Source organism: Balaenoptera acutorostrata, chromosome 1, assembly GCF_949987535.1.
Source record: "Balaenoptera acutorostrata chromosome 1, mBalAcu1.1, whole genome shotgun sequence".
Lineage (NCBI taxonomy): Eukaryota > Metazoa > Chordata > Mammalia > Artiodactyla > Balaenopteridae > Balaenoptera > Balaenoptera acutorostrata.
In genome coordinates, this window is record NC_080064.1 from 42,954,652 (window position 1) to 43,081,879 (window position 127,228).

Genomic DNA, 127,228 nt, shown 5'->3' on the forward strand with positions numbered 1-127,228 from the left:
AGGGTTTAACAAAACCCAAGGGAGTGCAGTTAGACTTGTGGACTACGGGGTCTTATATTGGACAGGGAAAGAAGTAGGACTGGAAGTAAAGCCAAGGAGTGGTAATACATTTGGGGAAAATGATAAGATCAGGGTTTGGAAATATCAATGAAGTAAAATTAAAATTACAGTGGTATTAAGCAAGTAAAGGCTGAGATAATGATCAGAGAAAAGCGTATTATGGCCAAAGAGTAGAATATAGGAGTTAAAATTTCAGAGGTGAAGCAGTTTGGGACTGAGCTGGGATGGAGGTGGAGGAGGGCATGGAGAATGATTATAGCTAGCATTTATTAAGCTTTTAGAATGCTAGATACTGTAGTAAGCACTTTATATGCATTATCTTATTCTCACAATCCTTAATGAGGTAAATACTATCATTATTTCCATTTGATAGATGAGGTGATGTTGATTGTTACTTTCCTAAATTAAGCTCATGGAATCAGATTTTATAAGGCAGCTTCATTTAAAAAATTTTTTATTTTATATTGGAGTATAGTTGATATACAATGTTGTGTTAGTTTCAGGTGTACAGCAAAGTGATTCAGTTATACATATGTATATATCTATTCTTTTTAAGATTCTTTTCCCATATAGATTATTATAGAATACTGAGTAGAGTTCCCTGTGCTATACAGTAGGTCCTTGTTGATTATCTATTTTGTATATAGTAGTGTGTATATATTAATCCTAAATCTCTGATTTACCCTCCCCCCACACCTTTCCCCTTTGGTAACCACAAGTTTGTTTTCTATGTCTGTAAGTCTGTTCATGTTTTATAAATAAGTTCATTTGTATCATTTTTTAAGATTCCACATATAAGTGATATCATGTGATATTTGTCTTTCTCTATCTGACTTACTTCACTTAGTATGATAATCTCTAGATCTATCCATGGTGCTGCAAATGGCATACCTTTTGTGTTTCCATTCTTTTTTTATGGCTGAGTAATATTCCATTGTATATATGTACCACATCTTCTTCTTCTTCTTTTTTTTAATTGGAGTATAGTTGCTTTGCAATGTTGTGTTAGTTTCTGTTAGTTTCTGCTGTACAGCAAAGTGAATCAGCTATATGTATACATATATCCCCTCTTTTTTGGATTTCCTTCCCATTTAGGTCAGAGCATTGAGTTCCCTGTGCTCTACAGTAGGTTCTCATTAGTTATCTATTTGATACATAGTAGTGTATATATGTCAATCCCAATCTCCCAATTCATCCTCCCCTCCCCTCCCCCCTTGGGATCCATATGTTTGTTCTCTACATCTGTGTCTCTATTTCTGCTTTGCAAATAAGTTCATCTGTGTCATTTTTCTAGATTCTGCATATAAGCGACTTGTACGATATTTGTTTTTCTCTTTCTGACTGACTTCACTCTGTATGGCAGTCTCTAGTCCATCCGTGTTTCTGCAAATGACACAGTTTTGTTCCTTTCTATGGCTGAGTAATATTCCATTGTATATATGTACCACATCTTCTTTATCCATGTTGATGGGCATTTAGGTTGTGTCCATGTCCTGGCTATTGTAGACAGTGCTGCAATGAACATTGGGGTGCATGTATCTTTTTGAATTATGGTTTTCTCTGGGTATATACCCAGTAGTGGTATTGGTGTGTCATATGGTAGTTCTATTTTAGTCTTTCAAGGAAACTCCATACTGTTCTCCATAGTGGCTGTATCAATTTACATTCCCACCAACAGCGTAAGAGGGTTCCCTTTTCTCCACACCCTCTCCGGCATTTACTGTTTGTAGATTTTTTGATGACGACCATTCTGATCAGTGTGAGATGATACCTCATTGTAGTTTTGATTTGCATATCTCTAATAATTAGCAATGTTGAGCATCTTTTCATGTGTTTGTTGGCCATCTGTATGTCTTCTTTGGAGAAATTTCTATTTAGGTCTTCCACCCATTTTTTGATTGGGTTGTTTGTTTGGTTGGTTTTTTTGATATTGAGCTGTATGGGCTGTTTGTATATTTTGGAGATTAATTCTTGTTGGTTGCATCATTTGCAAATATTTTCTCCCATTCTGTGAGTTGACTTTTCATTTTGTTTATGGTTTCCTTTGCTGTGCAAAAGCTTTTAAGTTTAACTAGGTCCCATTTGTTTATTTTTATTTTTATTTTTGTTACTCTAAGAGGTGGATCCAAAAAGATATGACTGCGATTTATGTCAGAGAGTGTTCTGCCTATGTTTTCCTCTAAGAGTTTTATAGTATCCAGTCTTACATTTAGGTCTTTAATCCATTTTGAGTTTATTTTTGTGTATAGTTTTAGAGAATGTTCTAATTTCATTCTTTTACATGTAACTGTCCAGTTTTCCAAGCACCACTTATTGAAGAGACCATCTTTTCCCCATTGTATGTTCTTGCTTCCTTTGTCATAGATTAATTGACCATAGGTGCGTGTGTTTACTTCTGGGCTTTCTATCCTGTTCCATTGATGTATATGTCTGTCTTTGTGCCAGTACCGTACTGTTTTGGTTACTGTAGCTTTATAGTATAGTTTGAAGTCAGGAAGCCTCATTCCTCCAGCTCTGTTTTTCTTTCTCAAGATTGCTTTGGCTATTCAGGGTCTTTTGTGTTTCCATACAAAATTTAAGATTTTTTGTTCTAGATCTGCAAAAAATGCCATTGGTAATTTGATAGGGATTTCATTGAATCTGTAGATTGCCTTGGGTAGTATAGTCATTTCACATTACTGAGGCAGCTTCATTTTATGATTAGTTTTCTTACTACATTCTTCAGCAGATTCTTTCTAATGGAATTTTTTACTAATTCTTAGAATTTTTCAAAGTAATTTTAATCATCATAATAAATGATTTAATATTGAATAACAAAGTGATTTAAAATATCTGCTTAATTATGGTTGTATTTTACTATGATTTTCAGGTCAAATAAAAGGGAATCAATATCAGTGCTGAACTAAACTACTTATATTGGACAGCTACCATCTTCAAATTCAGAGCAGGCCACACTTCAAATTCAGAGCAGGTCACAGTTAAATAAATAAAGAATTTAATTTATTAAAGGGCTGGGAAGAAAAATTATTTTATGGATGTTAGAAAAGCAGAGTTTCAACAGAAAATACGAAACAAAGGCAAGAATTGGCAACAAAAACTTTTATTTGAAAATATTTTAAGGATCATTTAATATGGTAAACAAAAAGAATATCAGTGAAATTAAAATATCTATTTAAAAAAGCTAAAAAGAAAAAAAGAAACAGTTCTGCTTTAACAGCAAAAAAAAATATTGTTTAGAATTATAAGAAGTTTGAAGAAATACATATAAGATGTATCAGATTACATACTATGAAGGAATTTTAAATTACTTTACCTAAGTAGGCAGTTGAAAAGAATACCAATTCAACTAACTTTAATAAATATTAACTATGTGCTCTGACATATGGTTGGTAAATGCATTAAGAAAATCTTGTGGGAATAAAGCATCTCAGTATTAAATTTAACCAACTCTTTTCAGGACAATGAAAACAATCATTTCAAACTAAAAATGAAAAAGATATTATGTTTTTACTGCATTGCTAACATTTCTTAACTCAAAGATAATTCATCAGAAGTTTCAGATCATAGAAACCATATGACCCGTTTAAATCACTACACTTAAAAAATGTTTTATGTGTTAAACAGGAAAATAAAGGAAAAACCCCACAGTGTTTTATTTAAAGCATGTCATGGAGGATTATGGTTTTAAAGTAGTTTAATAAATGGTTGAAACTCTTGGCAAGTATTCTCAGAATTTACCAAATTTACCCTAAAGGGAAAGTAAAGATTCTTCATCCTTACTAACCTCTGTTAAACAAAAATCAACCTAAGTGCAAAAGAGTCACCAAGTTATAGAAAATGTAGGTTTGATTGTAATCAAACAAGCATACACAAGGTAATTCAAGAACCTTTGTAATAAAGTGAGTAACAGATTTTCAAACAGTTACTCAGTCTATTTTAAAATGCAAAAGTAGAGCAGCAGCTTGAGAATTTGTTCAAGAAAAAATTCCTATGTTCATTTAAATTGGCAAAGATTATGAGATTTAAATATAGTCATGCGATAGAATCTTCAGAACATTTTGAAAGAATTTCACCCAGATCTACAAAATAGTGTTTTAAAGGCCAAATGGAAAATGTCACAAAAGAATCAGAAGTTTTATATGATATATTTAAATTGATAAGTGACAGGAATGAATCACAAAAGAGACAGGTATCTAAGGTAAAAAATATTCTTGTAAAGAAGCAACATGTAAATCTAGAAATGTGATCTAAAGTCAACATCGCATTTCTTACTAGATCACATTCAAATAATGCAAATATATCAGAGTAATCAGTACATTTATGGGAGAATTAATGACAGTCTTCTAAAAGTTGAATATATTACTTAAGGCTAGAAAATTGTAGTCTTCTCATAAATATATTCTTTTTTTTTAAGCTACAAAATTGCAGCTTCAGTGGGAAACACAAATTTGTTATTACACAGTTATGGTAAGTCAGAACTCTGGGCCTGGATCAGCTAGATTCTCTGCTTAGGGTCCCACAAGTCTGAAATCAGTCTTGGGTGGGGCTGTTATCTCATTCAAGTCTTGGGGTCCTCTTCCACATTTATTGGTTCTTGGCAGAATTCAGTCCCTTACAGTTGTAGGATTTAAATCCCTATTTTCATGCTGTCTGTCAACAAGGGGCATTCTCAGCTCCTAGTGGTTGACTACCATTCCATGCTACATGGCCCTCTCTACAATATGGCAAATTGCTCCTTCAAGGCTAACAGGAGACTCTCTCTAACTTATTCCAACTGTGACCTCTAAATCCTCTTTAGAGTTCACCTGATTAGGTTGGGATCACTCAAGATAATCTCCCTTTTGATTAACTTAAAGTCAACTAATAATAAGTCTTAATTATATCTGCAAAATCTCTTGACCTGTGCCATATAATATAACCTAACCACAGAATTAGTATCCCATCATATTTACAGGTCCCATCTGCATCCGAGGAGAGAGGATTATACAGGGCATGTACACCAGAGGAAAGGAATCTTAGGGACCATCTCAGAATTCTAACAGAATTAGGATGAAGATATATGAATGTTAACTTGCAGCAGATTAATGGAATATTGAAAGGAGTGTTCTGGGTTGGTTTTTTTTTCTGTTGACCACCAACAGAAAAAACATTGGATTATAAATTCCTGAGTTCAAAGGGCACTATACTATGCACGAGATAAAAACAAATGGGAGGGACTTCCCTAATGTTCCAGTGGGTGGGACTCCACACTCCCAGTGTGGGGGGCCCAGGTTCCATCCCTGGTCAGGGAACTAGATCCTGCACGCATGCCACAGCTAAGAGTTCGCATGCTGCAATTAAGAAGTCTGCGTGTGCCACAACTAAGACCCAGGGCAGCCAAAATAAATAAGTAAATAAATATTTTAAAAAAACAAAAACAGATGGGAGCAAAAAGAGTATAAGAACTGGGTTGTCTTAAAGCTGCTGGAGAATTTTAAAGTGGAGTGAAGAGAAAAGAAAGAGTTTGGAAGAAGATAAATAGTGATACAGAGTTCCCCTTTCACCCTGCTTCAAGGAATAGTGTCAATTGTGTGTGTGTGCGTGCATGTGTGTGTGTGTGTGAATTGAGGAATCAAAAAGGAGTGCAGATACATACTCTTGTTTTGGCTAGATTTCTAATAGGTAGTGGACTGAGAGCAGCATCCAGCATTATTTAGAAAATGAGAGAATGAGGAACCAGAAAAATGGTGGAGTGGCACCTCTCAGTGGGAAAGAGTAGGGTACAGCCTGAGTCCCTGGCTTGATGAGGAGGAAATGTAATATTCCCATATGCTAAAGAGAGGAAGGGAAATGAGAATTGAAGGAGAAAGATGGTAATGACCAAGGGATCTTAATCATGAGAGAGAAGCAAAGTGACCCTGTAGTATAGGACTTTAGGGTGGACTACTAGATGGAGAGTAAGACTGAACCTTCAACATCAGACACTGCCTATACAGAAAGAAGATACTATAAGGACATCAGTTATTGTACCAACAGCCTAGGTGAAACCAAGATGGACCACATCCATAGTAGTGAGGGCTTGGATGGCATGTGTGAATTAGACTATAACTGAGTAAATAATACTGAATTTATTTTTAAAACATCATAGAATTGAAATAAAATTACTAGAAAGCATCTAGGTTAAGGTTTTTGCCACCAGTAGTCAAACTATTAAAATAACTAAGACTTCGATTTTTGCCCCCCTGAATTTTGTGGATTATTGCATGCCTATTAAATATTATACTGTTTACATAGAAACTCACATAACAGAGTTCTACTATAAAGAACTCTTACTGTGTAAGATAACTCATCTTTGGACAAGTTTATTATTAGTCATCACTTTCCTGAATTCTGAAGGGAAAGTAAAGCACTAGATTTCAGTAGTAAAGTTACATCCATGTTGCTTAATTCTGACCATCAAAGATTCACTTGTGCTTTGGAAATAAAGATTTAAGTGATCTGTTTATTATTAGCTTTTTAATCCTACTGGTATTAGATCCATCTTCATAGTCATTAGGCCAATTATAGCAAAGAAATCCATCATATATCAATATCTTCTTTCTTCACACTCTGTAAGAGAAAATTCTTGAGAGATTTCAATCTATAGATGGTGCTTAATAAGTCTTTTAGGACCTTCAAGATGGCAGAGGACTAAGACATGGAGATAACCTTCCTCCCCACAAATACATCAAAAATACATTTACATGCGGAACACCTCCTACAGAAGGCTGGCAGAAGACCTCAGACTTCCCAAAAGGCCAGAAAATCCCCAAGTACCTGGGTAGGGCAAAAGAAAAACAGAGATAAAAGAATAGGGATGGGACCTGCACCTCTGGGAGGGAGCTGTGAAGGAGGAAAAGTTTCTACACACTAGGAAGCCCCTTCACTAGCAGAGAAGCGGGGGGTGGGCGGGGGGGGACTTCAGAGCCACAGAGGAGAGCTCAGCAACAGGGGTGCAGAGGGCAAAGTGGACAAAATGAGAAGACAGAGAAATACGCAACAGATGAAAAGCAAGGTAAAAACCCAGCAGACCAAACAAATGAAGAGGAAACAGGCAGTCTACCTAAAAAAGAAGTCAGAGTAATGATAGTAAAGATGATCCAAACTCTTGGAAATAGAATGAAGGAAATACAAGAAATGTTTGACAAGGAACTAGAAGAACTAAAGAGCAAACAATAATGAACAGCACAATAAATGAAGTTATAAATTCTCTAGAAGGAATCAGTAGCAGATTAACTAAGGCAGAAGAACGGATAAGTGACCTGGAAGATAAAAGAGTGGAAATAACTTCCACAGAGCAGAATAAAAAAAAAAGGAATGAAAAGAATTGAGGACAGTCTCAGAGACCTCTGGGACAACATTAAATGCACCAACATTTGAATTATAGGGGTCCCAGAAGAAGAAGAGAAAAAGAAAGGGACTGAGAAAATATTGGACGACATTATAGTTGAAAACTTCCCTAATATGGGAAAGGCAATAGTCAAGCCCAGGAAACACAGAGAGTCCCATACAGGATAAATCCAAGGAGAAACATACAAAGACACATATTAATCAAACTATCAAAACATAAATACAAAGAAAAAATATTAAAAGCAGCAAGGGAAAAGCAAAAAAATAACATACACGGGAATCCCCATAAAGTTAACAGGTGATCTTTCAGCAGAAACTCTGCAACGCAGACGGGAGTGGCAGCACATATTTAAAGTCATGAAAGGGAAAAACCTACAACCAAGATTACTCTACCCAGCAAGGATCTCATTCAGATTTGATGGAGAAATTAAAACCTTTACAGACAAGCAAAAGTTAAGAGAATTCAGTACTACCAAGCCAGCTTTACAACAAATGCTAAAGGAACTTCTCTAGGCAGGAAACACAAGAGAAGGGAAAGACCTACAAAAACAACCCAAAACAATTGAGAAAATGGTAATTGGAACATACATATCGATAATTACCTTAAATGTAAATTAATTAAATGCTCCAACCAAAAGACATAGACTGACTGAATGAATACAAAAACAAGACCCGTATATATGCTGTCTACAAGAGACACACTTCAGACCCAGGGACACATACAGACTGAAAATGAGGGGATGGAAAAAGATATTCCATGCAAAAGAAAATCAAAAGAAAGCTGGAGTAGCAATACTCATCATAAAATAGACTTTAAAATAAAGACTATTACAAGAGACAAAGAAGGACACTACATAATGATCAAGGGATCAATCCAAGAAGATGATATAACAATTGTAAATACTTAGGCAGCCAACATAGCACCTCAATACATAAGGCAAATGCTAACAGACATAAAAGGGGAAATCAACAGTAATACAATCATAGTAGGGAACTTTAACACCCCACTTTCATCAATGGACAGATCATCCAAAATGAAAATAAATAAGGAAACACAAGCTTTAAATGATACATTAATCAAGATGGACTTAAATGATATTTATAGGACATTCCATCCAAAAACAACAGAATACACTTCCTACTTAAGTGCTCATATATGACAACCCAAAACTTATGGGATGCAGCAAAAGCAGTTCTAAGAGGGAAGTTTATAGCGATACGAGCCTGCATCAAGAAACAAGAAAAATCTCAAACAACCTAACCTTACACCTAAAGCAATTAGAGAAATAAGAGCAAACAAACAAAACCAAAGTTAGCAGAAGGAAAGAAATCATAAAGATCAGATCAGAAATAAACGAAAAAGAAATGAAGGAAACAATAGCAAAGATCAATAAACTAAAAGCTGGTTCTTTCAGAAGATAAACAAAGTTAATAAGCCATTAGCCAGACTCATCAAGAAAGAAAGGGAGAAGACTCAAATCAACAGAATTAGAAACGAAAAAGAAGTAACAACTGACACTGCAGAAATACAAAGTATCATGAGAGATTACTGCAAGCCATTGTATGCCCATTGGAAGAAATGGACAAATTCTTAGAAAAGTACAACCTTCCAAGACTGAACCAGCAAGAAATAGAATATATAAACAGACCAATCACAAACACTGAAATTGAAACTGTGATTAAAAATCTTCCAACAAACAAAAGCTCAGGACGAGATGGCTTCACAGGTGAATTCTATCAAACATTTAGAGATGAGTTAGCACCTATCCTTCTCAAACTCTTCCAGAATACAGCAGCAGGAGGAATACTCCCAAAGTCATTCTACAAGGCCACCATCACCCTGATACCAAAACCAGACAATGATGTCACAAAAAAAGAAAACTAGAGGCCAGTATCACTGATGAACATAGATGCAAAAATCCTCAACAAAATACTAGCAAACAGAATCCAACAGCAAATTAAAAGGATCATACACCATGATCAAGTGGGGTTTATCCCAGGAATGAAAGGATTCTTCAATACACGCAAATCAATCAATGTGATACACCATATTAACAAATTGAAGGATAAAATCCATATGATAATCGCAATAGATGCAGAAAAAGCTTTTGACAAAATTCAACACCCATTTATGATAAAAACTCTCCAGAAAGTGGGCATAGAGGGAACGTACCTCAACATAATAAAGCCCATATATGACAAAGCCACAGCCAACATTGTTCTCAATGGTAAAAAAACTGAGACAATTTCCACTAAGATCAGGAAGAAGACAAGGTTGCCCACTCTCACCACTATTATTCAACATAGTTTTGGAAGTTTTAGCCACAGCAATCAGAGAAGAAAAAGAAATAAAAGGAATCCAAATCGGAAAAGAAGAAGTAAAGCTGTCACTGTTTGCAGATGACATGATACTATACATAGAGAATCCTAAAGATGTCACTAGAAAACTACTATAGCCAATCAATGAATTTGGTAAAGTAGCAGGATACAAAATTAATGCACAGAAATCTCTTGCATTCCTATACACTAATGATGAAAAATCTGAAAGAGAAATTAAGGAAACACTCCCATTTACCATTGCAAGAAAAAGAATAAAATACCTAGGAATAAACCTGCCTAAGGAGACAAAAGACTTGTATGCAGAAAACTATAAAGCACTGATGAAAGAAATTAAAGATGATACAAACAGAGGGAGAGATATACCATGTTCTCGGATTGGAAAAATCAACATTGTGAAAATGACTATACCATACAAAGCAATCTACAGAATCAATGCAATCCCTATCAAACTACCAATGGCATTTTTCACAGAGCTAGAACAAAAAAATTCACAATATGTATGGAAACACAAAAGACCCCGCATAGCCTAAGCAATCTTGAGAACGAAAAATTGAGCTGGAGGAATCAGCCTCCCTGACTTCAGACTATACTATAAAGCTACAGTAATCAAGGCAGTATGGTACTGGCACAAAAACAGAAATAGATCAATGGAAAAGGATAGAAAGCCCAGAGATAAACCCACGCACATATGGTCACTTTATCTTTGATAAAGGAGGCAAGAAAATACAATGGAGAAAAAACAGCCTCTTCAATAAGTGGTGCTGGGAAAACTGGAGAGCTACACGTAAAAGAATGAAATCAGAACACTCCCTAACACCATACACAAAAATAAACTCAAAATGGATTAAAGACCTAAATGTAAAGCCAGACCCTATAAAACTCTTAGAGCAAAACACAGGAAGAACACTGTTTGACACATATCACAGAAAGATCCTTTTTGATCCACCTCCTAGAGAAATGGAAATAAAGACAAAAATAAACAAATGGGGCCTAATGAAACTTAAAAGCTTTTGCACAGCAAAGGAAACCATAAACAAGACGAAAAGACAACCCTCAGAATGGGAGAAAATATTTGCAAATGCAGCAACTGACAAAGGATTAATCTCCAAAATATACAAGCAACTCATGCAGCTCAATATCAAAAAAACCAACAACCCAATCATAAAATGGGTAGAAGACCTAAATAGACATTTCTCCAAAGAAGACATACAGATGGCCAAGAGGCACATGAAAGGATGCTCAACATCACTAATTATTAGAGAAATGCAAATCAAAACTACAATGAGGTACCACGTCACACTGGTCAGAATGGCTATCATCAAAACATCTACAAACAATAAATGCTGGAGAAGGTGTGGAGAAAAGGGAACCCTCTTGCACTGTTGGTGGGAATGTAAATTGATACAGCCACTATGGAGAACAGTATGGAGGTTCCTTAAAAAACTAAAACTAGAACTACCATACGACCCAGCAATCCCACTACTGGGCATATACCCTGAGAAAACCATAATTCAAAAATAGTCATGTACCAAAATGTTCATTGCAGCTCTATTTACAACAGCCAGGACATGGAAGCAACCTAAGTGTCCATCGACAGATGAATGGATAAAGAAGATGTGACACATATATACAATGGAATATTACTCAGCCATAAAAGGAAACGAAATTGAGTTATTTGTAGTGAGGTGGATGGACCTAGAGTCTGTCATACAGAGTGAAGTAAGTCAGAAAGAGAAAAACAAATACCATATGCTAACACATATATAGGAACCTAGATGAACAGGACAGGAATAAGGAAGCAGACATAGAGAATGGATTTGAGGATACGTGGAGGGGAAGGGTAAGCTGGGACAAAGTGAAAGAAGTAGAATTGACATATATACACTACCAAATGTAAAATAGATAGCTAGTGGGAAGCAGCTGCATAGCACAGGGAGATCAGCTCAGTGCTTTGTGATCACCTAGAGGGGTGGGATAGGGAGGGTTGGAGGGAGATGCAAGATGGAGGGGATATGGGGATATATGTATACATATAACTGATTTACTTTGTTATACAGCAGAAACTAACACAACATTGTAAAACAATTATACCCCAATAAAGATGTTAAATTTAAAAAAATGTCTTTTGTATTTGGTTTATTGACATACAATTGACATACAATATTATGTAAACTTAAGGTATACAAACATGATGACCTGATACATGTATGTATTGTGAAATGACTACCACAGTACAGTTAGTCAACACTTCTGTCACTTCACATAATAACCTTTTTGGTGTGTGGTCAGAATATTTACAATCAATTCTGTTAGCAACCTTCAAATATTTAACACTATTGTTAACTCTAATCACCGTGTTGTACATTAGATCCCCGGACTTATTCATCTTATAACTGAAAATTTATACCCTTGACCAGCATATCCCCATCTCCCTCAGCCACCAGCCCCTGTCAACCACCATTCTAGTCTGTTTCTATGAGACTGGCATTTCTAGATTCCACATATAAGTGAAATCATACAGTATTTTCTTTCTCTGACTGACTGACTTCACATAGCATAATGCCCTCAAGGTCTATCTATGTTGTCGCAAATGTCAAGATTTCCTTTTTTTATAGCTGAATAATACTCCATTGTGTATATATACAACATTTCCTTTATCCATTATTCTATTGATGAGTGCTTCAGTTGTTTCCACCTCGTGGATATTGTAAATAATGCTGCAATGAACATGGGGGATGCAGATATTTCTTCAAGATAGTGATTTCATTTCCTTCAGTTAAATACCAAGAAGTGGGATTGCTGGATCATATGATAGATCTCTTTTTAATTTTTTAAGGAACTTCTATACTGTTTTCCAGTGGATGTACCAATTTACATTCCCACTAAGAATGCAGAAGGGTCAGCTTTTCTCTACATCCTCACCAACACTTGTTATTCCTTTTCTTTTTGGTAATACCCATTCTGCAGGTGTATTGTGGTTTTAATTTTCCTTTCCCTTATCATTAGTGATTTTGAGCATCTTTTCATGTACTTGTTGGCCATTTGTATACCTTCTCTGGCAAAATGTCTATTCAGATCCTCTGCCCACTTTAAAAATCAGATTATTTGTTTTATGCTATTGAGTTCTATGGGTTCCGTATATATTTTGGATATTAATCTCTTATCATGTAAGTGGTAAGAAAATATTTTCTCTCATTGTAGGTTGCCTTTTCATTTTGTTCATTGTTTCTTTTGCTATGCATAAGGTTTTTTAGTATGATGTGGTCCCACTTGTTTATTTTTGCTTTTGATAATCATCAAGGTCAATTTCAGGGAGGTTTTCCCCTGTTTTCTTCTAGTAATTTTATGGCTTCAAGTCTTACATTTAAGTTTTTAATCCATTTCAAGTTAATTTTTGTGAGAGGTATAAGATAGGGATCCAATTTCATTCCTTTCCATGTGAATATCCAGCTTTCCAACACTACTTATTGAAGAGACTGTCCTTTCCTCTTCGAGTATTTTTGGCTCACTTGTCAAATATTTGTTCACCATATATGCATGGGTTTATTTCTGGGCTCTCAATTCCATTCCATTGGTCTATGTGTCTGTTTTTATGCCAGTACTATACTGTTTTTTTTAATTTGAAGTATAGTTGACTTACAATATTATATTAGTTTCAGATGTACAACAGTAATTCAATGTTTTTGTAGATTATACTCCCTTTAAAGTTATTACAAAATAAGGGCTATATTTCCCTGTGCTGTACAATATATCCTTGTTGCTTATCTATTTTATACATAATAGTTTGTACCCCTTAATCTCATACCCCTATCTTTCCCCTCCCCTCTTCCCTCTCCCTACTGGTAACTAGTAGTTTGTCTCTGTATCTGTGAGTCTGTTTCTGTTTTGTTATATACTTTTATTTGTTTTATTATTTGGATTCCATATATAACTGATAACATAGAGTATTTGTCTCATCTGACTTATTTCACTAAGCATAATACCCTCTAGGTCCATCCCCATTGTTTCAAATGGACGGATTTCATTCTTTTTTATGGCTGAATATTATTCCATTGTATGACTATATCACATCTTCTTTTTCCATTCCCCTGTTGATGGACACTTAGGTGGCATCCATACCTCGGTTATTGTAAATAATGCTGAATATAAGGGTGCATACATTTTTTTGAATTATTGTTTTTGTTTTCTTTGGATATATTCTCAGGGTTGGAATTGCTGGATCATATGGTAGTCCTAGTTTTAGTTTTTTTGAGGAACCTCCATAATGTTTTCCATAGTAGCTGCACCAATTTACATTCTACCAACAGTGTATAAGGGTTGCCTTTTCTCATAATCCTCACCAGCATTTGTTATTTGTTGTCTTTGATGATAGCCATTCGGATAGGTGTGAGATGATATCTCATTGTGGTTTTGGTTTGCATTTCACTATCAGTTAGCAATGTTGAGCATCTTTTCATGTGCTTATTGACCATTTGTATTTCTTCATTGGAAAAATCTCTATTCAGGTCTTCTGCCCATTTTTTAATTGGGTTGTTTTTTTTTGATATTGAGTTGTATGAGCTGTTTATATATTTTGGATATTAACCCCTTATCAGTCATATCATTTGCAAATATTTTCTCCCATTCTGTAGGTTGTTGTTTCATTCGTTGATGGTTTCCTTTGCTGTGCAAAAACGTTGGAGTTTAATTAGGTCCCATTTGTTTATTTTTGCTTTTATTTCTTTTGCCTTAGGAGACAGGTCCTAAAAAATACTGCTACAGTTTATATTAAAGAGTGTTCTGTGCTCTCTTCTAGGAGTTTTATGGTTTCAGGTCTTATGTTTAGGTCTTAATCCATTTTGAGTTTATTTTTGTATATGGTATGAGAAAATGTTCTAATCTCATTCTTTAACATGTAGCTGTCCAGTTTTCCCAGCACCACTTATTGAAGAAACTGTCTTTTGTCCATTGTATATCCTTGCCTCCTTTGTCATAGATTAATTGACCATAGGTGTGTGTGTTTATTTCTGGGCTCTATTCTGTTCCATTCATCTATATGTCTGTTATTGTGCCAGTATCATGCTGGCACAATAGCATGATATTTTGATGACTGTAGCTTTGCAGTGTAGTCTGAAGTCAGGGAGCATGATACCTCCATCTTGTTCTTTTCTCTCAAGATTGTTTTGGTAATTTGAGTCTTTTGTGGTTCCATATAAATCTTAGGATTATTTGTTCTAGTTCTGTGAAAAATGTCATGGGTATTTTGATAGGGATTGCATTAAACCTGCAGATTGCTTTAGACAGTATGGCCATTTTAACAATATTAATTCTTCCAGTCCATGAACATGAGATATCTTTACATTTCTTTGTATCAGCTTCAGTTTCCCTCATCAGTGTTTTATAGTTTTTAAAGTATAAGTTTTTCACATTTTTGGCTAAGTTTATTCCTAGATATTTTATTCTTTTGTTGAGATTTTAAACAAGATTGTTTTCTTGCTTTCTCTTTCTGATAGTTCATTATTAGTGCATAGAAAAGCAAAAGATTTATGATATTAATCTTGTATCCTGCCAGTTTACTGAATTCGTTTATTAGTTCTAACAGATTCTGTGTGGAGACTTTAGGGTTTTGTATATATAGTATCTTGTCATCTGCAAATAGTGACAGTTTTACTTCTTCCCGTATAACTTGAATGCCTTTTATTTCTTTTTCTTGTCTTGTTGCTGTGGCTAGGACTTCTAATACTATGTTAAATAGAAGTGGTGAGAGTGGGCATCCTTGTCTTCTTCCTGATTTTAAAGGAAAGACTTTCAGCTTTTCACCATTGAATATGATGTTAGCTGTGGCTTTGTCAAAAATGGCCTTTATTATGTTGACATATATTTCCTCTGTACCAACTTCAATGAGAATTTTTATCATGAATGGATGTTGAATTTTGTCAGATGTTTGTGTGTCTATTGAGATGATCATGTGATTTTTTTTTTCGTTGGTGTGGCGTATCTCATTGATTGATTTGCAAATACAGAACCATCCTTGCATCCCTGGAATAAATCCCACTTGATCATGGTGTATGATCCTTTTTATATATTGTTGAATTCAGTTTGTTAATATTTTGTTCAGGACTTTTACATCTATATTCATCAGAGATATTGGCTTATAATTTTCTTTTTTCTTTTTTTTTCTAATGTCTTTGTCTGACTTTGGTATCAGGGTGATAGTGGCCTCATAGAATGAATTTGGGAGCGTTCCCTCTTCTTCAATTTTTTGGAATGGTTTGAGAAGGATAAGTATTAGCTTTTCTTTATATGTTTGGTAGAACTCCACTGTGAAGCTGTCTGGTTCTGGACTTTTATTTGCTGGGAGGTTTTTTTTTTTTAAATTACATATTCAATTTCACTACTAGTGATTTGTCTCTTCAGATCGTCTATTTCTTCTTGATTCAATCTTGGCAGGTTGTATGTTTCTAGAAATGTGTCCATTTCTTCCAGGTTGTCCATTTTATTGGCATATAGCTGTTCATAGTAATCTCCTATGATCTTTTGTCCAAATAGTTAACATATAACTGTTTGTAGTAGTCTCACGATTTTTTGTATCTCTGTGGTATTGGTTGTTATTTCTCCTGTTTCATTTCTTATTCTTTATTTGGGCTTACTCTCTTCTCTTCTTGAGCTTGGCTACAGGTTTATGCATTTTGTTTATCTTTTCGAAAAACCACCTCTTGGTTTCAATCATCTTTTTTTTTTTTGTATCTTATTTATTCCCTCTCTGATTTTTATTATTCCCTTTCTTCTGCAGACTTTCACCTTTGTTTGTTCCCCTTTTTCTAATTCCATTAGATTGTAAGTTAGGTTGTTTACTAGAGATTTTTCTTGTTTCTTGATGCAGGCTTGTATCACTATAAACTTCCCTCTTAGAACTGCTTTTGCTGCATCCTATAGATTTTGGAAAGTTGTGTTTCCATTTTCATTTGTCTTGAGGTATTTTCTGATTTCCTCTTTGATTTCTTCATTGACTCATTGGTATTTTACTAACATGTTGTTTAGTCTCCAAGTGCCATATTGTTTTGTTTTGTTTTGTTTTTAACATCTTTATTGGAGTATAATTGCTTTACAATGGTGTGTTAGTTTCTGCTTTATAACAAAGTGAATCAGTTATACATATACATATGTTCCCATATCTCTTCCCTCTTGCATCTCCCTCCCTCCCATCCTCCCTATCCCACCCCTCTAGGTGGTAACAAAGCACCGAGCTGATCTCCCTGTGCTATGCGGCTGCTTCCCACTAGCTATCTATTTTACATTTGGTAGTGTATATATGTCCATGCCACTCTCTCACTTTCTCACAGCTTACCCTTCCCCCTCCCCATATCCTCAAGTCCATTCTCTAGTAGGTCTGTGTCTTTATTCCCATCTTGCCCCTAGGTGCTTCATGACCCTTTTTTTTTTCTTAGATTCCATATATATGTGTTAGCATACGGTATTTGTTTTTCTCTTTCTGACTTACTTCACAATGTATGACAGACTCTAGGTCCATCCACCTCACTACAAATAACTCAATTTCGTTTCCTTTTATGGCTGAGTAATATTCCATTGTATATATGTGTCACATCTTCTTTATCCATTCATCTGTTGATGGACACTTAGGTTGCTTCCATGTCCTGGCTGTTGTAAATAGAGCTGCAATGAACATTTTGGTACATGACTATTTTTGAATTATGGTTTTCTCAGGGTATATGCCCAGTAGTGGGATTGCTGGGTCATATGGTAGTTCTAGTTTTAGTTTTTTAAGGAACCTCCATACTGTTCTCCATAGTGGCTGTATCAATTTACATTCCCACCAACAGTGCAAGAGGGTTCCCTTTTCTCCACACCTTCTCCAGCATTTATTGTTTGTAGATGTTTTGATGATAGCCATTCTGACCAGTGTGACGTGGTACCTCATTGTAGTTTTGATTTGCATTTCTCTCATGATTAATGATGTTGAACATTCATTCATGTGTTTGTTGGTAATCTGTATATCTTCTTGGAGAAATATCTATTTAGGTCTTCTGCCCATTTTGGATTGGGTTGTTTGTTTTTTTGACACTGAGCTGCATGAGCTGCTTGTAAATTTTGGAGATTAATCCTTTGTCAGTTGCTTCATTTGCAAATATTTTCTCCCATTCTGAGGGTTGTCTTTTGGTCTTGTTTATGGTTTCCTTTGCTGTGCAAAAGCTTTTAAGTTTCATTAGGTCCCATTTGTTTATTTTTGTTTTTATTTCCATTACTCTAGGAGGTGGGTCAAAAAGGATCTTGCTGTGATTTATGTCATAGAGTGTTCTGCCTATGTTTTCCTCTAAGAGTTTGGTGGTGTCTGGCCTTACATTTAGGTCTTTAATCCATTTTGAGTTTATTTTTGTGTATGGTGTGAGGGAGTGTTCTAATTTCATTCTTTTACATGTGGCTGTCCAGTTTTCCCAGCACCACTTATTGAAGAGGCTGCCTTTTCTCCACTGTATATTCTTGCCTCCTTTATCAAAGATAAGATGACCATATGTGCGTGGGTTTACCTCTGGGCTTTCTATCCTGTTCCATTGATCTATATTTCTGTTTTTGTGCCAGTACCATACTGCCTTGATAACTGTAGCTTTGTAGTATAGTCTAAAGTCAGGGCGCCTGATTCCTCCAGCTCTGTTTTTCTTTCTCAAGATTGCTTTGGCAATTCGGGGTCTTTTGCATTTCCATACAAATTGTGAAAATTTTTGTTCTAGTTCTGTGAAAAATGCCAGTGGTAGTTTCATAGGGATTGCATTGAATCTGTAAATTGCTTTGGGTGGTAGAGTCATTTTCACAATGTTGATTCTTCCAATCCAAGAACATGGTATATCTCTCCATCTATTTGTATCACCTTTAATTTCTTTCATCAGTGTCTTATAATTTTCTGCATACAGGTCTTTTGTCTCCTTAGGTAGGTTTATTCCTAGATATTTTATTCTTTTTGTTGCAATGGTAAATGGGAGTGTTTTCTTAATTTCACTTTCAGATTTTTCATCATTAGTGTATAGGAATGCTAGAGATTTCTGTGCATTAATTTTGTATCCTGCAACTTTACCAAATTCATTGATTAACTCTAGTAGTTTTCTGGTAACATCTTTAGGATTCTCTATATATAGTATCATGTCATCTGCAAACAGTGACAGCTTTACTTCTTCTTTTCCAATTTGAATTCCTTTTATTTCTTTTTCTTCTCTGATTACTGTGGCTAAAACTTCCAAAACTATGTTGAATAATAGTGGTGAGAGTGGGCAACCTTGTCTTCTTCCTGATCTTAGTGGAAATGGTTTCAATTTTTCACCATTGAGAACCATGTTGGCTGTGGGTTTGTCATATATGGCCTTTATTATGTTGAGGAAAGTTCCCTCTATGCCTACTTTCTGGAGGGCTTTTATGATAAGTGGTTGTTGAATTTTGTCAAAAGCATTCTCTGCATCGATTGAGATGATCATATGGTTTTTCTCCTTCACTTTGTTAATATAGTGTATCACATTGATTGATCTGTGTATATTGAAGAATCCTTGCATTCCTGGGATAAAACCCACTTGATCATGGTGTATGATCCTTTTAATGTGCTCTTGGATTCTGTTTGCTAGTATTTTGTTGTGGATTTTTGCATCTATGTTCATCAGTGATATTGGCCTCTAGTTTTCTTTCTTTGTGACATCTTTGGTTTTGGTATCAGGGTGATGGTGGCCTCGTAGAATGAGTTTGGGAGTGTTCCTCCCTCTGCTATATTTTGGAAGAGTTTGAGAAGGATAGGTGTTAGCTCGTCTCTAAATGTTTGATAGAATTCGCCTGTGAAGCCATCTGGTCCTGGGCTTTTTCTTGTTGGAAGATTTTTAATCACAGTTTCAATTTCAGTGCTTGTGATTGGTCTGTTCATATTTTCTATTTCTTCCTGGTTCAGTCTCGGAAGGTTGTGCATTTCTAAGAATCTGTCCATTTCTTCCAGGTTGTCCATTTTATTGGCATAGAGTTGCTTGTAGTAATCTCTCTTGATCCTTTGTATTTCTGCAGTGTCACTTCTTATTTCTCCTTTTTCATTTCTAATTCTATTGATTTGAGTCTTCTCCCTTTTTTTCTTGATGAGTCTGGTAATGGTTTATCAATTTTGTTTATCTTCTCAAAGAAGCAGCTTTTAGTTTTATTGAACTTTGCTATCGTTTTCTTCTTTTCTTTTTCATTTATTTCTGATCTGATCTTTATGATTTCTTTCCTTATGCTAACTTTGGGGTTTTTTTGTTCTTCTTTCTCTAATTGCTTTAGGTGTAATGTTAGGTTGTTTATTTGAGATGTTTCTTATTTCTTAAGGTAGGATTGAATTGCTATAAACTTCCCTCTTAGAACTGCTTTTGCTGCATCCCATAGGTTTTGGGTCATCGTGTTTTCATTGTCATTTGTTTCTAGGTATTTTTTGATTTCCTCTTTGATTTCTTCAGTGATCTCATGGTTATTAAGTAGTGTATTGTTTAGCCTCCATGTGCTTGTATTTTTTACAAATTTTTTCCTGTAATTGATATCTAGTCTCATAGCATTGTGGTCAGAAAAGATATTTGATACGATTTCAATTTTCTTAAATTTATCAAGGCTTGATTTGTGACCCAAGATATGGTCTATCCTGCAAAATGTTCCACGAGCACTTGAGAAGAATGTGTATTCTGTTGTTTTGGGATGGAATGTCCTATAAATATCAATTAAGTCCATCTTGTTTAAGGTATCATTTAAAGCTTGTGTTTCTTTATTTATTTTCATTTTGGATGATCTGTCCATTGGTGAAAGTGGGGTGTTAAAGTCCCCTACTATGATTGTGTTACTGTCAATTTCCCCTTTTATGGCTGTTAGTGTTTGCCTTATGTATTGAGGTGCTCCTATGTTGGGTGCATAAATATTTATAATTGTTATATCTTCTTCTTGGATCGATCCCTTGATCATTATGTAGTGTCCTTCTTTGTCTCTTGTAATAGTCTTTGTTTTAAAGTCTATTTTGTCTGATACGAGAATTGCTACTGCAGCTTTCTCTTGATTTCCTTTTGCATGGAATATCTTTTTCCATCCCCTCACTTTCAGTCTGTGTGTGTCCCTAGGTCTGAAGTGGGTCTCTTGTAGACAGCATATATACGGGTCTTGTTTTTGTATCCATTCAGCTAGTCTATGTCTTTTGGTTGGACCATTTAATCCATTTACATTTAAGGTAATTATCGATATGTATGTTCCTATTCCCATTTTCTTAATTGTTTTGGGTTTGTTATTGTAGGTCTTTTCCTTCTCTTGTGTTTCCTGCCTAGAGAAGTTCCTTTAGCATTTGTTGTAAAGCTGGTTTGGTGGTGCTGAATTCTCTTAACTTTTGCTTGTCTGTAAAGTTTTTAATTTCTCCATCAAATCTGAATGAGATCCTTGCTGGGTAGAGTAATCTTGGTTGTAGGTTTTTCTCCTTCATCACTTTAAATATGTCCTACCACTCCCTTCTGGCTTGCAGAGTTTCTGCTGAAAGATCAGCTCTTAACCTTATGGGGATTCCCTGTGTGTTATTTGTTGTTTTTCCCTTGCTGCTTTTAATATGTTTTCTTTGTATTTAATTTTTGATAGTTGGATTAATATGTGTCTTGGCGTGTTTCTCCTTGGATTTATCCTGTATGGGACTCTCTGTGCTTCCTGGACTTGATTAACTATTTTCTTTCCCATATTAGCGATGTTTTCAACTATAATGTTTTCCAATATTTTCTCAGTCCCTTTCTTTTTCTTTTCTTCTTCTGGGACCCCTATAATTCGAATGTTGGTGCATTTAATGTTGTCCCAGAGGTCTCTACGACTGTCCTCAGTTCTTTTCATTCTATTTTCCTTATTCTGCTCTGCAGTAGTTATTTCCACTATTTTATCTTCCAGGTCACTTATCCGTTCTTCTGCCTCTGTTATTCTGCTATTGATCCCTTCTTGAGAATTTTTAATTTCGTTTATTGTGTTGTTCATCATTGTTTGTTTGCTCTTTAGTTCTTCTAGGTCTTTGTTAAACCTTTCTTGTATTTTCTCTATTCTATTTCCAAGATTTTGGATCATCTTTACTCTCATTATTCTGAATTGTTTTTCAGGTAGACTGCCTATTTGTCTTCATTTGTTAGGTCTGGTGGGTTTTTACCTTGCTTCTTCATCTACTGTGTATTTTTCTGTCTTCTCATGTTGCTTATCTTACTGTGTTTGGGGTCTCCTTTTCACAGGCTGCAGGTTCGTAGTTCCATTGTTTTTGGTGTCTGTCCCCAGTGGCTAATGTTGGTTCAGTGGGTTGTGTAGCCTTCCTGGTGGAGGGGACTAGTGCCTGTGTTCTGGTGGATGAGGCTGAATCTTGTCTTTCTGGTGGGCAGGTCCACGGCTGGTGGTGAGTTTTGAGGTTCTGTGGCCTTATTATGATTTTAGGCAGCCTCTCTGCTAATGCATGAGGTTGTGTTCCTGTCTTGCTAGTTGTTTGGCATAGGGTGTCTAGCACTGTAGCTTGCTGGTCGTTCAGTGAAGCTGGGTCTTGGCATTGAGATGGAGATCTCTGGGAGTTTTTTGCCATTTGATATTACTTGGAGCTGGGAGGTCTCTTGTGGACCAGTGTCCTGAAGTTGGCTCTCCCACCTCAGAGGCACAGCCCTGACGCCTGGCTGGAGCACCAAGAGCCTTTCGTCCACACGGCCAGACCAAGTTCAACCACAGTTGTGATACTTATTTCCCTTGTAGGAGTCCACATGATATTAACATGATATTAACAGGCACCATGGGTAGAGTATATTAGTAGCTACCATGTCTTGGATCCTGTGGATTACATTGCTAAGTGAAAGAATCCAGTCTGAGGTCACTGTATGACCTCATTTATATGACATTCTTTTCCGTCAGCCACACCACCTCTCAGCAGGTCCTGAGGGGACGGGGCTCCCATCAGCGTGAACTGGACTCCACAACGTCCCAAAACTGAAGCCTCAGCAACTCCTGAGGAGACTTGGCTCCCATTAGCATGGACTTGACCCTGTGTTGTCCCGAAGCCCCCACGCTGTCAGCATGGACTCAGCCCCATGTGTTCCAGAAGCCAAAGCCCCAGTGGGTCCTGAGGAGACCAGGTTCGCGTCAGCTGCCCGGGGGAGCCAGGTCCGTGGGCAGATCCTGCCATATTGTTTTTATTACTATAGCTTTGTAGTATAGTTTGACATCAGGATGTGTGATGCTTCCAGGTTTGTCCTTCTTTTTCAAGATAACTTAGATTATTCAGGGTCCTTGTGGTTCTACACAAATTTTAGGATTTTTTTTTCTATTTCTGTAAAAAATTCCTCTGGAATCTTGATAGGGATTACATTAATTTTGTGGAGTATGAACAGTTTAACATTAATTTTTCTGATTTACACAGAATATCTTTCCATTTATTTGTGTCTTATCCAGTTTCTTTTGTCAGTGTTTTGCACTTTTCAGTGTACAGATCTTTCACCTCCTTGGTTAAATTTATTCATAAGTATTTTATTTTTTTTGATGCTATTGTAAATGGGGTTATTATCTTTATTTCTTTCTTCAGGAAGTTTGTTGTTAGTGTATCAAATGCAAATGATTTTGTATCCTGAAACTTTACTGAATTTTTGTATTATTTCTAACGGTTTTTTTTTTTTTGGCATGGAATCTTCAGCACTTTCTAACAAATAAGATAATATTTTCACACAGAGACTACTTTACTTTTTCCTTTCAGATTTGGATGTGTTTTATTTCTTTTTCTTCCCTAATTGCTCTTGCTACAACTTCCAGTACTGTGTTGAATAGGAGTGATGAGAGTGGGCACCCTTGTCTTGTTTCTGGTCTTAGAGGAAGAGCTTTCAACCTTACACCACTGAGTAAGATGTTAGCTGTGGGCTAGTCATATATAGTCTTTATTATGTTGAGGTTCATTTCTTCTATAACCAATTTGTTGAGAGTTATTATCATGAAAAGACACTGAGTTTGTCAAATGCTTTTTCTGCGTCTATGGAGATGATCATATGGTTTTTTTTAGGTGAAATTAATTCTATTACTTAAATAAACAGCTAATATGTTTTATTTAAACCAATGTATCCAAAGTATGTAATCAATCTAAAATTTAATGAGAAATTCTACTTTTTGGACAGTATTCTTTTCTTTATTGAAGTATAGTTGATTTATAATATTATATTAGTTTCAGGTGTATAGCTTAGTGCTTTAATATTTTTATACATTATACTCCATTTAATGTTACTACAAAATAATGGCTGTATTTCCCTGTTCTGTATAATATATCCTTGTTGTTTATCTACTTTACACATAGTAGTCTGTTTCTCTTAATCCCCTACTCCTATCTTGCCCCTTCCCTCTTTTTTCTCTCCACTGGTAACCACTAGTTTGTTCTCTATATCTGTAAGTCTGTTTCTGTTTTGTTATGTTCATTCATTTATTTTTTAGATTCTATATATAAGTGAGAGAATAGAGTATTTGTCATTCTCTGTTTCATTAAGCATAATACCCTCTAGGTCCATCCATGCTCTTGTAAATGTCAGGAGAGAAATTCTGCTTTTTTTAACCTTTTGACCTCCTTCACCCAGCATATGACTTTTATCTTTCATTCTATTAATGTGGTGTATCACATTTATTGACTTGTGTATTTTGAGCCATCCTTGCATCCCAGGGATAAATCTCACTTGATTATGGTTTATGATCCTTTTAACATGCTGAATTCAGTTTGCTGGTATTTCATTGAGAATTTTAAAATCTACATTCATCTGATATATTGGCCCATAATTTTCTTTTCTTGTTGTGTCCTTATCTGGCTTTGGTATCAGGGTAATAGTGCTGGTCTCATAAAGAGAGTTTGGGAGTGTTTCCTTCTCTTTTGGGTGTTTTTTTGAGTTTGAGAAGGATTGGCATTAATTCTTCAGTAAATCTTTGTTGGAACTCACTAGGGAAACTATCTGGTCCTGGGGCTTTTCTTTGTTGGGAGAGTTTTGATTACTGGTTCAACTCCTTACTCATTCTTGGTCTGTTCAGATTTTCTGTTTCTTCATGTTTCAGTCTTGGTAGGTTGTACGTGTCTAGGAACTTATCCATTTCTTCTTGTCTATCTAATTTGTTGGTGTATAATTGTTCATAGTAGTCTCTTATGATCCTTAGTATTTCTGTCTCTTGTTTTTCATTTCTGATTTTATTTGAGTACTCCCTCTCTTTTTTTCCTTAGTCTACCTAAAAGTTTGTTAATTTTATTTATCCTAAAATAATCCAGTTCTTAGTTTTTTGGGTCTTTTCTATTGTGTTTCTCATCTTTATTTCATTTATTTCGGCTCTGATCTTTGTTATCTCCTCCCTTCTGCTAACTTTGGCTCTAGTTTTTCCTTCTTTTTCTAGTTCCATTATAAACTTAGGCTGTTTATTTGAGGTCTTTCTTTTTATTCTTAATGTAGGCATTTATCACTGTAAACTTCCCTCTTAGAATTGCTTTTGCTGCATTCCATAAGTTTTGATATGTTATGTGTCCATTTCAATTGTTTCAAGATATTTTTTATTTCCCCTTTTTATTTCTTCTTTGACCAATTTGTTGTTCAGGTTTGTGTTGTTTAATTTCCATGTATTTGTGAATTTTCCCGTTTTCTTCCTCTTACTTATTTCTAGTTTCATGCTCTTATAGTTGGATAAGATACTTGGTATGATTTTAATATTAAATTCATTAAGATCTGTTTGTGGCCTAATATATTTTTTATCCTGGAGAATGTTCCATGTGCTATTCGGAAAAATATGTATTTTGCTGTAGTTGGATAAAATGTTATTTCTATGTCTGTCAGGTTTATTTGTTCTAATGTACAGTTCACATTCCATGTTTTTGAAATTGTTTTTTAGTTTGGATGATCTATCCATTGTTGGAAATGGGGTTTTGATGTCCCTTAACTATTATTATATTGCTGTCTATTTCTCCCTTAGTATTTGCTTAATATATTTAGGTGCTGCCATGTTGAGTACATGCATGTATACAATTGTTATATCCTCTTGATGAATTGATCATTTTATCATTATATAATGACTTATTTTGTCTCTTGTTACAGTTTTTGACTTAAAGTCTATTTTGTCTGATGTAAGTGTAGCTTGCAAAAGAGAGCAAGGGTTATCTCTTTTGGTTTCCATTTGCTTGGAATATATTTTTCTATCCCTTCACTTTGATGAACGTCCTTGAAGCTGAAGTGTTTCTTTTTCCTTATTTTATTTTATTTTTTTTGGCTGCACCATGTGGCATGAGGGATCCTAGTTCCCTGACCAGGGATCGAACCTCTGCCCCCTGCACTGGAAGTGCGGAGTCCCAACCACCGGACCACCAGGGAAGTCCCTGAAGTGTTTCTTTTGGGTACCATACAATTGGGTCTTTTTTTTTTTTTTATCCATTGAGTCATGCTTTACCTTTTGAATGGGGAAGTTAATCCATTTACTTTAAAGTAATTACTGATTGGTATGGATTTACAAATGCCATCTTATCGTTTTCTGGCTATTTTTTAGTTCCCTTGTTCCTTTCTTCTTCTCTTGCTACTACTGTAGGTTTTTCCTTTGTGGTTACCATGTGACTTACATAAAACATGTTAAAGATATAACAATTTATTTTAACTTGATATGAACTTAACTTCAGTTTTGTACAACAACTCTACACTTTTACTCCCCCTCCCACATTTTATGTTTTTGTTGTCACAACTTACGTCTTTTTATATTGTGTATTCATTAAGCATTATTAATTATTTTTAGTACTTTTGTTTTAACCTTTATGCTAGAGTTGAATGATTAACACACCACTATATTACAGTATTGGAATATTCTGGTTGTGACTATATACTTACCTTTACCATTGTGTTTTATATATTCATATGTTTTCATGTTACTCTATAGTGTCCTTTCATTTCAACTTGAACTCCTTTCAGCATTACTTGTAAGTCAGGTCTAGTGGTGATGAATTCCCTCAGCTTTTGTTTGTCTGAGAAAGTTTTTATTTGTTCTTCATTTCTGAAAGACAACTTTGTCAAGTAAATTATTCTTGGTAGGTAGTTTTTTCTTTCAGTACTTTGAATATATCATCCCACTCTCTCCTAGCTTGCAAAGTTTCTGCTGGGAAATTCACTGATAGCTTTATGGACCCTTGTAGGTGAGAAGTTTTTTCTCTTGCTGCTTTTAAAATTCTCTCACCTATTTTTGATTGCAGACAGTTTAATTATAATGTGACTTGGAGAAGATATTTTTGAGTTGAGTTGATTTCAGTTTGAGACCTATAAGCTTCATGAACTTGGATATCTGAGTCTCTCCCCAGATATGGGAAGTTCTCATCCATTATTTCTTTAAATAAGCTTCCTACCCCTTTCTCCCTATCTTCTCTTTCTGAGAATCCAGTAATTCATAGATTGTTTCGCTTAATGGTATCTCAAGTTCATGTAGGCTATCTTCACTCCTTTTCATTTTTTTTCTTTGTTCTTTTCTGACTGGATAATTTCAAATGACCTGTCTTCTACTTCATATATTCTTTCTTCTGCTTGATCGAGTATGTCCTTAATGTTCTCTAGTGCATTTTGCATTTCGCTCATTGTGTTCTTCAACTCCAGAGTCCTTGGTTTTGTTTTATGATTTCTATCTCTCTGTTAAACATCCCATTTTGTTTATGTATTGTTTTCCTGATTTCATTGAATTGTCTTTCTGTGTTTTTTGTAACTCATTGAACTTCCTTAAAACAACATTTTGAATTCTTTATAATGCAAATCGCATAGCTCCATTTCTTTGGGGTGGTTACTAGAAATTATTGTGTTCTTTTGATGGTGTCATGTTTTCTTTATTCTTTCATGTTCCTTGAAGTTTTGTGTTGCTGTTTTTGCATTTTAAGAAACAATTGCCTCTTCTAGTTTTATTATTATTATTATTGAAGTATAATTGTTTTACAATATTATGTTAGTTTCTGCTGTACAATGAAGTAAATCAGCTATATGTATACCAATATACCCCCCCTCTTGGATCTTCCTCCCACGACCCCCATGCCACCTATCTAGGTTGTCACAGAGCACGGAGCTGAGCTTCCTGTGCTTTATAGCATGTTCCCACTAGCTATCTATTTTACACATGGTGGTGTATATATTTCCACCCTAATCTTCCAATTCATCCCATCCTCCCCTTCCCCCCTGGTGTCAACATGTCGGTTCTCTACGTCTGCATCTGTATTTCTGCCCTGCAAATAGGTTCATCTGTACCATTTCTCTAGATTCCACATACATGTGTTATAATGCAATATTTGTTTTTCTCCTTCTGGCTTACTCCACTCTGTATGACAGACTCTAGGTCCATCAACATCTCTACAAATGACCCAATTTTGTTCCGTTTTATGGCTGAGTAATATTCCATTGTATATATGTACCACATCTTTTTTATTACATCTTTTTTAGAGTATAATTGCTTTACAATGTTGTGTTAGTTTATGCTGTACAACAAACTGAATCAGCTATATGTATACATATATCCCCATATCCCCTCCCTTTGAGCCTCCCTCCCATCCTTCCTATCCCACCCCTCTAGGTCATCACAAAACATCGAGCTGATCCCCCTGTGCTATGCAGCATCTTCCTACTAGCTATCTATTTTACATTTGTTAGTGTATATATGTCAATGCTAATCTCTCACTTGGTTCCAGCTTCCCCCTCCCCCCACTGCGTGTCCTCAAGTCCGTTCTTTACATCTGCATCTTTATTCCTGCCCTGCCACTAGGTTCATCAGTACCGTTTCTTTTTTAGATTCCATATATATGTGTTAGCATACGGTATTTGTTTTTCTCTTTCTGACTTACTTCACGCTGTATGACAGTCTATAGGTCCATCCACCTCACTACAAATAACTCAATTTCGTTCCTTTTAATGGCTGAATAATATTCCATTGTATATATGTGCCACATCTTCTTTATCCATTCATCTGTCAATGGACATTTAGGCTGCTTCCATGTCCTGGCTATTGTAAATAGTGCTGCAATGAACATTGGGGTACATGTAACTTTTTGAATTATGGTTTTCTCAGGATATATGCCCAGTAGTTGGATTGCTGGGTCATGTGGTAGTTCTATTTTTAGTTTTTTAAGGAACCTCCGTACTGTTCTCCATAGTGGCTATATCAGTTTACATTCCCACCAACAGTGCAAGAGTGTTCCCTTTTCTCCACACCCTCTCCAGCATTTATTGTTTGTAGATTTTTTTGATGATGGCCATTCTGACTGGTGTGAGGTGATACCTCATTGTAGTTTTGATTTGCATTTCTCTAATGATTAGTGATGTTGAACATCTTTCTATGTGCCTCTTGGCCATCTGTATGTCTTCTTTGGAGAAATGTCTGTTTAGGTCTTCTGCCCATTTTGTGATTGGGTTGTTTGTTTTTTTGATATTGAGCTACATGAGCTGTTTGTATATTTTGGAGATTAATCCTTTGTCCATTGCTTTGTTTGCAAATATTTTCTCCCATTCTGTGTGTTGTCTTTTCATTTGTTTACAGTTTTCTTTGCTGTGCAAAAGCTTTTAAGTTTAATGAGGTCCCATTTGTATTTTTGTTTTTATTTCCATTACTCTAGGAGACAGATCCAAAAAAATATTGTTGCGAGTTATGTCAAAGAGTGTTCTCCCTGTGTTTTCCTCTAAGAGTTTTCTAGTGTCTGGTTGGTCTTACATTTAGGTCTTTAATCCATTTTGAGTTTATTTTTTGTGTATGGTGTTAGGTAGTGTTCTAATTTCATTCTTTTACATGTAGCTGTCCTGTTTTCCCAGCACCACTTATTGAAGATGCTGTCATTTCACCATTGTATATTCTTGTCTCCTTTGTCATAGATTAGGTGACCATAGGTGTGTGGGTTTATCTCTGGGGTTTGTATCCTGTACTATTGATCTATATTTCTGTTTTTGTGCCAGTACTATACTGTCTTGATTACTAAAGCTTTGTAGTACAGTCTGAAGTCAGAGAGTCTGATTCCTCCAGCTCCGTTTTTCTTTCTCAAAATTGTTTTGGCTATTCAGGGTCTTTTGTGTTTCCATACAAATTGTAATATTTTTTGTCCTAATTCTGTGAAGAACACCATTGGTAATTTGATAGGGATTGCACTGAATCTGTAGATTGCTTTGGGTAGTCATTTTCATAATATTGATTCTTCCAATCCAAGAACATGGTATATTTCTCCATCTGATTGTGTCATCTTTGATTTCTCTTATCAGTGTTTTATAGTTTTCTGCATACAGGTCTTTTGACTCCTTAAGTAGGTTTATTCCTAGGTATTTTATTCTTTTTGTTGCAGTGGTAAATGGGATTGCTTCCTTAAATTCTCCTTGTGATCTTTCATTGTTAGTGTATAGGAATGCAAGAAATTTCTGTGCATTAATTTTGTATCTTGCAACCTTACCAAATTCATTGATTAGTTCTAGCACTTTTCTGGTAGCATCTTTAGGATTTTCTATGTATGGTATCATTGTCATCTGCAAACAGTGACAGTTTTACTTCTTCTTCTCCAATTTGTAGTCCTTTTATTTCTTTTCTTCTCTGATTGCCGTGGCTAAGACTTCCAAAACTATGTTGCATAAGAGTGGTGAGAGTGGACATCCTTGTCTTGTTCCTGATCTTAGAGGAAATGCTTTCAGTTTTTCACCATTGAGAATGATGTTTGTTGTGAGTTTGTCATATACAGCCTCTATTACGTTGATGTAGGTTCCCTCTATGCCCACCTTCTGGAGAGTTTTTATCATAAATGGGTGTTGAATTTTGTCAAAAGCTTTTTCTGCATCTATTGAGATGATGATATGGTTTTTATTTTTTAATTTGTTAAGTGGTGTATCACATTGATTGATTTGCATATACTGAAGAATCCTTACATCCCATGGATAAATCCCACTTGAGCATGGTGTATGATCCTTTGAATGTGTTGTTGGATTCTGTTTGCTAGTAATTTGTTGAGGATTTTTGCATCTATGTTCATCAGTGATATTGATCTATAATATTCTTTTTTTGTTATATCTTTGGTTTTGGTATCAGGGTGATGGTGGCCTCGTAGAATGAATTTGGGAGTGTTCCTCCCTCTGCAGTTTTTTGGAAGAGTTTGAGAAGGATGGGTGATAGCTGTTCTGTCAATGTTTGATAGAATTCACCTGTGAAGCCATCTGGTCCTGGACATTTGTTTGTTGGAAGATTTTTAATTACAGTTTCAATTTCATTACTTGTGATTGCTCTGTTTATGTTTTCTAATTCTTCATGGTTCAGTTTTGGAAAATTGTACCATTCCAAGAACTTGTCCATTTTTTCCAGGTTGTCCATTTTATTGGCATACAGTTGTTTGTAGTAGTCTCTTGTAATCCTTTGTATTTCTGTGGTGTCAGTTGTGATTTCTCCTTTTTCTTTTCTAATTTTATTGATTTGTGTCCTCTCCCTTTTTTTCTTGATGAGTCTGGCTAAATGTTTATCAATTTTGTTTATTTTCTCGAAGAAATAACTTTTAATTTTATTGATCTTCGCTATTGTTTTCGTCATTTCTATTTCATTTATTTCTTATCTGATCTTTATGATTTCTTTCCTTCTACTGACTTTGGGTTTTCTTAGTTCTTCTTTCTCTTGTTGCTTTAGGTGTAAGTTTAGATTGTTTATTTGAGATTTTTCTTGTTTCTTGAGGTGAGATTGAATTGCTATAAACTTCCCTCTTGCAACTGCTTTTGTTGCATCCCATAGGTTTTGGGTCATCATGTTTTCATTGTCATTTGTTTCTGTGTATTTTTTTATTTCCTCTTTGATTTCTTCAGTGATCTCTTGGTTATTTAGTAGTGCACTGTTTAGCCTCCATGTGTTTGTGTTTTTACAGTTTGTTTCCTGTATTTGATTTTTAATCTCATAGTGTTATGGTCAGAAAAGATGCTTGATACAATTTTAATTTTCTTAAATTTTCCGAGGCTTGATTTGTGACCCAAGATGTGATGTATGCTAGAGAATGTGCCATGTGCACTTGAGAAGAAAGTGTATTCCGCCACTTTCAGATGGAACGTCCTATAAATATCAATGAAAATATCTGATCTGTTGTGTCATTTAAAGCTTGTATTTCCTTATTTATTTTCTGTCTGTACGATCTGTCCATTGGTGTAAGTGTGTGTTAGAATTCTGGATCCTTTCTCATGCAAATTGCATAGCTCCATTTCTTTGGGTTGGTTACTAGAAATTATTGCATTCTTTGATGGTGTCACGTTTTCTTCATTTTTTCTTGTTCCTGGAAGTTTTGTGTTGCTGTCTTAACATTTGAAGAAACAATTGCCTCTTCTAGTCTTAACTGACTGGCCTCAAGAGATAAATACCTTCTGTCTGACCTATTAGGGATTCTGAGGCTTTCTCAGTCCTTCTCTGTGTTCCACACTTCTTTTTCCCTTCTAGTGGGGAATTCTTAAGTCTGTGTGTCTTTTCTTAATCCTGTAAAGTCAGGTCGGGTACTGACAACTTTCCATTTTCCTTCCTTAGGGCAATGTTGAATGCTTGTTTGTGTGCTTTCTTTCAATCCTACAGAGTCAGGCCAGCATTCTGCATGTGCTCACTAGCCATCTGCAAAGACCTGCTCTCACTTCTGAAGGCATGCACAGGGAACCGACTTTGGGGTGTCAGGGTGTGGATGTGGCCTGCAGAGTGTTTGGGCTGTCCATGGGCCAGCTGTTGTATCCTCAGAAATGGCATCACCAGTGGCTTGTGCGTGGGCTTCCTGATGGAGTTCATGAAGTGGTTAGTAGGATCTGTGTCCCTTTGTTTTGTTGTATTCTGAGTCCTGGGTGCCATTCTTTCAGCCCCTCTCTGACCCTCTGTTGTACAGTTCATGACAGTATTCAAGGGAGAAATGGGCCTTTTGGCAGCATCCTGAACAATTAGGGAAATCTGGGTGCTTACTCACATACACTCACTTTTTCCCATGGGAGAAATCATGGACCAAGAAGATCTCTTGGCACTGAACTGTGCTGCCTTGGGGGTAAAGTAAAACTGTTCCTTTTACCTTCTTCAATGCATCCAATCTCAGATTTTTTTTTTCCCTCCAACGACGTGCTGGAACTTCTCAACTGGACTTCCAGACTTCCATAAAGGCATTCTCATCCATGGGTGGTTGTCAAAATTGGTGTTCTTTGAGGGGAAGATGGTAGAAAACTCTTATTTCACCATTTTGTTGGCATCACCCCCCAGTCAATAAAGTCTTTTATTTTAACTTCAACGTAGGAAGGTAATCAGAATGTAATCTAATCTTATAATCAGTTAAAAGAAGATGAGTAAAACTATATTTAATAAGATGAAAGCGGGCTTCCCTGGTGGCGCAGTGGTTGAGAATCTGCCTGCCAATGCAGGGGACACAGGTTCGAGCCCTGGTCTGGGAAGATCCCACATGCCACGGAGCAACTGGGCCCGTGAGCCACAATTACTGAGCCTGTGCGTCTGGAGCCTGTGCTCCGCAACAAGAGAGGCCACGATGGTGAGAGGCCCGCACACCGTGATGAAGAGTGGTCCCCACTTGCCGCAACTAGAGAAAGCCCTCGCACAGAAACAAAGACTCAACACAGTCATAAATAAATAAATAAATAAATAAATAAATAAAAGAGCGTGAATTTCTTAAAAAAAAAAAGATGAAAGTCATTCACAATTATACGTAGTGTAAGCTGTGAGAGTCATGATTAAATTTATGAAATAGCAGTTTTGTGATGTAGTACAAGAAGTAGGAAACTTCTTAAACCATTTAATTATCTTTAGCAGTTTTTAGCTGATGATCTGTGGACATTATTGGTCATTATTTTTAACCCACCCAGATCTGGGCAGGACAACTAAGAATTTTAGTGGAATTTATAACTAAAGTACAAAAAACCAGAAAACTGGGAGATTTAACATTTTGACTGAATTTTAAGTCCTTCAAATTAACACAATTTTAAAAATTTAGTGTTACTAAGAATTTTTGCTATCTATAATTTCTATCTTTTTTCAGACAAGGTAGATATCTATTTTTTTCTAATATTGGCTTCAGTTTATAATGTTTAAGAAACAGCATTTAATTTTTATATCTGGAAAACTTCAAAAATGAAAGAGGTTAATAAGGTGACAAAAACTAACAGTCAGAATGTAATGAGTGAGGCTGGGGGCTTTGGAGTATAGATCAAAGTCAATGAAAAAAATTATCTATGCCTAAAAAACTGGTGAAAGGAGGGGAAAAAAAGAAGTATGTGCGGCAAGCAGAAGCTTTTTCTTGTTTTCTCTAAAACTATTTATTTTTAAAATTAATTTTTATTGGAGTATAGTTGCTTTACAATTTTGTTTAGTTTCTGCTGTACAGCAAAGTGAATCAGTTATACATATACATATATCCCCCTTTTTTTAGATGTCCTTCCCATTTAGGTCACCACAGAGCACTGAACAGAGTTCCCTGTGCTATATAGTAGGTTCTCATTAGTTATCTATTTTATACATAATAGTGTATATATGTAAATCCCAGTATCCCAATTCATTCCACCACCCTGCCCCCCTTGGTGTCCATAAGTTTGTTCTCTACACCTGTGTCTCTATTTCTGCTTTGCAAATAAGTTCATCTGTACCATTTTTCTAGATTCCACATATAAGCAACATTATATGATATTTGTTTTTCTCTTTCTGACTTACTTCACTCTGTATGACAGTCTCTAGGTCTATCCACGTCTCTGCAAATGGCACTATTGGCTCCTTTTTTATGGCTAATATTCCATTGTATATATGTACCACATCTTCTTTATCCATTCCTCTGTTGATGGACATAAAACTATTTTATGATGAAAACTTAGTCTGGTTGTAGACACTTACAACTCTGAGTAGGAAGTAAACCACAACTTGCTGTCAATCTTTGATTTACTTTACATCTAGATAAGGTAGAATGGCACTGGAATATTATTAATAGGAACGCTAAAAAGATAATGGCTAAAGTCTCTTCCCTTTCAAGTTGTAATTATTTTAGAGATCTTTTTTTGGGGATGAGATGAAGAACATCAACAAAGCAAAGTGAAATACATTAGGTGAGTGTGTGACCAACCCTGTTTAGTATTTCCCAGACTGTTTTTGTTATTCTACACCTAGATTTACTTCTAGTACAAGTAATAGTATACTTGTGAAAATAGCATATTTAAAAAGTAACTTCAGCTCTAGCAGCCCAGCTCATTAGCTATTACATCTCCTGATGGGGATCACAGGATAACCGGGGAAAAAAATAAGATCAAGTATTATAACTATGCTGGTGGTTCAATTTATTAAATTGTTTAATTTAACATTTCCTGGCTTGACATATGCAATGTTTCAAGTTTTCTTGCATATAGGTCAATTTCTGCATAATGTCCATACAGTCATCTCTCAATACCAAAAGATTTTGTTCCAGTGCAAAGGATGGTAGGAAGTTTTTCTTCATTTGTGCTTACTTTTATGTTAGATTTCAGTTAGTCCTTCTACCTTGTTGCCTTGCTTATCCAACATGGTTATTTCTTTGTAACAATTTCTTCAAAAGATAGTTTAAATTGTTTGAAAGATTTTTCTTTGTTTATTAATATTGCCATTTAAAAAATCAACCTTAAGAATATAATTTTTTGATAATAAAAGATCAAATGGTAAAGTTCCAGGTTCAGCATTATTAGGTTAATACATGCATCACTGGAACTGTGCTAAAATAAAACGGTAGTTGCTGGGGTAACATACAGTCACTTTTGCTGATTTGTGGCAGCTCCCAAGTAACAGGACATAGTTGTCTATGATAGAGCTATAGACCCTATTGACAACTATTACTGACACTTGTTTGTTTGTTTGGCCACGCCATGCAGCCGGCTTGTGGGATCTTAGTTCCCTGACCAGGGGTTGAACCCGGGCCCAGCAGTGAAAGCGCTAAGTCCTAACCACTGGATCGCCAGGGAATTCCCTATTGACACTTGTTTTATCCATATTACCTTGAATGAGGTATGTGAGGCCAGATTCAGATCAAAAGAGAGAAACCAGAAAGACTTTTACAGTTTATTATACTCACAGCTCCCTAGAAAGAAGCAGTATGCCACACAGGCCCACTCAGGGGAAGTACCAGGGTAGATCACAAGGCAGAGGGAGAGTCGGGGACAGTAGGCAAATGCCTCTGTTTTGATTTCTGTGAGAAGGAATAGGGTGAGGCAGGGTAAGGAGGCTTAAGGTGGACTGGTTTGAATAATTTCATAGGCTTTGGAACATAGGGGCTGTTCTTGGTTGTCTGTTACCTGGCCCTGGAGCAGTTAGGGTGAGTGTACAGTGATTTGAAGTGTGAGAGCTCTGTAAGGGAGGTTGTTGGGGGTATGAATTTAATTGGCTCCTCAAGAAAGGGAACTGACCAACCTCTAGCCAGGGCCTCAGAACTGAGTTAAAATAGTCTTTATAAAAACTATATTACAACAGTGACTATAAGGAAATCTTTCACATATGTACTTTCATGAATGGAATTATATAAAACATATTTAATATAAACAGTTATATCTATAAGGTTGCTTGCAATAAGGTTTGCTGATTGTATTGACCTGATTCTCTAAGGCTTGGAAGTTTCTGTTGTAGAAAAGATTAGTCTACTTTATTTTTTCCTTCTTATTCTTTTGCAGTTTTGAGGAGGTTAAATTAATTTATAGTCATATATTTGATCATTTCATAATGTATAATGAGCTTAACATATATGCTTATTTTATTTCAGAGTTTCTTATCAGGATTAGAAAGGAATGGGGAAAAAAAGTAGTAGTACTTTCAATGATAAAATTTCATGGAATTGTGAAAGTGGAGTTTAGTCAGTTCAGTAACAGTTTAGAATAGAAACTTCAGGAAAGTAAACAGTCACATTTTAGATGGCAATCAGAGCACCAATGTTAAAGTGTCAGCTTAGGATAGCAGAGATTTATAAACTTGAAAATGCCAAACACTAGCAGCCATTCGAGAGATCTTAAAAGTAAGAATGCCCTGGTTAAGAAAATGAAAACTCAATTCAAAAAATATATGTACCCCTATATTCATTGCAGCATTATTTATAATAGCCAAGATATGGAAGCAACCTAAGAGCCCATTAATAAATGAATGGATAAGATGTGGTGTGTGTGTGTGTGTATATATATCTATATGTGTATATATCTATATATATCTATATATCTATATATATATATATAAAGTGGACTATATATATATAAAGTGGAATATTGGTCAACCATAAAAAAAGAGTGAAATCTTGTCATTTGCAACAACATGGATGGATCTAGAGGGTATTATGCTAAGTGATATATATAAGTCAGATAGAAAGACAAATACCATATGATTTCACTTATATGTGGAATCTAAAAAAGAAATGAACACACAAAACAAGATAGAAACAGACTTATAAATACAGAGAACAAATTGGTAGTCCCCAGAGGGGAGTGGGGAGAGGTGGTTGGGTGAAATAGGTGAAGGGGATTAAGAGGTACAAACTTCTAGTTATAAAATAAGTCACAGAGATGTAATGTACAGCATAGGGAATATAGTCAATAATATTGCAATAACTTTGTATGGTGACAGATGGGTACTAGAGTTATTGTGGTGATAAATTCATACCGTATAAATGTTGAATCACTCTGTTGTATACCTGAGACTAACATGATATTCTATGTCAACTATACTTCAATTAAAGAAAAAGAATGCCCTAGTGACTCTTCTAGGCTGGCTAAGCACTTATCTTATACTCGTGGTTTTGTTCTCTGTGCCCAGACAGCAGCTGTAATTGCGCCCCTGGTTAGAATTTGGCAACTTTAGAGTACCCCTCTTGATTCATAAGCATTTGAGTCCCTCTTTCTTTTATACTTACTCTTATCTTATGCATCCATTAAGTTCTGACTTAAGTCCCACCTTCTCTTCAGTTATTTGTTATAATAAGCATTTATGATGTGTTAGCCACGCATAATTTACTCTCCTGGCATTCTATCCCTATCTCTGATATTGGAATCTCAGGGCTCTGGGATGGGTTTCCAATTAATCCCACTATCATGACTTTGTCTTTGTTCTCTTGAGACCATTTTCCTTATTACAGGTTCTCCTTGGAAAGCAGCAACATCTATAACTAGAAGGAAATAGATTACAGAAATGAAAAAGCACTAACCTCCAACTTTTCTTATATGTTCTATTATAGATTATCAGTACCTATTTATGAGATTGAGTTGTAAAGCATCCTATAAAAACTAAGAATCTTTGCTATTTTTTTAATAAATTATGCTGTTTTATTTCATTGATTTTGTATTACTCATTAGAAACAAATAAATTTTTGTCCCAAATAAATATAAAAAATATATTAAATAACTTATTTTACCTTTTTCAGTTGTGATTTTTAGTTTTTCTGAATAGCTAATAAATGTATCATGGGATAGAAGTCAAAATATATAAAAGGATAGGGCACAATTAGAGAATTTAAATCTCATGATAAATTTTTGTTTTCCCCTCAAAATTCAACTGAAGATTTTCCAGAATAATGTATTACCATTTATTTGTAGTAGTGTCATTATTATTTGTACTTATGTAATTGCATATCTCTCAGATGCTTGTTTAAATTTGACACTGAGCACTAACATAATACTTTGTGAAGTTGGTAACTTAGTGAAAATAATGAAGCATTATAATATTTTATTTCTGTGCTAAATGTCGTAAAACCTGTTTCTCAAAAACTGTAAAAGCTTTTCTCAAAAGCTATTAAATAAAATAATGCCCACCAGAGGATGCTGCAATTGCATGAAGAAGAGAAAACAATGGCCTCAATGATATTACACCTATCTAATTCACATCAGGGAAATGAAAACTTAAGTACTTATCCTAGCTGGTGATACATGTTTATCTTTTGGCTTATGATCCACTCATCTTTTGGAAGAAAGGTTACAGTGAAGAGAACCTAGGAAAATGCAGAGGAAACTTAAGAGATAAAAATAGAAGACTACCTTAGTGAAAGTCAACAGACTGTTCTGTTGTTCGTATAAAGAGCTTAAATAACATAATTGCTTGTGTTATTTTGATGCTCTAATGATACAATGTTCAACATCTTCTACTTCTAAATCCTTAAACGAGACTCCTTAGCATTGTTTAAAAAAAATTGCCCCTAAAGATTGAACTGGTGATATAGGCAGTATCCCTTTCAAATTGACAATTCAGATCTTTTCATGGATGGTAGTATGAAAATACACATTATCTTGAGGTATCCTTTCCAACTTCCACCAGGTTCTCAGGTGATTTCTTCAAGACCTTAATTACTCTCTGAAAGTATAGTATTTGCTTATGTGTTTATTATTTGTCCTCTTCTACTAAAATATGAGTCCCAGGACCCTCATCTTGTTCATCATAGTATCATTGGCTTCAAAATGGTGTCTGGCACATGGTAGGTGCTCAGTAAATAATTATGGAATTAATGAATTCCATTCCCATTGTGTAGCAATTCTTCAAATGATAATATGAACCATTCATAGTTCAATCTCTATTGTGTACTATGCTGCAAGCAAAATTTAAGGATAAATTTTAAAGTGCCCAGGGACAAAAAAGTGAATAGTATGGGGCCCTTTTCTTTGAAGTACTAACAAAGTTCCAACAAATTTAAGAAATGTATAACTTTCTTACTTTCAGAAAGGATTTAAAGTAGCTTTCAGTGAAAGTTATATAGTAGAACTGATTAAGATATAAAAGTTAAAAATGGAAGGAGAAATAGAAGAGTCATAATTTTAAAATTTTAGTTAACATAATTCCCATAATCAAGCATAAATTTTAGTTTGAACTTTCTTGTATTCAAGGCAAGGAAACACTGGGTATATAGTTCTTATATCTGACAAATGAACACATTGTCAGTTGGTCTAAAAAGGCTGTTTCTTGATATTGAATTCTAAAAGAAGTAAAGAGAAGAAGAAAAGAAGAAAAGAGAGAGGACCCAAATAAACAAAATAAGAAATGAAAGAGGAGAAATAACAACTAATACCACAGCAATACAAGAAATCATAAGAGAGTACTATGAACAGTTATATGCCAACAAATTGGGCAACCTAGAAAAAATGGACAAATTTCTAGAAACATACAGCCTGCCAAAATTGAGTCAAGAAGAAACACTAGAAGTGAAATAGAATCTGTAAAAAACCCCAAAAACTCCCTGAAAGCAAAGTCCAGGACTGGATGGCTTCACTGGGGAATTCTACCAAACATAAAAAGAATTTATACCTGACCTTCTCAAACTATTCCAAAAGATTGAAGAGGAGGGAACACTCCCAAATTCATTCTATGAAGCCACAACCACCCTGATAACAAAACCAGACAAAGACACTACAAAATAGGAAATTATAAGCCAATATCTCTGATGAATATGATGCAAAAGTTTTCAAAAAAATGTTAGCAAACTGAATCCAATGATACACAAAAAGGATCATACACCATGATCAAGTTGGATTCATTCCAGGGTCTCAAGGATGGTTCAACATAACACAAATCAATCAGTATGATACACCACATTAACAAAAGGAAAGACAAAAACCACTAGATCATCTCAATAGACAAAAAACATGTGACAAAATTCAACATCCATTCATGATAAAAACTCTTACCAAGGGACTTCCCTGGTGGCACAGTTGTTAAGAATTCACCTGCCAATGCAGGGGACACCAGGTTCGATCCCTGGTCCAGGAAGATCCCACGTGCCACAGAGCAACTAAGCCCATGTGCCACAACTACTGAGCCCACGTGCCACAACTACTGAAGCCTGTGTGCCTAGAGCCTGTGCTCCGCAACAAGAGAAGCCACTGCAATGAGAAGCCCATGCACCACAACAAATATTAGCCCCCACTCGCGGCAATTAGAGAAAGCCTGCACGCAACAATGAAGACTCAACGCAGCCAAATAAATAAATAAATAAAAAATAAAAACCCTCCCTCCAAAAGCCATCAGGTAGTTTGGGTCTTTACAAAAAACAAACAAAAACTCTTACCAAAGTGGGTATAAGGGAACATATCTCAACACATTAAAAGCCATTTATGACAAACCCACAGGCAACATAATACTCAACAACAAAAAGCTGAAAGCCTTTCCTTTAAAATCAGGAACAAGACAAGGATGCCCACTCTTATGAATCCTATTCAACATAGTATTGGAAGTCCTAGCCACAGCAATCAGACAAGAAAAAGAAATAAGAGGTATCCAAACTGGAAGGGAAGAGGTAAAACTGTCACTCTTTGCAGATGACATGATACTCTATAGAGAGAACCTTAAATTCTCCCCACAAAAACTATTACAACTAATAAATTAATTGAGCAAGGTAGCAGGCTACAATAATAATATACAGAAATCTGTGGCATTTCTTTACGCTAACAATGAAATATCAGAAGGAGAAAGCAAAAAAACCAATCCCACTTAAAATTGCATCAAAGGGCTTCCCTGGTAGTGCAGTGGTTAAGAGTCCACCTGCCAATGCAGGGGACACGGGTTCGAGCCCTGGTCTGGGAAGATCCCACATGCCACGGAGCAACAAAGCCCATGAGCCATAACTACTGAGCCTGCGATCTAGAGCCAGCAAGCCATAACTACTGAAGCCCATGTACCACAACTAATGAAGCCTGCACACCTAGAGCCTGTGCTCCACAACAAGAGAAGCCGCCACAATAAGAAGCCCTCGCACCGCAACGAAGAGTAGTCCCTGCTCACTGCAACTAGAGAAATCCCGCACACAGCAACAGAAGACCCAATGCAGCCAAAAAAAAAAAAATGCATCAAAAAAATAAAATAAAATACCTAGGAAGAAAGTTAATCAAGGAGGTGAAAGATCTATATGCTGTAAAGTATAAAAACATGATAAGGAAATTGAAGGTGCTTCAAAGAAATAGAAAGATATCCCATGCTTATGGATTGGAAAATCAACGTTGTTAAAATGGCCAGACTTCCCAAAGCAATCTACAGATTTAACATGATCTCTATCAAAATACCTATGACATTTTTTCACAGAACTAGAACAAATAATCCTAAAATTTATATGGAACCACAAAAGACCCAGAATTGCCAAAGCAATCCTGGGGGAAAAAGAACAAAGCTGGAGGCATAACCCTTCCACACTTAATACTACAAAGCTGCATATTCAAAACAGCTTGTTATTGACACAAAAACAGACATACAGCTCAATGGAACAGAATAGAAAGCCCCAAAATAAACCCACACACCTAAGGTCAATCAATCTATGACAAAGGAGGCAAAAATATACAATGGAGAAAAGACAGTCTCTTCAGCAAGTGGTGTTGGGAAAGCTGGACAGCCACATGTAAATCAATGAAGTTAGAACACTCCCTCACACCATACACAAAAATAAACTCAAAGTGGTTTAAAGACTTAAATATAAGACATGACACCATTAAACTTCTAGAAGAGAACATGGGCAAAACATTCTCTGACACAAACCATAGCAATATTTTCTTACATCAGTGTCCCAAGGCAAAAGAAATAAAAACAAAAATAAACAAATGGGACCCAATGAAACTTAAAAGCCTTTGCACAGCAAAGGAAACTATCAACAAAACAAAGACAACCTATGGAATGGGAAAAAATCATTTGCAAATGATGTGACAGACAGGGGGTTAATATCCAAATTATGCAAACAGCTCATTCAACTCAATAAACAAACTATCCAAGTAAAAAACGAGTGGAAGACCTAAATAGACATCTCTCCAAAGAAGACATACAGATGGCCAACGGCACATGAAAAAAATGCTTGGGATGGGGAGGGTGGGAGGGAGGGAGATGCAAGAGGAAAGAGAAATGGGAACATATTGTATATGTATAACTGATTCACTTTGTTATAAAGCAGAAGCTAACACACTATTGTAAGGCAATTATAGTTCAATAAAGATGTTTAAAAAAAATGCTCAACATCACTAATTATTAGAGAGATGAAAATCAAAGCCACAATGAGGTATCACTTCCCATCTGTCAGAATGGCTATCATCAAAAATCTACAAATGATAGAAGCTGGAGAGGGTATGGATAAAAGGGAACCCTCCTATACTGTTGATGGGAATGTAGATTGGTGCAACCACTGTGGAAAACAGTATAGAGTTTCCTTAAAAAACTAAAGTAGATCCAGCAATCTCACTCCTGGGCAGAGTGAAAAGATGAAAACTCTAGTTCGAAAAGATACATGCATCCGAATGCTCATAGCAGCACTATACACGATAGCCAAGACATGGAAACAACCCAAGTGCCCATCAGCAGATGATTGGTTTAAGTAGAAATGGTATATATATACACAATGGAATATTACTCAGCCATAAAAAAGAATATTGCCACTTGCAATAACATGGATGGACCTAGAGAATATCATACTGAAGTGAAGTAAGTCCGAAAATATGTTTTTAATTTTATTAGCTAATTTAATCTTTCCAACCTTCCCCCCAACCCCACCCAAGGTAGACATCAAGAGGCGGAATCAGAATTTAGCTCAGAATTTCTGCTTTGAAATCTGGTACTTTTCCCCCTAGGGCTAGCCCATCTTCAAAAACAGATGAGTCCCAAGAGTATCTACAATGATGACTACACTTTCTTTATTTAAGTATCAAGGGGTTTTTATTTGTATTTTTTGTTTGCTTGTTGCTATTGTTTTGTTATTGAACATGGAATAGATTGTTTTGGGCAGAACTCTTTTCTGAATTGTTGTTATAATTGGCATCAGTCATTAAAGACTTGCTTATAATTTCTGCCCATCTGATTTTTAATATTATGTCCAGATAAACCTTCAGGATGAGCTAACTGTAAAACTTACCCACCCAATGCAAAAGTTACAGATCTAATGAATAAAATTAGTTAGTATTATCCATTGGAAAGTGGAAAGCATTTTCCCTAAGTAGAAATATTGATTTTGGCATATTTGATATTAAACTGTTCTTCCTGGTTTGTGATGGTAAGGCTAGGGCATTAGCTTTAAGTCATGTACTGGCCTTTTTTTTCTTTTAATTTTTAAATTTTATTTATTTATTTTTGGCTGCATTGGGTCTTTGTTGATGTTCGTGGGCCTTCTCCAGTTGTGGTGAGCGGGGGCTACTCTTCGTTGCGGTGTCAGGCTTCTCATTGCGGTGGCTTCTCTTGTTGCAGAGCACAGGCTCTAGGCGCTCAGGCTTCAGTTGTTGTGGCTCACGGGCTCTAGAACACAGGCTCTGTAGTTGTGGCACACGGGTTTAGTTGTTCCACAGCATGTGAGATCTTCCTGGACCAGGGCTCGAACCAGTGTCCCCTGCAGTGGCAGGTGGATTCTTAACCACTGCACCACCAGGGAAGCCCAAAGTCGTGTACTGGTCTTTTATGTCAAGAATGCAACACAACTTACCACAACGTCTTATAGCAAGAACACATTCAATAACATAATAGAAATAAGGAGTAAAGATTCAGAATTGGCAAAATATTTTTTTGAAATAGAAAGTCTTCATATTAACTATATTTAACCTAAAATTTAACTCTGAGCTTCCTAGAAGGCAAAATGTAAAAGGAGACATGGTCAACTACATTATTCTCCTTGACAAAAAGAGAAATAGTTTTTTTTAGGCACAGATTTTTTTTTCTTATGATGAGAACTTTTTAAGATTTACTCTCTTAATAACTTTCAAATATATGACAGTATAATTAATTATAGTTACCATGCTATATATTACATCCCCAGGACTTATTTGTTTTATAACTGGAAGTTTGTACCTTATGACCACCTTCATCCATTTCACCCACCCTCCACCCCACCCCCCACCTCTGGCAACCACCAATCTGTTCTCTGTATCTATGAGTTCTGGTTTTTGCTTTTGTTTTTTTTTTGTTTTGTTTAGATTTTACATGTAAGTGATATTATATGGTATTTGTCTTTGTCTGACATCTCACTTCACATAATACCCTCAACCCTCAAGTCCTGTCCATGTTGTCACAAGTGGAAAGATTTCCTTCTTTTTATGGCTGAATAATATTCCATCGTGTGTGTGTGTGTGTGTGTGTGTGTGCGGGTATATATGCAGTATTTTCTTTATCCATTTATTCATTAATGGATACTTAGGTTACTTCCATGTCTTAGCTATTGTAAATAATGCTGCAATGAGCAGAGAGGTGCATATATGTTTTTGAGTTATTGTTTTTGTTTCCTTTGGATAATACCCAGAAGTGGAATAGCTGGATCATATGACAGTTCTATTTTTAATTTTTTGAGGAAACTCCATACTGTTTTTCATACTGGCTGCACCAATTTACACTCCCCAAAACAGTGCACAAGTGTTCCCTTTTCTCCACATCCTCACCAACACTTGTTATTTCTTGTCTTTTTGATAATAGCCATTCTGACAGGTGTGAGGTGGTATCCCCATTGTGGGTTTGATTTGCATTTCCTTGATGATTAGTGATGTTGAACACTTTTTCACGTACCTGTTGGCCATCATTCAGATCATCTGCCCATTTTTTGATCAAATTGTGGTTTTTTGCTGTTGAGTTGTATGAGTTCTTTATATATTTTGGATATTAACCCCTTATCGTATTTGCAAATATTTTCTCCCAATTTTTACAAGCCTTTTCATTTTGTTGATGGTTTCCTTTGCTGTGCAGAAGCTTTTTGGTTTGATGTAGTCCCACTTGTTTATTTTTGCTTTTGTTGCCTTTGAAAATCCTATTTCTCACATAGGATTTTTATTAAGAGTCTATTTGGTGATATGGCAAAATGCATCCCCAATAAAAATTTTATAGCAAATACAATAACGTTTCTTGTCAATTCATGTAAAAACTGAACCAAGTTATTTAAAAGTAAATTTAAGAAGGAAAGTTGGAATATCATCTTGTTTTATATAAGAAAGGAATTTCTTTATCCATTTACATCATATAGTTACAGGAATTATGCAATTCCTGTAACTATAAGGTTTATAACATTTTAAAATGCTTTTTAGTAAGAGGAAATTCATGCTTTAAAGCATGAAATGGACAGAGGTCATCTGAAATTAAGGATAGTAGATAGGATTGAAAACTTGAGTGTAAAGGAGGAAAATTAGAGTATCTACAGTGGAGAATAAGTGGAAAAATCTATATAATTTATTGGATTTAATTTACTGAAATAAAAAATAGTCAAAGCAGAAGTTATCAGAGAAATAATTATTTCTAAAGCCTCTGACTACCCATATAAGCCTAGATTATAGGATCTAGATCTATAGTTCACTGAAAACAAAATTCTCCTTATTCATGGTAGTTAGGTTCTATAAAGTTGCTGTGAAAACTGAATTAACAAATACTTAAACATTACTCCTAGGGGAAAATACAGGGTTAGGTTCCTGCAAGCCTCTGATTACAACATTTTCATCAAACAATGAGTGTATTATATTATTCTGTGTGTGCTTTTGTTTAAAGACACTTCATAAGGTATAGTGCTGATTCATTAACATTGAACTCACAGCCAACAGCAGCAATATAACTCATAGCTGAGCAAAATTTATCTAGCACACACATTTTCTCTTTAAGGCATATCACAGCCATCTTGCACTTAGGAACACTAGACAGTGTTCTACATTATGCTTGGGGACCATTTTAAACAGCGAACTTACCAACAAAAATTGCAAAAATGCAAAAATCATGGCACTAAATAAATCACAAAAAGGACTATTGTTTATAGTATGAGAGCTGCAGCAAAAAGGCAGAATGTTGCCTCGTTTGACCTCAGTTAAAAACGTGCACTTCAACTCAAAATTTTCACCACTGCCCATATGCACATCTGTAAACAACCACAAAAGCACTGTGAGTGTTCATTTTTGTATTACAAATAAATGTTAGTGTGTAATGAATTCACAAATACAGAATCCACAAATAATGAAAATCCACTATAATTACTTTAGCAAGGTTTCAGATCCGTCTTTCATTGTAGAATTTAAATGGTTCTAAAAACAAGCAAAAAGAAACTTCCCAGAGACTCTTCTATTTATTTATTTTTTAACATGTAGCATTTAATTTCATTTTCATTGTGTTCAAATTTTCTTTCATCTCTTCTTTTAAAATATTATAATTTAATTTTTACTTTAAAAAACTGCTTCTTGAGGAATAATTGAAACACATATTTGACACTTTTGACAAAGTTTTGACATATGTATAAATATACATCATCACAATCAAGATAATGAGCCTATTCATTACCCCAAAAGTATCTGTGTACCCTTTTGTAATCTCCCCTTCCCACCCTTCTCTGTCCCCCATCTCCAAGCAATCACTCGTCTGCTTTCTGTCACTGTAGATTAGTTTGTATTTTTTAAAGTTTTATGAAAATGAGATCATATAATATGAAGACTTTTTTTTGGCTTTTTTCTCTCAGCAGAATTTTGAAATTTATTCATGTTGCATGTATCAATAGTTTATTTCTCTTTATTGATGAGAGTTTTACATTGTATGAATATATTAACAACTTGTTTATCCATTTATCTGTTGATTGTCACTTGAGTTGTTTCTAGTTTGTAGTAGTTTTCTATTGCTGCATAACAAGTTACTACAATCTTAGCTGCTTAAAACAACACCCATTTATTAGTTTTTAGTTATGTAGGGCAAAAGTCCAGACACACTGTAGCCAAATTTCTCTGCTTACGGTATTATAAGTCTGAAATCAAGGTGTCTGCCAGGCTGCATTTCTTTTTTGTGGCTCTGGGGAAAAAGCCACTTCCGAGCTCATTTAGGTTGTTGACTAAATTTAGTTTCTTCTAGCTGTAGAACTGCGGTCCCCATTTTCTTTCTGGCTGTCAGTTAGGGGTCTCTCTCAGCTGCTAGAGGCTGTCTTCATTGTTTGCCTCATGGCTCCCTCCATCTTCAAACCAGTAGCAGAGAACTTTTCATACATGAATCCCCCTCATGCTTCAAATCCCTGACTTTACCAGTCTGACCACTAGACCCAGATTTAAAGGGCTCAGGTGATTAGGTCAGGGCCCTCAGATCATCTCCCTACCTTAAACTCAACTGATTTGGGACCTTAATAACATCTGCACAATCTTTTTTTTTTTTTTTTTAATTTTTATTTATTTATTTATTTATTTATGGCTGTGTTGGGTCTTCGTTTCTGTGCAAGGGCTTTCTCTAGTTTCGGCAAGTGAGGGCCACTCTTCATCGCGGTGCGCGGGCCTCTCACTATCGCGGCCTCTTCTAGTTGCGGAGCACAGGCTCCAGACGCGCAGGCTCAGTAATTGTGGCTCACGGGCCTAGTTGCTCCGTGGCATGTGGGATCTTCCCAGACCAGGGCTCAAACCCGTGTCCCCTGCATTGGCAGGCAGATTCTCAACCACTGCGCCACCAGGGAAGCCCCCATCTGCACAATCTTTTCGAAGTAGTATGTAGATTAGTACTTTTTTAATAACTGGGAGAAGGTAGGTGCATGTATACCAGGGGAATACATGCAGGAATCTTGGAACCAACTTAGAATTTTGCCTAACACACAGTTTTTGGCTGTTACAAATAAAGCTGCTATGAAAATTGTATGGATGTATATTTCTTTTTCTCTTGGATAGATATATAGGAATAGAATGGCTGAGTCACATGGTAGGCATATGTTTAACTTTTCATGAAACTGTCAAACTATTTTCCAAAGTGATTGTACCATTGTACATTCCCGCCAGCAAGGTATGAGAGTTCCAATTCCTTGCCAATCTTTGGTATGGTCAATCCTTAATTTTAGCTGTCCTAATTATGTGGGGAATCTTCTCATACACTTATTTGTCGTATATATATCTTGTTTGGTAAGGGGTATGTTCATAGAATTTGCTTATTTTTATTGGGTTGTTCATTTTGTCACTGTTGAGTTTTTCTTTTTTTTTACTGTTGAGTTTTGAGATTTCTTTATATATTCTGGATGCAAGTTCTTTTTTAAATTTAATTTTTATTGGATTATACTTGATATACAATGTTGTGTTAGTTTCTGCCATACAGCAAAGTGAATCAGTTATACATATACATGTATCCACTCTTTTTTAGATTCTTTTCCCATATAGGTCATCACTGAGTATTGAGTAGAGATCCCTGTGCTATACAGTAGGTTCTTATTAGTTATCTATTTGATATACAGTAGTGTGTATATGTTAATCCCAATCACCCAATTATGGATGCAACTTCTTAATCAGATATATGCTTTACTAAGATTATCTCCCAGTCTGTGGATTGTCTTTTCATTCTCTTAGTAGTGTCTTTTGAAGAGCAGATGTTTTAAAATTTGATTTGTCCATCTGTTCTTTTTGAATTGTGCTTTTGGTGTCATATCTAAGAAATCTTTGCCTAGCTCAATGTCACAAAGATATTTCCCCTATGTTTTCTACTAGAAATTTATAGTTTTAGGTATGTTTTGGTTTTGATTAATTTTGAGTTAAAATTTATGAGATATTTTGTGAGATATAGTTCTAAGTTTATTTTTTGCATATGGTTATCCAGTTGTTCCAGCACTACAGTATTGTCTTTGACACTTGGCCAAAACTCAGTTGTCTTCTTATATGTGGGTTTATTTCTGCAATCTCTATTTTGTACCATTGATCTATTCGTCTATCTTCATGCCAACGCCATGCTGTTATGTTGTCATTGTTTTGTTTTGTTGCGTTGTGTTTTTTAAATTGGAGTATAATTGTTTTACAATGTTGTGTTAGTTTCTGCTGTTCAACAAAGTCAATCAGCTGTATGTATACAGATATCCCCTCTCTCATGGACCATCCCACCCATCTAGGTCATCACAGAGCACCGAGCTGAGCTCCCTGTGCTATACAGCAGGTGCCACTAGCTACCTATTTTACACATGGTAGTGTATATATGTCAATCCCAATCTCTCATTTCATCCACGTTCCCCTTACCCCTGTGTCCACCCGTCTGTTCTCTGTGTCTGCGTCTCTATTCCTGCCCTAAAAATAGGTTCATCTATACCACTTTTCTAGATTCAACACACATGCATTAATATATGATATTTCTTTTTTCTCTTTCTGACCCACTTCACACTGTATGTCGGACTCTAGGTCCTTCCACACCTCTTCAAATGACTCAATTTCATTCCTTTTTATGGCTGAGTAATATTACATTGTATATATGTACCACATCTTCTTTATCCATTCATCTGTCAATGGACATTTAGGTTGTTTCCATGTCCTGGCTATTGTAAATAGTGCTCCAATGAACACGTGGGTACATGTGTCCTTTTGAATTATGGTTTACTCAGGGTATGTCCCAGTAGTGGGATTGCTGGGTCATATGGTAGTTCTATTTTTAGTTTTTAAAGGAACCATCATACTGTTCTCCACAGTGGCTGTATCAATTTACATTCCCACCAAGAGGGCAAGAGGGTTCCCTTTTCTCCATGCCCTCTCCAGCATTTATTGTTTGTAGATTTTTTGATGATGGCCATTCTGACCACTGTGAGGTGATACCTCATTGTAGTTTTGATTTGCATTTCTCTAATAATTAGTGATGTTGAGTATCTTTTCATGTGCCTCTTGGCCATCTGTATGTCTTCTTTGGAGAGATGTCTATTTAGGTCTTCTGCCCATTTTTTGATTGAGTTGTCTGGTTTTTTGATTGAGTTGTCTGGTTTTTTGATATTGAGCTACATGAGCTGTTTGTATGTTTTGGAGATTAATCCTTTGTCTGTTGATTCGTTTGCAAAAGTTTTCTCCCATTCTGAGTGTTGTCTTTTCATCTTGTTTATGGTTTCCCTTGCTATTAAGTTTAATTAGGTCCCATTTATTTATTGTTTTTATTTTTATTACTCTAAGAGGTGGTTCAAAAAGATCTTGCTGTGATTTATGTCAAAGTGTGTTTCTCCTATGTTTTCCTCTAAGAGTTTTATAGTGTCTAATCTTACATTTAGGTGTTTAATCCATTTCGAGTTTATTTTTGTATATGGTGTTAGGGAGTGTTCTAATTTCATTCTTTTACATGTAGCTGTCCAGTTTTTCCAGCACTACTTATTGAAGAGACTGTCTTTTCTCCATTGTATATTCCTGTCTCCTTTGTCACAGATCAGGTGACCATAGGTGCGTGGGTTTATCTCTGGACTTTCTATCCTGTACTACTGATCTATATTTCTGTTTTTGTGCCAGTACTATACTGTCTTGATTACTGTAGCTTTGTAGTATAGTCTGAAGTCAGGGAGCCTGATTCCTCCAGCTCTGTTTTTCTTTCTCAAAATTGCTTTGGCTATTCAGGATCTTTTGTGTTTCCATACAAATTGTAATATTTTTTGTTCTAATTCTCTGAAGAATGCCCTTGGTAATTTGATAGGGAATGCATTGAATCTGTAGATTGCTTTGGGTAGTATAGTCATTTTCAAAATATTGATTCTTCCAATCCAAGAACATGGTATATTTCTCTACCCATTTGTGTCATCTTTGATTTCTTTCATCAGTGTTTTATAGTTTTCTGCATACAGGTCTTTTGCCTCCTTAGGTAGGTTTATTCCTAGGTATTTTATTCTTTTTATTGCGATGGTAAGTGGGATTGCTTCCTTAAATTCTCTTTGTGATCTTTTGTTGTTAGTGTATAGGAATGCAAGAGATTTCTGTGCATTAATTTTGTATCCTGCAACCTTACCAAATTCATTGATTAGTTCTAGTAGTTTTCTGGTGACATCTTTAGGATTTTCTATGTGTAGTATCATTGTCATCTGCAAACAGTGACAGTTTTACTTCTTCTTTTCCAATTTGTAGTCCTTTTATTTCTTTTCTTCTCTGATTGCTGTGGCTGACTTCCAAAACTATGTTCAATAAGAGTGGTGAGAGTGGACATTCTTGTCTTGTTCCTGATCTTCGAGGAAATGCTTTCAGTCCTTCACCATTGAGAATGATGTTTGCTGTGGGTTTGTCGTATACAGCCTTTATCACATTGACGTAGGTTCCCTCTATGCCCACTTTCTGGAGAGTTTTTATTATAAATGGGTGTTGAATTTTGCCAAAGCTTTTTCTGCATCTATTGAGATGATCATATGGCTTTTATTCTTTAATTTGTTAATATGGTGTATCACATTGGTTGATTTGCATATATTGAAGAATCCTTGCATCCCATGGATAAATCCCACTTGAGCATGGTGTATGATCCTTTGAATGTGTTGTTGGATTCTGTTTGCTAATATTTTGTTGAGGATTTTTGGGTCTATGTTCATCAGTGATATCAATCTGTAATTTTCTTTCTTTGTGATATCTTTGTCTGGTTTTGGTATCAGGGTGATGGTGGCCTTGTAGAATGAACTTGGGAGTGCTCCTTCCTCTGCAATTTTTTGGAAGAGTTTGAGAAGGATAGGTGTTAGCTCTTCTCTAAATGTTTGATAGAATTCACCTGTGAAACCATCTGGTCCTGCACTTTTGTTTGTTGGAAGATCTTTAATTACAGTTTCAATTTCATTACTTGTGATTGGTCTGTTTATATTTTCTAATTCTTCCTGGTTCAGTCTTGGAAAGTTGTACCTTTCCAAGAATTTGTCCATTTCTTCCAGGTTGTCCATTTTATTGGCATAGAGTTGCTTGTAGTAGTCTCTTATGATCCTTCGTATTTCAGCGGTGTCAGGTATAATTTCTCCTTTTTCATTTCTAATTTCATTGATTTGAGTCCTCTCCCTTTTTTTCTTGATGAGTCTAGCTAAAGGTTTATCAGTTTTGTTTATCTTCTCAAAGAACCAGCTGTTAGTTTTAGTGTTCTTTGCTGTTGTTTTCTTCATTTCTATTTCATTTATTTCTGCTCTGATCTTTATGATTTCTTTCCTTCTACTGACTTTGGGTTTTAAGTTTATTCTTTTTTCTCTAGTTTCTTTAGGTGTAAGGTTAGATGTTTTATTTGAGATTTTTTCTTGTTTCTTGAGGAGAGATTGAATTACTATAAAATTAGAACTGCTTTTGCTGAGTCCCATAGGTTTTGGGTCATCATGTTTTTGTTATCATTTGTTTCTGTGTATTTTTAAAATTTCCTCTTTGATTTCTTCAGTGATCTTTTTGTTATTTAGCACTGTTTAGCCTCCATTTGTTTGTGTTTTTACAGTTTTTTTCCTGTAATTTATTTCTAATCTCATAGCATTGTGGCTGGAAAAGATGCTTGATATGATTTCAATTTTCTTAAATTTTCCAAGGCTTGATTTGTGACCCAAGATGTGATCTATTCTGGAGAATGTTCCGTGTGCACTTGAGAAGAAAGTGTATTCTGCCACTTTCAGGTGGAATGTCCTATAAATATCAATTAAATCTATCTGGTCTATTGTGTCATTTAAAGCTTGTGTTTCCTTGTTTATTTTCTGTCTGGATGTTCTGTCCACTGGTGTAAGTGGGGTGTTAATGTTCCCCACTGTTATTGTGTTACTGTTGATTTCCCCTTTTATGGCTGTTAACGTTTGCCTTATGTATTGAGGTGCTCCTATGTTGGGTGCATAAATATTTATAATTGTTACATCTTCTTGGATTGATCCCTTGATCATTATGTAGTGTCCTTCCTTGTCTCTTGTAGCAGTCTTTATTTTAAAGTCTATTTTATCTGATATGAGTATTGCTACTCTAGCTTTCTTGTGATTTCAATTTGCATAGAATATCTTTTCCATCCCCTCACTTTCAGTCTGTATATGTCCCTAGGGCTGAAGTGGATCTCTTATATGCTGTGAGTGGATCTCTCTTATATGGGTCTTGCTTTTGTATCCATTCAGCCAGTCTGTGCCTTTTGGTTGGAGCATTTAATCCATTTACATTTAAGGTAATTAGCAACATGTATTTTCCCATTACCATTTTCTTAATTGTTTTGGGTTTGTTTTTGTGGGTCTTTTTCTTCTCTTGTGTTTCCTGCCTAGAGAAATTCCTTTAGTGTTTATTGTAAAGCTGGTTTGGTGGTGCTGTATTCTCTTAGCTTTTGCTTGTCTGTAAAGCTTTTGATTTTTCTGTCAAATTTGAATGAGATCCTTGTTGGGTAGAGTAATCTTGGTTGTAGCTTTTTCCCTTTCATCACTTTAAATATATCCTGCCACTCCCTTCTGGACTTCAGAGTTTCTGCTGAAAAATCAGCTGATAACCTTATGGGGATTCCCTTGTATGTTATTTGTTGCTTTTCCCTTGCTGCTTTTAATATTTTTTCTTTTAATTTAATTTTTGTTAGTTTGATTAATATGCATCTTGGTTTGTCTCCTATGGTTTATCCTGTATGGGACTCTCTGTGCTTCCTGGACTTGGGCAGCTATTTCCTTTCCCATGTTAGGGAAGTTTTCAACTATAATCTCTTCATATGTTTTCTCAGACCCTTTCTCTTTCTCTTCTTCTTCTGGGACCACTATAATTCGAATGTTGGTGCATTTTGTGTTGTCCCAGTGGTCTCTGAGATTGTCTTCAATTCTTTTCATTCTTTTTTCTTTATTCTGCTCTTTGGCAGTTATTTCCACCATTCTATCTTCCAGCTCACTTTTCATTCTTCTGCTTCAGTTATTCTGCTATTGATTCCTTCTAGTGTATTTTTCATTTCAGTTATTGTGTTGTTCATCACTGTTTGCTTGTTCTTTAGTTCTTCTAAGTCCTTGTTAAACATCTCTTGTATTTTCTCGATCTGTGCCTCAATTCTATTTCTGAGATTTTGGATCATCTTTACTATCATTACTCTGAATTCTTTTTCAGGTAGGTTGCCTATTTCCTTTTCATTTATTTGATCTTGTAGGTTTTTGCCTTGCTCCTTTGTCTGTAACATATTTTTTTCTTGTCTCATTTTTTTTGATGGGTAGAACTGTGTTCTTGTCTTGTTGGTTGTTTGGCCTGAGGCATCCAGCACTGGAGTTTGCAGGCAGTGGGATAGAGCTGCGTCTTGGTACTGAGATGAGGACCCCCAGGAGACCTCATTCCAATTAATATTCCCTGAGGTCTGAGTTTTTCTGTCAGTCCACCAGTTTGGACTTCTTTCTCCCACCACAGGAGCTCTGGCCTGTCCCCCAGCCTGGGAACCAAGACCCACAAGTCATGCAGCGCTGCAAAAAAAAAAAAGTAACAAGGAAAAAGGAGCAGAACAATAACAAAGAATAAAAAATAAATTAAATTAGAGAAATAAAAAATATATTAGAAAAAATAAAAATGAATGAACAACAAAGCAAACAAGAACAAAGGAAAACAGAACCACAACAGTAAAAAAAAAAAAAAAAAAGCCAGAAAAGCCTTGGTGGCGGGGATGGGGGAATTGTTGGGGAGGGCGGGCTTAGGCTCAGGAGCTGCATGGCTGTAAAAGGCCTTGGGGGGCCATGCTTAGTCTCATGACCTGCGTGGGTTGATGGGTCCCCAGAGGGCAGAGGTTCAGGCCCGGGACCTCAGCAGGCTCACCAGGGCCTGAGCTGGCATGGGAAATGCTGGCCACATTCCCCTCCAATCCCCCAATCTCCCGAAGGTCTCTCCCTGTCCCAGCTGATTCCCTCACTGTGAGTTGGAACCCCTCCTCTTCCCCAGCTGCCCCTCAGTGACACCAGTCCCATCCTACCTCCACTTTTCCTTCCCCCCTCCTTCCCCACAACATCCCACCCAGTTGCACGGGGATTCCTCCCATCCCTTTAGGTCTCCGAGGTCCCCCACCAGCGCCTGGTAGGTGCCCTGGTTGTCAATACCATGCTGTTTTGATTACTATTTTAATTATAATAAGTCTTTAAATCAGGTAGTTATCCCTCCAACTTTTTCTTCTTTTTTTAGAGGTGTTTTAACTATTCTCGGTCTTTTGCATTTCCGTCTGAATTTTAGAACCACCTTATCAATTTTTATAAAAAAGCCTACTGGAATTTTGATTGGCATTGCATTGAAACTATAGATCAATTTAGGGAGAATTAATATCAGAACAGCAGTATCTCTTTCAACTCAGGAGCAAGGTATGTGTCTCTTTTTATTTAGATCATCCTTAATTCCTCTTAGCAGTATTTTGTAGTTGCCTATGTACAGGCTTTTCACATCTTTTATCAGATTTATCCCTAAGTATTTCATATTTTTATGCTGTTGCAAATGGTAATTTTTGAACATTTCAGTTTCCAATTGTTTTTTGTTTTTTTCTTATCCTAAACAGAAGGAAGGCAAACATTATGGCACTTCTTTTCTTTTTTTTGAATTTTTGAATTTTATTTTATTTTTTTTTTATACAGCAGGTTCTTATTAGTCATCAATTTTATACACATCAGTGTATACATGTCAATCCCAAGCACCCAATTCATCACACCACCATCCCAACCCACCCGCGACTTTCCCCCCTTTGTGTCCATACATTTGTTCTCTACCTCTGTGTCTCAACTTCTGCCCTTCCAATTGTTTTTGATAGTATATAGAAAGACTTTTCTTTTTGTTTTGTCTTTTAAAAAAATTTTATTTTACTGTGGTAAGAACACTTAACATGAAATCTACCCTCATAAATTTTTAAGTGTGTAATACAGTACTGTTAACTATAGGCACAGTGTTGTACAGCAGATCTCTAGAACTTATCCATCTTGCATAGTTAAGACTTTATGCCCATTGATTAGCAACTCTTCATTTCCTTCCTTCCTCCAGCCCCTGGCAACCACCACTCTATGTTTCTATGAGTTTGATTGTACCTCATATAAATGGAATTACACAGTATTTGTCCTAATGTGACTGACTTATTTCACTTAGGATAATGTCCTTCAGGTTCATCCATATTGTCATATTTTGCAGGATTTCGTTCTTTTTTAAGGCTGTATGTATATACTACATTTTCTTTATCTATTCATACACTGGTGGATGTTTAGTTTTTTTTACACATTTTAGCTATTGTGAATAGTGCTGTACTGAACATTGGAGTGCTAATGTGTCTTTGAGATCTTGTTTTTATTTCTTTTGGATAAATACCCATAGTAGGATTGCTGAATCATATGGTAGTTCTAATTTTAATTTTTTGAGGAATCTCAATACTGTTTTCCATAGGAGCTGCACCACTTTGCATTTCCACCAACAGTGTACAAGAGTTCCAATTTCTCTGTATCCTCTTTTGTGTTGTTGTTGTTGTTGAAAATAGTCATTCTAACTGGTGTGAGGTTATCTCTTTATGGTTTTGATTGACATTTCCCTAAGCGTTAGAGATGTTGAACATCTTTTCGTATGCCTATTGGCCATTTATATGTCTTCTTTGGAGAAATGTCTATTCAAGTCTTTAGCCCATTTTTAAGTTGGGTTATTAGCTTTTTTGCCATTGAGTTGTAGCTTTTATATTTTGGAAATTAACCTCTTATGGTTTGTAAATATTTTTTCCATTCTGTATGTTGCCTTATCACTCTGTTGATTGTTTCCTTTGCTGTGCAGAAACTTTTTAGTTTGATATAGCCCCAATTGTCTATTTTTGCTTTTTTTGTCTATGCTTTTGGTGTCATATTCATGAAATAATTGCAAAGACTAATGTCATGAAACATTTTTTCTGTTTTCTTCTAGGAGTTAACAGTACCAGAAGACAATTTGTTTTTGTATATTGTTCTTGTATCCTGCAATCTTATTAAACTCACTTAATTTTTGTACTAGTTTATTTAAAATTCCACAGGATTTTCTACATAGATGATCATGTTCTCTGTGTGTCTTAGTCAATTCGAGCTGCTATAACATAATACCACAAACTGGATGTATTATAAACAACAGAAATTTATTTCTCACAGTTCTGGAAGCTGTAAATCTGATATCAGGGGGCCGAAATGATCAAGTTTTGTGTCTGGTAAGAGCCCTCTTCTTGCTTCTTGATGTGTTCTCAAGTGGTGGAAGGGGCTAGGGAGCTCTGTGGGATCTTTTTCATAAGCGCACTAATCCCTTTCACAAGGTCTCCACTCTCATGACCTAACCACTTCTTGAAGGCCCCACCTCCTAAAACCATCACATTGGGCATTAGGATTTCAACATATGAATTTGGGGGGCACAGAAACATTCAGACCAAAGCACTGAGAATATAACTCTTATTTTTTCCGTTTTACTCTAGGTGCCTTTTACTTCTTTTTCATACCTGGTTGCACTGGCTAGACCCTTCAGTGCAGTGTTGAATAGAAGTTGTAAGAGTGGACATCCCTGTATTGTTACTGATTTTAGGAGGAAAGCATTCAATCTTTCACCATTAAGTCTGATGTTTTCAATAAATGACTTTTATCAGGTTGGGGAGCCTGATAACTAGGATAGAGATTCCCTTCCATCCTAGTTTCTGAGAGCATTTTTTTTTTAAATCAGGAATGGATGTTTCAAAATTTTTCATGTCTATTGACACAGATCCATATTGATCACATGGATTTTCTTTTCTAACTTCTTTTTTTTTTTTTTTTTTAAATCATCACCTTTTTTGACGAGGATTCTTTCTTTCTTTCTTTATGGCTGTGTTGGGTCCTCGCCTCTGTGCAAGGGCCCTCTCCAGTCGCGTCAAGTGGGGGCCACTCCTCATTGCGGCACACAGGCCTCTCACCACCACGGCCTCTCTTGTCGCGGAGCACAGGCTCCAGACGTGCAGGCTCAGCAATTGTGGCTCACGGGCCCAGCCGCTCCGTGGCATGTGGGATCTTCCCAGACCAGGGCTCGAACCCGTGTCCCCTGCATTGGCAGGCAGACTCTCGACCACTGCGCCACCAGGGAAGCCCTCTAACTTCTTAATATGGTGAATTGCATTGATTGGTTTTTTTCATGGTAAACCAACCTTGTTTTCTTGTGATAAACCCCACTTGGTCATGATGTATTATCCTTTTAATATAATGTTGGACTTAATTTGCTAAAATATTGTTTAGAATTTTGCATCTGTGTTCACAGATGCATTTTGCATATCTGTTCAGTTTGTAATTTCCTCTCTTTCTCTCTCTCACTTCTCTCTCTCTCCCTCTTTTTTTCCCTGGCTTTGGTGTCAGGGTAATGTCAGCCTCATAGGATAAATCAAAAAAGAATTCTCTTGTCTTCAAATTTTGGGAAGCATTTGTGTAGAATTAATACTATTTTTTCCCTTAAAGTGTTTGGTAGAATTTACCAGTGAAGCACCTGGACATAGAGTTTCTTTTTAAGAACTTTAACTACAATTTCAATTTGTTTAATAGATGTGTGTCTATCTATGTTATCTATTTCTTCTTGAGTGAACTTTGAAAATTTATATATTTTAAGGAATTTTCCCTTTCATCTAAGTTGTTAGATTTATTAACATAAAATTGTTCATAATATTGCCTTATTATTCTTTTAATATCTGTAGAATCTGTAGTAATGTAACATCTCTCATTTCTTTTTTTAAAATAAATTTATTTATTTATTTTTGGCTGCATTGGGTCTCTGTTGCTGGGCTCAGGCTTTCTTTAGCTGTGGCAAGCAGGGGCTACTGTTCGTTGTGCTGCATGGGCTTCTCATTGCAGTGGCTTCTCTTGTTGCAGAACACAGGCTCTAGGCATGTGGGCTTCAGTGGTTGTGGCATGCAGGCTCAGTAGTTGTGGCTTGTGGGCTCTAGAGTGCAGGCTCAGTAGTTGTGGAGCATGGACTTAGTTGCTCTACAGCATGTGGGATCTTCCTGGACCAGGGCTCAAACCCGTGTCCCCTGCATTGACAGGCAGATTCTTAACCACTGCACCACCAGTGAAGCCCTCTCATTTCTGATATTGATAATTTGTGCCTTTTTTCTTTTTATTGGTCAGTCTAGCTAGAAGTTTATCAATTATATAGATCTCAAAGAATCAGGTTTTTGTTTCATTGATTTTCTTTATTGTTTTTCTGTTTTCTATTTCATTGGTTTTCACTTGGTCTTTAGATTTTTTTCTTTTCTTTACTTTGGGCTTAATTTGCTCTACTTATTTTAGTTTTTAAGGTTATTCACACATTTTTTCCCTAATACTGCAGTTTTTTGGTATTGATTTTCCCCTACATACTGCTTTAGTGGCATCCCACAAATCCTGATATGTTGTGTTTCATTTCATTTGGGTTGAGTGTTCAGTAAATGTCAATTACATCCATGATGACACATGGCTTCCAAAGTTCCCTGGGGTTCATCTCCATCCCAGTCAAGCCTAAAGGGAGAAAGAACATGGAGAAAGGTGCTTGGGAGGTTTTTATGACATCACTTCCATTCAAATTCCATTGGTTAGAACTCAGTCGCATGGCTTCACCTAATGGTATGGGAAGCTGGGACATGTAGTCTAGCCTTTTGCCTGGGGAGAAGAGGAAAATACATTTGGACAAACAGCCAGAAACCTCTTTCTATTCTCTGGAAGGGCTTGTATAAGATAAGAAATACTTGAATCATGGGTATACAGTAGAAATTGTAAAGTTATTGGGGCCTGCTCTTTTCTTTGGGTGAAATTTTGTAACTGTTGATTCAGTTTAGTGGATACATGTTCATTTAGGTTTTCTATTCTTGAGTCACTTTTTGTAAGTCACTTTTTAGGTATATATAATTTAGTATAAGTTTTAGAATATACTAGCATAAATTTGTTGAAAGTATTTTCTTTTCTTTTTTTTTTTTTTTTTTTTTTAATTTTATAGCTACTTTATTTATTTATTTATTTATTTTTGGCTGTGTTGGGTCTTCGGTTCGTGCGAGGGCTTTCTCTAGTTGCGGCAAGTGGGGGCCACTCTTCATCGCGGTGTGGGGACCGCTCTTCATCGCGGTGCGCGGGCCTTTCACTATTGCGGCCCCTCCCGTTGCGGGGCACAGGCTCCAGACGCGCAGGCTCAGTAGTTGTGGCTCACGGGCCCAGCTGCTCCGTGGCATGTGGGATCTTCCCAGACCAGGGCTCGAACCCGTGTCCCCTGCATTAGCAGGCAGATTCTCAACCACTGCGCCACCAGGGAAGCCCTGAAAGTATTTTCTTATTTTAATTTCTGCTGTAACTGTAATTATGTTGTTTCTTTACCTTTGAAATTGTTTACCTGTGCCTTCTTTTTTAAAATTTGGTTACTCTTACTAGAGATTTGTTAATCTTGTTAGTGTTTACCTAAAATCTTAATATTTTTTCACTAATTTCTGTTCTTTTTTATTTCCTTCCTCCACATTATTTGGACTCACTTTGCTTGTCTTTTTCAACTTGCAATTTGAATGCTAAGCTCATTTTTTTTTCAGCTTTTTTTTCCCCCTTGAATTTGTCTTCAGCTTTGTTGCTGCAAGCATTTATACATAGTGCTTCATTATTGATTAGTTTTATGTAATTTCCAAATTTCCATTGATTTCTTCTTTAATGCAAGAGTTATTTACAGTGTGATTAAAAATTTCCAAGTATGGCAGCTTTTCCTAGAGTATGTATTAGGTTACTAATTTAAAATTAATTATATTATTGTCAGAGAATGTGGTATCTGTAATAATCCTATAAAACTGTTGAGTCTTCCTTTATGGCCTGGTATATGCATGCTGTTTGAGATGTCATCTTCTTTACTATGTTAGTAATTCCTTGCAACATTATCTTATTTATTCCTTATTCTAATTATGTGAGACATAATATGACTCCCATTTTTCAAATAATAACATTAAAATCCAACCAGCATAATAAGTATCTCTTCCAAGTACAAGTTCTTCCTAGTTAGCTTTGTATTCAATCAGAGCAACCACCAACTAAAAATAAATCAGTGTGGTCAACTTTTTATACCAGTTGCATATGAGCCCTGCTTATATTTCATTATAGATTTTTAAACCTCAGGGTAAGGATTCATTCTTACTTCAATGGCCTTTTATCCCTCCCTTGGTGTCTCAAACAGTATCTCACACATATTTGGTGTTCAATAAGCATTTGTTGAACTGGAGTAAACCTGAGACTGAAATCTGGCAAAACCCTAGGAGAGTATAATAAACAGGTATTGAATACTCAAAAAATAAAACCGAACATTCAGTTCTGGAATCACTACAAAAGATAATCTGAAACTACTCCTGACACAAATATATAGTAATTCTGGTTAAAGATATAGGCATAGATACAGATAAGTAACATCTATATCCATGTCTATATTTATCTATATCCTTTATATATCTATATATATCCATATGTAGATATGTTAAAGGATATGTGTATATCTAGCTATAGATAGATAGGTTAAAGGATAGACAGATTGGGGAAGAGGAACCTATAAAGGCAATAACATTATAGACAGAGAAATGGGAAAAAACCAAGTGAATTAATTTTACTTATGCCAAGGTAAGAGAGAGAGAGAATGGTCAATAGTGACCTTTCAATTTTGTGTTAATGAAGTTATTAATGACCTTGGGAATAGAAGTTGTGAAGTAGAAATTCTCATTTTAAGAGTTTTGGCTGCAAATGGTAAGAAAAGGATCAACTGTAAGCTGGAGGTTACTGTGCATAGAGAGAAAGTTTTGTTTATCCTAAGGTGAAAGGGTCATACCCTGGTTTAGGATTTAATATCTTTGGCTAGCTATCTCTTACTCATTCTGTAAGATTTAGCTCAGGTGTTCTCTAAGAAACTGTTCCTGCACTTAGTCAAAGTGCCTCTGTTGTCTTAGTGCTGTCAACAAGTCATTATCATAGCAATTAGAATATTGTAACGAATATTCTGTTTAAATGTTGTACCCTCCAGATTTTAAACTCTATGACCATGTGTTACTTATCTTTCAGTCACCAATTCTTTTTTGTTGTTGTTGTTCGTTTATTTATTTATTTATTTATTGGCTACGTTGGGTCTTCATTGCTGCATGTGGGCTTTCTCTAGTTGTGATGAGCAGGGACTACTCTTTGTTACAGTGTGCAGGCTTCTCATTGCAGTGGCTTCTCTTGTTGCAAAGCACAGGCTCTAGGGCATGTGGGCTTCAGTAGTTGTGGCACATGGGCTCAGTAGTTGTGGCTCATGGGCTCTAGAGCGCAGGGTCAGTAGTTGTGTCACATGGGCTTAGTTGCTCCACAGCATGTGGTTTCCTCCCGGAACAGGGATCGAACCTGTGTCCCCTGCATTGGCAGGCAGACTCTCAACCACTGTGCCACCAGAGAAGTCCTCAGTCACCAATTCTTGGCAAGGGTTTGGCAATAGAAAGTTCTCAAACCATGTTTAACTAGACTATGGAGTTTTTAAAAATTTTTCTCCTATCTTTTTACAGATCTTCCTGTATCTGTATTATGTATTTATTTCTTCCATTATAATGCCTATAATACCTTTTTAATTACACTTATTCTTTTTCACATATATGAACTTCCTACTAAACCACATACCTAGGGACTTCCCTGGTGGTCCAGTGGTCCACACTTCTACTGCTGGGGGTGCACATTTGATCTCTGGTCGGGGAACTAAGATCCCGCATGCTGAGTGGCACAGCCAAAAAAACAAGAAAAAACCCACATACCTTTATAATTCATTTTTCTAGTACTAACATCTAGCACAGTGCCTATCGTTTATTCATTAAATAGTCAATCATTTTTTTAAAAAATGTATTTATTTATTTATTTATGGCTGTGTTGGGTCTTCGTTTCTGTGCGAGGGCTTTCTCTAGTTGCGGCAAGTGGGGACCACTCTTCATCGCGGTGCGCGGGCCTCTCACTGTCGCAGCCTCTCTTGTTGCGGAGCACAGGCTCCAGACGCGCAGGCTCAGTAGTTGTGGCTAACGGGCCCAGTTGCTCTGCGGCATGTGGGATCTTCCCAGACCAGGGCTCGAACCCGTGTCCCCTGCATTGGCAGGCAGATTCTCAACCACTGCGCCACCAGGGAAGCCCTAGTCAATCATTTTTGAGTAACCAGTCATTATTCTAAACTCTAAGAATACCAGAGTGAAAAAGATTTATCTTCTGGTAGAAGAAGACAGACAATAGACAGTAAACCAATAAGTAAAGAAGACTATTTATTACAGCAATTATTAAAGACAAAGAAACAGGGTCATATAATAAAGTGACTGTTGAAAATGAGGAGTCATTACTTTAGATAGCATACTTAAGGGCAGAGTCAAGAAAGTAAAAATCCTACCTCTGTATATAGTGTTTCTTTAACTTATATATTGACTAAATCTTCAAAGTGAGAGGGGATCTTAATGATCATAGAGTCAAGCCTTTTCATTTTACAGATTGATTTATAGATAAAGTGTGATTTGTTGGAGGTATTGGAAAATATGTAATTTGTCTTTCTCTTGGTAAAGTGGTTTGGGAACTTTCATATTCTCTATAGCTCACTGGAATTCCCCTGAGATATAAATGGCCCATTTAAACCAAGGACTAGAATGGTGTTTTACTAATCACACCTGTTTTCTTCCCTAATGGAGAATTACAAAAAGGATAAAGAGGAGGGCAGAGATCTTAAGGAGGAGAAAGCTAAATAGGCTGTAAACACAGTGATAACAATAGAGAAGTTGCTACAATGAGACTTGTACAAAGTAAAGGAGTCAAGAATCACATATGAAGATTAAAAATTTTTGTTCCTGATTTTTCTAAGATTCTCATGCTAGAAAATCTGAATGTACAGAAAAGTCTGGAGTGGAAAATTATAACTAAGCCCTTACCCCAGGAGTAGCCAGTATTGATTATTTACCTTATAAAAGTATGTTTTTCCCTCTTTCTTTTCTTTCTTTTTTTTTTTTTTTACAAAATTGAGATCCTATTGTTTTTATATTTTTTACATTTGAGAAAACCAGAAAAGTAAAAAGAAAAGGACAAAGAATAACAAACATTCATGTAATCTTCTACTAAATAAATATTTTTTCATCATATAAACTTCAGATTTTTAATTTTTTAAAGAAAACATTACAGATAAAGTCTTAAGTTTATATTCAATCCATAGTCCCATTCCCCTCATTTCCTGCCCAGACACAACTAATATCATGAGTATGGTGTATTTTAATACTTCTGTCACATTGTTTTTTAAAAAGTATTATTTTGTGTTTCCTTTTAATGTGCATAAATGGAATCAGTATGTGATTAGAATAATTGAATATAAATTTATGGAAATCACTTTATTCACTGAACACTAGGTTTTTCAGTTCTATTTATGATGATACATATCGATCTAGTTTATTCATAAGTCATAAGTTTTAAGCTTGAATTTTCACTGAACACATCTCTATAACCAGCACCCTGTTCAAGAAACAGTATGTTAATTACCAGCATCCCTGAACTCCCCCCGATGTCTTTGTTTGCCTTCTTTTGCCCAACATTATTTATGAAATTTATCCACTTTGTTGTGCATAGTTGTACTCTATTCTTTCTCATTGTTATAGAACATTTTGTTTCTTTAAATCAATTAAACTTTTAAAATTTATCCGTTTAACTGTCAGTTGGCCTTTGGGTAGTTTCCAGTTTGTGTCTCTATCAACATACACACATAAAAGTGATGCTATCAACATTCTAGCATATATTTTTAAGAAAATATATATGTACTTCAGTTTGGTATATATCTAAGAATTGCTGGGTCATAGGGTATGTATAAGTTCAGCTTTAATAATAGTGCCAAACAGTTTTCCAAAGTATTATAGAAAATTACATTCCCACCAACAGTGAGTGAGAATTCATGTTACTCTGCCACCTTGACAGCACTTGATATTTTCCATCTTCTTCATTTTAGGCATCATACAGGGTTGTCGTATTGACTTGTTGTGGTTTAATTTGCATTTCTGTGATTATTAATGAAGTTTTCATATATTTATTGGCCATTTAGATAACCTGTTTTATGATACCCTTAAGTATTTAGCATTTATACTTAACTGTTTCTCTAACAAAATCTAAAGATATTCATTGTCTATACTAGGTAAGGACGGACTTTAGCAATTTTTAAATTACTATTGTCCCTCATTTATTGGTTGTATGCCTTTGAGCAAGTTACTTAACCTCATTTTTGCCTCATCTGTTTCCTCATCTGTAAAGTGGGGAAATAATAATACTTAGCTTATAGAGTTGTGAGAATTAAATGAGTGAATATATATATAATCACTTTGAACGTGCCTGGCATATAGTATTTGCTGTATAAATATTAGATTATTATTATTGTTGTTATTGGTGAAAGAATAGACAATGTATACCAAGGGGACAGAATAGAGATTCCAGAAATAGACAGAGACAAATATAGGTAGCTGATTTTTGACAAGGGTGCAACAGCAACTCTATGAAGAAAGGATGGTCTTTTCATCAAATAGTGTTGGAATCACTGAATACACATATCCCAAAACAAAACAAAAAACAAAAAAAACTTGACCCCTGCCTCTCGCCTTATGCAAAAATTAATTCAAAATGAATCATGAATTAAATGTAAAACATAAAACTAGAAATATTTTATAGGAAAACATAGAAGAAAATCTTTCTGACCTGCAAAGAGTTCTTAGATACAGCCCATAGCACAAACCATAAAAGAAAAAAGTTGATAAATTGGATATCACTAAAATTAAAAAGTTTTGCTCTGTGAAAGACGCTATTAAGAAAATTGAAGACAAGCCACAACTGGGAGAAAATATTTCCAAATCATGTATCTGACCAAGGATTTGTATCCAGAATATATAAAGAATTCTAAAAAATCAGCAAAGATTTGAACAAATACTTCACTGAATAAGATATATGGATGGCAAATAAGCATGTGGAAAGATGCTCAACATAATTATTCACTAAGGAAATGTAAGTTAAAACAGGGGTCCCAAAAGAGAGAATAGAGAAGTAGCAGAGAAGCAATATTAAGAGATGCAGCTTAAAAAAGGTTTTTTCTTTTCCTTTTTTTAAAGGAAGATACCACTGTATCTCCACAGTAAGATACCACTGTGCATCTATTAGGATGGCTGAAATGAAACTGACAATATCAAGTGGTAGCCATGATACAGAGCAACTGAAACTGTTGTATTTGCTGGTGGGAAAGCAAGACAGAACAACCACTTTGGAAAGCAGTTTGGTAGTTTCTTATAAATTTGAATATATACTTGCTATATGACCCTACTGAAATAAAAACATGTTCAAATAAGCAACTGTATGCAAATGTATAGTATGCCTTATTCCTAACAACCCCAAACTGGAAACAACCAAACGTCTCTTAGCTGGGGAATATGTTACTCAGCAATAAAAAGAAATAAACTACTGATACATGCAACAACATGGATGAATCTCAAATGCATTATGCTAAGTTAAAAAAGCCAGACTTAAAAGACAACATGCTGGGGGCTTCCCTGGTGGCGCAGTGGTTGAGAATCTGCCTGCTAATGCAGGGGACACGGGTTCGAGCCCTGGTCTGGGAAGATCCCACATGCCACGGAGCAGCTGGGCCCGTGAGCCACAATTGCTGAGCCTGCGCGTCTGGAGCCTGTGCCCCGCGACGGGAGGGGCCGCGATAGAGAAAGGCCCGCGCACCGCGATGAAGGGCGGTCCCCGCACCGCGATGAAGAGTGGCCCCCGCTTGCCGCAACTGGAGAAAGCCCTCGCACGAACCGAAGACCCAACACAGCCAAAAATAAATAAATAAATAAATAAATAAATAAATAAGAAAATCCTTAAAAATAAATAAATAAATAAAAAAAAAAAAAAAAAAAAAGACAACATGCTGTATTATTCTATTTATATGAAATTCTGGAAAAGGCAAAAACATAAGGATAGAGAATAGGGATGGAAAATAATCAGTGGTTGCCAGCAGTTAGTACTTGACTACTAAGAGGCTGTACCAGGAAATGTTTTGGGGTGATGGAAGTTTTCTGTAACTTGGTTGTGGTGGTGATTAAATACTTCTTATATTTGTCAAAACTTACAGAACTGTACACACACACTCACAAGTGAATTTTAATATGTGTAAATTGAAAAAAAGTTTTTTAAAGAAAAAACCTTCTGGGCTTCCCTGGTGGTGCAGTGGTTAAGAATCCGCCTGGCAATGCAGGGGACATGGGTTCAATCTCTGGTCCAGGAAGATCCCACATGCCGCGGAGCAACTAAGCCCGTGCGCCACAACTACTGAGCCTGCGCTCTAGAGCCCGCAAGCCACAACTACTGAGCCTGTGTGCCACAACTACTGAAGCCTGCGTGCCTAGAACCCATGCTTCGCAACAAGAGAAGCCACCGCAATGAGAAACCCGCGCACCGCAACAAAGAGTAGCCCCCGCTCACCGCAACTAGAGAAAGCCCGCATGCAGCAATGAAGACCCAATGCAGCCAAAAATAAATAAATAAATTTTAAAAAAGGAAAAGAAAAGACCTTTTTAAGCTGTATCTCTTAATATTGTTTCTCTGCTACTTCTCTATTCTCTTTTTTGGGACCCCTATTAGTTTTATGCTATATGCTCTTAATCTTTTCCAAGTCTCATAATTTATCATATTTTTCACTTTTTTATGAAATTGGGTGAATCTCTCAGTATTATCTTTCATTTCATTAATTCTTTGTATTTAAAGAAACATGTATTCCATCTTAAAAGTTTTTAATTTATAATTTCCAAGATTCCTCCTTGGTCCTTTTTTGAGTTGGTCATTCACCACGCCAGAGGATGGCTTGGTCTGGGAATTGTCTCACTGATATTCTCTGCTTCTTCTAGTTAATTCCTGCTTCCAGATCTCGGTGCCTAGCATGCTTGTGGTTTTAGCTCCTACTTATTTCTGTGTGTTGCTTTTCTTCTTTTGTCCATAGAAATATTTATCTTATATTTGAGTACAACTATATCTTTAAATTTTTTTTAAATATGTGTTTTATCTATCTTGCTTTTATCATTTAATACTATCTGATATCTCCTTATACCACTATGCCTGTGATCCTCAACTGAGGACAGTTCTGCCCCTCAGAATGCATTTGGTAATGCCTGGAGATATCTTTGGCACAATGCACAGGACAGTCCTTCACAACAAATTATCTGGTCCAAAATATCTATGTTTTTTCATATATAAAAATGAAAATTGTAGGTGTTTTTTCGTACTGTATCACTTTGATAAATAGCCTTATGTAATTTTTTGTACCATTAATTAATTTCCAAATGTAGATATTTCTGAATCCAAAGAAAACTAAGATTTGAGAGGCACCGTCTAGAAAGTTGGAAATTACTTAGAAAACAACAGAAGTATGGGAACAACAAAGTCTTTATCATGTCATACCCTTAGTGGAACTTATATGTTCACACATAAAGATCTTCTATTAGTTTTATACTTTTAAACCTCTTTTTCCCCAAATAATATACTCCTAAGTTGTCTTAAGGCCCTTCAAATTCTATACAGCCTTCTGTGAAAGCTTTCTACAGCTTGCTTTATGCTTAGGTAGCAGATTTCAGAATCTTAATGAATACTTGACCAACCTAACTATAAATATCTCATGCTTTCTTTATTCTTAATTCTTTTTAATACATACCAGTATTGAGATGTTTGGTGGCAGGGATACGATAATAGAAAAAAACAGAGGACTGCCTTTAATTTGCTGCATGACCTTACTTCACTTACTGCTTTCACCTGGGCCTCAGTTTTATCATCTGTAAAATGAAGGAGTTATACCATATAATTCCTGTAGGCTTTTCCAGTTATAAACCTGTGTGATATAGCATTATTTACATTGCTTTTATTTAGTTTTTGGCTATGATCTTTTACTGTTCCTTAGAAAAAGTAGAGATAAAATGTTTAAAGATTTCTAAGATCTTTAAAAATTCCTCATATTTGTTCTTTACTACCCTCATCTACCTCCTTGTAGTGATTGATAATAAAAATCTTAAAATGGAAATCCTCTTATGTTGAAGGACTGCAAAGAATGATACTGGAAAAGTAGCATAAAAATTCACAGCTGGACTGGAAAGGGAGACAACTAGATAAGAAGAAAGGAGGTGACAGCTGTATAAAAACAAGCAAAACAGGTCTCAAATTTTGGTAGGGTCAAACAAAAGTGCCCTGGGCGCTAATGAGGATGAGGCCCCATGTAATTCTCAAACTCAGGGTCTTGAAATTTATTAGAATTGCAAAGGACCAGAATTCAGGTCTCCCAACCTCCTCGTTAATGTCTTAAACACTACATTATGTGTTATTAGTGCACATTATGTGTGTTTTTATGGGTGTTAATGCGTATTAACACACATTATGTGTTATTAACACTACATTATGTGTTAAGCTATTATGTCATTCAATTTTACATAGAGAATGAAGAAACATGCCTGAAATAATCTTTTATAATTTATTTGTATAGGTTTTTTTAACCACTTAACCTATTTTCTGGGTGCTGGTGCTGTTACTTTGGGAATTGGTTTCTTCGCTTTGGCATCAGCTTTGTGGTTCCTGATTTGCAAACGAAGGTAAGATTTATTAGAACATTTGACTTTCTTTCTTTTAAAAATTCAGTGAAAGATTTTCTCAAGTGGTATTGAATTTAAATAACTATAATGATATTGATTCTGTAATTTGATTGGGGAGAGAAAACTTTACATGTTTAGAGTAGCCTGAAAAGAGAAGTCCTAGTAGTATAATAGTCCGAGCAGTATAATAGCAATCTTCATGCGTTAAAATTTTAAGGAATAACAAGATCTATTTTATTCTGTAGAAGACATGGGTTTGAATTATAATAGAAAGCTAGAAAATTTTTAAAATTTTGACTACTAATTTAGAGGTTAAAAACATTACTGAGGAAGATGGTGGACGAGGAAGACGCCGCGCGCACCTCCTCCCAGGAACACGCCAAAGTTACAACTACTTGCAGAGCTACTGTCTCTGAGAACAACCTCAGGACCAGGAGAAAAGATTTCCCACCGCTAAAAGTATAAAGAAATCACCAGGAGACAGGTGGAGGGGAAAGCAAGCACTGACCTGAATCAAAATTCCTGGCCATCCTGTGGTTGGAAGCATGTGCCTTGTTTTGAAAGCTTGGTGCTCTGAGTTGAGGTATATATGAGTGATTGCTATATGAAAAAAAATCTCAAGTCTAAATTAATTTTTCAAGTTTAAAAACTTTCTGTCAAGAAATTGTTAAATTGGGAATGTATATACTCCAAAGAATTGGGTGTCAAAGAGGTGTTTGTCTACCTTATTTATAGTACTAACATTATTCATGATAACTAAAACAAGAAAGCAACCCACGTATCTACTGATGGATGAATAAATAAGAAAAATGTGGATTTTATGAGAAGATGGCGGAAGAGTAAGATGCGGAGATCACATTCCTTCCCACAGATACAGTAGAAATACACCTACACGTGGAACTGCTCCTACAGTACACCCACTGAACGCTGGCAGAAAACGTCCGACCTCCAAAAAGTGTGGACGAAAGGCTCTTGGTGCTCCAGCCAGGCATCAGGGCCGTGCCTCTGAGGTGGGAGAGCCAACTTCAGAACACTGGTCCACAAGAGACCTCCCAGCTCCACGTAATACCAAACGGCAAAAATCTCCCAGAGATCTCCATCTCAACATCAAGACCCAGCTTCACTCGACGACCAGCAAGCTACAGTGCTGGACATCCTATGCCAAACAACTAGCTAGACAGGAACACAACCCCATCCATTGGCAGAGAGGCTGCCTAAAATCATAATAAGGCCACAGACACCACAAAATACACCACCAGACGTGGACGTGCCCACCAGAAAGACAAGATCTAGCCTCATCCACCAGAACTCAGGCACTAGTTCCCTCCACCAGGAAGCCTACACAACCCACTGAACCAACCTTAGCCGCTGGGGACAGATACCAAAAACAACGGGAACTACGAACCTGCAGCCTGTGAAAAGGAGACCCCAAACACAGTAAGATAGGCAAAATGAGACGACAGAAAAACACACAGCAGATGAAGGAGCAGGCTCAAAACACACTGGACTTAACAAATGAAGAGGAAATAGGTAGTCTACCTGAAAAAGAATTCAGAATAATGATAGTAAGGATGATCCAAAATCTTGGAAACAGAATAGACAAAATGCAAGAAACATTTAACAAGGATGTAGAAGAACTAAAGAGGAACCAAGCAATGATGAAAAACACAATAAATGAAATTTAAAATACTCTAGATGGGATCAATAGTAGAATAACTGAGGCAGAAGAAAGGATAAGTGACCTGGAAGATAAAATGGTGGAAATAACTACTACAGAGCAGGATAAAGAAAAAAGAATGAAAAGAACTGAGGACAGTCTCAGGGACCTCTGGGACAACATTAAACGTGCCAACATTCGAATTATAGGGGTACCAGAAGAAGAAGAGAAAAAGAAAGGGACTGAGAAAATTTTTGAAGAGATTATAGTTGAAAACTTCCCTAATATGGGAAAGGAAATAGTTAATCAAGTCCTGGAAGCACAGAGAGTCCCATACAGGATAAACCCAAGGAGGAACACGCCAAGACACATATTAATCAAACTGTCAAAAATTAAATATAAGGAAAACATATTAAAGGCAGCAAGGGAAAAAAAACAAATAACACACAAGGGAATCCCCATAAGGTTAACATCTGATCTCTCAGCAGAAACTCTGCAAGCCAGAAGGGAGTGGCAGGATATACTTAAAGTCATGAAGGAGAAAAACCTACAACCAAGATTACTCTACCCAGCAAGGATCTCATTCAGATTCGATGGAGAAATTAAAACCTTTACAGACAAACAAAAGCTGAGAGAGTTCAGCACCACCAAACCAGCTTTACAACAAATGCTAAAGGAAATTCTCTAGGCAAGAAACACAAGAGAAGGAAAACACCTACAATAACAAACCCAATACATTTAAGAAAATGGGAATAGGAACATACATATCGATAATTACCTTGAATGTAAATGGATTAAATGCTCCCACCAAAAGACACAGGCTGGCTGAATGGATACAAAAACAAGACCCATACATATGCTGTCTACAAGAGACCCACTTCAGACCTAGGGACACATACAGACTGAAAGTGAGGGGATGGAAAAAGATATTCCATGCAAATGGAAATCAAAAGAAAGCTGGAGTAGCAATTCTCATATCAGACAAAATAGACTTTAAAATAAAGACTATTACAAGAGACAAAGAAGGACACTATATAATGATCAAGGGATCGATCCAAGAGGAAGGTATAACAATTGTAAATATTTATGCACCCAACATAGGAGCACCTCAATACATAAGGCAAATACTAACAGCCATGAAAGGGGAAATTGACAGCAACACAATCATAGTAGGGGACATTAACACCCCACTTTCACCAATGGACAGATCATCCAAAATGAAAATAAATAAGGAAACACAAGCTTTAAATGATACATTAAACAAGATGGACTTAATTGATATTTATAGGACATTCCACCCAAAAACAAGAGAATACACATTTTTCTCAAGTGCTCATGGAACATTCTCCAGGATAGATCATATCTTGGGTCACAAATCAAGCCTTGGTAAATTTAAGAAAATTGAAATCGTATCAAGTATCTTTTCCGACCACAATGCTATGAGACTAGATATCAATTACAGGAAAAGATCTGTAAAAAATACAAACACATGGAGGCTACACAATACATTACTTAATAACGAAGTGATTACTGAAGAAATCAAAGGGGAAATCAAAAAATACCTAGAAACAAATGACAATGGAGACACGACGACCCAAAACCTATGGGACACAGCAAAAGCAGTGCTAAGAGGGAAGTTTATAGCAATACAAGCCTACCTCAAGAAACAGGCAACATCTCGAATAAACAACCTAACCTTGCACCTAAAGCAATTAGAGAAAGAAGAACAAAAAAACCCCAAAGCCAGCAGAAGGAAAGAAATTATAAAGATCAGGTCAGAAATAAATGAAAAAGAAATGAAGGAAACAATAGCAAAAATCAATGAAACTAAAAGCTGGTTCTTTGAGAAGATAAACAAAATTGATAAACCATTAGCCAGACTCATCAAGAGAAAAAGGGAGAAGACTCAGATCAATAGAATTAGAAATGAAAAAGGAGAAGTAACCACTGACACTGCAGAAATACAAAAGATCATGAGAGATTACTACAAGCAACTCTATGCCAATAAAATGGACAACCTGGAAGAAATGGACAGATTCTTAGAAATGCACAAACTGCCGAGACTGAACCAGGAAGAAATAGAAAATATGAACAGACCAATCACAAGCACTGAAATTGAAACTGTGATTAAAAACCTTCCAACAAACAAAAGCCCAGGACCAGATGGCTTCACAGGCGAATTCTATCAAACATTTAGAGAAGAGCTAACACCTATCCTTCTCAAACTCTTCCAAAATATTGCAGAGGGAGGAACACTCCCCAACTCATTCTACGAGGCCACCATCACCCTGATACCAAAACCAGACAAAGATGTCACAAAGAAAGAAAACTAGAGGCCAATATCACTGATGAACATAGATGCAAAAATCCTCAACAAAATACTAGCAAACAGAATCCAACAGCACATTAAAAGGATCATACACCATGATCAAGTGGGGTTTATCCCAGGAATGCAAGGATTCTTCAATATACGCAAATCAATCAATGTGATACACCATATTAACAAATTGAAGGAGAAAAACCATATGATCATCTCAATAGATGCAGAGAAAGCTTTTGACAAAATTCAACACCCATTTATGATAAAAGCCCTGCAGAAAGTAGGCATAGAGGGAACTTTCCTCAACATAATAAAGGCCATATATGACAAACCCACAGCCAACATTGTCCTCAATGGTGAAAAACTGAAACCATTTCCACTAAGATCAGGAACAAGACAAGGTTGCCCACTCTCACCACTATTATTCAACATAGTTCTGGAAGTCCTAGCCACAGCAATCAGAGAAGACAAAGAAATAAAAGGAATCCAAATCGGAAAAGAAGAAGTAAAGCTGTCACTATTTGCAGATGACATGATACTATACATAGAGAATCCTAAAGATGCTACCAGAAAACTCCTAGAGCTAATCAATGAATTTGGTAAAGTAGCAGGATACAAAATTAATGCACAGAAATCTCTTGCATTTCTATACACTAATGACGAAAAATCTGAAAGTGAAATTAAGAAAACACTCCCATTTACCATTGCAACAAAAAGAATAAAATATCTAGGAATAAACCTACCTAAGGAGACAAAAGACCTGTATGCAGAAAATTATAAGACACTGATGAAAGAAATTAAAGATGATACAAATAGATGGAGAGATATACCATGTTCCTGGATTGGAAGAATCAACATTGTGAAAATGTCTCTACTACCCAAAGCAATCTACAGATTCAATGCAATCCCTATCAAACTACCACTGGCATTTTTCACAGAACTAGAACAAAAAATTTCACAATTTGTATGGAAACACAAAAGACCCCGAATAGCCAAAGCAATCTTGAGAACGAAAAATGGAGCTGGGGGAATCAGGCTCCCTGACTTCAGACTATATTACAAAGCTTCAGTAATCAAGACAGTTTGGTATTGGCACAAAAACAGAAATATAGATCAATGGAACAGGATAGAAAGCCCAGAGATAAACCCACACACATATGGTCAACTTATCTTTGATAAAGGAGGCAAGCATATACAGTGGAGAAAAGACAGCCTCTTCAATAAGTGGTGCTGGGAAAATTGGACAGGAACATGTAAAAGTATGAAATTAGAACACTCCCTGACACCATGCACAAAAATAAACTCAAAATGGATTAAAGACCTAAGTGTAAGGGCAGACACTATCAAACTCTTAGAGGAAAACATAGGCAGAACACTCTATGACATACATCACAGCAAGATTCTTTTTGACCCAGCTCCCAGAGAAATGGAAATAAGAACACAAATAAACAAATGGGACCTAATGAAACTGAAAAGCTTTTGCACAGCAAAGGAAACCATAAACAAGACCAAAAGACAACCCTCAGAATGGGAGAAAATATTTGCAAATGAAGCAACTGACAAAGGATTAATCTCCAAGATTTACAAGCAGCTCATGCAGCTCAATAACAAAAAAACGAACAACCCAATCCAAAAATGGGCAGAAGATCTAAATAGACATTTCTCCAAAGAAGATATACAGATGGCCTACAGACACATGAAAGAATGCTCAACATCATTAATCATTAGAGAAATGCAAATCAAAACTACAATGAGATATCATCTCACACCGGTCAGAATGGCCATCATCAAAAAATCTAGAAACAATAAATGCTGGAGAGGGTGTGGAGGAAAGGGAACACTCTTGCACTGTTGGTGGGAATGTAAATTGATACAGCCACTATGGAGAACAGTATGGAGGTTCCTTAAAAAACTACAAATAGAACTACCATACGACCCAGCAATCCCACTACTGGGCATATACCCTGAGAAAACCATAGGTCAAAAAGAGTCATGTACCAAAATGTTCATTGCAGCTCTATTTACAATAGCCAGGACATGGAAGCAACCTAAATGTCCATCGACAGATGAATGGATAAAGAAGATGTGGCACATATATACAATGGAATATTACTCAGCCATAAAAAGAAATGAAATGGAGGTATTTGTAATGAGGTGGATGGAGTTAGAGTCTGTCATACAGAGTGAAGTAAGTCAGAAAGAGAAAAACAAATACAGTATGCTAACACATATATATGGAATCTAAGGGAAAAAAAAAAAAAAAAGGCCATGAAGAACCTAGTGGCAAGACGGGAATAAAGACACAGACCTACTAGAGAATGGACTTGAGGATATGGGGAGGGGGTGGGGTGAGATGTGACAGGGTAAGAGAGTGTCATGGACATATATACACTACCAAATGTAAAATAGATAGCTAGTGGGAAGCAGCCGCATAGCACACGGAGATCAGCTCGGTGCTTTGTGACCACCTAGAGGGGTGGGATGGGGAGGGTGGGAGGGAGGGAGATGCAGGAGGGAAGAGAAATGGGAACATATTGTATATGTATAACAGATTCACTTTGTTATAAAGCAGATGCTAACACACTATTGTAAGGCAATTATACTTCAATAAAGATGTTTGAAAAAAAAAAAAAACATTACTGAGAGAAAAAGACTCTCTTTCTTTAGGAGATATTTAAGAAGAGAGCTGACAGAATCTCTGGTATGGTCTAAATGTAGTCTTTTGCCGGAGATGGAAAAAAGATACTTGATACCTCAATTCCTTTCAACCCTAAAATTTGGTGTTTTTTATTATTTAATTGGTTCAGTATTTGCTTTGGCTCATGTTAAAAAATTTAAATTGTAATACGATCTTCCCACACACTCTTCCAGTATTCCCTATTTCAGCAAATGAATACATACTATCTATCCACTTGCACAAGTCAGAAAACCAGAAATTATTCACTAATTCATTCTTTCACGGACTTGCAGTGCCACTGGGAGGAGACAGATAATTAACAAATAAAGTGGTCAGGGAATGTCTCTTCAAGTGGGTAGTATTTAATCTGAGACTTAGGTTAAAAAAAGAAGCCAGACATGTGACGACCCTGTGGAAGAGCTTTTTTCTAAGCTAATGGCATAGCAAGTACAGAAACTCCAAGTAGGAATGATCTTGGTATTGTTCAGTAAACAGAAAGAAAGTCAGTGTGAGTAGACTGAAGTGAGAGGGAAATAATGATGAGATTAAAGAGGGAGATAAGGGTCAAATCACACAGGAATTTGCAGGCTAAAACATGGAGTTTAGATTTTACTATTTCCGCCATCAGAAGGTTTTAAGCAAGGGAATGACATTATCATCATAATAATAGCTAAAATCAAGTGTTTACTGCACACTGTTCTAAGTGCTTTATATGTAGCTATCTCATTTAGACCTCATAACTGCCCCATGAAGTTGCAGTAATATTATCCCCATTTTAAAGACTACAATACCACCTATAGATGATTTACATTTTAATAACACTTAAAAATTTGAGATATAGATTTTAAATATATGATGTTGAATTTCAACAAATATATTCCCATGTAATCACAACCCCAGTCAAGATACAGAAATTTTCCATCATCCTGTAAGGATCCCTCATCCTGCTTTCCAGGAATTTCTCCCCACCTCCTACCCAGAGGCAGTCATTATTCTGATTTTTATCACCATAGATTAATTTCACCTATTCTTGAACTTCATATAAATGGACTTTTTATGTCTGCTTTTTTCACTTAATATAATATTTTTGAGATTCATTTATGCTGTTGCATTTATCTGTTCATTCTTTTGCTTAATGAGCAGTATTACATTGTATAAATTTACCTCAGTTTGTTTATCCATTTTTCTGTTAATGGACATTTAGGTCATTTCCAACTTTTAGCCCTTAGGAAATAAGGCTGCTGTGAACATTCTAATCTTCTTGTACATGTGCTTTCACTGCCCTTGGGTAAGAGTGGAATTGGTGGATAGTATGATTAGCTTTATAAGAAACTGCTAAACAGTTTTCCAAGATGGATGTACATTCCCATCAGCAATGTACGAGAGTTCTGATTCATATTTTTAAAAGATTTTTCTTATGTCTCTATAAATCCTGTATGTTAATGGAGCAAGAGTAAAAGCAGAGAGGCAAGTTAGGAGGCTACTGCACAGTCCATGTTAAGGATGATTGTGTCTTAGACTAATATGGAAGTAGAGGAGATGAAGAGAAGGGGCTGGACTTGGGGTAGTTTTGCAGGTAAAGTTAGCAGGTCTTATTGATAGATTGGATGAGGTAAGGAAAGATAAGTGAAATGGCAGAGTTAATGCTAATACCTACATTTTTATCATGAGCAACTGAGTAGTTAATCATGCCATTTACTGAGATGAGGAGGTGATTGGGGGGGAAACAAGTTGAGGGAGTGGTGGTAAACTAGGAGTTGTATTTTGGATGTAAGTTTGAAAGCCTATGAGACATCCAAGTTAAAATGTTAGACAGTCAGATATACATGTGTGAACTTCAGGGGAGAAATCAGGGCTGAAGATTTAGGTTATAAGTGTATAGAAGGTATATAAAATCATACAACTGGGGGGCATGGAGTCAAGATGGTGGAGTAGGAGGACATGGAGTATGTGTCTCCTCACAACTAGGGCAACTACCAGACGCTGGTGGGTGGCCTTGACACCCAGGAGGATGGGAGGAACCCCCAAGTGACTGGGTAGGATGTTGCGGGGAGTGAGGGAGGAAGAGAAGTGGAGGTGAGATGGTACTGGCACCCCTGAGGGGTGGCTGGGAGAGGGAAGGAGTTCCCATGCCTGGAGAGACCCATTCACCACAAGGGGATTAACAGGGACAGGGAGAGACCCTCAGGGGTTTGGAGGATCAGAGGGGAATGCAGCCAGCATTTCCCCTGCCCACTCAGGCCCCAGGGAGCATGCTGGGGTCCCAGGTCTGGTCCTCCACCTTCTGAGGACCCTCCATCCACATGGGTCCTGGGGACGTGGGAACGAGAGAAGGGGGAAGAGTAGTGGTGAGCAGGGAGGGACCCTAGGGGATCTGAAGATCGGGGGAATGGGACTAGTGTTCCCCCACCCACTCGGGCCCCAGCAAGCCTGCTGGGGTCCCGGACATGATCCTCCACACTCTAAGGCCAGAGGCAATCTGATCCCCCTCCAGCCATGCTGAGCCAAAGCCCCATCCCCCATTCCCACCAGGGCCTTTTCCAGCCATGTCGTACTGAGCCCAGACACCACCCCCCACCTAAACCCTGCCCCTGCTTAAGCCTCGCCCCACACAGCCAAGGCCTTTTCTGGCCCTTTTTTTTTTTTTCCTACTATTGTGGTTCTGTTTTACCTTTCAGTTGTTGTTTCATTTATATTTTTATTTTTTCTAATATATCTGTTAGTGTTCTAAATTTATTTAATTTTTATTCCTTCTTATTGTTCTGTTCTTTTTTTTTTTTTTTTTTTTTGCCATGCCATGTGGCTTCCAGGATCTTGGTTCATGGGCTGGGGGGATCAGGTCTGAGCTCCTGTGGTGGGAGCACCAAGTCCGAACGATATATTTAAAGTGATGAAAGGGGGACGAACCTACAACCAAGATTACTCTACCCAGCAAGGATCTCATTCAGATTTGACAGAGAAATTAAAACCTTTACAGACAAGCAAAAGCTAAGAGAATACAGCACCACCAAAGCAGCTTTATAACAAATGCTAAAGGAACTTCTCTACGTGGGAAACACAAGAGAAGAAAAGAAACTACAAAAACAAACCCAAAACAATTAAGAAAATGGTAACAGGAACATACATATCAATAATTACCTTAAATGTGAATGGATTAAATGCTACTACCAAAAGACACAGACTGGCTGAATGGATACAAAAACAAGACCCATATATATGCTGTCTACAAGAGACTCACTTCACACCTAGGGACACATACAGACTGAAAGTGATGGGATGGAAAAAGATATTCCATGCAAAAGAAAATCACAAGAAAGCTGGAGTAGCAATATTCATATCAGATAAAATAGACTTTAAAATAAAGACTGTTACAAGCAGTAAGGAAGGACACTACATAATGATCAAGGGATCAATCCAAGAAGAAGATATAACAATTATAAATATTTATGCACCCAACATAGGAGCACCTCAATACATAAGGCAAATGCTAACAGCCATAAAAGGGGAAATTGACAGTAACACAACAATAGTGTGGGACTTTAACACCCCACTTAAACCAAAAGACAGATCAACCAGACGGAAAATAAGGAAATACAAGCTTTGAATGACACAATAGACCAGATAGATTTAATTGATATTTATAGGACATTCCACCCGAAAGTGGCAGAATACACTTTCTTCTCAAGTGCACATGGAACATTCTCCAGGATAGATCGCATTTTCCAAGGTCACAAATCAAGCCTCAGTAAATTTAAGAAAATTGAAATCATATCAAGCATCTTTTCTGACCACAATGCTATGAGATTAGAAATCAATTACAGGCGAAAAAAACTGTAAAAACACAAATGCATGGAGGCTAAACAGTGCGTTGCTAAATAAGCAAGAGATCACTGAAGAAATCAAAGAGGAAACTAAAAAATACATAGAAACAGATGACAATGAAAAAAAGCAGTTCTAAGAGTGAAGTCTATAGCAATTCAATCTCACCTCAAGAAACAAGGAAAATCTCAAATAAAAAATCTAACCTTACACCTAAAGCAACTAGAGAAAAAAGAACAAACAAACAAACAAACAAACAAAACGAAAGTCAGTAGAAGGAAAGAAATCATAAAGATCAGAGCAGAAATAAATGACATAGTAGCAAAGAAAACAATAACAAATATCAACAAAACTAAAAGCTGGTTCTTTGAGAAGATAAACAAAATTGATAAATCTTTAGCCAGACTCATCAAAAAAAAGGGAGAGGACTCAATAAAATTATAAATGAAAAAGGAGAAATTACAACTGACACCACAGAAATACAAAGGGTCATAAGAGACTACTACAAGCAACTATATGCCAATAAAATGGACAACCTGGAAGAAATTGACAAATTCTTGGAAAGGTACAACTTTCCAAGACTGAACCAGGAAGAATTAGAAAATATAAACAGACCAATCACAAGTAATGAAATTGAAACTGTAATTAAAGATCTTCCAACAAACAAAAGTGCAGGACCAGATGGCTTCACAGGTGAATTCTATCAAACATTTAGAGAAGAGCTAACACCTATCCTTCTCAAACTCTTCCAAAAAATTGCAGAAGGAGGAGCACTCCCAAGCTCATTCTACAAGACCACTATCACCCTGATACCAAAATTTAAAATATCACAAAGAAAGAAAATTACAGACCAATATCACTGATGAATATAGACGCAAAAATTCTCAACAAAATATTAGCAAACAGAATCCAACAACACATTCAAAGGATCATACACCATGCTCAAGTGGGATTTATCCATGGGATGCAAGGATTCTTCAATATATGCAAATCAACCAATGTGATACACCATATTAACAAATTAAAGAAAAAAAACCATATGATCATCTCAATAGATGTAGAAAAAGCTTTTGACAAAATTCAACACCCATTTATGATAAAAACTCTCCAGAAGGTTGACATAGAGGGAACCTATCTGAAAGTAATAAAGGCTGTGTACGACAAACCCACAGCAAACATCATTCTCAATGGTGAAAAACTGAAAGCATTTCCTCGAAGATCAGGTACAAGACAAGGATGTCCACTCTCGCCACTCTTATTCAACATAGTTTTGGAAGTCTTAGGCATGGCAATCAGAGAAGAAAAGAAATAAAAGGACTACAAATTGGAAAAAAAGTTAAACTGTCATTGTTTGCAAATGACATGATACCATACATAGAATATCCTAAAGATGCCACCAGAAAGCTGCTAGAACTAATCAATGAATTTGGCAAAGTTGCAGCATACAAAATTAATGCACAGGAATCTCTTCCATTCCTCTACACTAACAACAAAATATCACAAAGAGAATTTAAGGAAACAATCCCATTTACCATCGCAATAAAAACAATAAAATACCTAGGAATAAACCTACCTAAGGAGGCAAAAGACCTGTACACAGAAAACTATAAAACACTGATAAAAGAAATCAAAGATGACAAAAACAGGTGGAGAAATATACCATGTTCTTGGATTGGAAGAATCAATATTTTGAAAATGACTATACTACCCAAAGCAATCTACAGATTCAATGCAATCCCTATCAAATTACCAAGGGCATTCTTCAGAGAATTAGAACAAAAAAATTTACAGTTTGTATGGAAACACAAAAGACCCCAAATAGGCAAAGAAATCTTGAGAAAGAAAAATGGAGCTGGAGGAATCAGGCTCCCTGACTTCAAGTTATACTACAAAGCTACAGTAATCAAGACAGTATGGTACTGGCACAAAAACAGAAATAGAGATCAAATGTACAGGATAGAAAGCCCAGAGAAAAACCCACGCACCTGTGGTCACCTAATCTATGACAAAAGAGACAAGAGTATACAATGGAGAAAAGACAGTCTCTTCAATAAGTGGTGCTGGGAAAACTGGACAGCCACATGTAAAAGAATGAAATTACAACACTCCCTAACACCATACACAAAAATAAACTCAAAATGGATTAAACACCTAAATGTATGATTGGACACTGTAAAACTCTTAGAGGGAAACATAAGAAAAACACTCTTTGAGAAAAATCACAGCAAGATCTTTTTTGACCCACCTCCTAGAGTAATGAAAATAAAAACAAAAATAATCAAATGGGACTTAATTAAACTTAAAAGCAAAAGAAACCATAAACAAGACAAAAAGACAACCCTCAGAGTGGGAGAAAATATTTGTAAATGAAGCAATGGACAAAGGATTAATCTCCAAAATATACAAACAGCTCATGCAGCTCAATATCAAATAAACAAACAACCCAATCAAAAAATGGGCAGAAGACCTAAATAGACATCTCTCCAAAGAAGACATACAGATTACCAAGAGGCACATGAAAAGATGCTCAACATCACTATTATTAGAGAAATGCAAATCAAAACTACAATGAGGTATCACCTCACACTGGTCAGAATGGCCATCATCAAAAAATCTACAAACAATAAATGCTGGAGAGGGCATGGAGAAAAGGGAACCCTCTTGCCCTCTTGGTGGGAATGTAAATTGATACAGCCACTGTGGAGAACAGTGTGATGGTTCCTTTAAAAACTAAAAATAGAACTACCATATGACCCAGCAATCTCACTACTGGGATATACCCTGAGTAAACCATAATTCAAAAGGACACAGGTACCCCCGTGTTCATTGGAGCACTATTTACAATAGCCAGGAGATGGAAACAACCTAAATGTCCATCGACAGATGAATGGATAAAGAAGATGTGGTACATGTATACAATGTAATATTACTCAGTCATACATAAAAAGGAACGAAATTGGTTCATTTGTAGAGGTGTGGATGGACCTAGAGTCTGTCATACAGAGTGAAGTGGGTCAGAAAGAGAAAAACAAATATTGTATATTAACTAATATATGTAGAATCTAGAAAAATGGTACAGATGAACCTATTTGTGGGCAGGAATAGAGATGCAGACATAAGAACCGATGGGTGGACATGGGGGGAAGGGGAGTGTGGGACGAATTGGGAGATTAGGACTGGCATATATACACTACCATGTGTAAAATAGATAGCTAATGGGAACTTGCTGTAAAGCATAGGAAGCTCAGCTCGGTGCTCTGTGATGACCTAGATGGGTAGGATGGTGGTGGGAGGGAGGGAGGTCCAAGAGGGAAGGGATATATGTATACATATAGCTGATTCACTTCATTGTACAGCAGAAACTAACACAACATTGTAAGGCAGTTATACTCCAATTAAAAAAAAAGTCATACAACTGGATGAGACTAACCAGGGAGTGATTGTTTAAAGAGAACAACATAGGACTGGTCTTCAGCTCGCCAATATTAGGCATATAGAAAAAGGGTAGGAAGAATCAACAACATCTGAGAAGGAAAAGCAGAAAGATGTGTGGAGTCAAGGAAGTCAAAATTAGAAAATGTTACAAGAAGGAGGCAATGACCAGTTATGTTAAAGGTTGAGAAAGATGAGGATAGAGAAATAAGTTTTGGAATAGCAACATGGAAGTTATTGGTAGCCTTGAACAGTGTTGGTGGAGTGATGTGTTCAGAAGCTTACTTTTGTGTAAAATACAAGAGAAAATTCAGACAAGTACATACATCCTTTTAAGAAGCTTTTTTTTTTTTTTGATGTTGGGGAGTTGCTGAAAGGGGCAGAAACTGGAAGAAAATGTGAGGTCAAGGAAGGATTGTTTTGTTTTGGTTTTTTTCCTTGAAAGACGGTAGACATGCTTGATATCTCCCTCTCTCTTTCCCACCCCTACTAAATTCGAACCATCACCAAGTTGTATTTATTTTACTTCATTAATTGCTCAAATCTATCCATTTCTCTCCATTATCATTGCCACTACCTTATCCAACTTATCATTATCCCCCACATAGTCCTACAGAGTTATAACTGACCCTTTACCTATACTCCTCATTTAATCTTCTTTGCACTTCAGCCAGATATTTTCCAAATGCAGATCTGACCAAGTCACCCCACCCTTCCACCCCATTCCCACTACATTATAAAGGACTTGCTATTGCTTTTAGGATGAAGACAAAGCCACATGACTTTTAAGGCCCTACGTGGTCTGCCCATGCATACTCTCCAATTTCATCTTCACCTTCCCTCTTGCTTTCTGTGCTTCTGCTACACTGTCCTAATCTGGCCACTAAGTCTTTGCACTTGATATTCTCTCTGACTAGAATATTCTTACTCCTACAACTCCCCTCCTCCACTACACTCTATCTAATAACTACTCCCATTTCTTCAGATACCTAATTCAATCATCTCATCCTCAGAAAAGCCTTCCCTGACCTCTCTAAACAAGTTAATTCCCTTTCTTATATACTCACAGAGTACCAGGTAGCTTTCCTTGATAACACTTTCCACAGTTGTAATTTTTCATTTTCTTGTGATTGTTTTATTAATACCTGTCTTCCTTGCTAGTGTTTAAGCTCCATGAGAGCAATGACAGTTCCATGAGTATAGTGGCTGTGCTTTTTTCCCCCTGCCATTGTGTATACAACATCCAGCATAATGCATGGCGCATAGTAAGTACTCGGTAAATATTTGTTAAGTCAAGTGAATTCAATAAATGAATGAATTTTAATTGTTAATACCGCAATAAGTAACATAATAAGATCTCTTGAATTAATTTGGAAAATTTCTAGTACCTCGGAAAGAAGAAAAGGCAATCAGCATTATTTTTTAAATTGTTAAGTTTAGAATTACTATTAGAAACTACATTCCTTTATACTTAATTATACTTAATTGTCTTTGATCAGCTTTGATCAGTTTACTTGCTGCTTCATTATTTCTAACCCTCTCTCAAAATTACTTGTGGCTGCATGCATAAAGATCACAGGTACTCTTCCCTTGTAAGTCATTAGTTTCAATTCAGTTTCCTTCTACTTACTTTTGCCAGAGACATTATTAAATATAAAATTGGCCACTGAGTTCCATTTAATTTCCTTTGCCATTAAAGGCAAATCTATGAAAAGACTAATTGACATTAAAGTCGATTAATTATCTCACAACCAGAGAGAAGGTTATCAAAAACTGATGGCTAATCTTCAAACTGGAAATATTAACCCTGTGAAGAAGTAGCTTAATTTATGTTCTATGAACAAAATAGGTGTAATGAAATCAGTAACATATGAAAAGGGAATATATAAGTTGATTTGTGCTTTTAAAAATAAATATATAATATATTCTGATTTTAAAACATTTATGTAGAACTGTTGGAAACAGAATAATTTTGTTTTATAATTCATGTTTAATAATATTCTCTATAAAATATTTTTCAGAGAAATATTTCAAGATTCCAAATTTAAAACAATTGATGAGAGATGCAGACAAAGACCATCCAAGGCAAAGATTAAATCTCATTCTCAGTGTGTTTTTATTTCTCGAAATTTTCATACTGGAAATTTCCAATTACAGGTAGTGTGTAATATTTTATAGTAATGTTTTCAAATAATTTCTTTTGACACCATGTCATTAGCATTGTTGTCTTTAAATTATTTAAATTATCCACTATTTTTAAATTTGAGGGACAATAACAAGGAGCTAAATTTAAATTACCCAAACTAGTTAGAGTTTATATTACAGGAAACTGAAAGACTAAATGAAAATGTCTCCTTCTACAGTTGCTTCTCTGTATCTCTAGCCTGAGAACCTGTATTCTCCATTTCGGAATTGTTACAGGGATGAAGATAAATGGCATAAAAAAAAACAAAGCAAAAATTGCCAAGCCTATCAGAAGAAAGAGATTTGGAGATAAGAGGATACTCAGATAACCAAATAACCTAACCAAACCAACTAATTGAAATTAAATACAAAATACTAATTGAAATTAATAAGGGTTTATTAAGGCTTCATTACATTCTGAGCTCTGGGCCCTACCTATTGAGGATAGTAAGATACAAACCCTACCTTAAAAGTGCTAGTGTAGTACAAGTGGGAAAGGCAGACACATAATTAACTTTCTGTTATATGGCATCAAAAGAGTTGTATGGACAAAGTAAAACAAGGGAGACACCAGTAGAAATTTAAAACTATGATATATCTAAACAATGCATTATTAAATTTTATATGTTTTGGACTCCACGTCTAATATAGTCTTCCCTTTTTCTATTACATTTCTGAGACTCATCCAGGTTGGTGCATATACCCATCATTCATCCTTTTTTATTGTTATATCATATTCCATTGTATTAATATATCAAATTTTATGTTATGGACATTTGAGTTGTTTTCAGTTGGTTTTTTTAAAGGAAATTTCCATAGGGAACGTACCTAACAGTAGAATCACTGACTCATGGGGTTTGTGCATGTTTAATATTATTAGATAACTTCAAATTATTTTCCAAAGTAGTTCTGTCAATATACATTCCCCTCAGGCATGCATAATTGCTAGGATTGCTCCATATCAACAAATACTGATATTTCTAAGCTCCTAAATTTTTAACAATCTGATGGATGTGTAATACTATCTCACTGTAGTTTTTTCTTAATAAACTTAATTTTTTCAAGCAGTTTTAGGTTCACAACAAAATTAAGAAAAAAATTTAGAGTTCTCATATACTCCTTACCCCCATACAAGTGCAGCCTCCTCCACTATCAACATCGTGCACCAGAGTGGTACATTTGTTACAACTAATGAACCTACACTGACACATCATCACCTAAAGTCCATTGTTCACATTAGTATTCACTCTTGAATCCTACATTCTATGGGTTTTGACATATCTATATATATATAGAGAGAGAGAGAGACAGACAGACAGACAGACACACACACAGAAACAGAAACAAAGAGACAGAGAGACAGAGAGACAGAGATGTATGCACCATCATAGTATCAGACACAATAGTTTTACTACCCTAAAAATCTTCTTGTTCCATCCCTGTTCATCCTTACCTCCAACCAGTGATTGTTTAGCTGTTTCCATAGTTTTGCCTTTTCCAGAATGTCATATAGTTGGAATCATACAGTATGTAGCCTTTTTGGGCTTCTTTCTCTTATTAATATGCATTTAAAGTTCTCTCTGTCTTTTCAAGGCTTGATAGCACATTTCTTTTTGGCGCTGAATAATATTCCATTGTATGGATCTACTTCAATTTATTTATTCACTCACTTACTGAAGGACACCTTGGTTGCTTTCAAGTTTTGGCAATTATGAATAAAGCTGCTATAAACATTCATGTGCAGGTTTTTGTGTGGACATATATTTTCAACTCATTTGGGTAACTACCAAGAGCATGATTGCTGGATCAAATGGTAAGAGGTGTTTAGTTCTGTTGCCAAACTGCCTGCCAAAGTGGCTGTACCATTTTGCATCCCCAGCAACGAGTGAGGGTTCCTGTTGCTCCACATCCTCACCAGCACTTGGTGATGTCCGTGTTTTGGATTTTTGCCATTATAATAGGCATATAGTAGTTTTTTGTTGCTTTAATTTTCCCTTTCCCTAATAATATATGATGCTGATAATCTTTTCATATGTTTACTTGCCATCTGTATATCTTCTTAGGTGAGGTGTCTGTTCAGATCTTTGGCTCATTTTTTAATTGGGTTGTTTGTTTTCTTATTGTTGAGTTTTAAGAGTTCTTTGTATATTTTTAATAACAGTCTTTTATCATAGATGTCTTTTGCAAACACTTTTACCCAGCCTGTGGCTTGTCTTCTCATTCTCTTGATATCTCACTATAGTTTTAATTTATATTTTCCTGCTAAAAAATGAGGTGATTGTCTTTTCTAAGGTTCATTGGCCATTATGGTTTTCTCTTATTTAAAATGTGTGTTCAAATCTTTTACCTCTTTTTCTATTAGTCTTTTTATTATAAAACTTTAAAAGTTTTATATTAATATAAATGGATTATATTAATATGGATACCTAATCCTTTGTCAGTTATGTTCATTTTGATATCTTCATTTTATGGCTTTTATTTTCACTATTTTTTAAAATTGAAGTATAGTTGATTTACAATATTGTGTTAGTTTCAGGTGTACAGCAAAGTGATTCAGCTTTTACATATATAATGTATATATATAATACATGTATTATTTTCCAGATTCTTGTCCATTATAGGTTATTAGAAGATATTGAATATAGTTCCCTGTGCTATTCATTAAATCCTTGTTGTCTATCTATTTTATATATAGTGGTGTATATCAGTTAACCCCATACTCTTAATTTATCCCTCCCCCCCACACTTTTCCCCTTTGGTAGTCATAAGTTTGTTTTCTATGTCTGTGAATCTGTTTCTGTTTTTGTTTCACTATTTTATGGTGTGTTTTTTTTTTTAATTTTTATTTATTTATTTATTTATGGCAGTGTTGGGTCTTCGTTTTCTGTGCGAGGGCTTTCTCTAGTTGCGGCAAGTGGGGGCCACTCCTCATCGCAGTGCGCGGGCCTCTCACTATCGCGGCCTCTCGTTGCGGAGCACAGGCTCCAGACGCGCAGGCTCAGCAATTGTGGCTCACGGGCCTAGTTGCTCCGCGGCATGTGGGCTCTTCCCAGACCAGGGCTCGAACCCGTGTCCCCTGCATTGGTAGGCAGATTCTCAACCACCGCGCCACCAGGGAAGCCCTATGGTGTGTTTTGATGAACAAAACATTCCTTAATTTTTAAGGTAACCTAATTTCTCAGCCTTTTCCTTTAATATTTATTTCCTTCCCTACTCCAAAGTCATAAAGATACTCTTCTATGTTGCCATCTAAGAGTTTTATAGTTTTGACTACATAGATCTTTAATCAATCTAGAATTGATTTCTGTGTTTGGTGTAAATAGCAAGCCAATTTCACTTCTTTTCCATATGTTTGCCCAACTGCCTAGTAGCGTTTACTGAAATTCTTTTGGAATTTTGAGGGGAACTGCAGTGCAGTTTTAGATCAATTTGGGAAAAGCTGATTCTTTATAATATTAAGTTTTCTAATCCATGAACATGTTGTTTCTCTGTATTTATATATGTTATCTTTAATATCTTTCAATAAAGCTTTACAATTACCTTTATAAAAGCCTTGTACATCTTATACTAGCTTTTTTTAAATTTTATTTTTTATTGAAGTATAGTTGAATTACAATGTTGTGTTAATTTCTGCTGTACAGCAAAGTGACTCAGTTATACATATATATACATTCTTTTTCATATTCTTTTCCATTATGGTTTATCACAGGATATTGATTATAGTTCCCTCTGCTATACAGTAGGACCTTGCTGTTTATCCATTCTATATATACCAGTTTGCATCTGCTAGTTCCAAACTCCCAATCCAACCTCCTTCTACCCTATGCTAGCTTTTATTACAGGAAATTTTATATGTTTATGCTTTTATGATATGATTTTTAAGTAAAGTATTTTGGAATGGTTTTTGATTTACAGGAAAGTTGCAAAGGTAATACAGTATAGAGTTATCTTGTACTTCACCCATTTTTCCCTGATGTTAAAAATCATTTTACCATGATACATTTGTCAAAACTAAGAAAGCAACATCGTTACATCACTATTAACCAACCTTCAGACTTTATTTGGGTTCACCAGTTCTTACATGAATTTACCTTTGCTCTTTCAAGACCTAATCCAGGATACCGTATTGCATTTGTCTCTAATTTCTTCTGCTCTGTGACTGTATCTCAGTCTCCTTGTTTTACCTGAGCTTTACAGTTTTGAGGCGTACTGGCCATATATTTTGTAAAATATTCCTCAATTTGGATTTATCTGATGTTTTTCTCATTATTATACTGGGGTTATGGATTTGGGGGAAGAATAACACTGAAGTGAAATTGATATTATTTTTAAAATATTTTATTGATGTATAATTACCTACAATAGAATGCAAGACCTTAGATGTTCCACTCAGTAAATCCTGACAATGGTATATACATTTAAACAACACCAAAAACAAGATACAGAATATTTTTATCATCTGAAAAAGTTCCCTCATGTCCCCTTCCAGTCAATTCCTCTAACCATCCCGTGTAAGCACTTTCTGATTTATATCAACAAGGTTTAGTTTTAATCTGTTCCTAGATTTCATACAAATGGAATTGTATGATATATATCTTTTACATATGGCTTTCACTTAATACAAATTTTGGGGAGTCACACATGTTACTGTATGTGTTAAAACTTTGTTCTTTCTATTAATAAGTAGTATTCCATTGTATGAATATACAATAACATGTTTATATATTCTCTCATTGATGGACAGTAGTGTTGTTTCCAGTTTTTGACTAGTATGAATGACTGCTGTAAATATTTATGTACTTTTAGTAAACATATATTTTCATTTTTCTTGGAAAAATACCTGACCATGGAATTGGTGGGGCTTGGGTAGACATATGTGTATCCTTATAAGAAACTGCCAAACAAGTTTCCAAAGTGGTTATACCTTATTTCACTCCTGTCAACAATAAATGAGTGTTCCAGTTGCTTCACATCCTTGCCAACATTTGATGTTATTAGTATTTTTACATTTTAGCCATTTTAATGGGTGTGTAATGGCATTTCAGTATGCTTTTAATTTACATTTTTCTGATAACGAAAGACGTTGAGCACCGTTTCATGTGTTCATTGGCCAGTTGCATATTTTTTTGTGACCTGCCTTTTCAAGTTTTTGCTTATTTTTAAAAATTTTTTAGTGGGTTTGTTTTGTTTGTTTTTTAACGTAATGACTTGTAGGAGTTCTTAATACAATTTGGAATTAGTCTATTGTAAGATATATATGTTGTGAATGTTTTTTTCCATACCGTGACTTATCTGTTCATTTTTATAATGGTATCAGTTGGTAGGCAGAAATTTTTAATGTTGATAAAGACCAATCTATGATTTTTTTCTTTTAAAAGAAATTTGTATCCTGTCTAACAAATATTTATCTAAGTTTGCAAAAATATTCTATATTTTCTTTTGTCTTTGCTATATAGTGTTGAGTTCTATGTTTAGGTCTATAAGGTAGAAGTCAAGTTTCATCATTTTCTATGATGATATCCAGTTGTTCCAGAAAATTTTCATGAAAAGACATTCTTTCCCCATTGAACCAATTAGTCACTTTGAATGAAAATCAATCTATTGTATGTGTGTTGGTTTATTTGCTGAACTCTATATTTTTTTTTCAGTGAACTATTTGTCCTTAAACTATACTATACTGTCTTAATTATTGTAGCTTTATGTCATGGAATCAACTTTATTCTGCTTTGTTCAAGAATATTTTGGCTATTCTAGGTGCTTTGTTTTTCCATATAATTTAGAAAGCAGCTTGTTTAGTTTTTCAAAATGGCCTGCTTGAATTTTTATTGAACTGCCATTGAATCTATAAATCATTATAGGGAGAATGGATATCTTAATATTGATTCTTCTATGAGAATAATATTACTCTACTTTTTTTTTTCTAGTGTTTTGTTTTTTTTTTTTTTTTTTTGGCTGCGTTGGGTCTTTGTTGCTGCGCATGGGCTTTCTCTAGTTGTAGTGAGCGGGGACTACGCTTCATTGCAGTGCATGGGCTTCTCTTGTTGCAGAGCACGGGCTCTAGGCGTGTGAGCTTTAGTAGTTGCAGCATGTGGGCTCAGTAGTTGTGGCACGCGGGCCCTAGAGCATGCGGGCTTCAGTAGTTGTGGCACGTGGGCTCAGTAGTTGCAGCTCGCAGGCTGTAGAGCGCAGGCTCAGTAGTTGTGGCGCACAGGCTTAGTTGCTCCGCAGCATGTGGGATCTTCCCAGACAAGAGATCAAACCCGTGTCCCCTACATTGGCAGGCAGATTCTTAACCACTGTGCCACCAGTAAAGTCCCACTCTACTTTTATTGACTTCTTTAATTTAAATTTATTAATTTAATTTGTTGAGGTGTTCTTTTATTTTAGTTTGTGGTTTTCAGTATAGAAGTCCTTCACATTTGCTTTAGTTTTATTTATAGTTATTTTTATGCTATGATAAATAGTATTGATTTAAAAATTTTATTTCCCAACTGTTTGTTGTTAGTAAATATAAATACAATTGATTTATCTTATCTTATTCTGAATTACAGACCAAAAAGTTGCAGAAAAATTACAAAGATGTCCTGTATACCCATCACCCGCTTCCCCCAATGACATCTTATATAAGTATACTTTATGAAAAGTATACTTTATACTTTATTATAAGTATACATTATCAAAACCAGGAAATTTAGGCTACAGACCTAACTCAAAGATTACCAGTTTATGCATGTACTCACTTTTTGTTGTTTTTGTATATAATTCTATGACATTTTATCATATGTATAGGTTTGTATAACCACCACGACAATCAACATACAGAAGAATTGTTCCATCACCATAAAGGAACTCCCTCATACTACCCTTTATAGTCACTCCCCCCCCTCCCTTTCCCTAACCTCTGGCAACCACTGATCTGCTCTCCATCACTATAATTTCTTCATTTCTAGAATGTTATATAAATGGAATCATATAGCATATGGCCTTTTGAGCTTGGCTCTTTTTCACTTAGCATAATGCCCTTAAGATCCCTCCATATCATTGCATGTATCAATAGTTTTTTCCTTTTTTATTGCTGAGTAGTGTAACATTGTGTGGATATATCACAGTTTGTTTCACCATTTATCCGTTGAGGAATATTTGGGTTGTTTCCATTTAGGAGCTATTACAAAATAAGGATGCCATGATCGTTTGTGTATAGGCTTTTTGGAAAACATTACTTTTAGTTTCTCTAAAATAAATGCCCAGGAATGCAGTTCCTGGATCATGTGGTAAATATGTTTAATTTGTAAGGAAATTTCCAGATTGATTTCCAGATTGTACCATATTACATATCCACCAGTAACATACAAGAGAATCATGTTTTTGCATCCTCTTTATCATTTGGTACTTAGCAGCATTTTAAACTTTAGCCATTTAAATGTGTTTAGTCATTTTAATTTGCATTTCTTTAATGGGTAGTGATGTTGAACAGCTTTTCATATTTTTTATTTTTTTGCCATCCATACATCTTCTTTGGTGAAGAGTCTCTTCAAGTCTCTTGTGCATTTTCTAATTGGATTATCTTTCTATTTAATTTAGAGAGTATATTCTGGACACAAGTCTTTTTGTCAGATATGTGATTTACAAATATTTTCTCCCATTTGATGACTTGTTTTCATCCTCTCAAAATGAAAAACAGCATAAGTTTTAATTTTGGTAAAGTCCAATTTATCCATTTTACCTTTTTGTTTTGTTTTGTTTTTATTGAAGGATGGTTGATTTACAATGTTGTATTAATCTGCTGTACAGCAAAGTGATTCATTTATACATATATAAGCATTCTTCTTTTTTATATTCTTTTCCGTTACAGTTTACCATAGGATATTGAATATAGTTCTCTGTGCTGTACAGTAGGACCTCGTTGTTAATCCATTCTACATATGAAAGCTTACATCTGGTAACCTCAACCTCTCACTCCACCCCTCCCCCAACCCCCTCCCCCTTGGTAACCACTAGTCTGTTCTCTATGTCTGTGATTCTGTTTCTGTTTCATAGATAGGTTCATTTGTGTCATATTTTAGATTCCACATATAAGTGATATCATATGGTATTTGTCTTTCTCTTTCTGGCTACTTCACTTAGTATGATAAACTCTAGTTGCATCCATGTTGCTGCAAATGGCTTTATATTTTGTTCTTTTTTATGGCTGAGTAGTATTCCATTGTGTATATATGTACCATATTTTCTTTATCTATTCATCTGCCAATGGACATTTAGGTTGTTTCCATGTCTTGGCTATTGTGAATAGTACTGCTATGAACATAGGGGTGCATGTATTTTTTTGAATCATAGTTTTGCCCAGATACATGCCCAGGAGTGGGATTGCTGGATCATATGGTAATTCTATTTTTAGTTTTCTGAGGAACCTCCATACTGTTCTCCATAGTGGCTGCACTGACTTACATTCCCACCAACAGTGTAGGAAGGTTCCCTTTTCTCCATACCCTCTCCAGCATTTGTTATTTGTAGACTTTTAAATGATGGCCATTCTGACTGGTGAGAGGTGGTACCTCATTGTAATTGATTTGCATTTCTCTAATATTAGCACTGTTGAGCATCTTTCATGTGCCTATTAGCCATCTGTATTTCTTCTTTGGAGAAATGTCTGTTTAGGCCTTCTGCCCATTTTTCATTGGGTTGTTTGCTTCCTTGTTGCTGAGTTGTATATTTTTCCTTTTTGAATCATGCTTTAAGTGTCATGTCCAATAACTCTTAGTCTAACCCTAGGTCACAAGGATTTGTTTCTAAGTTCTCTTCTAAAAGTTTCTTAGTTTTAGGTTGCTTTGTTTTATATTTAACAGCTTTATTGAGATATAGTTCACATACCATACAATTTGCCTTTTTAAAGTGTCTAATTCAGTAGTTTTTAGATATTCACAGAGTTATAGAACCATCTTCACAATCAGTTTAGGACACCTTTATCACCTCAAAAAGAAACCCTGTACCTTTAGCAATCACTGCCCCTCCATTTTCCTCCAACCCTCCTAGGCCTAGACAGCCACTAATCTATACTTTCTGTACCTATAGGTTTGCCTATTCTGGAATTTCTTATAAATAGAAATATACAATATAAGGTCTCTTGTATCTGCCTTTTCATTTAGCATAATGTTTTCAAGGTCCATCTGTGTTATTGCATATATCAATATTTTATTCTTTTTCATGGCCAGATAATATTCCATTGTGTGTGGATATATCACATTTTGTTTATCCATTTATCAGTTGAAGGACATTTGAGTTGTTTCCACTTCTTGCCTATTATGAGTAATGTCACTATGTATATTCGTATACAAGTTTTTGTGTGTGTATATGTTTTCATTTCTCTTGCGTATATACCAAGAAATGGAAATGCTGTGTCATATGGTAACTCTATGTTTAATCTTTGAAGAATTGCCAGACTGTTTTCCAAAGTGCCTGCACCATTTTATATCCCCACAGGCAGTATATGAAGATTGTATTTTGTGACACCCTTGTTAACCCTTGTTTTTAACCTGTCTTTTTTATTATAGTTATCCTAGTGGGCACCAAGTGGTATCTTGTCATGGTTTTGATATGCATTTTCTTAAAGCCTAATGACGTTGAAAATACTTTCATGTACTTTTTGGATATTTGTATATCTTCTTTAGAGAAATATCTATTCAAAGCTTTGTCCATTTTTTTTATTTGGGCTATTTGTCTTTTTGTTGTTGAGTTTTAAGTATTCTTTATATATTCTAGTACATATCCTATATCAGATATATGATTTGTAAAAATTTTCTCCCATTTCGTGGGTTGTCTTTTCTTCTTAGGGTGTTGTTTGAAGAACCAATGTTTTTAATTTTCTTGAGTCCAGTTTACCTATTTTTTCTTTTGTTGCTTGTGTCTTTGGTGTCATATCTATAATCACTCCTTAATTGAGGTCATAAAGATTTATATCTCTGTTTTCTTCTAAGAATTTAATAGTTTTAGCTCTTATGTTTAAGTGTTTGATCCATTTTGAGTTAGTTTTTTGTGTATAGTATGAGGTATGGGTCCAACTTCACTTATTTGCATGTATAAACCTAGTTGTCCCAACACCGTTTGTTGAAAAGAGTATTCTTTTTCTATCAAATTGTCTTAGCACTCGTATCAAAAATCAACTGACTGTAAATATGAGCATTTATTTCTGGAATCTCGGTTCTATTCCATTGATCTATATATCTATCCTTATACCAATACCACACTGTCTTCATTGCTATAGCTTTGTAGTAAGTTTTGATATCAGTAAGTTCTCTAACTTTGTTCTTTTTCAAGATTGTTTTGGCTACTATCGTTTTACATTTTATATTTCTATCTCTGATCCATTTTTAGTTAATTTTTGTATAAAGTGTGAGGTTTAAATCAAAGTTCATTTTGGGGGGCTATTGATGTCATATTATTCCAGCACAATTTATTGAAAAGGCTATCCTCTTCCATTGAATTGTTTTTGCAACTTCTGTGAAAAATCTGTTGGGCATATATGTGTTAGTCTGTTTCTGCATTCTGTATCTGGTTTATTGACCTGTGTGTCTACCTCTACCAATATCACACTCTAGCTGTATAGTAAATTATAAAATTGAGCAGTACGATTTCTCCAATTTCATTCTTCTTTTTCAACATTGTTTTAGGTTTTCTTATTCTTTTGCATGTCCATATACATTTTAAGGTGAACTTTAGCTGGAAAAAAATCTTGTTGAGATCATGATGAAAATTACCTTTTTTTTTTCTTTTTTGGCTGCACCATGCAGCATACCCCACACCACACGGGGGTCTTAGTTTCCCGACCAGGGATCGAACCCATGCCCGCTGCAGTGGAAGCGTGGAGTCTTAACTGCTGGAATGCCAGGGAAGTCCCAAGAGTTACATTTAGTTTATACATTAGTTTGTAATGAATTGCCATCTTTACTACAGTTGACCTGTGTTCTATGACCTTTATAAGTAAATTTATTTATTACTTCTAGTAGTTTTTTTGAGGACCACAAAAGGTTTTCTTCATGTACAAGCATGGGATCTATGAAAAACATCAGTTTTATTTCTTTTCCAATGTTTATGCTTTTATTTTATTTTCTCATCTTATTGCATTGGATAGGACCTCCAGTATAATTATGAACAGAAGTATTGAGAACAGATATCCTTTTTATATTCTGATCTTAGAATACATTCAGCTTTTCATCATTAAATAGGAAATTAGCTATAGAATTTTTGTAGATGCATATAGTCAGATTGAGGAAATTCTCTTCTATTCCTAGTTTCCTGAGAGGTTTGTCTGTTTGTTTTGCCATGAAGGGTTGGTGATATTGCCAAATGCTTTTCCTGCATCTTTTAAAATTGTTCACATGGGTTTTCTCTTTTATTTTGTTAATGTGAATTACATTGAATTCAAATGTTAAATCAACCCTGTATTTCTGGAATAAACCCCACTGGATTTGATTTACTAATATATTTTAAATAATATAAAAAAAAATAATTTTTGCATCTATGTTAACGAAGGATATTATTTTATAATTTTCTTATCTTGTAATATCTGGTTAGATTTCAGTATCACAATTTTATTCTGGTCACAAAACAATAGGGAAATGGTTCCTGCTCCTCTACTTTCTGAAAAATTTTTGTGTAGAATTGGCTATATTGCTTTCTCAAACTTTTTTCTAGAATTCACCAAAGAAGTCATCAAGGTCTGGAATTTTCTTCAAGAGAAAATTTTTGACTATGAATTTAGCTCCTTTAACAGATGTGGAACATACAAAATATTTCTATTTTGTATGTTTTTGAAATTTTTTTCAGTAAATTTGTCCATTGTACCTAAGTTGTTTAGTTTATTGGCAGAAAGTTTTTAGTAGTTGCTTCTTATTATGCTTCTAAAATCTATAGAATCTTTAGTGATGGTACTCTTTTTATTCCTGATTATATTTCTCTTTTCCTAAATCAGTCTTGCCTGGAGATGTCTGCTTTATTATTCTTAGACTTTTGTTCTTTTATAATATAAACATTTAATATTTAAATTTTCCTCTAAGGCCTTCTTTTGTTGCATCCCACAAATTTTATGTTTTGTTTTCATAATTATTTAGTTCAAAATATTTTAAAATTTCCTTTCTTTGTCTTTCAATGATATTGACATTTTTGAAGAATACAAGCCAGTTATTTTATAGATCATAGACTGTTCCTCAGTGTGACTTTTCCTTGCAGTTTATCACATCTGAAGGCGTACAGTGTACATCTGCTCTTCACTGGTGATTTTAGTGGATCACATAATCAAGATGTTGTCTGTTCTTTCCTCACTGAATTATTTCTGTTTTTACCCTTACAGTTAATAAACAAGCTGTGTGGTGACACTTTGAAAACATGTAAATATCCTCCTCTTCATCAAACTCTACTTACTAGCTATATAAATTATTATTACTTGAGCTAATCTTTACAAAACTATAACAAGATGATGATTTTCTAATTCTGCCACTCCCATCCATATTTGTCATTTGGCGTTCTACTGTGAGAAAGAAGCCCTACCCTCTTCCTTATTTTATTTATTTATTATTAGTATAGACTCATGGATTTCTATTTTATTCAGCAGGTTATAATCCATTACTATCATTATTTTGATGCTCAAATATTCCTAAATTTAACCAGTGAGCCACTTGTTTAAGATTATTCCTCTGTCTTTTTTATACGTCACCATCATTTTTTGAGTCTTTACTTACTTCTGATACCATGGTATCATTTTGAAAGAATAATCATTGTATTAATATCCACATATCCTAACATATTTAAAGATTTCCTTACTTTTAGAATTTTAAATTATAGGTTTTAAAAATGCTAAACAGTGTTGTGGTGAACATTCTGGTAACTGAATATTTATACAAATCCAAAATTATTTACCTGGCATAATAAATTTCTAGAAATGGATTTGTTAAATTACCCTCCAGAAAAGTTATACCTATTTATATATAGCAATATATAAGAATGCCCATTTTGTCATTCCCTTAGTTTGGGTAGAATTTTAATCAGACTAGGACCTTACTCTGTGGTTCCCAGACCAACAATATCAGCATTACCTGGGAGCCTGTTAGAAATGCAAAATCTCAGACCCCACCCCAAACCTACTGAGTTAGAATATGCATTTTAACAAGCTCCCCCAGGTGATACATAGGCACATGAAAGTGTGAGAAGCAATGTTCTAATATAATTTGTACAGGAGTCACAAATTGAATTGGTCCTAAATCCAGGCAAGGTAAGTCAGGAGCTTATACTGGCATTTATATTAATAAAAGTTGAAAATGACCAAAAAGTAAAGTAAGTTGTAAAAAAAAAAGAACTTATGTGTTATCCTATATATATGTATATCCCATATATATGTATACCCTATATATATGTATATCCTAAGCAAGCCTTTTTCGGTGAACAAGACAATGAAAATCAGCATAGAATACCCACACTGTTCCCCTATAACACAAGAGACAGTGTTATCTCTCTGTCTTCACCCACCGCATACCAAACACCCTATGCACTAGCTCATTGTTTATCTAGTGGTCTAAGGAAAAACTGAATCAGAACTGCTTGAGGAGTGTTACACTGCATACTCCTAAACCCTACTGCCAGAGAATCTGTTTTAGTAGGGTCTGATATTATGTCCAAGAATCAGCATTTTAATCAACATACCAGGTGATTCTGATGCCCTGTTTGAGAACTACTACACCACCACACTTCCCAGAACACATCTGGAATGTATTGTTTGATCAAATGTTTTACTTGCTTCAAAAGAATAGTCGCATTTTTATAAAAGCCTTCTGCCAGAATTCACTGTCTTGTTGTTATTAGTTAATAGAATGAGCAAGTCTAGGAATTGTAATTACTTTTTTAGCCCTCTCTAGTTCTAACCAAGTGACTCTAAGTTAGTGAGAATGGAGAGAAATAATCCTGTTGAACTCTATTTCACCCTTCATTCCCTATCCTGGAGACTGCCTTCTTGAACCAATTCACATTCTTTTCAGATGATACCTCAACACTTTTTCTTTCCTGTCAATATAGTTTGGTAAAATAAATTCATATCGTGGAAAATATGATTCTTTCAAAAATTTATTATGATGTTAAAATATATTATTCTTATATAAATATATATCAAATTGTTTAAAAACTATTAATTTTTAAAACACAAATAACATTTTTTTTTATGTAGGAGGAGCAAAGAAAAAAGGAAACAGCACATATAAAAGGTACTTTCTCTCAACAATTTATTAGAATAAATTGTAATCAACTTCTAGCAATTCACATTTTAAAGAATCAAGAGGCTATCCTAAATATATCCTAAATATCTAAATATTTTTTAAAATCATAAAAATTCAAGGGAAACATTTATTAGTATATGAATGGGCATATATTTTTTAGAAAACAAAATTTATAATGTCTTGTCTTAAATTAAAATGTGAAATTTTAATTTTTGTCCCTTCTTTATATCCAAAGGTATCACAGTCAATGCCATATAGTAATGATGGAGAGTTAAAAGACATGAGTGCTTTGTAACCCTTTAGATATTGACTTAGTACCTCAAAACATTACCCTCCTACATAATTTTAGAAATGCTGAATATAAAATGTAATAAGGTATTTAAAACAGCTTTAACAATTAATGTTATATATTCATATCAAAAATTAATATGTAAAATATTATAAAAGATATTTTAGGATATTGTGTAAATGTGATCTTTTCTAAAACTTAACATTTTTTATTTACAACTGTGCAGCATAAATAATGTAGTGGGAGAAGCATGGGACTTAGAGTAACACAAATCTAGATTGAAGTCCATTTTGTATCTGATTTTGGTGACTTATTCCTTTAAGTCTCAGTCTCAGTCATATCTTTTGTGAAGTAGGGCTAATAACTACCTTGAAGAATAACTGAGAGGGTAAATGAGATCTGGAAGTATATCGAACTGCTTTGTAAATTGTAAGGCACTATATGAATGTTAGTTGTTACTTTTATTGGTATAAGGCCAACTCATAGGCCCTTCCCACTGTGGATCAAACAGTTTGTAATCTACCTGCTTAAGGAGGCATTTTAAAATTTATTTTTTAAATAAGACAATATTTAGCTATAAATAGTTAAGAAACTGTCTGCCATCTCTGATTTTAAGGGACATTCCAGAACTGAGCTTTCTAGCCTGTTTAGAATCTTCTCCTGTTAAAACAGGTTGATTTTATTTAGAATAGATTTTTGTACTCTTGATTATCTTGAAAATATTGCTGATTCCCCATTACATATTTAACATTGTATGGATGATGATAGCAACTTAACATTTTCACTGTTGCATCATCCTGTTCATTAAAACCCTAAGAAGAGTTTGAATTTTAGAAAGTAACATTATCCTTATAATTAAGGTTTGGCTCATAAATATGTAATATTCATAGTAAATCTAATTTTTTTTTACAGCAATTAAAGATTATTCTAAAGATGAATTCTGCCTTGCAACAAAAAAAGTCATCTGTGACCCCTCAGAGACTAGCTCGGCAACAAATCCCAGCAGTGTTACCTTAAGCTTATCAACGTTACCATCTGATTCTTATTACAGCCAAAGTATAGAAGTAGCTGATGACTGGTTTTCTGATGATTCCCTAGTGAAAAAGAGCCCTCCAATGCCTTTTCTTGGGGAGCCTGTAATGGAGAAAGTATTTTCATACTTGTCAACCATTCCATTAGAAGAATGTACTGGAAATGTACTAAATATGACACTTTATGATGATCAAAAAGATGACAACATTAAGGGAATATTTACACGAAGAAATACAGAGGTTGAAATACAAAACCTTCAACATAATATTGAATGACTTTTTTCTTTTGAAACTTTGTGTACGCTGAAATCATGTAAAGTTAAAACTGAATTACCAGCTTCTGAGTCTCTTAACATGTCCATGCTAATATTGCTTTTCTTGATCTTTACCATAGAGTGGTCCTACTTATCTTGCCAATTATTTCTAGAAACAAAATTACAGGAAGAACTAGCGCAATATCATAAACATTAAGTTTAACTCCTTGTATCTCATCAAAGGACATAATAAATAATAGGAATGTATTTCAACACATAGGAGAAATACTTTAAGAAATCTTCAGCACAAATACATTTTTAATAAAACATTTGCAGCATTTCTTTATACTTTGACATTTTCAGTTTTATTTCAATGTGGGTAAGGCTGGGCAGAATACTTCCATCAGCTATTCTGAATTTTAAATACATAAATCACCTACTATTTAAATCTTATTATGCCATGACTTTCATAAGCAATATAACTTTGCTCCTCTAGGGGAGCCTGGAACACTGTGAAGAATACAGAAAATAATTTTCTTTGCCCTTTCCCACGTCTGTTTCTCAGAATAGCCCTCCAACCCTTACCCCACTATGATGAAGATGTGGGCAGCTATGTTCATAGACATGTGACTCAAGCTAGATGAACCAGAATTCCTCTCTAATTTGAGAGACCCTTGGTCAAATGTCTATTTATGGCGCTGAGGGATTTCTGACACCCACCCTGTAATTAATCTCTTTTAATCTCTTTCTCACAAATACTCTTCATGTAATTAGTCTCTGTTTTTCTTTCTCTTGGGAAAAACAATTAACAAAATATAATATTACCTTTTGTGCTTAAAATACTCATACCAGGACCTGTGCATATCTTCCCAAGAGATAAATCATGCCTATTACAATAAATGAAAAGAAACTTGTCTCAAATATGGTAGTAGCATTATCCAGGCCGATCACTTCCTTCCTAGGGGGAATATTAAAAAGTATTAGAACACCTCTCTCTGTTGAAGCACCTGGTCATTTCTACTGGTTATAGTTGTGAGAATATCTCATGGGTTGTGAGAACATCTCTCTATATCCATTCCTAAATCAAAATAAGCTATTTCAGCTCAAGGTTTGTAAGGAGTGGTAAAAAGTATTTTGAATTGGTCTCTGTCTCTTGGTGTTCTACCAACTTCTATCTTACTATCTCAGAGAAGAAAGTCATCTCTAAATCTGGTAAGATTCTAAAACTTCCCTAGGAATTTGGGGTTGAAGACAAGAGATTCTAGCCTTGGTCTGACTAATCTCTGGAATAGAGGAAACATAAATTAGGTAGCTATGAGTTGCCATGTCCCACCCTGTGGTTTAGAAAGAGAAAAAACAGGAAATCTGCAGTGAGAGAGCAGTGAAATATTTGCAAAGTGAAGAATAGAGATGAGAGATCAGGAGAATGTGATTCCTGGCTTTCTAACAGTGCTCCATTCCCTTGTTCCAGCCCTTCATGTTTCCCGCGCTTGGCTTAGTAAGGCAACCTTGTATCCTAATTATAAATTCCCCTTTTTGCTTAAGCTAACAAGATTTGATTTCTGTTACTAGCCACCATCCCTGAGCCCTGTTTTTAACTGTTTTTCTTAGCTTTGGTAAGGTACCCTTGTAATTTTTAAATAAATTATCTTTTTTGCATAAAGTAGAATTTTGTTTCTGTTACTATAAGCAAAGCATCCTAACCAAATTCTTGTCATTACAAATGAGAAATAAAGAGATCTATGCATTTAAAGTAATTGTTACACTGTAGTGATAGAATAAACTGAGTTTATTTCTTCAAAACCTAATACATTTACTTGTTTATTAAAATGTTACTTTGTATCATAAGTATATACATTGTTCTATTCGAAAAGCCTAATGAGCAGTTCATATGAAATTACACCAGTCTAAAATAATCTTATTTTCAAGAACTGTGAAGGATCTGAGATTTCACCATCCATACCAGCTGACAAGTTAACCTGCAACAGTTTCATCTCTCTTAGGTCAGCGACAAAGGACAGTCATAGCAATAGCAATAGCAATAGCCAAAGTATCATCATTTTTGCCTCATTTCCTGAGCCCCAGTTCCCACGGGGCAGTAGGAAGAGGCCCAAATAATACCTGCACAGTGGATTGCATAACGGGAAAGGAACACTGAGTGAGGGAAACAGATATTTTATAATGGGCAGTAAGCATACGTGCCCTTTGTACCATAGGAAGCCATAATATATTCCAAGACTCTTTGCTACATAAACATCCTTGAAAAGAGTTTGGCAGTCTGGGGCTTCCCTGGTGGTGCAGTGGTTGAGAGTCTGCCTGCCAATGCAGGGGACACGGGTTCGAGCCCTGGTCTGGGAAGATCCCGCATGCCGCGGAGCAACTAGGCCCATGAGCCACAGTTACTGAGCCTGCGCGTCTGGAGCCTGTGCTCCGCAACAAGAGAAGCCGCGGTGGTGAGTGGCCCGCGCACCGCGATGAAGAGTGGCCCCCGCTTGCCACAACTAGAGAAAGCCCTCACACAGAAACGAGGACCCAACACAGCCGTAAATAAATAAATAAAATAAATTTAAAAAAAAAAAAGAGTTTGGCAGTCTGTGTCTCTGCTCACAGGCATGAAGAAATACAAGAGATCCATAATTAACATTGCCATAGGGTGTTGGTTACAGTTTTTTTTTTTTTTAATCACAAATACCTGGAAACCAATGCAAATTAGCTTAGGAAAAATTTTTTATTTTGTAAATAGAATCAAATAGTGGTTAAGCAACTAAATACAGGAAACACAAGGTTGTAACTGGGCCTCAGGAACAGACAGAACAGGCTCAAAGTCCATCAGGAAGTTCTCTATTCATACCAGTCAAGTTTTGATGGGGGAAAATGAACCACTATCATGTATGAGAAAAGGGATTTATTACAGGAATTATATCTTACATGTTGTAGGAGAAGCTGGGGAAGTGAAGTAAGTTTAGGAGAGAAGCCGGAGCATCAGAGAAGTCACCAGTCAGATAATCTGAGAAGCCACCTTGTCCAACTGCCACAGGGAGACTGTAGAGTCGGGGGAGCGGGGTGGGGGAAAGGCTTGTGAGAATATCTACAGGAAGATATGCCTCCGAGTAGCTACTGCCTTGACAGTATTTTGCCAACTCTCTGGTGGTGACCCTGGGACCATCGTTTGTCAATAGGGTCAGCAGTTAGGAGGAAAAGCTGGACATTGGGAAGAAGGGCTGGAAACACGACAGAGGAGAGTGAGGGCAATTTGGAACCCACTGTCCTCTCTGCTGTTGCCACATCTACGCATGATGACCTTCACAGAGAAATGGCTTCTGCTTAAATTCTGCCTTCCAAATGTTGCACAGATTCCTCTTTTGACCAACTCTAACCCGGAATCATACAGGGAAAATGATACTGGGCAACATAATTCTAGCTTAATGAGTTAGCAGAGTACAAACCACCTCAGTCCACTCATCAGTTTGGCATTCATTTACACTTTAACAACATTTAAAACTTCTGTATAACAAAATAGCAATCATGTTCTTATGTTCCATGATGCAAGATCCCTTCTATAATAAACAATACACCAACACTCTCCCCAGTGGAGGATACAAAGTCCCCTATGTCACTTTATCCATCTTTGAGTGATGTTTCTCTTCTAGTGAGACAGATCTCCATGGGTATTCTGTAACCTAAATAATGAAATATAAGGTTAGCCACTATTCACATGTGCTAGTAGGGGAATGAGATAGGGGAAGAAAAGAAAAAGAACTGGTATATATTCATTTCAAAATAGGAGTGAAATGCCTGTAACTACTACCATCATTTTTGTAACTTGTCACATGGTCACAGCTGAGACAGAAAGTAAAGTATTCACTACTAGATTACCAGGAGTAATAGAAGAGTCACTCTCATTTTCACCCTTTCTCTCTTGGACCTGAGAATCCTAGCCAAGAGACAAACAGCACCATATCTTGGTACCTGAACATATACCACATCCTGGAGGATATTACCTGTCTGGGCCATGAAAAGTATTGCCACTAAAACTGGGTCTTCAAAAAGTGCTCCCCACCAACCTCCACACCATTCTATCAGGTTCTTGCTTTGGGTAATGGGGAAAATGGTAAGAAGAGTTAATTCCATGAGCATGACCCTACTGACATACATCATTGGATGTTAAGTAAAATTATTTTCTGGTCAGAAACAATCCTTTCAGATATCATGATGGTGAATGAGGTACCCTGAAGTCCAGGGATGGTGGTAATGGGAGAAACACGGTGGTCTAGAAAGGCAAATCCATATCCAAAGTGAGTGTATATTCCAGTGAGAACACAGGTGATGTCTTTCTCTTGGTAGAAGTGGTCTGATGTAATCAACCTGTTACCAAGTCGCTGACTCATACTCTCCCCGGGGAATGGGAAATCAGTGTTAGTCTCTGCTGTTGGCAGATGGGGCTCTCAGAAGTGGCTGTATTCATGTCAGCCTTAGTGAGTGGAAGTCCATGTTCCTAAGCCCATGAGTAACTTTCATCCCTTCCAACATGGCAATTTTATTCACGAGTCCATTGGGCAAGGACAAGGGTAGCTGTTGGAAGAGCTGACTAACATCCATGGAACAGATCATCTGGTCCACTTGCTTATTAACGTCTTTTTCTGATATTGCCCTTTGGGGACCATTTACAAGGGACTCAAATTTATCTTCACATTCTGTGCCCATTCAGAGAAATTTACCTACATATATCTTCCTTAGACTCCTTGTACTCCTTACAAGTCTGCAACCATCCAGCCAAATCATTAGCCACTGCCAATGAATCAGTGAAAATCTATACAGTCTGAACATTTGTTCTTCCAGGCTATACAGATAGGTCACTGCTCAGAGTTATGCCTACTGAGACTGTCTTTCACTACTGCCCATCAGAGCCATACATGAGCAGGGCTATGGTACCCAGCTGTGAATTTTTAGCTGATGCTGGCATATCATGCAGAACTATCTGTGAACCAGGGTCAAGGATTTTCTTCCTCAGTCAACTGGTGACAAGTCATAGATATATGTTGAAAGAGAGAAGACCATTCAGCAGCAGTAAGAGCCACAAGTATATTAACCATTTCCTCATACAATTTCTTTGTGCCTTCAGAATCTGCTCAATTTTATATGTTTTAATGCCATTTTTGATCTAGTGCAGATCTGTATGCCTAACTTTATGTATTAGTGAATCAGACAACATCCAGTTCATGGTGAGCAGCTCAACTCAAAGGTAACTTGGTGGCCATGGTCACATGTTAAGTCTCTACTAGTCTAATGGCAAGCTAGGTGGTGCTTCCAAAAGGAGAATAATTATCGGCAGGTGATAACATAGCTTTGTTTGGAATCCTATAAACTCTGATCAACCTATATTTGCCTGCTAAAGTCTTCATAGAGTATCCCTATCTGCCAGACACTTCAAATAACATGGATCTGCTGGGCCATATGGCCCAAGGGACAGAACAACTAACTTGGTAACCTGTACCTGCTGCAGAGCCTTCTATTCTTCTGGGCAATACTCAGAATTGGAACTCTTTCAAGTTATTCAGTGAGTCAAAGTAGCACACCCAAATGAGGTTTATGTTGCCTCCAATATCCATTGTGCCTCTTTCTTAGTGGTTGGAGGAGTCAGATGCAGCAACTAGTTTTTCATCTTGGAGCATCTGGACATGATCCAGACCACTGGATGCCTAGAATTTACTGAGGCAACAGGCCCTTGAATTTTGTGGAACTTATTTCCACCCTCTGACGTGCATATATCTTATCAAATTATCTAGGATAGTTACTAATTCTTACTCATTATGTCCAGTCAGCATGGTACCACAAATATCCTGTGGTGTCCATTCTTGTGTAATGAAGAAGATCAAGACCCATTTGGACTAGATTATGACAGGGGGTTAGAAAAATAATATATCCCTGGGATGGAACAGTGAAGGTGTAGTGCTGATCCTTCCAGATGAAACAAAACTGCATCGTGTGGTCATACTAACAGGACTAAAGGGGGAAAGAAGTATTTCCCAAAGGAATGCCAGATAGCAGATAGCAGGGAAAGTGTTGATTTTTTGCAGCAATGAACAACACCCAAACAGTAGCTGTAATTAGAGGGACTACATGAATAAGTCGTTTGGAACAATCCACTTTCATTTTCTAGGATCTATCTGTCTTCTGCACAGGCCAAATAGGCAAGCTGAAAGAAGATGTGGCAAGAATCACCATCCCTGCATCCTTCAAGCAACATTAATCTCTCCAATGTCTCTATGTGGTATTGCTTTTGGTTTATTATTTTGGTATGGGGAAACACTTCTAGTGCCTTCCACTTGGCTTTTGCTACCATAATAGCTCTCATTCCATGGGTTAGAGACCCTATATAGAGATTTTGTTAAGTATGTCTATTCCAATTATGCTTTCTGGAACTGGAGAGAGAACCATGGGTTTGGTTTGGAATTTACTGGAGCCATTGAGATGGACCCAAACCACAACTACATTCGTGACCTGAGCTCCATAAACCCCTATTTGACTACTGGACTACTGGGACGTTTTAGAACTTCAGCAATTAGTGTCAGTTCACCACAATTATCTAGTAATCCATTTTAAAAATCTGGTTATTTCCCTTAGCCTAATGCACCACCACACTGGCAAATGGTTGCAAATATTTGGGGGGGAAGCCTAGGAGGAAGACTTGCAGTGTCAATTTTTAGCAGAGCAGCAGGGTCTTTCATCAAAGGCCACCTTTTATCCAAAGGACTCTGGGTCTGAGAACAAGCTTATATCTGGCATGTGGTTGAGGAGCCACCACTCAATTATATTGTAGTGACTCAAGTTAGACCTATTTATCGAGCTAGAGCTTTTCCTCTTATTCAGATCAAGTTAGTCTTTATAGGTTAAATCTGTCTCCACTGTGGTAGACAACAGCTGAAGTGTCTGTTTGGCTCTTTCAGCTCTTGTTTTGCCCCTGGATAACTTGGATTTTCACCTATGTAACAGTTCAAGAGCGAGCCGTGGCAGAGGACCAGAACAGATATTTTCCCAAAGAAGACATACAAATGACCAACAGGCACATGAAAAGTTCCTCAGTATAACTAATCATCAGAGAAACTGAAATCAAAACCACAATGAGATGTTACCTCATACCTTTTAGAATGGTTGTCATCAAAAAAACAAGAGATAACAGGTGCTAGCAAGGATGTGGAGAAAAAGGAACACTTGTGCACTGTTGGAGGGAATGTAAATTGGTGCAGCCATTATGGAAAACAGTATGGAGATTCCTCAAAAAATTAAAAGTAGAACTACCATGTGGTCCAGCAATTCTTCTGGGTACATATCCAAAGGAAATGAAAACACTATCTCAAAGAGGTATTTGCATCCTCATATTCATTGTAGCGTTATTTACAATAGCTAAGACATGGAAACAAGTGTCCATCAACAGATGAATGGAAAAGGAAAATTTGTTATATATACACAATGGAATAGTGTATAGGACTATATAGTGGGCATCTTGCCATTTGTGACAACATAGATGGACCTCAAGAGCATCACGCTAAGAGAAATAAGTCAGAGAAAGACAAATACTGTATGATCTCACTTATATGTGGAATTTCAAAAAACAAAACTCATAGAAACAAAGGACAGATTAGTGGTTGCCAGAGGCTAGGGATGAGGGGTGGAGGAAATGGGTGAAGTTGGTCAAAAGGTACAAACTTCCACTTATAAGATAAATAATTTCTGGGATATAGTGTACAATATGGTGACTTTAGTTAACAACACTGTATTATATATTTGAATGTTGCTAAGAGAGTAGACCTTAAAAGTTCTCATCACAAGAAAAAAAAACTGTAACACCGTGTGCTGATGGATGCTACTTATTGTGGCAACCGTTTTGCAATACATACATGTATGAAATCATTATGCTGTACACCTTTAATATGTCAATTACATCTCAATAAAACTGGAAAAAAATTTAAATAAATAAAAATAAATTGGAAAAAATATTGAGCCCTGGATTGCAGGGGCATTTATATGCAGATTTGGAGCTCCACATCAACTTAAGCAATCACCCACAGATGAAGGCACATTTGTGAGAGTCCAGGAATCCAGAGGAGAAGTTCCAAAACACCATCGAAGAAAAAAAAAATCTGAAAACAAATATATTGAAGAGAGTTGAGAAAGAGTTTCACTTTGCCCATGTCACCTCTACCTCAAGGTGGCAGGACTTGGTGCCAGGAAGACCCCCACAGCCTGTGAGTTTTCCCGCAGGAGAAAGGGAGAGCATGTGAGTGAGTGCCTGCCTCTCCCAGCTGTGCTGGATGCTGCCCAAGAGGTCCACTTCTTTCTCGCCTAACTCAAATTACTGAGGTGATCTGCAAGGCTGTGCGATTGGGAGAGGCGGGGAGCACAGGGACACAGTTGTGTCCCTTTGATGTACTTGGAATATATCAAAGGGACACAACTAGCAGCTTCACTCTTCTTCCTACCAACTGATCTGTGGATTCTATCTAAAAGGCCAACCATGAGACACTGGGAATGCCTTATCCTAACTGGCTCATGAGAACCCTCAACTCTGTGCATCTCCCCTATACTCACGACCTCCCCATGGCTGGTTCCCAGCATGAGCTCCTATGGACAGTGAGAGCTAGCCCTTGCAGATGTCTAGCAAACAAGCACAGAAAGTGATCCCAACTCTGTGGGACTGGGAGAATGCTCATAAACTTGAGTATTTCAGGGCACTGCCCAAGGGGGAAAGAAAGGAGGCTCTCAGCACCCAGCCTATCTTCGCAGGATTGAGAAAAGGCATGGAATCTTAAGAATTCTCCCCTAAGAGAGAACAAGAAGTGTAGACTGGGCACATCCATAGAAAAGATCTGTAAAAGCCTCAGAATTCCTTGCTGGACTAACAAATGAAGGTATCTCTCTCCTGAAGCCAGTCAGTAAATACTGGAGGAGCTGACTTCTTCAAATGTGAAGAAAACAATGCAAGACTTCAAGAAATATGAAAAAATCAAAGAAATAGTATACCTCCAAAGGAACACAATAATTATCTAGTAACCAGCCCCAAAGAAATGGAGATCAACAACTTGCCTGGCAAAGAATTCAAAATAAATGTTTATTTTTGTTTTTTGGCCAAGCTGCATGGCATGTGGAATCTTAATTTCCTGACCAGGGATCAAACCCCTGAAGTGGAAGAATGGAGTCTTAACCACTGGACCTCCAGGGAAGTCCCTCAAAATAATTGTTTTAAGGAAACTCAGCTACAAGAGAACACACAACTCAATGAAATCAGGAAAACAGTATGTGAACAAAGTAAGAGGTTTAGCAAAGAAAGAGAAATTATTTTTTACATTCTGCAGCTGAAGAATAGAATGAATAAAATAAAAAATGTGATAGCATCAACAATAGACTTAATCAAGCTGAAGAAAAATATCTGTAAATTCAAAGACATCATTTGAAATTATCCATCCATCATCAGAGGAATACATATTTTAGTTTATTTAGCTAATTTTACACCTCAAGGAACTAGAAAAAGAACAAACTAAGGCCAAAGATAGCAGAAGAAAGAAAATAACAAAGATCAGAGCAGAAAAAGTATCAATATATGGACCAGAAAAATAGTAGGAAAAAAAATCAATGAAACTGAGCTGTTTTAAAGAAAAACAAACAAAACTGACAAACTTTCAGCTTGACTAACTAAGAAAAAAGAGAAGATTCAAATCAATAAAATCAGAAATGAAAGAGAAGACATTAAAACTGATACTGCAGAAATACAAAGGAGCATAAAAGACCATTATGAACAATTATATGACAACAAATTGGACAACCTAACAGAAACAGATAAATTCCTAGAAATATAACCTGCCAACATCAAGTAGATAAAAATTTTGAATCACTATGTTGTACACCTGAAACTAATATAATAATATTATAAATCAACTATACCTCAATAAAAATTTTTAAATAAAATAAAATTTTATTTAATTTTTGAAAAGACTGAATCATGAAGAAATAGAAAGTATGAATAGACCTATAACTAGTAAGAAGATTAAATTAGTAATCAAAAATCTCCCAAAAAGGAAAAGTCCAGGACAAGCTGGTATACCTGGTAAATTGTACGAAACATTTATGGAGAAATTAATGCCAATCCTTCTCAAACTCTTCCAAAAAATTTAAAGTAGATGGAACACTTCCACACTCAACTTGCAAGGCCAGCATCACCCTGATACCAAAGCCAGACAAGGATATTACAAGAAAAGAAAATTACAGACCAACATCCCTGATGCACATAGATGCAAAAATCCTCAGCAAAATATTAGCCAACCAAATTCAACAATACATTAAAATAATCATAAACCATAATCAAGTGGAATTTATTCTGGGGATGCAAAGATGGCTCAATATCCACAAATCAGTAAACGTGATACATCACATTAACAAAATTAAGGATAAAAATCATATGATCATCTCAAACGATGCAGAAAAAGCATCTGATAAAATTCAACATCCATTCATGATAAAAACCGTCACCAAAGTGAGTATTGAGGGAATGTACCTCAACATAATAAAGATCATATACTAAAAGCTCACAGCTAACATCATACTCAATGGTGAAAAGCTGAAAGCTTTTACTGTAAGATCAGGAATAACACAATGATGCCCACTCTCACCACTTTTATTCAACATAGATCTAGAAGTCCTGGCCAGAGAAATTAGGCAAGGAAAAGAAATAAAGGTATCCAAATGGGAAAGGAAGAGTGAAATTGTCTCTATTTGTAGATGACATGATATTACATATAGAAAACCCTAAAGACTCTACCAAAAAAACTGTTGGAACTAATAAACAGATTCAGTAAAGTTGCAGGATACAAAATCAACATACAAAAATCACTTGCATTTTGATATGCTAACGATAAACTATCTGAAAGAGACATTAAGAAAGCAGTTCCATTTACAGTCACATTAAAGACAATAAAATACTTAGGAATAAACGTAACCAAGGAGGTGAAAGTCTTGTACACTGAAAACTGTAAAACACTTATGAAAAAAACTGAACAAGACACAAATGGATTGGAAAAATTAATATCAATAAAACACCCATGTTCCCCAAAGTGATCTACAGATTCAATGTAATCTTTATTAAAATTCCAATGGCATTTTTCACAGACACAGAAAAAAAACATAAAATTTATATGGAACCACAAAAGACTAAATAGCCAAAGCAATCTTAAGAAAGAAAAACAAAGGGGGAGGTATCACACTTCCTGATGTCAAATTATATTACAAAGCTATAGTAATCAAGACACTATGGTACTGGCATAAAAACAGACACTTAGAACAATGGAAAGAAATAGAGAAGCCACAAATGAGCCCACCAACTAATCATTGACAAGGGCACAAAGAACATACAATGCGGAAAGGATAGTCTCTTTAATGAATAGTGTTGGGAAAACTGGATATTCACATGCAAAAGAATGAAACCAGACCTCTATCTTACACCACTCACAAAGATTAAAGACTTAATGTAAGACTGGAAACTGTCAAAACTCCTAGAAGAAAACACAGGGAAAAAATTCCTTGATGTTGGTCTTGGCAATGGTATTTTGTATTTGACACCAAAAGCACAGGCAACAAAAGCAAAAGCAAACAAGTGACACTACATCAAACGAAAAGGATTTTGCACAGCAAAAGAAACCAATAACAAAATGAAAAGGCAACCTGTGGAATGGGAGAAAATATTTGCAAACCGTATATCTAATAAGAGACAAATATCTAAATATATATAAGGAACTCATATAACTCAATAGCAAAAAACAAATAATCAGAATTTAAAAATTAGCAAAGGACCTGAATAGGCATTTTTCCAAAGAAGACACACAAATGGCCAATGATACATGAAAAGATGCTCAGCATCACTAATCATCAGGAAAATGCAAGTGAAAACCACAGTGAGATATCACCTCACTCCTGTTTGAAGGACTATTATCAAAAAGACAGCACAAAACAAATGTTGGTGAAGATATGGAGAATAGAGAACTCGTGCACTGTTGGTGGAGTAATAATAATGTAAATTATTACAGCCATTATGGAAAACAGCATGTAGTTTCCTCAAAAAATTAAAAATAGAACTACCACATAATCCAACAATCCCAATTCTGGATATATATCCAAAAATAAATGTCTTGAAGAGCTATCTGTGCCTCCATGTTCATTGCAGCATTATTTCCAATAGCCAAGATATGGAAACAACCTAAGTACCCACTAATGAATGAATGGACAAAGAAAATATGGTGTATATATACATATATATACACACACACACAATAATGCAATATTATTCAGTTACAAAAAATAAGAAAATCTTGCCATTTGCCACAACATGGATGAACCTGGAGGCCATTATGCTAAGTGAAATAAGCCAGGTAGAGAAATCCAATTACTATGTGGTATCACTTATACTTGGACTCTAAAGAAAAAAAGTCACATTTATAGAAAGAGAGAGTAGAATGGCAGTTGCCAAGGATTGAGGAAATGGCGAGATGTTGGTCAAAGGGTACAAACTTTCAGTTATAAGGTGAATAAGCTCTAAAAATCTAATGTACAGCATGGTGACTATAGTCAATAATACTGTATTGTATACTTGAAATTTGCTAAGAGAGAAGATCTTAAGCTTTCTCACCATACACACTCAAAAAAGGGTAACCATTAAGGTGATGGACATGTTGATTAAATTAATTGTGGTAAACATTTCACAATGTATCAATATTTATGTGTCAAATCTATCATATACACTTTAAATACATACAGTTTTCTAATAGATCTTTATTGGAGTATAATTGCTTCACAATACTGTGTTAGTTTCTGTTGTACAACAAAGTGAATCAGCCATATGCATACATATATCCCCATATACCCTCCCTCTTGAGCCACCCTCCCACCCTCCCTATCCCACCCCTCTAGGCGGTCACAAAGCACCAAGCTGATCTCCCTGTGCTATGCTGCTGCTTCCCACTAGCTATTTTACATTTGGTAGTGTATATATGTCGATGCTACTCTCACTTCACCCCAGCTTCCCCCTCCCCACCCCGTGTCCTCAAGTCCATTCTCTATGTCTACGTCTTTATTCCTGCCCTGCCACTAGGTTCATCAGTACCAGTATTTTTTTTTAGATTCCATATATATGTGTTAGCATATGGTATTTGTTTTTCTCTTTCTGACTTACTTCACTCTGTATGACAGACTCTAGGTCCAGCCATCTCCCTGCAAATAACTCAGTTTCGTTTCTTTTTATGGCTGAGTAATATTCCATTGTATATATGTGCCACATCTACTTTATCCATTCATCTGTCGATGGACATTTAGGTTGTTTCCATGTCCTGTCTATTGTAAATAGTGCTGCAATGAACATTGTGGTACATGTCTCTCTTTTTGAATTATGGTTTTCTCAGGGTATATGCCCAGTAGTGGGATTGCTGGGTCATATGGTAGTTCTACTTTTAATTTTTTAAGGAACCTCCATACTGTTCTCCATAGTGGTTGTATCAATTTACATTCCCACCAACAGTGCAGGAGGGTTCCCTTTTCACCACACCCTTTCCAGCATTGATTGTTTCTAGATTTTTTGATAATGGCCATTCTGACTGGTGTTAGGTGATACCTCATTGTAGTTTTGATTTTCATTTCTCTAATAATTAGTGATGTTGAGCATGTTTTCATGTGCCTCTTGGCCATCTGTATGTCTTCTTTGGTGAAATGTCTATTTAGGTCCTCCGCCCATTTTTTAATTGGGAGTGCTTGTTTTTTTGATATTGAGCTCCATAAGCTGTTTGTTAAATACATGCAATTTTATTATAATAAAATTGTTTTCAATAATTATATTCAATAATTATTCAATTATAATATATTCTATTATATTTGAATATGATATTTAATATATATTACATGTATATGATGTATATTTTATATATAATATATTCAATTCAATAAAGCTGGAAACAAAACAAAACATCTCCCAAAGCTGTTCCATTAAATTCTATGGCTTCAAGAAACTGTTAGATGCTCATTGAATATCATGATAATATCTTCATCAGCAGCCTATAGATTTAAAAAAATAAAAAAGATAAACTTGTGTTCTTTGGGAAAAACAATCTTACCTGGTTTGCTTGTTTTTGTATTTTAAAATACAGAAAAGTACCATAAAAATTATAATAAAAAGTCATATTTGAATTCCCAGAGTAAACAAATATTGATACTTTCTCAAAAAAAAAAAAAAAAAAGATTTCTTAGGTTGCATCCAGATGAGCCTTTACTCTAGTCCTAATAAAGCTCCACAACTAAGACATTCCTCTTCTGAGAACTCTATCTGATGCCTTGTGTATTATGATGCCTCCCCACTCCAGCTTTGCACACAAAATATTCCCAGCCCTAGGTGAATGTGGGAATTGTTTGGCCTACTGCTTTCTAACAGACCTTCCCCAGCCTCAGATAGTGTCCTCATTTGCATTCACAAATTAATGCTCATCAAAAGGACTCAGGGGGAACACTCTGCAGATCACCAAAGTTCTTTCTTTGTGCAGTTCCCTCCTCTCTGGCACTCTGCTTGGCTAATAATAGCTGCCTTCACCTCCAAAAACTCCAGTATCTATCTCCTCAACTCAGCAAGACCACCAGACTCTGAAATTCCCTTCCCTCCACTGCAGTGTAGAAACTTCCTCCAGGGAATAAGTTGAGGAAATCAAGGGGTTTGCTTCATTAATTTCCCATTTCTCAGGGTTCACAGTCTTGCAAGGCCTGTTGCCCAATGTCTGAAACATTGTTTCACATATTTTGTCTGGTTTTCTAGTTAAGTGGAAAGGTAAATCTAGTCCCTGTTACTACCTCATGGCTAAAAGTGTAAGTCCCTCCTAACTCTGGTTTTGCATTCCTCAAATCTATCTTCTTCCTTATAAAGCCAGAGTGATATTTCATAAATGCAAATCTAACGTTATCTCTCCTAACTTAAAACCCCTCAATTGCTTCCACCTGACACTAATCCCATTCTTAAACTCTAGGTTCCTGTCATGCTAAGCAGTCCTGGAATTCATCAGGCTGTTTCATGCACCTATGCTTATTTTACTCCCCACTCCTTTAGCCTTTAAAAGATAGCTCTCTGTGGTCAAAGGGTAAAAACTTCCAGTTACAAGAAGAATAAGTTTTGGGGATCTAATGTACAGCATGGTGATTATAGTTAATAATTTGTATTATATACTTGAAAGTTGCTAAGAGAGATCGTCAACATTCTCACCATAAAAAAGAAATGGTAGAGACTCCCCTGGTGGCACCGTGGTTAAGAATCCGCCTGCCAATGCATGGGACACAGGTTCGAGTCCTGGTCCAGGAAGATCCCACATTCCGCAGAGCAACTAAGCCAGTGCACCACAACTACTGAGCCTGCACTCTAGAGCCTGCGAGTCACAACTACTGAAATCCAAGTGCCACAACTACTGAAGCCTGCACGCCTAGAGCCCAAGCTCCACAACAGGAAAAGCCACCGCAATAAGAAGCCCGCGCACCGCAACAAAGAGTAGCCCCCGCTCCCCGCAAGGAGAGAAAGCCCGTGTGCAGCAACGAAGACCCAACACAGCCAAAAATAAATTTAAAAAAAAGAGAAATGGTAGTATGTGAGATGATAGAGGTATTAGCTAATGCCATGGTGGTAATCATTTTGCAATATAGAAGTGTATCAAGTCAACATGTTGTACACCTTAATATTACACAATGTAATATGTCAATTATATCTCAATGGGAAAAAGAAAGGGACAGCTCTCTGTATCCTTTATGAAGACTTCGATAACCACTCCCTGCATCTGGCACAGTCAATTCCTTCTTCCTTTGTACCGACATTTTATCTAGTACTGAATTCAGTTGTTGTTATTATTGTTAACTCTATTATTATCTGTTCATCACACATATATTAAAATTAGTTGTGGGCGGGTGCTACAGAGAGGTGTAGAGGAGCGAGACCCTGGCCTCTGACGCTCCTGGCCCCTGAGGTCACCCTGCTTCTCCACCCCTTGGGCCTGACCGGCCAGCCCCAGGAGTGCTGCGATGCCACCAGACCCTGGACGCCTGCGGGCCACACACGTCCCCAGAGTTAGACCTAGGTCAGGCGGCAGCTCAGTGGCCAGGCTGGACTCTGGGCATCCTGGTGGTGGTGGCCCACTGACCTAACGGCTCTGGCCAGAAGTACCAGTTGGTGGTGGTTGGTGGGGTGGCTTGGGCAAGTTGGCACTCCCCATCCAATTCATACAGTCCTATTTTGTAACAGATTGTGAGCCAACCATCTGCTTTGTGTATGTGTGATAGATGACAGAGCAGCCCAGCTAGATATTCTGGATACAATAGGACAAGAAGTTTGGAGCTATAAGAGAACAGTTCCTGAGAACTGATGAGGGTTTCCTATTGCTCTTTTCAGACATGCATAGAGGCAGTTTTGAAGAAATCTGTAAGTTTCAAAGACAGACTCTCAGAGTAAAGGATCATGATGGGTTCCAATGATTTTAATTGGTAATAAAGCAGACCTGGATCATCATAGACAGGTAACATAGGAAGAATAGCAGCCCACAACTTAAGGTAACATACTGTGGAGGTGTCAGCAAAGATTAGGATGAACGTAGATCAAGCTTTCCATGAACTTGTCTGGGTTATAAGGAAATTTCAAGAGTGGGAATGTCTTTCTTCACCAACGAGGAAAGAAAAAGACAAGAAAAGCTGCCATCATGTCATTTTCTAAGAATTATTTGAGTTTTAGCTACCAACTGCCAGGAAAAGCCTGCATCTTCTCCTTCTCTCCCTACAGTTTACATCATGTTGGTAACTTTCTAGCCTTAGACAAATGATCCTGGTAGCCTTAGACCAAGAAGCTGGTTAATCCTTTCCATGAAGCTAAGCTTATGGTCATTTCAAGACAGATTTAAAGGAAACACTAAGGATGCTTCAAAAATTACCTGATTCCATATACAAAAATGAACTCAAATGAATTGAAGACTTAAATGTAAGACCTGAAACCATAAAAGTCCTAGAAAAAAATATAGATGGTACACTCTTTGACATCAGTCTTAGCAATATTTTTTTTGGATATGTCTCCTTAGGCAAGGGAAACAAAAGCAAAAATAAATAAGTGGGACAACATCAAACAAAAAAGCTTTTGCATATCAAAGGAAACCACCAACAAAGTGAAAAGGCAACCTAATGAATGGGAGAAGATATTTTCAAAAGATATGCCCCATAAGGGGTTGATATGCAAAGAGCTCATGCAACTCAATATCAAAAAAGCCCAAACAATTTGATTAAAAAATGGGCAGAAGATCTGAATAGGCATTTTTCAAAGGAGACATACAGAAGGCCAACAAGCACCTGAAAAGGTGGTAAACATAACTAATCATCCAGGAAATGCAAATCAAAACCACAATGAGATACCACCTCACACCTATCAGAATGGCTGTTATCAAAAGGACAAGAAACAACAAGTGTTGGTGAGGATGTGGAGAAAAGGGCACCCTCGTGCAAGGTTGGTAGGAGTGTAACTTGGAGTAACCACTATGGAAAACAGAGTGGAGGATTCTCAAAAAACGAAGAAAAGAACTACCATGTGATCCAGCAATTCCACTCCTGGGTATATATCTGAAGAAAACAAAAACGCCAATTCAAAAAGATACATGCACTGCAGTGTTCATTGCAGCATTATTTACAATAACGAAGATATAGAAGCAACTTAAGTGCCCATCAATAGATGAATAGGTAAAAAAGATATGGCATGCATATATATATATATATATATATATATATATATATATATATATATGTAATGGAATACTACTCAGCCATAAAAAAGAATGAAATCTTGCCATTTGTGACAATATGGATGGACCTAGAGGGTATTATGTTTAGTGAAATAAGCCAGAGAAAGACAGATACTGTATGATTTCACTCATATGTGGAATCTAAAAAATGAAACAGATGAACAAACAAAACAAAACAGAAACAGACTCATAGATACAGAGGAAAAACTGGTGGTTGCCAGAGGGGAAGGGAGTGGAAGGATGGGTGAAATAGGTGAAGGAGATTAAGAGGTACAAAATTCCAGCTATAAAATAAATGTCACAGTATGTAATGTACACATAGGGAATATAGGTAATAATATTGTAACAACTTTGCATGGTGACAGATGGTAACTGGGCTTATTGTGGTGATTATTTCATAATGTATAAAAATATTGAATCACTGTTTTATACCTGAAACTAATATATTATTGTATGTCATATATAACTTGATTAAAATAAATAAATATATATATATAATATTTTAAAAATTATCTGATTCCTTTTAAATATGTATCTATATACACAAACATATTCTTTTGTAAAGGCTTTTATTTTAGTAGAAATGGATCAGTTTTGGAACCTAAGCTGTTTGCCAAGCTGAAGTCATAGGTTGTGAAATAACTTTTATCTTCTAAAATCATTGCCTACTGTTATTCTAAATAGAATCATAGGGAGTTTATTTAAAATGTGAATTTTTGTAAGCCAGAAAGAGAAAAACAAATATCGTATATTAACGCATATATGTGGAATCTAGAAAAATGGTACAGGTGAACCGGTTTGCAAGGCAGAAATAGAGACACAGATGTAGAGAACAAACATATGGACACTAAGTGGGGAAAGTGGGGAAGTGGGATGAATTGGGAGACCGGGGTTGACATATATACACTAATATGTATAAAATAGATAACTAACAAGAACCTGCTGTATAGCACAGGGAACTCCACTTCCCTGTACAGTAGAAACTAACACAACATTGGAAAACAACCATACCCCAATAAAAAAATAAAATATGAATTTTTGCCTGTCTGAAAGTTTTGATGTCAACTTTAGTTAACCTTAAATACACTGAATTGAAACCACAAAAGTGAGGCAACTCAAAACTTTACTGATGCTACAGCCTTTGTTTGCCAGTGGCCAAAATACCAAAATGTCTACTGTATTTGCAGATGAAAAACTGCTTATAAAGCCTTTATTATTACTCCTACTCGTAAAGATGACAATATTCTGTGTGGCCAAGTATTTGGACTCATTCTGGACTTAGGTGTTTCAATGTTCTTGTTTTTTTTAAATAAATTTATTTATTTATTTTTGGCTGCGTTGGGTCTAAGTTGCTGTACACAGGCCTTCTCTAGTTGTGACGAGCAAGGGCCACTCTTCATTGTGGTGCGTGGGCTTCTCATTGCGGTGGCTTCTCTTGTTGCAGACCACGGGCTTTAGGTGCACAGGCTTCAGTAGTTGTGGCACACGGACTTCAGTAGTTGTGGCACACGGGCTCAGTAGTTGTGGCACACAAGCTTAGTTGCTCTGCGACAAGTGGGATCTTCCCGGACTAGGGATCAAACCTGTGTCCCCTGCATTAGCAGGCGTATTCTTAACCACTGCGCCACCAGGGAAGTCCCGTTCTTGGTTTTTTAATTTAATCTTTTCACAGCCATGTTGAGACTAAAAATATTTTTTTCTGCCTTTCTTTTCAACCATTTCTAGATAAGGAATTCAAAAAACCCAAAACTCATTTTGTTTGTAATATTAAATATGGAATTGATCTTTCCAGGGTCAGAGATTATTAATATTTTTGCTATATACTTTTATAGATTATTTTCTTATCAAACTAGTTAACAAGTATTTTTATGTTTGTAAGCAAATATGTTTTCACAGCATACCTTGTGTATATGTAAATATAAATATTTAATTCCCACTGTTCATTTTTAACTGACAAAGACAAAAAAGTGAAAACTACAGAAACTGTGGTAGAACTTTACTTGCTATTCTGGTCCTGGTTGTACCCACCTTTGGCCAGTCACCTACTACTCAAGAAACCTTCCCAATAGAGTACAACAGGATGAGAATCTGAAATCACTTTCAATATCCCATTCTAGATATTTACTGTTGTATCAAGTAGTAAGTATAAAACTTTTATTTGACAATATAACTGTGGATGGCTTATTATTTTGTTTTTAATTCTACAGATTGTATTTAGGCAATTCAAAAGTATGTTCCTGATTTGAGATACTAAGTGGTATTGCACAGCTGTCACTTTATTGAACATGTAAAACAGTCCCATGACATTTATAAAGTGTACCCTTGTATGGCTTCAGGTTCTAGAACTAAAATTGATCTCTTATCACACATACAAACAATTTATTTGTGTATCTATCCCCACTGCTAAATTATGAGCTCATTAAAATTAGGGCTTATCTCTTTTTAGTGTTTCTATCCCCAGGACTTAGCACAATGCATAGCACATAGTAGATGTATAATAACCATTTGAGAATACAGAATTTGTCCAATTAGTTCTACCTTCAAAGTTTATCTCAAGATATTCTCTTCTATCTCATCTGTTGCTACTCTAATTCATCATTTCATCTTGCCTACATTACTGCAAGTCTTATAAATATCTCCCTGCTTTATTTCCCTTGTCCTTGAACAATTTATTCTCTATACAACATCCAGAGTAATATTTTGAAACATAAATCGGATTATCGCAGTCACCTTCTCAAAAACTTTCGGTGTCTTTCTGTTGTGCTGAAATTAATTCCCAACTCCTTACCATATCCTTTACAGCTTTATATGAAGCAACTATTACTGCCTACCTCATTGACTTCATTTCAAACCACCTTCCTGTAGCTCAGTATGTTCCAGCCACTCTGGCTATTCTGCTTCTCAAATATATCACACTTATTTCTGCCTAAGGCCTTTGTGTTGTTCCCTCTGCTTTTAATGATCTGCTTCTAGAGTTTTGCATGGCTGGCTTCTAAATACTATTCTGATTTCATTTCAAATATCACTTCTTTAGTGGGACCTTAGCTAATCTTCATGCAGATTAGGACCACAGAAGAAAAGAAAAAAAAAACATGTTGTGTGGTATTGGGCTGGAATTAGAGGTATCCATATGTATGTATATGTATTGTGTGTTTGTGTGGGTATTTATTTATTTATTATGATACCTCTAATACTATTATTAATATTAGCATATTCATACTATATATGTTCATACTGTATATGTTAATACTGATACCGCATTCCAATGACAGCGAGCACAGTTAATGCCCAGATATTGGTTTCTAAAAACTATTCCCCACTCAGTGGAAACAACATTCCTTGAAGAAGTGGCTAATTCTAGGGCTGGGGCAAGGAAAGTAAAAACTGAACCTGGAACATTTTCTTGTGCCTAAAGTAATGAAGTACTCATAAATTGATGGGACCAGGGCAAATGGATACCTGAGCCAGCTTGTAGGGGCTCCCACTGGTCAAATTCAGGAAAATTTGAAATCAAAATGAATAATAATAGGCTATAACATATTGAATAAAAAAGAATCCATGAGTCCATACTGATAACTTTTTAAAAATTTAAAGGAGATCATGACAGAAAGCCAAGTAATAAATGCAGAAAGAATGATAAACTTAGGACATCATCATTTTGCAAACTTTTTAGCAATAATTGATTTATGCAACAAGTCAATGTACACTAAAACATTAGGTTTAAGATCGTTGAGAACATGAGATTCGCAGCCTCAGAGAATCACTCACAGATTATGTATAAAAAGGGAAGAACGTACTTTTACAATGAAAAAAATCTAAAAATGAGCAAACCAAGTGATCAAAGTTATATCACCCAAAATGGGACCAATTGACATTGTTTGTCTCCAGATAGGTTTGTACAGAGGAGGACACAACAATTCCTATATAGTATTCTTGACACCCCTCCAAGATAATCTGAGTGTAATCATGAGAAGACAATAAAATAAATCCAAATTAAAGGATAGTCTATAATACAATTGGCCTGGATTCTTCAAAAATGGCAATGTCGTGAAAGACTAGTGAAAGGCTAGGGAATTGTTCTTTATTAAATGAGAATAAAGAAACATGTCAGCTAACGTGATACCTGATTGGATCCTGGATCTCTCTCTCCCTCCCTCTCTCTCTCTCTCTCTCTCTCTCTCTCTCTCTCTCACACACACACACACACACACACACACACACATCACACACACATAAACACATACACAGAGCTATAAAGAATATTATCAGGACAGTTGGGGAAATTTGAATATAAACTATAAGATAATAATATTGTATCAATGTTAAATTTCATGTGTGATAATTTTATTGTGATAATGTAAGAGAATGTCCTCATGCTTAAGAGTCACATGTTGAAGTATTTAGGAATGCTGTATTTCCCACATCTGTAACATAATTGTTTAGTTTACCATCTTGAACTAGAAGCCCCAGTTGGTAGCTGATAATAAAAGGATAAAACAATAGTTTTAATAAGATTGGCTTAGAAGTGATATGCAAGATGGAATGCAGGGAAATCGTTTAAGAACTTGCTCTAGTATAATAGAAGCAATCTGAGCTGAATCTTGATCTATGACCAGTGTTTTACTTGGCAGTGAAGTAGGAGAAGAGCAACACAGGCAGAAGAGTCAACATTATGCAGCAAAGGGAACAGGAAGCTTGTTTGAAGATTAAGTTGTAGTCTAATGTGGCATGAGCCGGAGTATGGTAAGGGACAGAATGATGGGAGATAAGACTGGAAAAATAGATTGCGGCCACACTGTGGAGAGCTTTGAATGCTAAGATTCTATAGGCAATAGGTGACATAAAATATTTTTTAAAAGAGAAAGATGTTTTGGAAAGAAAACAATAGAAGAGTATTGAAATGTTTTTCTATACCCAAAGTCAAAATTGAAATTTTTAAAATTCAAGATATAGAAAGTTTTCATTTTAAAGGATAAATACTGTTTCCCTGTCACTTTTCCTAAATTTAGATTGTCATAAATGACATTGTGTGCTTTAACAAAACAAAATGACAAAGAAAATCCCAGGAAACCAATATTCTTAAGGAGATCTAAACTTTCCCACTGGTTTATGTCTCCTCAGATAGGTATATCAAGTATTAAAATATTTTGTTCCTTTCCTGGAAACTGCTAAAGATGTATTTTTGAGTGTTAAGTCTGATTATTTTTGTAACTCCTGCATTTTTAGAATTATGCTTCATTTGCAGGGTTTCTAATTTCCGAGGGAAAATAATTATTGTTTTAGATTCTCATTTTTTAGCTCCTCTATTCAAAAACACAAAAGAGTCTTTGTTCCAGTCTTGGCAACACTATTTTTATTAGGATTTTACCAGCATGCTTCTCTCTTTGCTGGTGTTATTCTTACACACACACATACAAAAGCTAGACCAACAAAAATACAATGAAAGTGACATTTAACTTACTAAACTAAGCAAACAAGAGATTTTGAAACGTAACAAAACAAATTTTTTCATAGAAATCAAACCAAATAGTAGCATATGCAGTTGCATTGAAAATAAGTTGTGGGTTTCCCTGGTGGCACAGTGGTTAAGAATCCGCCTGCCAATGCAGGGGACACGGGTTCGAGCCCTGGTCCGCGAAGATCCCACATGCCGCGGAACAACCAAACTTATGCGCCACAACTACTGAGCCTGTGTTCTGGAGCCCGCAAGCCACAACTACTGAGCCCGTGTGCCACAATTACTGAAGCCCACATGCCTAGAGCCCATGCTCCACAACAAGAGAAGCCACTGCAATAAGAAGCCTGAGCACCACAACAAAGAGTAGCCCCCGCTCGCTGCAACCAGAGAAAAGCCTGCGCGCAGCAACGAAGACCCAACGCAGCCAAAAATAAAATAAATAAAATAAAATATTTTTTTTAAAAAAAGAGATGAAAATAAGTTGTATGCTTTCCTGGATGATGAAAAGAGGAACTGATAAAATCAGTTATAGGAAGAACAACAAGTTGGAGTCTTCACTAACTTGCAGTCTTCCAAACAGTGGAGTACCTAAATTATTTAATTTCCAAGTCCTGTTGGAATTATATTCTTCATATTTAATATGTGTCTTATACATTGATATTCTATAGGATTGTATACAAAAAAAGAGTGGTGTATACAGTACTTGACTTAACATTTTAAAGGGTAATTTTGAGTACATTCAATTTTTGGCTTAGGCTTAACCTTAAATACAATTATTCCCTCTCCACATCTACCATTAAGATAGGATTCAATTTTATATTTACCTCTTTCTTCCTAAAAGAGTTTCACTTGTTAATTTTTTGTGTGAAACATTTATTTCCTGAGGCATTTATTTTCTAAAGAGAAATGCCAGTTTTTATTTATTAAAGTAACAGTAATACTGTTTAAAGTATTTACCTATTGGAACTAGAAATGTATTATTACTTTTCAGATGCTTGTTAGGTTGACTTTTGGCATTACTTTGGCAGGATGTAGATGCTATCTTCACTCACGGAAATAGGAATAATAATGAACAAAAGAATGTTTGTTAAAATAATACTCATCTTAAATAATACAAATCAAAATGCTTCCATATGAAAGAGTATGAGACATGATAGCAATACCTGAAACACTTAGAAGTAATATTTATAATGATTGTGCCCAAGCAAATAAACTTCTGCAAAAGAAAGCACCATTATTGCTGTTGTTATTGTTGTCATCAAGGGGGAAAGGTACAATCTAACATTTTATATTCACCAGGATTATCATTATACAAAATCATAACATATAAAGCCTTGAAAAGATTGGGAAGAAAAGGAAAATGCTTGCTGAATTAGGATTTAGAGATCGTTTTTATTTCTAAAAACATTTTAGAGTTTAATTAGAAATAACCATTATTAACATTCTATTTATAAGGCAAGTTAAAGATCAATCTTTATTTTGCCATGTTAAAGACAGAAAATATTTTAAAACTTTTAAGAATACTGAAAATAACAGAAAGTAAAATCTTAAAAATATTCTTTTAAAAAACACTTCAATCAATTCTTTTAATCAAAGAAACTGTCGATCTTTCAGGGTGGGAAGAAAACAAAGGATTGAGATGAAAGCACTCTTTGATTTGTCCAAAAAGGATTTAGGCATTTAAAAATTCCATATGCTTCTATAACCTTTTGATTTATTTAGTCTTATGTTTCTAGTTTCATAGTTCAAACTTCCATAGCTGGTCTTCATAAGAGGTGTGTGTCCACATTAACAGAAGAAAGGAACATGTGTTAAAGAACTGCCACATTAATTTTCCATTTTGAATACTTTTTAAGAAGGCTAATAATGTTTTTTTTTCTTTATCCAACAACTTTTGAGAGAAATTTTGCAATTTTTCATTTTTCAAAAGGTTAAAATAGTGTCTTGAATACAAAGTTTGAATGATGTAATCAACTGTATCAAGTTTTCAGAATCTTAGGCAAAAACCTGCTGCTGGGATCCAGATATGAAGGGGACAACAGTGACAATCTCAAACATGGAGAGGAATCAGCTACTGTTGAATTATCCTAAGATATTTATTGACCCAGAAAGTCAATCACTGTCCTCAGTCACAAAGACTGAAAAAGATGCCCTTTT

General features: G+C 35.9%; 1 protein-coding gene and 1 pseudogene across 1 annotated transcript; both read left to right on the plus strand.

Moving 5' to 3' along the window:
• Window positions 1-59,829: 59,829 nt before the first annotated feature.
• Window positions 59,830-103,395, plus strand: C1H1orf185 (chromosome 1 C1orf185 homolog). Its single transcript, XM_007164481.2, has 5 exons — window positions 59,830-59,845; window positions 69,756-69,861; window positions 85,788-85,923; window positions 100,157-100,193; window positions 101,407-103,395. The coding sequence occupies exons 1-5, from the start codon at window positions 59,830-59,832 to the stop codon at window positions 101,799-101,801; spliced, it is 690 nt and encodes a 229-aa protein (XP_007164543.1). The 3' UTR covers window positions 101,802-103,395.
• Window positions 103,396-117,980: 14,585 nt separating this feature from the next.
• On the plus strand, window positions 117,981-118,544 carry LOC103004902 (ras-related protein R-Ras2-like; annotated as a pseudogene).
• The last annotated feature ends 8,684 nt before the right edge of the window (window positions 118,545-127,228 follow it).

Excerpts from the sequence above, each read along its gene's own strand:
- C1H1orf185 (XM_007164481.2), top strand. Across the intron at positions 85,924-100,156 it reads CTGGAAATTTCCAATTACAG|GAGGAGCAAAGAAAAAAGGA; the intron begins GTAGTGTGTAAT and ends TTTTTTATGTAG. Across the intron at positions 100,194-101,406 it reads GGAAACAGCACATATAAAAG|CAATTAAAGATTATTCTAAA; the intron begins GTACTTTCTCTC and ends TTTTTTTTACAG.